General features: G+C 45.0%; 2 protein-coding genes and 2 long non-coding RNA genes across 8 annotated transcripts in view; all 4 read right to left on the bottom strand.

Annotated features, from left to right (window-relative positions):
* MTF1 (metal regulatory transcription factor 1) overlaps positions 1-12,704 on the bottom strand; it is a 24,687-nt gene extending 11,983 nt beyond the window's left edge. For both annotated transcript variants that reach the window (XM_069972679.1, XM_069972680.1), the window contains exons 1-3: positions 11,761-12,704; positions 3,155-3,393; positions 953-1,084 (exon numbers count right to left, since the gene is read on the bottom strand). In XM_069972679.1, the coding sequence (XP_069828780.1) occupies positions 953-1,084; positions 3,155-3,393; positions 11,761-12,177 (788 nt within the window). In that variant the 5' untranslated portion in view covers positions 12,178-12,704. The remainder of the gene's footprint in view (positions 1-952; positions 1,085-3,154; positions 3,394-11,760) is intronic.
* Positions 12,705-18,536: 5,832 nt separating this feature from the next.
* Positions 18,537-85,469, bottom strand: INPP5B (inositol polyphosphate-5-phosphatase B). 4 transcript variants are annotated; one of them, XM_069971699.1, is made up of 24 exons: positions 85,340-85,469; positions 82,089-82,153; positions 81,426-81,508; positions 76,684-76,781; positions 75,750-75,779; positions 74,784-74,894; positions 68,569-68,727; positions 49,273-49,363; positions 45,480-45,647; positions 42,048-42,149; positions 41,522-41,636; positions 39,630-39,746; positions 38,590-38,777; positions 37,811-37,922; positions 36,489-36,598; positions 34,448-34,583; positions 33,144-33,254; positions 31,592-31,757; positions 29,234-29,469; positions 29,035-29,148; positions 27,173-27,257; positions 25,729-25,856; positions 23,629-23,740; positions 18,537-21,746 (listed from the first exon to the last, which is right to left on the bottom strand). In XM_069971699.1, exons 2-24 carry the CDS (start codon positions 82,143-82,145, stop codon positions 21,607-21,609), a joined length of 2,769 nt encoding a protein of 922 aa, XP_069827800.1. In that variant the 5' UTR covers positions 82,146-82,153; positions 85,340-85,469; the 3' UTR covers positions 18,537-21,606. The 4 variants fall into 4 exon arrangements, with proteins under 4 accessions (XP_069827800.1, XP_069827801.1, XP_069827802.1 ...); XM_069971700.1 differs by having other exon boundaries at positions 68,578-68,727; XM_069971701.1 differs by lacking the exons at positions 74,784-74,894; positions 75,750-75,779; positions 76,684-76,781; ... (1 more) ...; positions 82,089-82,153; positions 85,340-85,469 and adding an exon at positions 70,074-70,265.
* Positions 85,470-99,658: 14,189 nt separating this feature from the next.
* Positions 99,659-105,646, bottom strand: LOC138793930 (uncharacterized). The gene is made up of 4 exons (XR_011363373.1): positions 105,617-105,646; positions 105,040-105,063; positions 102,124-102,216; positions 99,659-99,702 (listed from the first exon to the last, which is right to left on the bottom strand). It is a non-coding gene; the product is annotated as an uncharacterized lncRNA (long non-coding RNA).
* Positions 105,647-108,899: 3,253 nt separating this feature from the next.
* LOC138793929 (uncharacterized) lies at positions 108,900-117,429 on the bottom strand. Its single transcript, XR_011363372.1, has 3 exons — positions 117,379-117,429; positions 109,092-109,154; positions 108,900-108,980 (listed from the first exon to the last, which is right to left on the bottom strand). It is a non-coding gene; the product is annotated as an uncharacterized lncRNA (long non-coding RNA).
* Positions 117,430-137,729: the final 20,300 nt, after the last annotated feature.

The following is a 137,729-nucleotide window of genomic DNA, read 5'->3' as shown; positions in this document are numbered from 1 at the left end:
GATTTCAGCCTCTGCAGCCCGGCGCGTGCGCTGAGAGATGAGTCCAACGCTCATAGAGAATGACGGAGAGTCCAGCGCTCCGTCATTCTCTATGAGCGTTGGACTCATCTCTTAGCATGCGCGACGGGCTGCAGCGGCTGAGATCTCCGTGACCCAACCATCTCCAAAAGCAGGACTCGGCGGGATCAGGTGAGTATAGGGGGCTGTAGCGAGGGTCGGGAGCCTGTCACCCCGGCACGGGGGGTGACAGGTTCCCTTTAACAATGTAAAAAGTTAAAGAAAAACAACAGCTTCCTGTAAATTACATCTGTACAATTCAGATCTACATTTGAGGGTTTTTTTTTTCTTCTCCATTTAATGACCTACTAACAGAGTCTAACCCCTTAAAGGAGAACTCAGAATGTTTTTTCTTTAAAATCAACTGGTGACAAAGTTTTACAGGTTTGTAATTTACTTTTATTTAAAAACCTAAAGTCTTCCAGTACTTATGAACTGTTGTATGTCCTGTGGTTGTGTATTCTCTCCAGTCTGACACCGTGCTCTCTGCAGCCACCTTTGTCCAAAGCAGCAGAAAATTCCCATAGAAAACCTCTACTGCTCTGGACAGTTCCTGACATGGACAGAGGTGGCAGCAGAGAGCACTGTGTAACACTGGAGAGACTACATCCCTTCCTGCAGAACATACAGCAGCTGATAAGTACAGGGAGAATTAAAATATTTGAATAGAAGTAAATTACAAATCTATATAACTTTCTGACAGTAGTTCTGCCTCGGCTACTGACTGGCTAAGGGGGACTGCTACAAAGAGTCCTGCCCGGACAAGGGATAAGATGAATCATGAGGTAGCTTTATTTAAGTCAGAACAAAAACAATCCACCAGAATAATAGACAGTAGAAACCAGTAGTAGACAGTAAGCAAAGACTGTTGGATGAGGATGGAGAGTAAGCTTACCGGAATGGTTTCTCCCTGGTGTGTGTGCGGATGTGCTTCCGTAAGTCGCTGTGGGTGGTGAAGTACTTGCTGCAGCCTTCTGTCACACAATTGAAGGTTTCACCTGTGTGGAGTCGTTTATGTGCTCTTAACCTGAGGACGACAAAGCTTATGTAAGGCTTATACCGACTACACGTATAAGGGGAGATTTATCAAACATGGCGTAAAGTGAGACTGGCTTAGTCGCCCCCGGCAACCAATCAGATTCCTCCTCTCATTCCTCACAGACTCTTTGGAAAATGAAAGGTGGAATCTGATTGGTTGCTAGGGGCAACTCGGCCAGTGTCACTGTACACCATGTGTGATAAATCTCCCCCATAGTTCTTCATAAATCGTACAGCAAAAGTATTAAATAACATAAAACCTAGTTCTTTGTGTGTTCCTACCAGCCTCTAGAACGGCCATGTTCTGCACCGAAGACGTAACAAAACCTGATCTGTTCTATGGGTTCGGCATCTGCGCTTTTGACAGCGCAACTTTTGGCAATTTAGATGCCTGTAGTATGTATTAAGAACTCTTCAAACATCTATTATACTAACTGGACTGATATGTAAGCAGAGGCTTATATACGTTAAAAGGCCGGATGTTCTGGGGAAAGATCATTTTCGGTACATCTCCCCTTTAAGCCCATTTTTTTTTTTTTTTTGGAAAACTACTTAAAGGGGTAGTGCGGCGTTAGAAAATTATTCACTAAATAACACACATTACAAAGTTATACAACTTTGTAATGTATGTTATGTTAGTGAATGGCCCCCTTTCCCGTGTCCCCCCCACCCCCAGAAGTGTAGTGCACTATACATAACTGATTCGTGTCGACCCCGGCCGCCATCTTGGGGACTATAACTTAGTCCTCGGGAGGCCGGACGGACCGCACCAGCCCTCCTTCATGCCGGCCCCCCCTCTGCCGCGTCATCAGCTGCTCAGCCGTGATTGGCTGAGCTTAGTTATGCTCAGCCAATCGCGGCTGAGCAGCTGATGACGCGGTAAAGGGGGGCCGGCATGAAGGAGGGCTGGTGCGGTCCAGGTCCGAATCAGGTGAGTATAATGCACCACACTTCCGGGTCTAGCATGGGTGGGGGGGAACACTGGGAAGGGGGCCATTCACATACATAACATACATTACAAAGTTGTATAACTTTGTAATGTGTGTTATTTAGTGAATAATTGCTTAGCGCCGCACTACCCCTTTAAAGGGGTTATCCGGTTAATTAAAATATATGATGCATCATCCCCCTTCCTGGAGACAAACAATTCCTTCCATACATTACCTTACCTGTCTCCTTCCCTCAGTGCTGAGCTGCTGCTTTCTACCAACGACATAGAAAACTGTGCGAGAGCTGCTGAGTCCCTCTCTGCTCTTAACCCCCTCCTCCCCCCTTCCTTCTGAGACGGCTGATGTAAATAAGTCCCTATCTGCAACTTAGTAATGAAGTGAGATATAATCACAGTAAGTTCATCAGCAACTTGACCTCAGACTAAGGGCCCTATTCCACAGGACGATTATCGTTCGCATAATCGTTAACGATAAACGATCCAAACGACCGCTGTTGCGAAAGACCTGAAATCGTTCATCCATTTACATGGAACGATAATCGTTCCTTATGATCGTTTTTGTGGTCGTCTTGTCGTCGCTATTGCGTTTGTCACTACTGCGAACGACCAAACAACGTCTTATTCAATGCGAACGACTTGCGAACGAGCAACAATAAAAATAGGTCCAGGTCTTATTAAACGATCAACGATTTCTCGTTCGGTCGTTAATCGTTAACTGCTATTCAACCGAACGATTATCGCTTAGATTTGAACGACTTAACGATAATCTGAACGATAATCGTCCCGTGAAATAGGGCACTAAGCCTCCCAGCATTACAAAGAAGCTACAAAGCTGCAGATAAAGCCTGTCAGGGACTGGTTTACATCAGCAGTCTGGAAGAGGGGAGGGGATTGAGACAGAGACAGTCTGAACAGCTCTCACACAGTTTTTTGTGTCTTTAGCAGAAAGCAGCAGCTCAGAACTAGAGTAAGGAGACAGATATAGTAATGACATGTATGGAATGAATTGTTAGTCTCATAGTCTCACATAGTTTACCACACCAGATAACTCATTTAAAAGAATAATAATATTCTTTACATGAGACCTCAGATTCTACAAGTCATTCTTACCTGTAGAGAGTATTAAAAGCTTTTTCACAGCCCTGCACATCACATTCAAAAGGCTTTTCCTTAGTGTGTACACGGACGTGAATCCTGAGGCTGTAGGAGGTAAGAAACGCCTTCCCGCAGCCCTCCTGGTTGCAGACAAAGGTGTACTCCCCTCGATGCGTCTTCTGGTGAGTGCGCAGATTGCCGGCAGTGCTGTATGTACGGAGGCAGCCTTCAAATGTGCACTGATAGCGCTTCACCTGCAACACAAGATCAGGCCACATGCATTAAAGTGTAACGGTCATTTCAGGGTCATTTTTCTGAAAACAATAAATATCTATAGTACAAGCGATTTTAAGAAACTCTGTAATGGGTTTTATTTACCAAAAGAGTTTCCTTCTGTACTGAAAAAGCTGTTTTCCTAGCTCCCCCTCACTTCAGAAGAAGCAGGATTTCTGTGTCCATTATGCTCTATGGAGAAAGGAGGGGCTGTGAGTGAGTGAGTGAGCACGGATTAGTCCTGCACAGCACAACACCCTGCAATCTTCTCTCAGCAAGTTTCTAGATAAGCACGGACCTTTCTGACCTCTGAATCCAGCGTTTTAGGTGCCCAGACAGTCTGCAAACAGCTGAATTTCACGTCTCTTCTCCCTGCTCACTAATCCTCCTCGGCCCCTCCCTCCTCCATAGGATATAATGGAGACAGCAGAACCCGTCTTCACTGGCTTCTCTGTAATGAAGACGGATTTGCCTGATAATGCACAGATAAGAAGTGAGGGGGGGAGGCTGGGACATTGCTTTTTGAGTACAGAAAGTCTTTTTTGCCTAATAAAACCTATTAAAGAGTTTCTTAAAATCACTTATACTACTGATCTCTGCAAAAAAAAAAAAAAAAAGTTACGCTTTGACAACCCAGCAAACCCCCAAACATGAAGCTCAGCCACATGATATGAAGGGCCTGTCTAGGGGACTGAGATTTAACCAACATTTCATGATGCCTCAGCAAGAAAACAATAAGGATTCTGAGAAAAACAGACTTCCCTAAAAACTTGTATTTTTTTTTGCTAAGTTTAAGATCACTTCCTGTTATTATTTCCTATAAATCAGGCAACTACTGTCATATTATAAATACTATATACACACAGTGGGAAAACACTGGTAAAATACACATTGAATCATCCACCCTCCTCACACACACTATAAATCATGGATGCTACAGAGCATGAAGCTGCGCACGAGTGTAAGGTACTCCCGGCATCATGTTATGTTGTCGGATCTCCAAACCTTTACAAATCTTCCCGCTACTGTACTGACACGCTCCTTAGCGTCTGTGATTTATGGAGCATGTAAAAAAAAATTTTTATACTTGTCATTACTTTATCAGACTCCTCTCCCCAAGTCTGAGCTGCTGCTTTGTGCTGAAGACACATAAAACTGTGTGCGAGCTGTATGAGTTGCTGGTAACCTCACTGTTATTAACCCTCCCAGAAGTTAATCACAGAATGCAGATAGAGCCGGCCAGGGAGGCTGCTTACATGTGTTTACATCAGCCGTCTCAAAAGGGAGGGGGGAGGAGGGGGAGACGGAGAGAAAAGCTCACACAGATTTCTGTGTCTTCAGCAGAAAGCAGCAGCTCAGAACTGGGGGAAAGGAGGAGACTGGTAAGGTAATGACATGTATCGAACAAATTTTTAGGGCGATAATCTGTCTATAAATAAAGGCAACGATCAGCTAAAGAAATAATCGGTTGGTCGTTTTCTATTTAAGGTGGACTTTCAGAAGGTTAACCTGCTAATATCTCCCTATTGTGCACGGGGGAACAGAGGAGGTAGGTATGTCTGTTACCTTCATCCTTGGCACTGTGCTTGTGCTGCTAGCTGTGAAATCCTCTGCCCGGTAAGCCCTTAAAGTGTCACTGTCGTTTTTTTTTGCAGAAATCTATAGTCCAGGTGATTTTAAGAAATTTTGTAATTGGGTTTATTAGGCAAATATGCCCTTATCTGCATTCAAAAAGACTTTCCCCAGGTCCCTCCCTCCCCCTCCTCTCTCTCTCATTCACTGCTCATTATCAGGAAATCTTAACTCTTTTACATCAGTCGGGCCCTGTGTAACCTATGGAGAGGGGAGGGAGGAGATTAGTCACTGGCAGAAAGCAGAGAACAAAGGATTACACAGCGGGAGCTGTATGAAAGTGTATTCAGAGGTCAGTGCTGACTTCAGAGGACACAGCCGGTGATGTAGCTGTAAATTAACTCTTTGTTGTCCTGTTTTGGTGACTCATCTCTATCATCTCAGAACCATAAAGACAGGGGGGAGAGCCTCAAACTGCTTTTTCAAGATAAAAATGCATTTTTCGGCTAATAAACCCAATTACAAAGTTTCTTAAAATCGCCTGGACTAGAAAAAATTTAAATGACAGTGACACTTTAAGAGCACTGGGGCAGGGTTAAAGCCCAGTGAGCACCAATTTGGCCGCCCCCAGTGCTCCTAACAGCTTAGCGGGCACAGGATTTCACAGCTAACAGCATGAGAACAGTGCCGAGGATGAAGGTAACAGAAGTACCTTCCTCCTCACATCCCAGGCACAAAAGGGAGATATCAGCAGATTCATCTAACCTGCTGACATTTAAAAACCATCAGCCGACGGTCACACTGATACATGTAATAGTGATGCGCGGCTGTGGGGTAAAAGGAGAGGGCTTTCTTCCCAGTACAGTATCAGGATGGGGGACACCAAATCATGCTTGTTTATAAAGTTTTTAAAGTTTATAAAGTTACACTTTTTTACTGTGACAAATGAAGATTTTTGATGAGCCGCTTAGTTTTTTGTGCTGTCCAGACACTTAGGGTCCTATTACACTGAGCGATTTTTAACTATTAACGACTAACGATAAACAATCGCAAACGAGATTGTTTATCGTTAACCTGAAATCGTTCACCATATTACACAGAGCAATAATCGTTAGTTACGATCATTACTATGATCGTTTCCTTCTTCTGATCCCAGAAAAACAATGAACAATGTGCAATTACACTGAACGATTAGTGAAAAAACGCGGAACTTGAGCGAACAAACGTAGAATTACAGCGAACGATAAACGATAATTTTAGGTTCAGATTAAATCAACGACCTACGAACGATTTTTCGATCGTTGCCTGCAATTACACAGAACGATTATCGCTCAAATTCGATCGACTTAACGATTTTTCGCACGATAATCGGCCCGTGTAATAGGGCCCTTAGTGAGCACTGAGCACACGGCCCTGGGTATTCACCAGCTGTATGGCTCCTATGATGTGACGCCCTGCAGGCTTATCGTGACTCACACTCCCTGTTGTGTAACACGGAGAAGAACTGCAGCGTCACAACGACTCAAAGATGTGCGGACGTAGGGAGGCTCTTATAACATTACACAACCGGTCATGGTGGGCGGCTAGAGGTCACAATGTGGAAACACAATGACTTATGATCTATACAGTTCTAGGGTCCCAGAAATACTGACTGACTTGTAATTTCGCATTGGTTAGAGCTCAATGTAACGTGACATCAGCCCTTCTATAGCTGATCGTCGCCAAACCCCACCGATCAGCGGGCTACCAGAACCACCAGTAGGCCATCTTACATGGCGGCTATTCAGATGAATAGGGCTCCATTTAATACATAAACAATTCACATCCACCAGCAGGGCTCTCTGTACTGGCTCATAGATGAGGGTCCTAACTTCCAAACTCTAGAACTAGCTTGTCTGAATCAGGGGGAGTGCCGTCTTATCATCCAACAAATACAGATACCACATTGTGACCCACAGTGACCTGTAGAACAGGATCCCCAGAGCCAGTCCAGCCTGGTCGTGGCAAACAAGAGACGGCCAAACAGGCCGCTCTGAAATTACATGGTCCGATATTCCGGATAAGCCGGATTGCTTACTGAGACTATTGGCTCGATAATCATGCAGCAAGGGCCATATATATCATTAGTGATGTCTGTGCAGCCTTTGCCTTAAAGGGGTTATCCAGCGCTACAAAAACAAGGCCCCTTTTGCCCCACTCTTGTCTCCAGTTCAGGTGCAGCTTGCAATTAAAGTGTCACTGTTTACATTTTTTTTCTGCAGAAATCAATAGTCCAGGCGATTTTAAGAAACTTTGTAATTGGGTTTATTAGGAAAATCTGCCATTATCTGCATTCAAAAAGACTTTCCCCAGGACCCCCCCTCCCTCCTCTCTCTCATTCAATGCTCATTATCAGGAAATCTCGACTCTTTTACATCAGTCGAGCCCTGTGTAACTTATGGAGAGGAGAGGGGGGGGGGAGATTAGTCACCAGTACAGAACAAAGGATTGCACAGTGGGACCTGTGTGAAAGCCAATATTCAGAGGTCAGAGAGGTCAGTGCTGACTTCAGAGGATAGTCGGGTGATGTGGCTGTAAATTAACTCTTTGTTGTCTTGTTTTGGTCCCTTATCTCGCTCCACCCCTCCCCTCTCCATAGAGAACCATGAAGACAGGGGGAAGAGATTAAAACTGCTTTTTCATTATAAAAAAAATGCATGTTTCGGCTAATAAACCCAATTACAAAGTTTCTTAAAAAATTAAACAACAGGTACACTTTAAGCTCCATTTACTTCAATGGAACGGAGTTCCCCACCCCACCTAATCTGGAGACAAGAGTGGAGGAAAAGTGTCCATGTTTTTGTAGAGCTGGAGAACCCCTTTAAGTGTAACAAAGTGTAAAGTAAAGCTGCTGCTGCAGATGCGGCTGGTATATGCTTCGTGAGCTGCATAGTAGATCTATACTATATTAGTACAATCGTGCTGATGTGGTTCCCTTTGACGTAGTGTTATGGATGAAACAATAAGCTACAACCTACACACAGATGTTTGTAAAGGCTGGAAAAATTAGTTGACCAAGATGACTGGAGAATCTGTACTATAAAAGTACGTCCACACTACAGAATCCCGGCAGATCCCGCAGCTCGCCCTCGCGCGCATCTCTGCTGGTCCCATAAGCTTTATTCTATGGTTTGGCAGATTTCACCATCCACATGAAGAATGGGCAGGTTCATTCTTCGGGCGGATGGCAGAATCTGGCAAACCATAGAATGAAGCCTACGGGACCAGCGGAGATACGTGCGGGGGCGAGCTGCGGGATCCGCCGGGATACTGTAGTGTGGACATACCCTAAACGTGTAAGCTCCTGATGCACCAGGGGGCATCTCTGTAACATGGCATGTGCCCTGCATGACACATTTTCCTGCAAACATGAAGCAGACTGAGGTAGAGAATGGGCCCACATACAGCAGTGTGCGTGATGCCGTGGAGAGGACCTGGGGCTAATGCTACCAGATCATACTGACAAATAAAGGAATATCTGTATAGCTGACCGACAATGGAATCAGCTGCTAGATCACAACTGACTTCAGGCCAGCCGTGATGTCTACTGTCTCCTAAAGTACCAGACCTACAGCTTCTCAAACAACGGCTGCCATTCAGGTCTCATATAAATCAGAATTATAGGGCAGCCGGAGGGATAACAAAGGCCGAGCTAGATAAACACCGTGCATTATCAATAACCCAGGAAGATCAGGCACTTCGGCTCAGTTCACACTTTGTTTTTCAGGCACATTGGAGATCTATGTCCACTAGAGGTGAGTGAACTTCGAGTGAGTGGCTGCGACCCTAGAGTCCTGGAAAACACAGATACAGTCTATGGCCATGTTCATACGCTGTATAAGACCGGCCGGGTCACGGAACGGCCCCACTGCACACAGTGGAGCTAACGGCCGGAACCGCTCGCTCCACTGTGTGCACTGACAGGGTTTTCTGCCGCCGCTATTGAATAAATAGCGGCCGCAGAAAACAGACATGTCAGATTTCTATGGCACGGCTAGAGATCCCGGCCAGAGTGTATACTATGTGTATATGCTCCGTCCATGATTACCTCAGAAGGCAGCACAACATAAACTTACGTGTGAACATAGATATGGCTGTATCCATGTTTTCCACGACTCCTTAGGGCTCCATCCAACGGTAATCAAATTCCGCACGCTTGAGGCTCACTCATCTTTCCGTGCAAATTCCGTAGTGTGCATATACCCTAATGTTCACTCATCGGGCCACTGAGAGAGACCCATGGTCAGTATATGTTTTGTATGTTTAGTTTATTTTAAACATGCTATTTAATGGTTTAATGTTTTTCTCTGGAAAGAAAATATTCACCACGCTTTCCCATAGAGTGTAGTAAAAGTTGTGCCGAGAGATGCCAGCGTATGCCAAGCGGACAATCTTCTCGCCTACAGTCATTTACCGCCAATGTGTATAAAAATAAATTAGGAAATAAAAATATAAAAACTTTCAAGCATATGCAGGCTAGGGTTGGGTGCTTTATATAAAGACATCTAAAAAAATGCCCTGAAGGGCTCAGACAGTGCTGGTCGCCTTGACCATCATCCTTCTGAGAGAGGCGTGCCAGCGGCTGTGTCAAGGCTGCATTCACACGTACGTAACATACGGTCCGTAAGCAGACTGTATATCATGATCTGAACTCTTAGGGTATACGCACACGGAGTAATTCTCGACAAAAACTCTCCCTCGCTCCTCCGTGCGCCCACTTGAAGTCCCACCAGTCCCATAGGCTCCATTATACGCTCAGGCGGATTCTGCCGTCCGCCCAAAGAAATGACAAGTACATTTTTTTGGGTGGACAGTAAAATCCACCGACCATAGAATGGAATCTATGGAGCAAGCGGAGAGGGAAGCGGGAGCGCGCAGGGACGGGCGGTGGATTCCGCACAGAGTTTTCCACCACTATTACTCCATGTTTGGGAACTCTCGGGCTTATGATTTATCATAATGTTAGGAGCTCCTAAACAGTTAAAGCTCCGCGCTCCTGTACTGACAGCAGCAAAGAACTTTTGCTGTTAAGCAGCTCCCGACATTATAATAAAATATGGTTCCAAGAGTTCAGTTTGTGATATACTGTCATCTTATGGACATGTCACTGCCCAGAGGAGTCCATCCTAAATGTGGCAGCAGAAGCAATCAGCGGGGGACCTAAAGATGCCAATGGGGGGTTCTGGGGTAGTGTGGTGAGGTAAGAATAGGCTCTCTTATGTTCTATAGAAGGGTAGCAATGTATCTTTAAAGAGGGTATCCAGCCAAAATCATCTTCTTTCAAATCAACTGATATCATAAAGTTATATAGATTTGTAATTTACTTCTATTAAAAAATCTCATGTCTTCCCATACTTATTAGCTGCTGTATGTCCTGCAGGAAATGTTGTTTTATTTTCAGTCTGACACCGTGCTCTCTGGCCCAGACAGGAACTCTGTCTTGGTTTTCTATGAATCCCCATAGAAAATCTCTCCTGCTCTGGACAGTTCCTGTCTTGACCAGAGGTGGCAGCAGAGAGCACTGTGTCAGACTGAAAATAAAACAAAACTTCCTGCAGGACATATAGTAGCTGATAAGTATGGGAAGACTTTAGATTTTTTAATAGAAGTAAATTACAAATCTATTTTACTTTCTGACACCCGTTGACTTGAAAGAAGAATATTTTCGCTGGACAACCCCTTTAAGGGACAGAGAACCCTTTTAATGTGCAAATTATAAATTTCTAACACGGATTCTGCTATATGCCATATAGCGCAATCTGTAAACAAAAGAGAAAAGCACAGCACTACCTCCCGCTATTCTACAGCGACAAGAAAACCATAATAAAATGGAAACCAATGAAAAATAATCACAAAGCGCAGCGTGACCGCTGCCGTATCAGTACAGTACTGTAGCGCTCTGGTCATAGTGAATTATAACGCAGCGCACCTCGTTACAGATAAGAGTCCATGCTACTTGCCCAGCACAGAGGCCGTATATAACACCGCCCGCGGGGGCCGTATATAACACCGCCTGCGGGGGCCGTATATAACACCGCACGCGGGGGCTGTATATAACACCGCCCGCGGGGGCCGTATATAACACCGCCCGCGGGGGCCGTATATAAAACTGCCCGCGGGGGCCGTACATAAGACCGCCCGCGGGGGCCGTATATAACACCGCCCGCGGGGGCCGTATATAACACCGCCCGCGGGGGCCGTATATAAAACTGCCCGCGGGGGCCGTACATAAGACCGCCTGCGGGGGCCGTATATAACACCGCCCGCGGGGGCCGTATATAACACCGCCCGCGGGGGCCGTACATAAGATCGCATGCGGGGGCCGTACATAACACCGCCTGCGGAGGTTGCATATAACACCGCCCGCAGGCGTATATAACACAACCCGTGGGGACCGTATATAACACCGCACGCGGGGGCCGTATATAACACCGCACGCGGGGGCCGTATATAACACCGCACTCGGGGGCCGTATATAACACCGCACGCGGGGGCCGTATATAACACCGCACGCGGGGGCCGTATATATATATATATATATATAAATAAAAGACCGCACGCGGGGGCCGTATATATAAGACCGCACGCGGGGGCCGTATATATAAGACCGCACGCGGGGGCCGTATATATAAGACCGCATGTGGGGGCCGTATATTTAAGACCGCACGTGAGGGCACTCATGTTATACCTATCATCACAATGAATTATTGGGGTGATCTCAGCATATTGGGGGTTACCTCCTTCTGCTTGGTCTCGGGGCACTCGGAGTGCAGCGTCAGCGTGGCCCCCTCGATGTTCCTGGGCATGGGGGTAGAGCCAGGGTTAATGGTGAGGTGGATCTGATCGGGGGATATAATGTGCTGGACATAGCCCTGAGACATGGCGTCCTGATCGGACATAAGCAGCAGGCCTTCCTCATTGGCGGCGTCCAGGAATGGGAGGTTGGTGCCCACATTACTCTCATCCTCCTCATCGTCCTCCTCCTCTTCGTCTGTAGGCTGGCGGTCCTGCTCTATGAGGACGGTGGTGGTGTCATATACCGTGGCGGCCTCTCGTCCTCCTTTATCCAGGAACCACTTCCTGACTTTATCCTCCGGACATAGGCCGTCCTCGTCCATGGACATCAGGGCCAGTTCCGGGCTGTTCTCTCCCATGATGAGTCTGGTCCTTGTACAGTTCCTATGTATATTCTACCACCAGGGATCCGGGGCACAGAAGCAACACGTTAGGTAAGTATCACAGAGGCCATATAGGTCTGTCACCTCTCCCTTCACATCCTCCTCCAGTCTGCAGGCAGCATAGGACTCCTGTATATACTGTATACATCCACAATGGAGGCTGGGGGGGGCTCACACCATGTCAGGCTCTCTCTGTCACATAGTGATGAGGACATGACCGTGTAGAGGACAGCAGAGACCCCCTGTGACCGGAGCTGTGGCTGTCAGTGAGGACGGAGGCTCCCAGCGCTGCTCTCCATACACACTGGGGCTGACAGGGCTTCACCGTCTCATCCTACGGCAAAGGCTTCCAGAACTAGTGACAGGCAGACCGGACGCTGCTCAACCGCCGTCCCCCGGTGCCCTCAGTTCATTCCCGTACAGCGCCACTTCCTGCTCCGCTTCCTTCTCCCAGCTAATAGGAAGCGACGGAATGCCGAGAGGGACAAACGTGAATGAAAGCGTTTCACAAGGTGCGGTCACGTGATAAGGCGACAGGAAGTGCTGTGAGCCTATGACGTGTAGTTGCCGTGACAACCGATCAGGGTAGGGAACCTTGGCTCTCCATCTGTGGCAAAACTACAATTCCCATCATGCCTGGATGGATAAAGCTAAAGCTTTGGCTGTAGAGGCATGATGGGAGTTGTAGTTTTGAAACAGCTGGAGAGCCAGAGGTTTCCTACCACTGGAGGCAACTTTTTTTTTTTTTAGCAGAATGAAATAATTAAACCTGCAGTGTAACTAAGGGCCCTATTACATGAGGCGATTATCGTGCAAAAAATCGTTATATCGTTTAAATTTAAACCATAATCGCTCTGTGTAATTGCAGGCAACGATCGAAAAATCGTTCGTATGTCGTTAATCATTGATTTAGATCTGAACCTAAAATCATTGTTAATTGTTCGCTGTAATTCCACGTTCGTTCGCTCAAGTTCCGCATTTGTTCACTAATCGTTCAGTGTAATTGCACGTTGTCCATTGTTTTTCTGGGATCAGAAGGAAGAAACGATCATAGTAACAATCGCAATAACGATCGAAGTAACAATTGTATCTAACGACCATCGTTCTGTGTAATACAGTGATATGGGTTAACGATAAACAATCTTGTTTGCGATCGTTTATCGTTTAAGTCTTCCAGTACTTATCAGCTGCTGTATGTCCTGCAGGAAGTGGTGTATTCTCTCTAGTCCAGTGCTCTCTGCTGCCACCTCTGTCCATGTCAGGAACTGTCCAGAGCAGCAGCAAATCCCCTTAGAAAACCTCTACTGCTCTGGACAGTTCCTGACATGGACAGAGGTGGCAGCAGAGAGCACTGTGACAGACTGGAAAGAATACACCACTTCTTGCAAGACATACAGCAGCTGATAAGTACTGGAAAACTTTAGATTTTTAAATAGAAGTAAATTATAATTCTGTATAATAATTGCTCTGGAGTACCTCTTTAATTAAAAAAAAATAAAAACTTTAGATGTAAATGCTGCTGTAGGGGGAAAAAAAACCCTTTCTCTCCTTGTGGTTGCATCCACATGGATCAGACCTGATTCGGATTTCCAGCTGCTGATCGTGTTGTGGATTTGTGATTGATTTCAACACTTTCTGTTTTTGCTGCCTATTTGTGACAAACTGCGTACAAACATTGCATGGCTCGTGTTATCACCCTAATGGGGTGTGCATAGGGCAGCAGAGGTGTGTACACTAGCGTCCAGATCACAGTCATCGAGAAATACCAGTGAGCAATGGGTGTGGTAGCCATGTAGCCTTTATGAGGCATGGAGGCATGGCGCACACTGACTGCAATTCCAGGGACACTTTAGCTTTGACCATGATGGGGAATGGCTTATTGTGGGTGTGGTTCATCAGGCCCCCAACATTATACAGACCCCAGAATCAGGCCCCCGGTATAATAAAGACCCCAGAATCAGGCCCCCGCGGTATAATACAAAGCCCAGAATCAGGCCCCAACATAATACAGAGCCCAGAATCAGGCCCCCAACATAATACAGAGCCCAGAATCAGGCCCTAGCATAATACAGAGCCCAGAATCAGGCCCCCAACATAATACAGACCCCAGAATCAGGCCCCCAACATAATACAGACCCCAGAATCAGGCCCCCAACATAATACAGACCCCAGAATCAGGCCCCCAACATAATACAGACCCCAGAATCAGGCCCCAATATAATACAGACCCCAGAATCAGGGCTCAGTATAATACAGACCCCAGAATCAGGCCCCGGTATAATACAGAGCCCAGAATCAGGCCCCCAACAAAATACAGAGCCCAGAATCAGGCCCCCAACATAATACAGAGCCCAGAATCAGGCCCCCAACATAATACAGAGCCCAGAATCAGGCCCCCAGCATAATACAGACCCCAGAATTAGGCCCCCAGCATAATACAGACCCCAGAATCAGGCCCCCAACATAATACAGACCTCAGAATCAGGCCCCGGTATAATACAGACCTCAGAATCAGGTCCCCAGTATAATACAGAGCCCAGAATCAGGCCCCCAACAAAATACAGACCCCAGAATCAGGCCCCCAACATAATACAGACCCCAGAATCAGGCCCCCAACATAATACAGACCCCAGAATCAGGCCCCAACATAATACAGACCCCAGAATCAGGCCCCAACATAATACAGACCCCAGAATCAGGCCCTAGCATAATACAGAGCCCGGAATCAGGCCCCCGGTATAATAAAGACCCCAGAATCAGGCCCCCAACATAATACAGAGCCCAGAATCAGGCCCCCAACATAATACAGACCCCAGAATCAGGTCCCCAACATAATACAGATCCCAGAATCAGGCCCCCAACATAATACAGACCCCAGAATCAGGTCCCCAGTATAATACAGACCCCAGAATCAGGCCCCCAACAAAATACAGACCCCAGAATCAGGCCCCCAGCATAATACAGACCCCAGAATCAGGCCCCCAACATAATACAGACCCCAGAATCAGGCCCCAATATAATACAGACCCCAGAATCAGGGCTCAGTATAATACAGAGCCCAGAATCAGGCCCCGGTATAATACAGAGCCCAGAATCAGGCCCCCAACAAAATACAGAGCCCAGAATCAGGCCCCCAGCATAATACAGGCCCCCAACATAATACAGACCCCAGAATCAGGTCCCCAACATAATACAGACCCCAGAATCAGGCCCCCAACATAATACAGAGCCCAGAATCAGGTCCCCAGTATAATACAGACCCCAGAATCAGGCCCCCAACAAAATACAGACCCCAGAATCAGGCCCCCAGCATAACACAGACCCCAGAATCAGGCCCCCAGCATAACACAGACCCCAGAATCAGGCCCCAATATAATACAGACCCCAGAATCAGGGCTCAGTATAATACAGAGCCCAGAATCAGGCCCCGGTATAATACAGAGCCCAGAATCAGGCCCCCAACAAAATACAGAGCCCAGAATCAGGCCCCCAACATAATACAGAGCCCAGAATCAGGCCCCCAACAAAATACAGAGCCCAGAATCAGGCCCCCAACATAATACAGAGCCCAGAATCAGGCCCCCAACATAATACAGAGCCCAGAATCAGGCCCCCAGCATAATACAGACCCCAGAATTAGGCCCCCAGCATAATACAGACCCCAGAATCAGGCCCCGGTATAATACAGACCTCAGAATCAGGTCCCCAGTATAATACAGAGCCCAGAATCAGGCCCCCAACATAATACAGTGGTATAGGAAAAAGACAGCACTCTGTAATGGGGTGCTGCTTGTGGTAGCAAATAGTCCAAGCCTGATTCTTGGGGTCTGTATTATGTTGGAGGCCTGATTCTGGGGTCTGTATTATGTTGGGAAGTAAAAGCGTATCCAGGCATTTACCAAGTTCTTTGTGTTCTTTTATTAAAGTGTCACATCATACAGGTACAAGTAATGAGCATGCGTTTCGGCCTGTGGCCTTATATATATATATATATATTCTTATTTGTACCTATATGATGTGACACTTTAATAAAAGAAAACAAATAACTTGGTGTCACCTTTTACTTCACAACATATTACAGATTCCATAATCAGGCCCCCAGTATAATACAGACCCCAGAATCAGGCCCAGAGTATAATACAGACCCCAGAATCAGGCCCCCAACATAATACAGACCCCAGAATCAGGTCCCCCATATAACTTAAAGAATGATGGTTGACCTCAGGGAGATCAACCAAAACACTTTCAACCATCACATTTCTCTAACTAGACCTTCATCAGCAAGACGGTGGAATCTGGCAAACCATAGAATGAAGCCTATAGGAGCAGCAGAGATGCGCCCAGCCACCAGTGTCCATAAGCGGGGGTGAGCTGCGGAATCCGCGACGGGTGTTCACATACCCGTAGTGTGCACATACCCTACCTGTGTATGTATTACCTGTCTGTCTAATTCATCCTCAACTGCTATTATGCGAATATGGTCTGTTGTTTAATATATTATGTGTTATTGCATCTGGACAGTACGTTGGTATTAGAGTTGCACATGCGCTGTCAGTCCCGGTGAGTGACTCGGCACCATTTGTATTACCTGTCATGGTGTCTAGGCAGCGACTGAGGCTGCGCATGCACACTGGCATTACTACACGCCACCGCCATCTTGGATAGTCCGCCATTCTTGCAGCGTGTGGTCTCCTCCATTCCACGGCTCTCTTCACAAACAACAGGTGACTTAGATTTATGTACATGACCACTGTATTTAAAGGGAATGTGTCATCAGAAAATGACGTATTGTATAAATAATGATTTTTTTGGTTAAAGAATTTTTTGTGCCATTTTTTCAAATTTTTCCATTTCTCTATCTATATTATAAAATGATCCTGATATCTCGCAGTTCTCATTCTCACCACTGGGGCTAAAACTAAGCTGAGACTTCCTGTTCTGTCTGTGGTGATAAGAGGAGGCTGCAGTAAAGTGATCTGTACAGCATTACAGCGTCATGTGACACCAGTAGATAGAGGAGACAATAGCAGCTCCCTGTGGAATGACCTCTTCACAGGTCACAGAGCGTGCTCAGTAATGTCTCACATTCATCTCTGTCTATTGTTGTCTATGTTCATGAGCCTTAATGTAAAGCATGTCATTAAATGCTGTTGAAAACTAGCTTAGGTAAGATGGCCGCCCCCATAACAATGTACAAAAAGTGAAAAAAAATTATAATTTTTTTTTTTTTAAAAAGTACAATTTTTTTTTATAAATAGAAAGATTAGAACAAAAGAACAAGTTTTAGTACCTGACTCTAATCAGTCAAAAAAAATATAGGTGACACATTCCCTTTCAACATGTCTTGACATAGAAAAAGGAACGCGTCCATATGGTGATATACATCTAGGATTCTTGGAACTCTGTATATTTCGAGTTTCTGCATACTGCACCTTACCAAGTGCACCTTGTTATCATCATAATCATTTTCTGTTGCCTTAGGGCAGGGATGGGAAAGCTTCGGCCCTCCAGCTGTTGCAAAACTACAATTCCCATCATGCCTTGACAGCCAAAGCTTTACCTATCCAGACATCATGGGAGTTGTAGTTGTGCAACAGCTGGAGGGCCCGAAGGTTCCCCATCCCTGTCCTAGAATTAATTGGTATTTCACAAAGGAGTTCTCTGTAGCCATATCAGCCTCTTGTATGCTTTTAGGGTTATGTATATTGGTTTGTACCCCATGTGTGGGAAATTTTTAAAAGGTTTTAATAATTGAGCTCAGAAACATATATGTATTCTATTGATTGTCACAGATCGCAACGGCACACCAATAGTATCCAAGAAACATACACTTTCTTTTCTCACAGCAATGGTGTTTTTGAGACAACCAGAACCATCCCATTGAAGTCTATGGTAGAAAAAAAAAGTCACAGTTTGCCAAAACCCAACAAAAAACAAAAAACCACTCCCTCAGCATGCTGCGTTTTGTAAAAACTGCCACAAACGAAAGAAAAACACCACCCTCCCTGAAAAACAAACAAACTGTGTGTAAGGCCAATCATAAACTTCCATTGACCTCCAGCGAACATCTTGCCACTGGTGTTTTTGCAAAAAAAAAAAAAAAAAAGAAAAGTTTTTTTTTCTCCATTTTTTCTGAGATTTTTAAGGCAGTGAGAAAATTTTTTTTTTTTTTCCTGCCCATTTCATAGGGTGTATCCATGTTTTCCAGGGCTGTATCCTACCTCGGCCACCACTAAATGCTGCACGCTGCATTTCTTGACCAGAACAAAGCGCCGGTGATACTGTGAGATGTCCGACTGTCTGAAATATAAATCAACAAGACAGAAACACACCACTCATAATGAATTCTTTTATTAGTATCGGACATCTTCTCTCCACATTTCAGGATAGCTCCTCCTTGGCATTAATACAAAAAGATTAAATAAAATAATTAAAAACAACATCTCGAGGGTCTCGCAAATACGTACAAGATAGAAAATGTCTGTACAAACCTCGTCGGCGGAACGGATAAAAATTCAGAAACGTGGATTTATATCAAAATTGGCACAATTTCTACAAATTAAATTTACAGTCTGAAAAAAATACATATTATGTATGTCACAGTTCATTTATCCAGCATGGACAATAAAGGATATACAGTATCTTATTTAGCTGGCAATACCTTCAGGTATTAATAATCTGGCTGATGTCAGGAACAACAATATCACTAATACATATAAATGCTGCCTAGGAACGGAATTAGTAATCTAGTTATTGCTTCTCGTATGTAGTAAACCCTTCATCTGGGGATAAAATAATACTTATATATTTAATAATTTCTCAGTTCCACCATACAGAACATGGCCTGTCTGGTGTCAGCTGAGTTCCCATGAACCACGTGACTGTATCATCACTCATCATCATCATCATCATCATCAAACCATCCTGGCAGCTCATACCCCCCCTTCCTCCCCAGCCCGATCTCTTTGATATACAGTGATTATCTGCACTGCTGTGAGTAGATTCTTTAGTGCGGGATTATGACACTGCTCTCCTTTAAGAACTACAGTTAGGGCCCTATTCCACCGGACGATTATCGTTCAGATTATCGTTAAATCGTTCGATTGAAATGCAGTTAACAATTAACGACCGAACGAAAAATCGTTAATCGCATTATAAGACCTGGACCTTTTTTTATCGTTGCTCATTCGCTAAACGTTCGCATTGAATAAGACGTCGTTCGGTCGTTTGCAGTAGATACAAACACAATAGCGAAGAAAAACGATCGCAAATACGGTCATAAGTAACGATTATCGTTCCATGGAAATGAGTGAAAGTTTTCAGGTCGCAATAGCGGTCGTTTGAGATCGTTAATCGTTAACGATTATGCGAACGATAGTCGTCCGGTGGAATAGGGCCCTTAGGGTGGGTTCACACTCCAGAACCTGAGCTGAGAATTTCCGACGGATTCCGTAGCTCGTACCTGTTGAGGGCCGTGCGCCTCTCCGCCTGTGCCATAGACGCCATTCTATGGGTGGACGGATTCCGACGAAAGAATTGAGATGTCATAGTGGAAATGGCCGGCCCAAAGAATGGTGTGCATGGAGTCGGCGGATATGCGCGCCACCGTGAGCGTGTACGAGCTACGGAATCCGAGGGAATTTATCCACGAAGATTCCGTAGTGTGAACCCACCCTAATAGAAAGACAAGCTGCAGCTGTTTCTCATACACAATGTTACTCTAGTGTAAAGGGATAGAAGCTCTATGTCACTGATCTATCACTTGGTGCAAAGTGCAAGTGCTCTGATGACGTTCCACCTCCTATCTCTGCAAAGCCAGTGGCATCATGGGATATGTAGACAGGATAAGGAAACCATCACAGTGGAGAAATAGGAATCAAGGTAGCTGAAAACTAGAGATGAGTGCAGCTCCAGCATGCTCGAATCTCACTGACTGGCACCCCGGGACTGGAACTTCGAGGAAGGTGTATGTATAAGGGGCTCCACCGGGGGGGTCGAGCGGCCTCACCCCGGCAGCCGGGGTGACAGGTTCCCTTTAAATACCAGTGGCCGAAAAAGTTAGATGCAGCCCTAGGGTGTCTAAAAAAACATGGATAGCGCCAAAGGCCATATCTGTGTTTTTCCAGACTCCCTAGGGCTGCATCCACCGGTAATCGGCCTCGAGCATGCTGGAGCTGCACCCACACAAGAATCTCTACATTATTCTGTAATTATAGCATATACTGCACTATACAGAGTAAAAATAAAAAAATACTGGAATGCTTCTTTAAGTTGGTTATTTACGTGGACAAACAGAGAAAAGGAACGTCATAGCCTCAAAGGGGTTATCCAGACTTAGAAAAACATGGGCGCTTTCTTCCAGAAACAGCGTCACTTTTTGTCTCCACTTTGGGTACAGGTGGTTTTTGCAACTCAGTTCCATTGAAGTGAATGGAGCCGAATTGCAAAACAGCACCCAAACTGCAGACAGGAGCGGTGCTGTTTCTGGAAGAAAGCGGCCATGTTTTTCTAATGCTGGATAACCTCTTCAATAAGTATTTTAGCAAATAAAAGATTTGGAGAATTTTCCTAAAACAATTAAAGGAGAACTCCGGGCATTTACAGGTACACTGAGCTATTTTGAAATGAACGTCAAACTCACTTTTAGATAACCTGGATATTAGAAGGGAATGTATGGTAGTGAGTCACATATTGGCAACAATATTATAGCTATAACATATAGTTAGGGCTCTGGCTGGCTTAAAAAATGTTTTAAAATAAACCCACCACCCTTATCCTGGTGTCCGAGCAGAGCAGCAACTTCTGCTTTAGCCTTAAAGGGGAAGTCCGGTGAAAATTTTTATTAAAGTATTTGTATTGCTACCTAAAAATTATACAAACCACCAATATACACTTATTACGGGAAATGCACATAAAGTGCTTTTTACCCTGCACTTACTACTGCATCAAGGCTTCAAGGAGACAGGTAGGTATACGTTACTGACACGTCCTGGACAACCTCTTTAACACACAGGAAATGCCCAGCTAGTGGTTGCCAAATGAGCCCTTCTCTTATGTAAGCAGGAAGCATCGCTCCGCCTGGACTGGGCACTGCTGGGACAGCAGCGGCTGGGGATTGGGTAGGCGAGTATCATTATTTTTTATTTTTAAGCCATTCAGACATTTGTGTGGGGCTGAACAACCCCTTTAAGGCTAAGCTCCCACAATGTGAAAATAAGGGCAAATAACATCCGTTTTTTTACATTGTGGGAACACAGCCTAAGGCACAATGGCATTTGTTAACAAAGGAGTACATGTCCCTCTAGTTTTTCAGTATTGCAATATAAATCAGTCATTCAGGTAAGACACCTTAAATACAGAGATATGTACATGTGGAATGGATAGATGAGCAAGAACGATGGGTGACTACACCAAATCCAGATACTCAGGAGTCTCTCTCTTAGTGAGGAACTGCTGAACAAACTCCTGACACTTTCTCTTGTCCAGGTTGCTGGGTGCTGGTTGATCGGGCGGAGGTCGGAGAATTAGGTTTCCAAATATACTTGCTGCGAATAAAACAAACTGTGTTTAGAACCAGATAGTGAAACCATTGTTTTTTTTTTGTTTTTTTTTTACAAACCTTTTTATATTTATTTTCACTTAGTTTTACAGTTTTCTGGATAGGCATAGGAAAGAACAGACAGGAGCTGACTCATTAACTTAAATAGAAATTTTCTAGGCATGCTTTGTGACCTGTGTAAGATTATGCAGGAAGGGGAGGAGGATGTCCTTTAATCATTATCTATTTCATTCCATCTATACTACCTAAAGGTGTCATCATTTCGCGTAATCCTGTGGGTGATGATAAGGAGGAGTCTGCTACAATTTGAATCTTGGCAGAACAGGAAATGTCAGAATATTACTAGGCTTAGTGGCCAGGATGAAAACTAAGATTTTTGGATAATTATAAAATATAGGTAGAAAAACACATAAATTAGAAAACACATCACTAAAAAGTCTTCAAAAATAGGTATAAGGTAATAACTCAAACAGTAGCTGACTCTAAAGTGAACATCAGGCAGTATATTTTACAGCAAAAAGAGCAGTGTGATATACTGTACTCATACTACTGCTTCTTCTGGGTTTGTTTCCTGTAGTGGCTATCTCTGTATTGACATGCCATACTGGGAAATCTTATGGTCCCCCATATACTTTATACTTTTGCCAGTGTGAAGTGTGTGGAGCTCTCCTGACCCTCCCTTTGTTCTCAGAGAGATTAGCTGCCTCCAGGGCAGTCTGGCTGTGGCTTAACCCTCCCCTTCTTGTATATCGGAAGGATGGGAGAGACAGTTATTGAAGATGTATGGCCACCTTTATCGAGACTGTCCACTGGAATCATTCAGTGAGTTACAGAAGAATATTTTTCCTTAGGGCAGGGGTTGGAAACATTGGCCCTCCAGCTGTTGCAAAACTTACAATTCCCATCATACCTGGACAACCAAAGCTATAGCTTTACCTATCCAGGCATGATGGGAATTGTAGTTTAGCGACAGCTGAAGAGCCAAGGTTCCCTACCCCTTCATTTACTTATACAAGAGAGAAAACGTTGGGGGAAATTTATCAAGACTGGCACACCCTGTCCTCATGCCCCAACTCGGATTTACTAAGAGGCGCTCACCTTATTATAAATCCAGTGAACCTATGGCTCCTGCACAGCAGGCACAGAAATCTACACCTGCTCCGGAGCAGCCATAGACCTCTGCCATGATGTACGCCAGCTAGCAGACGTAAGGGGCCTAGTCCATGGAGCGATAATTATCGCTCGGTGGAATAGAGAAACCGATCAGACGATGACGTTTATTTAGGCCCAAACCTAAAATCATCGGCCACCCACCGCGCAATGGTTCATGGAATAGCGGTGCGTGGCGGGCGACCGGCGATTTGAGAAGCAGCATACATTACCTAGAAGGGCTTCTCCTCCGCTCCGTCTCCCTCCCCGAGTCCCATGGAGCAGCATCAGCTTCGGTGCGGCCTGCCTGAGCTGTTAGACCGCTCAGTCAGGCCGCTCCGGAGTTGATGCTGCGTCGCCGGACCCAGGGAGGAAGACTGAGCGGAGAAGAAGCCCTGCTAGGTAATGTATGCTGCAAGGACATCGGTAACAATGTCCCTGCAGCCCTCGCTAAACGATCATCGGGCCGTGGGAAGAGACCAAGTAAACGAGCGCCAATCTAGCAGATCGGCGCTCGTTCACACTGTTGATCGGGCCCACGGAATAGGGCCCTTACTCATTATAAATCACAAGTAAAAGGCATACGTCAGGGAAAAGGCACAGATTTTTAACACCTTTCCCTGGCGTGCGCCTGGCAGGAGTCAACCCTATTGTGTCTGTTGATTTCATTGTGTTATTACACTACCCATTGTATAAAAGCGATACAATAACCCTCTTACCTAAGATGTTGACATCCAGATGATTTTGTGAGGAGTTACTGAGCAGCTCCCGTAAAAACGACATCAAGTAATTGAAAACATTTTTATGATGCAGAGGCAACACTGAAATAATCTAAAAGATGGAAAAATCAAAGATCAGCATTTACACGCACAAAGTCATTTGCATTTTAACTCAGGAGACGATGCGTGATCATACACACATCCTTAGGCCATGTTCACACTACATATATTTTCGTGATTAATATGAAAATATACGTTACATTGCAGTCTATGGAATCCCGGATGGAGTGTATACACGTAGTAAATATATACATACACATAGTATATGCTCCGGCCGAGATTCCTAGCGGCGCCGCGAGAGACTGACAGAGTCAGTTTTCTGTGTCCACTAGTCATTAAATAGCGGCTGCAGAAAACCCTGTCAGTGCACACTATGGAGTTCGCGGCTCTGGCCACATGCTCCATAGTGTGCAGTGGGGAGTTCCGATTAGGGCGTGCACGCTAAAGATCATCCAGCCAGTACTGCAGTATCGGCTGGGACGATCTTTTCTGAGACGTGTGACCATAGCCTTAAAGTGGGACTTTTTAAGGCGATTTTTTTTTTCCTTTCAAATCAACTGGTGTTGTAAATTACAAATCTCTAGTCCTCCAGTACTTATCATCTGCTATATGCCATGCAGGAAAAGTTGTATTCTTTCCAGTCTGACACAGTGCTCTCTGCTGCCACCTCTGTCACCACTGTCCAGAGCAGGAGAGGTTTTCTATGGGGATTTGCTGCTGCTCTGGACAGTTCCTAATTCCTAATGGTCAAGAGGGCGGGAAGGAGGGATGGAGAGGCTGTGCAAGCCTAGGACATGGGCACTCTAGGCCACGCCAATTTGGCACAGGGCTGCAAGTTTAATAGTTGTTTTTAAAGGACAATAGTTGCATCACCTGCCGAACGGACCCCAGGACATATCTTGGATTGAAGCAGCTATCCGAAGGTGCAAGTGGTTTGGGGGGGGGGGGGGGGACTGTGGGGTCAGAGTCTGTCTGAAGAGGAAAACTGTGCGTGTACAGGAATGCCCCAGTACAGCCCTCACGCCTCTAAAGGTGAACAGGTATTGGTACAGCCCTTACGCCTCTAAAGGTGAACACGTACTGGTACAGCCCTCAAGCCTCTAAAGGCCTATTACAAGCTCTGCTGTGCAATATAAATAAGACCAGGAACCTATTACTGAGCCTAATACAAAGCTTGACAACTGCGTAAGAAGAAGAGCTGCATGAACAATCCCTGGATTGTTTGTGGGGCCCTTTCCCATTTGTCAGCTGTACATCCCCTATTACACGGGTAGATGTACAGCCAATAAGCCGATAGAAGATTATTTCTACGCAGGTCGGAATGAAGCAATCAGCCAACAAATGAGCTCTTGCTTATTCATCCGCTGACCACTAGCCTTATTTAGCTGATATTTAGCTTTGTGTAATAGGAACCTATAGGTCCTTCTACATGTACAGATTTGTTGGCCGCAGGCGCTGATCAGTGCTCATTTGCAGTGTCTTTACACTGAGTCGTCGGGCTGCACGAACAATCCATATATAGTTTGTGCAGCCATGGAAAGCACAGATAGACAGCACAGATATGTATATGTGTATGCTGTCAGTTTCCAGATCACAAGCACTGCATCCTTACCTTCTGAGCTGCTTGTGATCTGGATTCCTGCTCTACCAGGTTTCCCCTCCTGTATCTTTAGGCCCCACCTCCTCCAGCTGTCATTTATCCCTGAGGTGGCAGCAGCAGCCTGAAGATACAGCAGCAGCCATAGAACAAAGAGAGCGGTGTGCTGGATCACACAGCAGCACACTAGGTAAGTATGCACTCCTTGCGATCTGGAAACTAACAGCACGGATATATGCATTTCTGTGTTGTCAAGTTTCCCTTTATCGTTATCAGCCGCACATCTCCTGTGTGCAATAACGATAAATTTTGAAGCCTGCTCCAAAGACACGATCAGCCCAGCACTTGCCCGGTCTTCGGCTGATCGCTGTCACTTTTATACTAAGACCTGACAATCAAAACTTTTGATTTTTTTTTTTAATGAAGCCATGTAAAGTCATTACCTCTTTACTGCCGTTATAATCTGCAGCACATTCTAGACACTTGTTATAATGACTGTAGCAGATGACAGGCTCTGGAAGGCCTTCTAGGAACAGCAATAGAGCTTCGACAATAGAATGGTTGCTTCCAGCTGGCAGAATGTTAAGGGAAACATTTTAAATCTCAAAAAGGAAACAGAAATACAAGAACGGATCAGATTTATACCGATTGACATCTTGCTGTGTGTATGTAAGCTAACCCCCACGGCTGCCGGAGCATACATCACCTCCTCCCCGATCCGGCTTGCTTAGGGGGTTCTCGGCAGGACTTCCTGCTCAGCCGGCGGGGCAGCGCACTGATTGGCTGAGCGGAACAAGCAGGCGCCGGGAACCCCAGAAGCAAGCCGAAGAAGGGAGAAGGTGATGTATGCTCCGGCATCCGGGGGGGTTAACTTATTCTCATAGGGATGCACTGACACTGGATGCGCAGATTTCTTGCTGCGGATCTGGTGTGTATGAAGGCGCCCTTAAAAAGATTTCATTTCAGGCTTAGTGTATTGCTTATAATTGTTTATGTGTTTGCTTCGTATCATGAGTATAAGGTATATACCTTATTAATGTAAATTTCTGTAAAGTTTGAAAATTAATAAAAAATTTAAATAAAAAAAAAAAAAGATTTCATTTTATTCAATAAATAGTAATAACAAGAACAAAATCTCAAACAGGGGTTGTGATCGGAACCAAATTTGCATTATACTTTATTTTTTATGTTTAAAGCAATGTTATATATATGGCCACTAGGTGTCTCCCCTCACTTTGCATATGTACAGCTGCTGCACATCCACATTCAGCAGCAGATAATCCTGGAGGTGCTTGCATTGTATGGTCAGCTCTCCTGTCACGCAGCACCAAAACCTCTGTAACCACACAGCGACCTTATACTGACTGAACTGGTGTATAACAAGGAGCATTGTCTCCTGGTAAGCAGCAGCAAAAATTAATAATATAACTATCCTAATTTAATTTACAACCTGCATGATGAATGCACAGAGGACTTACAATAGTATACACATTGTTCCTTAACCAGTTTGGTAGAACAGACTATGGTCTTTCAGTATTATATGGTTATGAATTATCATGTGATATACAGTTGGGCATTCATGAAGTGCACATTCCGTAAACTAGAACCATTCTTTACCCAAACGTCCTGTATAAATATAAAGCTGGCCATACACATAATTAAAAAAAGAACAATACCCCTAATAACAGACGACAATTATGTTTATAAAACTAAAACAATTGTTTTTAATGATAAGAATGTGTTCCACATCACGCAGTGTGCGCGCCGTTCATTAATATATGGGAGTCCTGGTTGGATTGGAGGCAGATGATACGTGTATAAACAGTTTAATAGACATCTATAATCTATGACACAAGAAAGATTTTGTCTTTAACTCTTAAAGGATACGGATCGATTCTGGGAATCCGGTATCTAAACAGTCTCTAATAGCTTCAAATTCAGATCTTAATCCAGGCTGCTGAAACAGATCTTCCTGCAATAAAGAAGAAAAAGGTACAGTTATGTCTGTTACTGCGATCCTTACTCTACCATTTCATCCCAGATCTGGATACTCAGATACACTGCTCAATGCTGCTACATAATGCCCTTCATGATGTTGCTGACTATGAATATGTAAAATAGACACAGAGGTGCGGGATGCCCTCCTCTCTAGAAGGATTGGATATGGGAGAGAACAGCTAGTTTCTGTCCATTTTGGAACAAAGTTTAGAAAAAACTGATAATAAAAGCCTGCAGAGGAGAGAACTGCTAATACATGCCTGCAGAGGAGAGAACTGCTAATAAATGCAGGATACAAATCACATAATGATCAAATATACGGTTATTTTTCATGTACACAGACATGACAGCTAAATCATAAAACAACAGGTGCACTTGTATGAATGAATAGCATACTGATTACCTGTGGGTAATAATATACATCTCTCTCTCTCTCTATGTCTATGTATATATATATATATATATATATATATATTATACATATATCTACACACCCTTTAAAGCGTACCTGTCATGAACATTTTATTTGTAAAGAAAACAACAGGGGCTGTGATTGTAAGCAGTTTTGCAATATACTCGCTTTATTACTTTTTAATGTTTCTATCAACATTATTCATCCGGCCAAGCTGTGCTCCATCCTGCCTTCATTCTGATATTTGGTCTTTTCTCTGTTTAAAAAAAAAAAAAGACCAAACAACAAGTCTCCGTCCTCTGCCGCTCACCCAAGGAAAGACTCCTGTTCATCATGCAAGTTGTAAATAAGCTGAGGGCAATTAACTTAGGATAATTATATCATTAAGTTTTACTAATTCTATTCTCAGCGCTGCAGCTTACCAGGAGACAATGCTGTATTACATAAAAATTCAGTCAGTATAATGTCACTGTGTGGTTACAGAGGTTTTGGTGCTATGTGACAGGAGAGCCGACCGTACAATGCGAGTACTGCCCAGGATTATTTGCTACTGAATGTGGAAGCACAGCAGCTGTATACATGCACAGTGAAGGGAATGAAGGGAGACACCTAGTGGCCATATGTATAATGTTGATTTAAACCTACAAAACTTTAAAGTGTCACTGTCGTTTACATTTTTTTTTGCAGAAATCAATAGTACAGGCGATTTTAAGAAACTTTGTAATTGGGTTTGTTAGCCAAAAAATGCATTTTTATCATGAAAAAGAAGTTTGAAGATCTCCCCCTGTCTTTATGGTTGTCTATGGAGAGGGGATGGGTTGAGGGAGATGAGGCACCAAAACAGGACAACAAAGCGTTAATTTACAGCTACATCACCGGGCTATCTCCTCTGAAGTCAGCACTGACCTCTCTGACTTCTGAATACTGGCTTTCATACAGCTCTCATTGTGTAATCCTTTGTTCTCTGCTGCCGAACAATCTCCCTCCTCCCCCCTTCCCTCTCCTCTCCATAGATTACACAGGGCTCGACTGATGTAAAAGAGTCGTGATTTCCTGATAATGAGCAGTGGATGAGAGCGCGGAGAAAGAGGAGGGAGAGAGAGGAGGGAGAGAGAGGAGGGAGAGAGAGGAGGGAGAGAGAGGAGGGAGAGAGAGGAGGGAGAGAGAGGAGGGAGGGAGAGGAGGGGGGGACCTGGGGAAAGTCTTTGTGAATGCAGATAATGGCATATCTGCCTAATAAACCCAATTACAAAGTTTCTTAAAATCACCTGGACTATTGATTTCTGCAAAAAAAAATAATATGACAATGACACTATAAAAAAAGAGAGTGAGCTCTGACCTGCTGGGAGGCATTCCGGTGTAAGTGATCGACCATCATGAAGAGTTCTTTTGGTACATCTAAAGGTTTCTCTGCACCAACAAAGTCGTCCTTCATCTGAAGAGGCATACGAGCCTATACAAAGAAACAAGCGGTTATAGTGAGTATACTGTATTACTATATGTCCAGTGTGTATAGTATAACGGTTTGCTGATCTCACCATCTCCATGATGGTGCCAGGAGACATGTCTCTGATGGGCTCCCTCATATAACATAACATCTGGATGCAGGAGCCGAAGGAGCTGTGCAGGTAGTCTCCACTCACTGACAAGAAGAAGTCTTTCCCTCTGTCCAGGTGCAGAATTAGGATATCTTCCAATGTTTCCTCCCCGGAGTTTAGCCGAGCGGCCGTCTGGTTATTAACAAATAACTCCAGCTCAATTTGTGCTTCTGATCCTATAAAAGAGGAGAGGTGTAAGATATAGGACACGTCATGTAAATCCAAATCCAACTAATATGATGTTTACTAGGCTGTATATACATCTGCACTATGCCAGAACACAAGGACCCCGCAGGGGAGCTCCATCAAGGTTCCTGTTGTTTTGATGGCGAGGAGAGGTCGGCGAGGGCTCGATAAATGGCAGCATGAACACAGTCTAAGGGGCCTATTCCACCGAGCGATAATCGGCCCGATTCAGCCGATTATCGCTCCGTGGAAAAGAGAGAACGATCAGCAGATGATCGTGTCGTCGGCTGATCGTTCATTTAGGTTCAGACCCGAATTGTTCGCCACCAGCGCATCGCTACGGATGAATAGCGGTGCGCGGCGGCGACCGACGATTTCAACAGCGTCATACATTACCTGTCCGGGCTGCAGGTCTTCTCCTTCTTCCTCCCGATCCTGTACTGCAGCAGCTTCGGAGCGGGGCTGTCTGAACTGACAGACCGTTTAGCCAATCACTGGCCGGAACGGCCACGGCCAGTGATTGGCTGAGCAGTCTGTGTGTTCAGAAAGCCCCTCTCCGAAGCTGCTGCGGCGCGGGACCCCGGGAGAAGGAGAGGACCTGCAGCCCGGACAGATAATGTATGAAACAAGGGCTGCAAGGACATCGGTAACGATGTCCCTGCAGCCCTCGCTTAACGATCATCGGGGCTGTGGAATAGGCACAGTAAACGAACGCTGATCAAGCAGATCGGCGCTCGTTTACATCGCTGATCGGGCCCTGCTCACCCGTGGAAAAGGACCCTAAAGTTCCCTGATACAAAAAAAAAACACACACACAAACACCTTATCAATCTCACCCCCCTCCACCCCCGGAAAGCTTATAGGCAGATTTTAACTAAAGTGTAATTAATGTAATTTAAAGGAAACCTGTCACCCCCCGTGCCGGGGTGACAGGCTCCCAACCCCCGTTAGATCCCCTATACTTAAGTCATCGCGCCGGGTCCCGCTTCCTGAGCTGGTCGGGTGACTGAGATTTCATCGCCCGAAGCCCGGCGTGCGCGCTCACAGGAGAGTCCGATGCCCATAGAGAATGACGGAGCATCGGACTCTCAGTCACCCGACCAGCTCAGGAAGCGGGACCCGGCGCAATGACGTATGTATAGGGGGTATGCAGTATATCTATACTCAATGAGAGACCAGATCAGTAATACTAGAAGTCCCCTAAAGGGAATAACCCTAACTACAGGGGGGAATAACCCTAACCCTAACCCCAGGGGGACTCCTAGTAAGTGCGTAAAAAAAATACTGAAAAAAAATGTATTAATAAAAAATCCTCTTCCCTAGTCCCCTAAGTCTAAATCACCCCCTTTCCCCATTTTATAAATAAAAATAAACAAACATATTTAGTTTTGCCGCGTGCGTAATCGGCTGATATATTAATTTATCAAATTTCTGCTCTCGCACGGTAAACGGCGTAAGCGCAAAAAAAAATCCAAAATGCAAGATTGCGCATTTTTGGTCGCATCAAATCCAGAAAAACTGCAATAAAAAGCGATCAAAAAGTCGCAACAATGCGCAATGCGCAAACAAGGTACCGATAGAAAGTAAACATCATGGTGCAAAAAAATGACACCTCATACACCAAACAATAAAAGCGTTATAAGCATGGTAATAGAGCAATTTTAAAGAACTTAAAATTTATTAATTAATTTTTAAAAAAGCAACCAAATAAGATAAAAGTAACAGAAGTTACATATCGTTGTAGTCGTAACAACTTGAGGAACAAGTCAGTTTTACCCTTGGAGCGAACGGCGTAAACATGAAACCTCCCCAAATAATTTTTTTCCAATTTCACAACACATTTAATTTTACTTAATGCAAGAATTCAGCCTGTCATTGCAAAGTACTATTAGTGGCGCAAAAAATAAGGGCTCATGTGGGTCTGTAGGTGAAAAAAATGCAAGTGCTATGGCCTTTTAAGCAGAAGGAGGAAAAAAACGAAAGAGCAAAAATGGAAATTGTCCCGGTCCTTAAGGGGTTAAAGGGTTTCCCAAAGTGTGCGATAACTACAAAAAGTAAAATTTACTCATGGGAACAATGGCTGTGTCAGCAAGTAACAGACAGTGCATATACCTGGTGTAAGAAACCCTTTGCTTGGATTAGCTCGCAGCCATTGTTTGCTATAGGACGGTTCATCCAGCTTACTTATGAATTCATACTGACAAGCCACCTGCCCATCATTGTGAATAGTGAACGTCTGCACTTGTAGCTGCATGTACTTCACATCCTTGAAGTGAAACTGTGGAATAGACAAGACATCAGCATTTTAAGCTTCCTTTATCGGTAACACAATGTTTTGTTTTTTTTAATCTTCCTACAATGGAGTGCAGTTCTGTCTGCACACTGACACTATGATAGGAAATGGTTCAATTCACACAATCACACAAAAGGCCTAGAACGGGGGGGGGGGGGGACATGACTGAGGGACAATGACTAATACAGATGTGCTTACGGCACAGTATACCCATTGTTTTTAGAGACAATGGGGGGAGATTTATCAAACATGGTGTAAAGTGAAACTGGCTCAGTTACCCCCGGCAACCAATCAGATTCCACCTCTCATTCCTCACAGACTCTTTGGAAAATGAAAGGTGGAATCTGATTGGTTGCCGGGGGCGACTGAGCCAGTTTCACTTTACACCATGTTTGATAAATCTCCCCTAATATGGCTGTTTTTTGTATAGACGTGTAAACAAACGTCTATATGTATAATGGCAATTTTTTTATGTGATCACATGATAAAAAATAATTGTTGGTGTATAAAAAATGGAAATAAAAAAAGTAAATCAATTTTTTTTAAAAAAATATTCCGCTGTAGGTCCTGTAGCGTCACACAATTATTTTGCACACATGGAAGAGGTTTTTAAAACCACATTCAAATTCAGTGATCTGTAAGGGTATGTGCACACTGAGGAATAGGCGAGGAATTGAAGAGGAAAGTTTTCTGCTTGAAATTGCTTGTCTATTCAGCTCTGGCAGAGTAAGGGCCCTATTCCACCGGACGATTATCGGTCGCATAATCGTTAACGATTAACAATCTCAAAAGACCTGAAAACGTTCACTCATTTCCATGGAACGATAATCGTTACTTATGATCGTATTTGCGATCGTTTTTTCTTCGCTATTTCTTCACTATTGCGTTCGTATCTACTGCGAACGATGTCTTATTCAATGCGAACGATTTGCGAATGAGCAACAATAAAAATAGGTCCAGGTCTTATAAAGCGATTAACAATTTCTCGTTTGGTCGTTAATCGTTAACTGCAGTTCAACCGAACGATTATCGTTTAGAGTCGAATGATTTAACAATAATCTGAACGATAATCGTCCGGTGGAATAGGGCCCTAAGGGTGGGTTCACACTAAGGAATCTGTGCGCCCGTTATGCAAAAAGAAAATAGAAATATTCATATTTTAAAGGCGGAATTTCAAGTATATTCTGTGTGCATTTTGACGCGGAATCTAAATTCGGCAAGAATTGCGATACCCTAATGCAGTAACACGTTGAGGGTAGAAAATCAAGGAGAAATCCAGAAAAAAACGTAAGACAAACCATGGTAAGATAAAGTCCTTTAGAGGAGGTCACACTTTAACAAACCAAAGCGTAATGTTACTAACAACTATACCTCTCGCTGAGAAAGTGTCGCTGAAGGTATACAGTCATTTTCCATCTTGTCCAAAGAACGGACAATTTCTTCAAACGTTTTCCTATACAGTTCTTCGTTAACTACTTTCACCTGTGCAGAATATAGGCAGTGAGTATATTGACCTTCTGCAAATATCAAATTTCTACATTTTGTTAAAAAGAAAAACCAAAAACGAAAATAACACAAACAGAAAGGATTACAGACACTACATCACTTAAAGAGGCATTTTCTTTTCTTTTTTTTTTTTTTAAAGAAGTCAACTGGGATTGTGATCAAGAACAGTTATTCTAAAGTTTTCTACTTTTAAAACAACGTTACACATATGGCCACTAGGTGTCCCCCTTCACTGTGCATGCATACAGCTGCTGCACATCCACATTTAGTAGCAGAGAATCCTGGGGGTGCTTGCATTATATGGTCAGCTCTCCTTTCACACAGCACCAAAACCTCTGTAACCACACAGTGACATTACACAAAGAGCATTGTCTTTTGCCCAGGACTGGATTGTGAAAAAATAAAAAAGAAATGAGGCTACTGGTGAGCTTGTCCTGCACAGCAGGCATGATAGGACTCCCATGGTTTAGGTATTCATAGCATCTGTGGAAGTCTGTCCGTTGTGATTTCCACTGATTGCTACAGCTAAGTGGAATTATAGTCAATGGTCACAGTCATTAAAAAATAAATTTGACATGTCATCAGGCAAGTTATTGATCACAGTGGGTCTTACTGATCAGGAAATATAGAGAGAGCAGCTGCCATGCCATCCAGTCCCCAGCTGGAGCTTCGAATTGGCTAATTTAGAATAAGGGTACAAACACACACATCGTATATGCAGCAGATACGCAGCAGATTTGATGGTGCAGATTTGATGCTGTGTTCAGTTATATAGATCTAATCTGCTGCGTATCTGCTGCGTATCGCAGCAGTAAATACGCAGCGTATACGGTGTGTGTGTTTGTACCCTAAGTGGTCGGCCGTGAAGTGAACGGTGCTACTGCCGCCGTGCTATCTCCTCAGCTATATCTCCTGATCACAGTTCTGCCTGATATGTCAAAAGTTATTTTTAATGACAAGGGTTTTTTTTTTTATAAAAATAATATATTTTATAAAAAAATAATTATATAATAAGACAGAAAAAAAACAATGGACAGGATGGGAAGTACGGAGAGTAAGCAATAGAATCAGATGCCTAAGTGAGTCAATACAAAAATCACCATGGTGCACGGGGCTATGACAGGTTATTGTTTTTAAAGACAAGCAACTACTAAATAAGGAATCCTTACCCCAATTTTAAAAAGAGAGCTGACTGGTTTATGGTCACTTGTTTTCAGACACATGACACTTTGATAATCCAGCTGAGTGACATGTTTGCCTTTCCAGAGAATGCGATCACACCAGGCCGGTGCGCGGCATTTTTCACTATAGAGAGAGAAAAAAAAATTGAACCACATTGGTATCATTTAAATACAGCCTGAAACTAAAAAATTAAAAAAACAGACAGGAAAAAACTAAAACTTAAATTATATTAAATCAAGAAAGACTATAGGTACGGGAAGGAAGTCTCAGGCATCTGTGGATTACTCTTACGGCAGATGGAAATCCTGAACATGGTCCCTGACACTAAGACCTGATCACCAGCATCACCAGCATCACCGCAGCCATCTTGCTGGCTCACCAGTTTTTCAGACTTGTCCATTTCATTTTAGCGCTGAACCTTTGTAATTTATATGGTCAACTAGACACATCACTGTAAGGCTATGTTCACACATTGTATTAATTTCAATAACATTGGCTGTTCTTTTCGTTAAAAAAACAAAACAAAACAAAAAAAAAATGTTGGTAAAGAGATTATTATGTTTGCATTGATTTCAATGCAAAAATGGCCTCAGTGTATATACACACACAATACACACAGCATACACTACGGCCGTTGAAGAACTGCTGTTGTAGAAAATAATGAGCATGTCTATTTTCTATGGCCGCAGTTCGGCCAACAGCGGCCGTAGAAAATAGTTGTGCACACAAAGCTGCCGGCTGTACCTTACATTGTGTTCAATGTTTAATTGGATTGCGGGCACACCCAAAGCTGCAATCCAAATGGGAAAAATATAAAGTTCCTGCGGCTGATGTGGCAGCATCAGCCATAGAAACATGTAATACAGTGGCCGTAGTTTGCTGCTGAATACAGCTGTATTACTGTGTGTGAACATAGCCTTAAAGGGATAGTGCGGCGGTAAACAATTATTCACAGAATAACACACATTACAAAGTTATACAACTTTGTAATGTATGTTATGTCTGTGAATGGCCCCCTTCCCCGTGTCCCACCACCCCCACCCGTGTACCCGGAAGTGTGGTGCGCTATACATACCTGTCACGTGCCGACTCGTCTCCGATCTTCAGTCAGCAATGTCGTCTTCGGCCGAATCCCTCCGTCCTGAGTGCCGGCCGCCAAACTGTGCTCAGCCAATCGCGGCTGAGCATCTGATGACGCTGAAGAGGGCGGCCGGCACTCAGGACGGACGGAGGGATTCGGCCCGGCCGTCCGAAGACGGCATCGCTGACTGAAGATCGGAGACGAGTCGGCACGTGACAGGTATGTATAGCGCACCACACTTCCGGGTACACGGGTGGGGGTGGTGGGACACGGGGAAGGGGGCCATTCACAGACATAACATACATTACAAAGTTGTATAACTTTGTAATGTGTGTTATTCTGTGAATAATTGTTTACCGCCGCACTGCCCCTTTAAGCAGTTTTCTTACAATAAGGGATGGTATAGCGTATGCTATGACCTCCTAACCACATACATACATACATACACACTGTATACACATTTATTTTTTTAAGCATGGTCAGGCAGGTGATAGTCAGAAAAATAACTCTCAATAGAGAGTCTAGCTCTGAACCCAACTTCTCTTAAGAGAGGCCAAACTCCCTGATCAGAGAGGCTAGACCAAGGCCCCTCACATCCTAGTAGTGTGTGTGTGTGTGTGTGTGTGTGTGTGTGTCATTTCTTTATTACTCACAGCTCTGCCTGCTATACTACAGTTTCAACAATACAAACAGCACAAAGCAGAAAAAAATGCATCATACAACATTATAAATCCGTACAAATCAATGCAGTGTTTCTATGAGTGTTTCTATTTGTTCTTAAAGGGAATATGTCAGCTGCAATTCATGTTCCAAACTGCTGACACTGTTAGGGCAAGGAGACACATGGGACCTTTCTTATAAGCAGCTGTGCTTCCAGGCTGTAAAAAAACAAAGTAACTCATATCACTGTTATTTAATTATTCTTCGGCCACTTTTCCACACCTTACCTTGTATCCCATTCATCAGAACCGGTGTCATACTTGTAGGTAGGTTGAAACTGTATTTCACCCTCAGAAAAACTGTCAAAAACGGTCTTCTCCTTGATCTGCTGTTTCAGCTACATAGGAGATAATAAGGTATATATAGGTTTCACTACAGTATTTCTTAACCTTGGAAACGCTACAAACAAATTTCTAAAAATAACAAAATAGAAAAATATAACAAAAAAGCTTTTCCGTCATGTTTTCTAGGATCTGTTTTTATTACATTTACCCTACATTATAAATAAAATGTGAACTTTTCTTTATTGAGTGAGAATAATTAGGCTGGGTTCACACTACGTTTTTGCAATCCATTTTTTTGCAGAAAAAAAGGACGGAAAAAAACGGATGCACGTTTTGATCCGTTTGTCCATTGAATTCCATTATAAAATAAACAGATCAAAACGGATCCGTTTTTTTTTTTAACCTACACAAAAACAGTCAACCTCATTTTTGTGTCCGTTAAAAAAAACAGATCCGTTTTGATCTGTTTTTTTAATAATTGAATTCAATTGGAAAGCGGATTAAAATGGATGCACAAACATATGCATCCGTTTTTTTCATCCGTTTTTCTGCCTAAAACGGATGAAAAACTGATTGCAAACACATAGGCTGGGTTCACCCTAGGTCTTCGCAATCCATTTTTTTCCATCAGTTTGTTGCAAAAAACGGATGAAACAAAAGGATGCAAGTGTGTACATCTGTTTTTCCATTGACTTCCATTATATAAAAAAAAAACTGATCCGTTTTTTTTTAGCATACACAAAAAAACGTGGTCGACCTCATTTTTGTGTCCGTTAAAAAAAAAAAAACTGATCCGTTTTGAACCTTTTTTTTTTTTATAATGGAAGTCAATGGAAAAATGGATGCACACAATTGCATTCTTTTTTTCATCAAGTTTTTCATCATTTGTTTGCAAAAAACTAATTGCAAAAAGATATATATATTTTTTTTTACTGCTGGAGGGTGGGAACTGGGCAGCATTTAAAAAAAATAAAAAACACACTGCCAGCATCCCCGCGCCAGTGCAGATCGATTAAGACCAAAGAATAAATAAAGAGCAGCAATGTACTAGATGGTTCATTTGCTTTAAAAATTCTCACATACTGGGGGAGTCTTGTATAATGAAGACGGTTCCTGATTAGTTGGGAAATAATATTATTTTCTCTGTGTATTTATTAGACAAAGCAAATGAGCCAAAAGTGAGAGAACACTTCCAAACATCCGAAAAGTTGTAAATTGTAAAGAGATTGTACAAACAACTAAAAAGGTCATCCTGCAATTCATACCTGATCAAACGTGTAGAGTGTTCTGTAGTCCTTCGTTTCAATTAGCTTCTTTACCGTCTCTGCCTCGATGTCCTTTAGTCTGTAGTTAAGATCTCCGAGCCATAATATAACACTGTAAAATATATGTATGGGGTCAGATCTGCAATGGAACTTCTTCACTTTACAAGTATAAGGCAAAGCTGAGGCTCTCTCTGTCCCTAAAAATGTAGCTCCACTGAAATAGGCCATGTTCACACAAGTTCCGCAGTAATCACGGTCATTGTTGCAACGGCCATGATTAGTACGGAGCTTATGTAGTGCTTCAGGCTGAGGTAATCCCGGCCAGAGTGTATACACATAGTATATACTCCGGCCGGGATCCCTAGGGGCGCCGCAAGAAACTGACATGTCAGTTTTCTGCGGCCGCTATTCAATGAATAGCGGCCGCAGAAAACCTTGTCAGTGCACACTCTGGAGCAAGCGGCTCCATAGTCTGCAGTAGGGAGTTCTAATGCGGGCGCACACTGATGCACCCGCATCAAAACTCAGTGGCGCTGGAGATCATTGGGCCGGTACTGCAGTACCGCATGGGATGATCTCATCTGTCACACGTGTGAACATAGCCTTAGTATGGCAGGTCTTATGGCAGCAGTTTAGTGCCAACAGTGATAAATGCCTCATTGAAGATGCCAAAATAAAACTTGCTGCCATCAGTTCTCAACTTTGAAAAGCCGAACTGGTGATCTACATAACTAAAACTACATTTTAACAACTCCCTGTGTTGTGACCAGGACACGTACTCATGCTTGTGAATGGTCAGTGGGGGAAGAGTCGGGTCCACCTGGGGAAACTGCATTCTGGAGCAGATGTCTCTGAAATCCTGGTTCCTTCTCTCAAATTCATCAACGTGAGCAGCCAGATGAGAGTTAACAACGCAAATGTGAGTGTTATGGAATCGGAAACGGATCGCCACACCGCCTTTGTTACCCTGCAAAGAGTGGAAGCAAACAAGCCACTTAGAACATGCACTAAATCAAGGCAAATGAATAGATTGACAAACCTGTTAATATTATTGGAACTGACACGAAAGGGGGATTCCACTCAAACATAACTTTTGATATGTTGCTGCCCATGGTGAGACTAACAATTCCTTCCACACTTGTTATTATCTATTCAGTCTCCTTCCCCTAGTTCTGAGCAGCTGCTTTCTGCTGAAAACACAAAAATCCGTATATGAGCCTTTCTCTCTGTCTCCCTATCCTCCCCCTCCCTTCTGAGATGGCTGATGTAAACAAGTCTCTGACTGGCTTTATTTGCAACTTTATAATGTTGGGAGGATTAATCTCAGTGAGTTCATCAGTAACTTGACCACAGATTAACCCTCCCAGCATTACAAAAAAGCTACAATGTTGCAGATAAAGCCTGCCAGGGACTTGTTTTCTTAGACGGGAGAAGGGAGAGACAGAGAATAAGGTTCATGGATTTTTTTTTTTTTTTTTTAGCAGAAAGCAGCAGCTGAGCACTGAGGAATGGAGACTGAATAGATAATAACAAGTATGGAATGAATTGTTAATCTCACCATAGGCAGCAACGTATTAAACAACCTTAAAAGGGGGTTCCCACTGCGGACAACATCTACCAATGTGACAGGTCCTAGCTCTGATGATGCAAAAGAACGCTGGTTGACCTCAGGGAGACCAACCAAAACACGGCATGGACACCATCACATGTTTCTCAACGTCAGTGTATCCAGGCATTGCCCCCTGGGAAATCAAATATGCAAAAATACTGCGGAGATACCATTACGTGTTTCTCAACTTTCCATTCACTCTAAACTTACCATCCTGCCCATGATTCCTGTGCCCACAGTCTCTGCTTCCACCTCCGAGACGTAACTTGCCAAATCCTTCTTAACATACAGCAGCAGCATTATCCCAACAAGTCGGATCAACTTAATCTACAGAAACAATGAAGAGCGGTTGGTATACACTGCTAGGGAGGGACATTTTCACATTATCCATCCCATAAAAGACAATGGTGCTAAAATGGGAAATACCCCACTGGGGCACTTATGCCAAATCCACAGTATATGCCATACGTGCACCCCTAGATATGGGTCCTAAGAGTACTATTGCACGGCCTGATGGGGGCCTGATAACTGTAAGCCTATTACTGGGCCTATTAGGGTTCATTTACACAGAAAGATTATCTGACAGATTATCTGCCAAACATTTGAAGCCAAAGCCAGAAACAGTCTATAAACAGAGATCAGGTCATAAAGGAGATTTCTCGTCTTTTCAAATCCATTCCTGGCTTTGGCTTCAAATCTTTGGCAGATAATCTGTCAGATAATCTTTCTGTGTAAATGCATCCTTACACGGCCTGATAATCGGCTACATGGACTTCATTACCGATGTTCGTGCAGCACTTGTTTAAACTGTATACATTACCTATCCATGCTGCAGGGCTCCTCTTGCGTTCTGCTTCTCCCCGGGTCCCATGCGCTCCAATTTCAGAGCAGCCTGTGTCTGCTGACAAGCCGCTCAGCCAATCACTGGCCGCGGCGGTCCCGGCCTGTGATTGGCTGAGCAGCCTGTCAGCTCAGACAAGCTGCTTTGAAGCTAGAGCGAGCGGGACCGGGGGAGAAGCAGAGCGCAAGAGGAGCCCTGCAGCATGGATAGGTAATGTATGCACTTTGCATATTGTCAGCCACGCACCACTATTACACGTAGCGATGCACGGTCGGCGTCCGACAATTATAGGTCCAAACCTATATCAACGATCAGCCAATGATCGTTGTCATCGGCTGATCGTTGTGTTTATTACACAGAGCGATAATCGGCCAGATAGGGCAGATTCGGCCAATTATCGTTCCGTGTAATAGTACCCTAACTCTGGGACCCGAACATCTTCAGATTGAGGGCTCCCTGCTTCTTTAAAAATACTGAACAAAATAGTATGTATGAACTTAGCCTGAAATAAAAACCTGGAATAATCTTCCCATTGCAACCAATCACAGCTCAGCTTCCATATTGTAATGAGCACGGGTAAAATGAAAGCTGTGCTGTCACTGGTTTCTTTTTTTATTCAGGCAGATAAATTTGGGCCCTTGTGCTTATTAGGGCCCGTTCACACTACGGAATTGGCGCCGAAATCCTGCCTTCTATGTTTTTGAATGGGAGGGCTTGCGCGCCTCCACTCTCTGCGCCTCTCAGCTCAGAGAATTGACATGTTACCAATTCCATAGTGTGAAAAGGCCCTTACAGGAGGTCTCTACATTATGAAGGTTGCCTACACCAGATTAAAGGGGTCTTCCAGGCATTACAAAAAGCACAGCTACTTTTTTACAAAAACTGCACCACCCTTGTCCTCAGGTTACAATTCACTTCAATGGAAGTTAGCTGCAAAATCCTCACCCAAACTGAGGACAAGAGTGCTGCTATTTCTGAAGGAAAGCGGTCATGTTCTTCTAAGCCCAGATAACTATTGAGCAGCGAACATTAGAAAAATGTCCACGTTTGGGTGCGTGGCTGTATGCAAACACTCAGCATTTAACTCCTGGCACATGCATGTGCAAGAGTAACATATATAAGTATTGTGGACATGAAGGGGTTAACATGTGACGTAGGTCTAATAATGCTTTAAAAAAAAGTAAAAAAAAAAAAAAAAAAAAAAAAAGAAGAGTAATTTCTCATAGTTTTAGACCCTTTAAATGTAGAATATTTCTCATACCTTTGCATATTTAGCTCCTGGGTGGAGCCCCTCAGAGACCGCTTTAAACCATTCTTCTTCCTTGGGTGTATCATTGAAGAAAAATGCTTCCTTGCTTAAGTCAAGTTCTTGAAATCTGAGTAGAAAAGGAAGTTTCATTTTCATATCACCAAAGAATTACAGTCAGACTAGAATGTAGAGATTACAGACAGGGAACATACAAAGGAGGGGGGGGGGGGCGGGTTGTGGATGCTTATGACTGCATGTTCCCATAGCGGAACCAACAAAATAAATAAAAAATTCCCATGCCTTAGACGTACCCCCCATAAATAAAGCTCTCATGTGGCTACGTTAACAAAAATTAAAGGGGTAGTGCCGCGCTGACTTTTTTTTCTTTAAATCTAGCACCACATGAAAAAGTTATACACCTTTGTCTATCCCATATCGTCAACATCGGTCAGTCTTATGCAAAGTTCGGTATATTGTATATAAAAGGCAATTTAATTTCAAAACTTTCTAACTATTTAAACAGATAAATGTTACATACCCAATACAATACACATCAGGCGGCTCAGGAGACACACTGAGCCACGGTTTTAAGTTCTCTTTTGGGGACTGTCCATTGACATTGTATGTTCCAACAAAAAACCTGAGGATTAAAAAAAAAAAAAAAAAAAAGTTTAAAGATAATCTGTTTCTAATATGTTTATATCTTCTGGTTGCATCTTTGCAGTTTTTTTTTATTTATATTATTTTTATTTATTTATATATAGCGCCCTTAATTCCAGAGCGCTATACAAGCGTTAGGGGTAACAAATAGGAAGATTACAAGATCAAAAACACATTACATGAAGGCAAATGGCAGACTGATACATGGGGGAAGAAGAACCTGCCCACGAGGGCTTAGGGGTCATGCACACTGAGCAAAGGGCGAGGAATTTCTGCTTGAAGATTTCTGCTTGAAATTCCTCTTCTATTCTGCTCCGAGCAGAATAGGAGCTGCATTTGAGCTGAATTTGAGTGGAATTCAAGCGGAATGCAAGCAGAATATTCAGCAGAATTCAAGCCCCATTGACTTCTATAAGATTCCTCTAGCAGATTCTGCCAAAAGAAGTGACATGTTACTTCTTTGGGCGGAAAGCAGATCTGCGGCAGAGAATTCTGCTTGGAAATTCTGCAGTGTGAACAACAGAGCGGAAATCTCATTGAACACAATGAGACATTGCCTTGTTCATGATTTTACGGGAGGAATTTCAAGAAGAATTTAAGAGCGGATTCCTCTTCAATTCCTCGCCTTTTGCTCAGTGTGCATGAGCCTTTACAATCTATAAGGTACTGGGAGAAAAACTGTTGCAGTTGCACACTTGCAGCCAGTCAAGTGTGATTGTAGTGAAGGTTGTAGCCTAGTTTGAAGAGATGGGTTTTCAGGTTACTTTTGAAGGACTTGATGGTGGGTGAAAGCCGGATGTGTCGGAGTAGTGAGAGCCGGATGTGTCGGAGTAGTGAGAGCCGGATGTGTCGGGGTAGTGAGAGCCGGATGTGTCGGGGAAGTGAGAGCCGGATGTGTCGGGATAGTGAGAGCCGGATGTGTCGGAGTAGTGAGAGACGGATGTGTCGGAGTAGTGAGAGCCGGATGTGTCGGGGTAGTGAGAGCCGGATGTGTCGGGATAGTGAGAGACGGATGTTTCGGGGTAGTGAGAGCCAGATGTGTCGGGGTAGTGAGAGCCGGATGTGTCGGAGTAGTGAGAGCCGGATGTGTAGGGGTAGTGAGAGACGGATGTGTCGGGGTAGTGAGAGCCGGATGTTTCGGGGTAGTGAGAGACGGATGTGTCGGGGTAGTGAGAGACGGATGTGTCGGGGTAGTGAGAGACGGATGTTTCGGAGTAGTGAGAGACGGATGTGTCGGAGTAGTGAGAGCCGGATGTTTCGGGGTAGTGAGAGCCGGATGTGTCGGGGTAGTGAGAGCCGGATGTGTCGGGGTAGTGAGAGCCGGATGTGTCGGGGTAGTGAGAGCCGGATGTGTCGGGGTAGTGAGAGCCGGATGTGTCGGGGTAGTGAGAGCCGGATGTGTCGGGGTAGTGAGAGCCGGATGTGTCGGGGTAGTGAGAGCCGGATGTGTCGAGGTAGTGAGAGCCGGATGTGTCGGAGTAGTGAGAGTCGGATGTGTCGGGGTAGTGAGAGCCGGATGTGTCGGGGTAGTGAGAGCCGGATGTGTCGGGGTAGTGAGAGCCGGATGTGTCGGGGTAGTGAGAGCCGGAGTATGGGGAAGCTCGGGCAAAGTCTTGGAGGCGGTTGTGCGAGGTACGAACAAGGGGGGAGCGGAGACGGAGGTCACTAGAGGATCGGAGGTTGCGTGAGGGACGGTAGCGGGATATCAGGTCAGAGATGTACGGAGGGGACAGGTTGTGGACGGTCTTGTACGTCATGGTCAATAATTTAAAGTGAATACGTTGGGCAATGGGGGGGGGAGGAGCCAGGGGAGGAATTGGCAGAGGGGAGAGGCAGAGGCAAAGCGAGGGGAAAGGTAGATTAGTCTGGCAGCAGAGTTAAGGATAGACTGGAGGAGAGCATGGGCCAGAGGGGAGGACGTTACAGGAGTCCAAGCGGGTGATGATGAGAGCATGTACCAGCAGTTTGGTAGAGTCAGGGGTGAGAAAAGAGCAGATTCTGGAAATATTTTTGAGGTAAAGGCGACAGGAGGTGGCCAGGGCCTGAATATGGGGTTTAAAAGACAGGGCAGAGTCAGAGGTAACCCCAAGGCAGCGGACTTGGGGGATAGGGGACAGAGAGCAGCCATTGATAGTGATTGACAGATTAGGCAGCAGCGTGGAGCGAGATGGGGGAAGATAATAAGTTCTGTTTTGTCCATGTTGAGTTTTAGAAAGCGGGAAGAGAAGAAGGAAGAAATGGCAGATAGCAAAAGAGGTGACATCCGGACCAGAGAGCTAGATCGGCATAGAGGTGGTACCTAAAGCCGTGGGACTCTATAATAGGTCCCAGGCCAGAGATATTATGGGACGGCCATCTTGCCTAAGCTGTTTTTAACAGCATTTAGTGACATGCTTTACGACAAACCTAACTGACAGACACAATGAAAATCTCCAGACCCTATTCTTTGTATGAGACATATTTGTGAGCATGCTCTGCCGGCTCATCCCACAGGAGAGGATGGGGGGGGGGGGGGGTAATCATGAGAAACAGCCGCTGTGTGTACCTCTCTTATCTATATAGTGGTGTCACATGTCACTTTACTACTGTGTTGATAAGAAGGGCGCTGCTGGGAAATAATCTGTACAGAAGAGAACTTTCAGCTTAGTTTTAAAGGGGTATCCCAGATAAAAATTGGTGTCAGAAAGTTATACAGATTTGTAAATTACTACTGTTTAAAAATTTCCAGTCATACAGTACTTATCAGCTGCTGTATGTCCTGCAGGAAGTTATGTATTCTTTCCAGTCTGACACAGTGCTCTCTGCTGCCACCTCTGTCCATGTCAGGAACTGTCCAGAGCAGGAGAGGTTTTTTATGGGGATTTGCTGCTGCTCTGCACAGTTCCTGACATGGACAGAGGTGGCAGCAGAGAGCACTGTGTCAGACTGGAAGGAAAGGTAAAAGTAATGGAAGTCTTGGGTTCTTTAAAAGGATTCTTAAAAAAAAATATGATTACCATAAAACATGATTTGAAGAACAGATCATTTTGCACTGTCCATAATACTCGTGAGGGGAACCATTAATAATCAAGAAATATTTATTTTTGGAGATTAAACTTTCCTATTTGAATTTCAATACAAAATTTGGCCTTGCGGGTCTTTGGGACTCTAGGCCAGCACAGCTTTCTCTGACCACAGATACTCCGATTAGCCTCTGAATCCAAATCTTAGTCATTAGATTACATACATGTAACACCTTGTGCTATCATCTGCACACACTATACAGCACAGTCATATCAATACTCATTTATCATTTATCATTTTACTGTACCTAAAGTCTTGAATGTACGTGTAGGTCGGTTCTTTCTTCAGGAGTTCAGACTTTATTAAATTATCCCGCAGACCGAATTTGGGGAAGGGCAGCATCTCCACCTTGTTAGTAGAAATCACGTCAGCTGATCGGACCATGTCAGTGATGTCAGATTTTGTTTTATGGAGCCTGAAAAATAAAGAAGAAAAAAAATAAAACCATTGATCATAAAATCATAGAGTAACTGATAAACTTCACACAAGGGGGAAATTTAAAAATAAGTAAAAATAATAGTATTTCTTTTACTGATTAGCGTCAGATACTAAAACTTGTTCTTTTATTCTAATTTGTTTCTATTTCCTGACTTTAACTTTAATTTATTTCACTATTTGTACATTGTTATGGGGGCGGCCATCTTTTCTGGGCTGTTTTCAAAAGGGGTTATTCAGCACTACAAAAACATGGCCACTTTTCCCCCTACTCTTGTCTCCAGTTCAGGTGCGGTTTGCAATTAAGCTCCATTTACTTCAATGGAACTGAGTTTCAAATCCCCACGAACTGGAGACAACAGTAGGGGGAAAGTGGCCATGTTTTTGTAGTGCTGAATAACCCCTTTAACAGCATTTAGTGACATGCTTTACAGCAAGCCTCATGGACATAGACGACAATAGACAGACTCTGTCCCCATGAGACGAATGTGAGAAATTACTGAGCGTGTTCTGCGACCTTTCAAAACGGTCATTCCACAGGGAGCTGCTATTGTCTTGTATTAATGCTATCTATCTACTGACGCTGCAATGCTGTACAGATCACTTTACAGCAGCCTCCTCTTATGACTACAGAAAAAACAGAAAGTCTCAGCTTAGTTTTGGAACCAATGGTAAGAGTGAGAACTGCAAGATATCAGGATTATTTTATAATATAGATAGAAAAATGGAAAACTTGAAAAATGTCACCAAAAATTCTTTAAAAAATCTGTTTAACAAAAAAAAAATGTAAACAATAACTCGTTTTCTGATTACACATTCCCTTTAGAAACCACCAATAGACTGGTTACCATTTTTGTTTGTGTCCACTTTTCTGTAGGAAAGCTGAGAGGCATGTATAAGTAAGGGCCCTATCAGACGGAAACATTATCGTGGGAAAAAATCGTTATATCGTTTGAATTTAATCGATACTCCTTCTGAGTATATGCAGCAACGATCAAATGACTAAAGGAAATTCATTTGTATGTCAATGATTGCATTTTTTGAACGGACCATAAAAACATTGTTAATCGTTCACTAATCGTTCGGTGTATGTACACATTGTTCATTCGTAATTACGAACGCTTGTTGACCAGGAGTGTACGAACATTCCTAATTGTGATCGCAACTAACGACTATCATTCCATTGTATTACGGTGAACGATTTCAGGTCGTTCCCAAAAGTTCTCGTTTGCAATTGTTTATCGTTAATCACTGAAAACGAAAAATCGTTTCACCTAATACAGGGATGGGGAACCTACAACCCTCCAGCTGCTTCAAAACTACAATTTAGGGTCCTATTACACAGAACGATATTTAATAATTAGCGACTAACGATAGCAAACGAGATTGTTTATCGTTAACCTGAAATCGTTCACCATATTACACAGAATGATGGTCGTTAGATCTGATTGTTACTATGATCGTTTACTCCTGATCCCAGCAAAACAATGGACAATGAGCAATTACACTGAACGATTAGTGAACAAATGCGGAACGTTAGCGAACGAATGTGGAATTACAGCGAACGATTAGCGATAATTTCAGGTTTAGCTCTAAATCAACGGTCAACGACATACGAACGATTTTTCGATCGTTGCCTGCAATTACACAGAACGATTATTGTTTAAATTCGAATGATAACGATTTTTTTGCACGATACTCGTCCCATGTAATAGGGCCCTAATGCTAAGTTTACACGGAGCGATAATTTGCCCAATTGATCGTTGAGCGATTTTGAAGCAACTATTTGGTTTTTACAACGATCAGACTTTAGACGAATAAATCATTCAAAAAATTGCGAATTGTTATTGCGATCGTTTTTAAGATCCCTTAAGCCCATCTCACACATAGGGTGAATCTATTGAAAGACTGTTTACACGAAGCGATCTGCGAATTTTTAGCGAACGACCAACGACGATTTGAGAGCATGCTGAAAGACTAAAATGAACGATTTCTCGCTCGTCGCTTGATCGGTCGCTGTGTTTACACTGAACAATTATCGCTCTAATGCGATTGTTATCGCGAAAATTAGAACGAAAATCGTTCCGTGTAAACGCAGCATAAGACAACCATTTTTAAGATATACCTGTTTTTGACATTAACAAAACGTTGTGATGGGTTTCGGCGTGTTCAGACCCCCACTGATGTTTGGAGAGAGGCGGAAGAAGCATATGATAATGAGCTTCACTCCCCTACTTGTGACTGATAAAAGATCAATAATCAATAGTTTGGGGGCTCCATATGCAGTAGGGGCAGTCGTACATTATCCTTTTATTATTCACATGTGTTTATATCCAGCATCCCACTACATTCATGTGCAATGAAATGTGACAATGGTAGCCAGAATATTGATTTAACTATCAATAATAGCGGGTGTGAAAGGATTTACATCAATACACATCCCGCTGACTCCTACTTAGCATTTGTTTAACCAGGGTTTAGAGCGGCCATCTGCAATGCTATTAGCCCCTGAGTACGGCCCATACATCACATAGTGGAGGAGCGTCGGCTTTCTAGTAAGGTTAAACGACTGCTACGTTCCGATACTGAATACTGATCTGAAACGCAGGGCATGCCGCTCCCTGTATTGTTTTATCCACTTCCTCCACTCTGCTTCCTTATAACAGCATCTTACAAAACTGAGAAACCTGGAGAATACGTTTGTGATGTGGTTAACCATCAACACAGGTCATGACTAATTCAGTACCAGAGAGCTGGGATGACCTACTGCTCATTTTAAGGGGTAATCCGATTATTAACATTCTCACCTAGCCACAGGATCGGTCATAACTTAGGGGGCATTCGCAGATTACGCAATATCACAACTACCAGCAGCTTCTATATCCACCCCCTCCCATACACTGAAAATAACCCCAGTCCGGAGTACCCCTTTAACATTCACGATGATGCCGGAAGCACAGTTACTTTGCACAAACAGCACCATCCCTGTTCCCAGGTAGTGTGTGGTATTACAATTCACCCTGATTCTGTTAAACAGAAATGAGCTGCAAAACCCTGCACCCAAACTGAGAATAAGAGTGGCGCTTTTTCTGGAAGAAAGCAGACACGTTTTTCTCAGGCTGGACAACCCCTTTAAATCTTAGTACTACTGTACTGACACAGCTGTACAACTTTCCAGAACAATACTAGAAGAGCAAACACTATGCAAACACTCAGTAGGCAATGAATAGATGCTGGGAGATTTCAGCTATAAAGGGAGCAGAACTATCAATGTGGCTCTGGGCTATAACACAGAATTAAAGGGATCATTCAACGCTACAAAAACATGGCCACTTTCTTCGAGAGACAGCACCGCTCTTGTCTCCAGTTGAGGTGTGGATTGCAATTAAGCTCCATTTACTTCAATGAAACTGAGTTATATAACCTCCACCCAAACTAGAGACAAGAGTGGTGCTGTCTCTGGAAGAAAGTGGACCTGTTTTTGTAGCGCTGAATAACCCCTTTAAAAAATCAGTCCCTGCAGTCCTGGAAATGCGTTGTTGAATGAGTGTTACTCAAGAACACAAATTATCAAGTTTAGAGAACAACTCTAAAGTTTCCGTTACCTGCGTAGAGAGTGCGGAGAACGTGAAGGGTCATGCTTCTCGGCCGTCCTCAGCCACTGTCCGTTGTGCTGGTGGTTATCAGCTCTGTAATCTGTGATGAAAGCAAAAGCCTGTGAATGTGCGATGAACATGATGGCTGGCGGGTCAGGCTGCCACTGAAGCATTAGGAGGACTGGGCAGGCTTTACCTTCACAGACCCCTTTATAATGTAAATGAGCCACCAGATAAAACTATAGGTGGGAATCACCGGGCAGCCCCCACATTCTCTTATTTCCTGCTACAAATTAGGTTTCCTTATGCTGCGTTTACACGTAACGATAATTGGCCCAATCGTACAATTAACGATGTTGGAGTAACGTTTTTTTTTCATAACGAGCAGCGTTTAGACGGTACGATATATCGTACGGAAAATTCGTTGTGCGATCGTTTAAGCCTATCTCACACATTGGTTAAATCGGCGAACGACTGTTCACACGGAACGATTTGCGAATTTGCGTTTACACGTACGATTATCGTTCGAATTCGATCGTTATCGCGCAAATTTGTACGATAATCGTTTTGTGTAAACGCACCATTTAAGTGATTATGGGCAGATCAACATCGATCAATCAATACTCAATATCAAGGTGGTCCTTCTATAGGGAAACAGGGATCTCTTCAACAATTTATTATTTTCTCATCGGCTGTGCACTACCTATTACACAGAGCGGTACGAACGCATTAAACCAAACGCTTGTGATCCTGGAGGGTTCTGTACAGTCAGTTATAACTGATATAAAACAGAGAAGCACTCGGCCTGAAGTAGAACTTGTGGTTAGTCACCTCCTATCAGTACATTTCTAGTAAGTCAGTACTACTACTACTGACAAATAGCTGACACATGGCCGATCTACCACAGCATTTCCTGACTACTCTGTGCTTCCTCCGGAATTAGGCTATGTTCATACACAGTACATTAAAAAGCAAAATATGACAGTAAAATAGGAATAAACTGCGGCTGTATCTAATAACGTGCTTCATTACAGCCTATACTCCCAGTTGGATCCACGCCGCTGGTGTAATACAGCAATGTCTGCAGGTCCAAAAACTCTCTCTAAGGGTACGTTCACACTTACCGGATCCGCAGCTGATTTTCTGCTGCGGATCCGCTGCAGAATTCATTTAAATATATGAACACAGCATCAAATCTGCTGCGGATCCTGTAGGTGTGAACGTACCCTGCGTTCACACCTACAGGATCCGCAATAGATTTGATGGTGCAGATTTGATGCTGTGTTCAGTTATTTAAATGAAATCTGCTGCAGATCTGCTGCGGATCCGCAGCAGAAAATAAGCTGCGGATCCGGTAACTGTGAGCATACCCTAAACCTACTGATCTTTTCATTTAGACCGTTCATCCCTGGCGCAAGTAGCATAAATCTACGCTGCAGAAAGGTTGGGCGTCCATCTACAAAGCCTGAAGGGCCACATGTCTATAATTCTGGCACCTTCTCTTGCCACCTATAGGGACCTGTTCAGACCACAGGGGGACATGAAGGAACACACACTTACCATTGAGGTTTTTTTTTTTTTTTGTTTTTTTTTTGCGAATATATCAGTAAAAAAATTGTCTTTAGAACTACGCCTGTAATCATATGGAGACTATATATCCGAGGTATGTTTGTGTATAGGGACTGCATACTCTGCGATCAGTGGGTCATGCAAACTCAATCTTGGTTTATACCTATGGACGTGTATTGTATCCGTTGGAGATGGGTGGTCGTGAAAAACCATTATGCTATAGAATATACTAACATTTGTTCAGATTAAGCGACAGCTACTAAGAATGTGCAGCCCCTCTGAATGATTGAACTTTTTATATAGGGGGAAAAAGATCAGGTGTATTGTGCCTCCTTGTGGAACGATTGAACTTTTTGTAAAATAACAGGATTTTCTTTATTTGAGATGATGTGGTCTATAAGTGTGGATACTTATGGACAAAAACTGTGTTTTTTATTAATTAATTATTTATTAAATAATTTTTATTTTAATTTCACCGGACTTCTCGATAATTCGCCCAATTGATCGTATATAACGATTTTGAAGCGACTATTTGGTTTTTATAACGATCAGCGTTTAGACAAATAAATCGTTAGAAAAATCATTAGAAAATTTGTAAGAACAATCGTTATTGCGAACGTTTTTAAGATCGCTTAAGCCCATTTTTCACATAGGGTGACGTAAGGAAGACCGTCTACATGAAGCAATCTGCGAATTTTTAGCGAACGACAATTTGAGAACATGTTAAAAGATCAAAATGAACGATTTCTCGCTTGATCGTCTGCTGTGTTTACACGGAACGATTATCGCTCAAATGCGATCGTTATTGAGAAAATTTGAAAGATAATCGTTCCGTGTAAACGCAGCAGATTCTAGGGAATGAAGGCCTGGACGTCCTGAATTTCAACATGCCCCTGTTCTCATAGGACATAGGTTTGGCCGATTCCCATCCAATGTCTATAGGCATCTTCAGTCCAACTAAAAAGAAAAAACTTTTATAGCTTGTCTGCACATAGTAACAAACAAAAAGTAACAAATAAAAGCAATCATGATAATATTAAGACAAAGTTGCAGCCACATGACCATCTTCATCTATAGCTGTAAGCACCATAAATAATAAAAATAATACACCATGAGTAATGACAGAAGGGTTTTTGTGGATGCCGCTTAGGATGGAGTCTCTGGCGGCCGTAGCCTTATCCTTTAGTGGTATAACTAGCTCTCATCTGAATAACAAATGAGTCACAGACACACAACAACAACCCGAACAGACTAGACACCTTCTCACCAGTACATCCAGTATGCTTGTACATAGGCAATGCTGTAATCCCAATACACAAATACCAAAACTATTTGGGGCATGAATATTAAGGAGGAGTTCCCGTGTAGCATTCTGGTCAGGATTTCTTCCCAAAACTTGGAATGGAGGCGATGCAAAGAAAAACTATACAAACTCTAAAAATACTGACAATCATGTGTAGTTCTGTGCACAAAGAGAGAGAAAACAGAACAAATGGCGCTGCATGTGCAGATCAATATGACAGAGGATTCGTATCTTTGCAATCACCTGTTGTGGTCGTACATGCTCAGGCACAATGTATTAAATCAGGGTCTGCTGCCGTCCACCTCCCGAGGGTCCTTTCTAGTTCCCGGTGTAGAAATCACAATTTTGTAGAATAATGGTGGATCAAACGTAGGCGCCAAAACCCTTTTTGAAAGCCAGGTTCAGATCTCCCAATTGAGAAGACGACGCTGTCAGGCTCTTTGCAGATTAGTGATCTTCATTATTGTTTAAGGGTTCAAACCCACTTGCCGGATCTGCAGCGAGTCTCCATGCTGCGTTTTTGCAGCGAGACTCGCTGCAGATCCCGGCCCTATACTTTCATTAGCAGAGAAACTCGCAGCAGGGATGTACATCCCTGCTGCGATTTTGTCTGCAGCCCTCCCCATTAACCCCCTAGCCGCCGGACATTATACATTACCGGGTCCCCGTTCCTGCTTGCTTCGGGGCTCCCGGTGTCTTCACGGCCCGCCCGGCCAATCAGTGCGCTGCGGCAGGGCAGCGCACCGATTGGCCGGGCAGAACGTGTCGGGAGCCGCCGAAGCAAGCAGGAGTGGGGACCTGGTAATGTATATCCTGCCCGCCCCCCCTGCAGCCCCGATCGCCCCCGGCCGCATGATCGCCCCCTGCACCCCCCGGCCGCACGATCGCCCCCCGCACCCCCCGGCCGCAGGATCGCCCCCCGCACCCCCCGGCCGCATGATCGCCCCCCGCAGCCCCGATGATCCACCATTATTCTACAAAATTGTGATTTATAGTTCTGTGGTATATAATATGGACGTTAATCTATGGTGCTCGGGTATATTTTTAAAATGCAGCATTTTCTACTTCTCTCCATCTATGGGGAAGCTGTCAGTTTTGCTGCACTACATCAGTATTTATATGTTTCAGTATCATCTGTTTTTGAAGTACTGTTTAGGGCTGGATTCACACGCCTATCTGGACTTATTTAGCAGAATATGAGCAGACAAAAATAAATAAATAAATAAATAAATAAATAAATATACAATGATAATATACAGTGCGAACCTAACCCAGTTCAACTTCCTGTCTAGAAATGAGCTCATCAGAACTTATACAAATCTCGATACAATACTGGAGAAATACTAATAAAATACCGATCTGTGCTTAGAATCCATACAGAAATATTACCATATGCTTGTATAATTGGCCTTCTGCCAGGTTCACACACAGTATTTTGGTCAGTGTTTTCACCAAAACCAGGCATTGGTTCAAAATACTGAAAAAAATAGTGCAAATCTTCCCATTATAGGTTTTCTGTGTGTCACTTTCACTTCTGGTTTTAGCTACAAATACTGACCAAGATAATGTGCGAACCCAGCCCTAAGAGCTGTACTACATGGCCCAATGACTAGTGTAATTGAGTGGAGATCTGTTAGATTGGCACTCGCTTACAGAGCCTATTACACAGCTCGGTAATTATATATATATATATATATATATATATATATATATATATATATATATATATATAATTAGTGAGCTTTATAAAGAGAATACTTACCTGTGCACACTACAAGGTGTCCTTATGGCTTCTGCCCGCTCCCCACACATCTAAGGTGGTATCTGAAGTCACAGGCCGCTTAGCCAATCACTGGCTGAGACTGAACTTTAGAGGCTCAGGATTGCTAGCTGCGACTGCGAGGAGCGGGCAGAAGCTAAAAGGTCATCAGGGAGCATGGACAGGTAAGTATTAAGTTTATTATCTTTTTAAATGTTCATCAGCCATCGGCTACACATCACTGTTACACATAGCGATGTGCAGCTGGCAGCTAATGATTTTTCAACAAGACAACGATCAGCTGATCGGCTCTTCGGCTGATCATTGTCTTTATTACATGGGTCGACATCTGCCCAAATAGGCCTAACTAGGCAGATGATTGTCCCATATGATAAGGCCTTAAAGGGGTTATCCAGCACTACAAAAACATGGCCACTTTTTTCCAGAGACAGCACCACTCTTGTCTCCAGTCCAGGTGCAGTTTGCAATTAAGCTCCATTCATTTTAATGGATATAAGTTGCAAAACCTGCAACTAAACTGGAGACAAGAGTGGTGCTGTCTGTGAAAGAAAGTGTCCAAGTTTTTGTGGCGCTGGAGAACCCCTTTAAGGTTTTCACACACAGCCTTATTATTTAGAACTGATCTTCCAATCCATCAGCCTATAACCATCTCTGAACAGAACCCGAAGGAAAACATGTTACTGTCCGCAGCTGCATCAAGGTTGCATTGCCGTACTTTATGTGTGTGTCAGCATGGCAGCAGATTCCATTATATGTGATGGGGGAAGTAAGGGCCCTATTACATGGTAATTGCAGGCAATGATCGAAAAATCGTTTGTATGTCGTTGATCAAGGATTTAGATCTGAACCTAAAATTATTGCTAATCCTTCGCTGTAATTCCACATTCGCTCGCTCAAGTTCCGCATTTGTTCACTAATCGTTCAGTGTAATTGCAACATTGTTCATTGTTTTGCTGGGATCAGATGGAGTAAACGATCATAGTAACAATCGCAATAACAATTATAGTAACGATCGTAACTAACAACTATCGTGTAATATGGTAAACAATTTCAGGTTAACAATAATCTCATTTGCGTTAAAGGGGTTATCCAGCGCTATAAAAACATGGCCACTTTCTTTCAGAGACAACACGACTCTTGTATCCAGTTCAGGTGCGATTTGCAATTAAACTCCATTCACTTCAATGGAACTAAGCAGCAAAACCCCGCCCAAGCTGGAGATGCTGTAGTGCTGGATGTAGTGATGTAGTGCTGAATAACCCCTTTAATCGTTAAAAATCACTCTGTGTAATAGGACCCTAACACTCCTGTAACAGAACTGACCACAGCACATTGTCTCAGTGGCCACACTACTGAACCAACACGTCGTCTTATTGGCCAAGCTAATGATCCAGTACATCGTTGGCCACGCTACTGATCCAGCACATCGTTGGCCACGCTACTGATCCAGTACATCGTTGGCCATGCTACTGATCCAGTACATCGTTGGCCACACTACTGATCCAACATGTCGTCTTATTGGCCAAGCTAATGATCCAGTACATCGTTGGCCACGCTACTGATCCAACATGTCGTCTTATTGGCCAAGCTAATGATCCAGTACATCGTTGGCCACGCTACTGATCCAGCACGTCGTCTTATTGGCCAAGCTACTGATTCAGCACATCGTTGGCCACGCTACTGATCCAGCACATCGTTGGCCACGCTACTGATCCAGTACATCGTTGGCCATGCTACTGATCCAGCACATTGTTGGCCACGCTACTGATCCAACATGTCGTCTTATTGGCCAAGCTAATGATCCAGTACATCGTTGGCCACGCTACTGATCCAGCACGTCGTCTTATTGGCCAAGCTACTGATTCAGCACATCGTTGGCCACGCTACTGATCCAGCACATCGTTGGCCACGCTACTGATCCAGTACATCGTTGGCCATGCTACTGATCCAGCACATTGTTGGCCACGCTACTGATCCAGCACGTCGTCTTATTGGCCAAGCTACTGATTCAGCACATCGTTGGCCACGCTACTGATCCAGCACATCGTTGGCCACGCTACTGATCCAGTACATCGTTGGCCATGCTACTGATCCAGCACATCGTTGGCCATGCTACTGATCCAGCACATCGTTGGCCGTGCTACTGATCCAGCACGTCGTCTTATTGGCCAAGCTATTGATCCAGCACATAGTTGGCCACGCTACTGATCCAGTACATCGTTGGCCACGCTATTGATCCAGCACATCGTTGGCCATGCTACTGATCCAGCACATGGTTGGCCACGCTACTGATCCAGCACATGGTTGGCCACGCTACTGATCCAGCACATCGTTGGCCGCGCTACTGGTCCAGCACATCGTTGGCCGCGCTACTGATCCAGCACATCGTTGGCCGCGCTACTGATCCAGCACATCGTTGGCCGCGCTACTGATCCAGCACATCGTTGGCCGTGCTACTGATCCAGCACATCGTTGGCCGCGCTATTGATCCAGCACATCGTTGGCCGCGCTACTGATCCAGCACATCGTTGGCCGCGCTACTGATCCAGCACATCGTTGGCCGCGCTACTGATCCAGCACATTGTTGACCGTGCTACTGATCCAGCACATCGTTGGCCGCGCTACTGATCCAGCACATCGTTGGCCGTGCTACTGATCCAGCACATTGTTGACCGTGCTACTGATCCAGCACATCGTTGGCCCTGCTACTGATCCAGCACAGAGTGTAAAGTTTCTAGGACAGTATATCAATATATAAAAGAATATGCAAACACGACAATGGATGATGCTGCATGTGTACAAATGTTACTTGTATGGAAAGTAAAGTGATGGGGAAAGAAAAGTAATGTACACAGCGAACATGGAAAGATAACTACAACCTCTATGGAAATAACAATACAAAAACCAGTTGTCATCAGAAACAATGACACTGTATGTAATAGAAACTGGAGCACTGGGTGAGCACAAACAAATCTAAAGGAAAGAAAATCAAAGGCTAAAGAAAGCATAGCGAGGTGGCGTACATGGAGTTCATGACCGCACAATAGTCTACACCCAGAGAGTACGGCCTGGGAGCTGGAGATCTGGGCGATCCTCACAGAAGCTTTTTTCTTAATAGGGTGAGAACAGGACGCATTAAATCCACGTGGCATTCCGAGATGGATTCAGTTTTTAAAAAAATCTGCTTCAAAATCCACACAACAGATTCCGCATGGATTTTACAGAGGTACACCAGAGAAAAGAAATGTTTTAAAGGGGTTAACCAGCACTTCAAAAACACGGCCACTTTTGCACCACTCTTGTCTCCTGTTCAGGTGCGGTTTGCAATAAAGCTCCATTTACTTTAATGGAACTGAGTTTTAAACCCCACCCAATCTGGAGACAAGAGTGGTGCAAAAGTGGCCATGTTTTTGTAGCATTGCATAACCCCTTTAATGGTGCGTTCACACCTACAGGATCTGCAGCTGATTTTCTACAGAAGATTTCATTTAAATAACTGAACACAGCATCAAATCTGCTGCAGATCCTGTAGGTGTGAACGCACCCTAAAACTAACTGGTCGCAAGAAGCTATACAGATTTGTAAGTTACTTTTTTTACTACATTTTTTATTTAAAAAATCTCAAGTCTCCTAGTACTTATCAGCTGCTGTATGCCCTGCAAGAATGGCGTATTCTCTCCAGTCTGACACAGTGTTCTCTGCTGCCACCTCTGTCCATGTCAGGAACTGTCCAGAGCAGGAGAGGTTTTCTATCAGGATTTGCTGCTGCTCTGGACAGTTCCTGTTATGGACAGAGGGGGCAGCAGATAGCACTGTCTGAGGCTGGAAAGAATACACCACTTCCTGCAGGACATACAGCAGCTGATAAGTACAGGAAGACTGGAGACTGGAGATTGAAGTCATTTACAAATCTGTATAACATTCTGTCACCACTTGATTTAAAAAACAAAAACAAAAACTGGACGACCCCTTTAAGGTAGAGTTTTCAGCACAAATTTCAGCTGTATGTACCATGTGGTCCATCCAAATGTATGCTGAAAATCTGCACTGTATCCTAACCCCCCCCCCCCCCCCCCCCCCCCCCCCCCCCCCTAGCCTTATGGTGCATTTACACAGAGATTTTGGAAGCCAAAGCCAGAAATGGATTTGAAAAGAGGAAAAATCTCAGGTCTTTCCTTTATCACATGTTCCCTGTTTATAGTCTGTTCCTGGCTTTGGCTTCAAAAATCTGTCAGATAAATCTGTCTGTGTAAACGCACCATTAAAAAGAGAGCTGCCAACAACGAATACCACAGGCAAACAGGCGGCTTGCTGCTCATCTCTCCTAGTTCGCCAGAGTGAGGGTCTTATAAAGCATGTCGAGGTTTTTTGCCAAACACGTTTTTGCGGCAAATGCGCAAGGTGTGGTGGGAGAGTCGGACTGGTGCAGGACAGCAGCCACTATCAGAGATTTCCCAGGCAGGTATGACAGTAATTCAGTGTTTCGCCGGCCGAGCCTGTGGTTGCCTAACAATGACTCCATAGTATCGTGAAGCAAACAATGTCTCTAAAACACTAAGCAACTAAATAAGCTGTGTCTTGTGTCGTGACTCTAAAGAGGAAAAAAAATAAAAAATCATTGTTCACATTTCATTTGTTTAATGCAAATGGCCAAGTATGAAGAGCCGCAATGTTCTGCAGCTTATCCTGTCAGCGGACGGATCCTCGCTTCACACATTCATCCCACTGGAGGAGGCCTGCGTGGCGTTACGCCATTCTTGACAGTCTGCAGACAGATGCAGAGACCTGTGAAATAAGCAAATCCCTGAGCTGACAGGAAGCAGGATCCTATGCGGAGGGTCACGTATGGTAAAGGATGGAGGAGGTAACAACGCCGACACTTATACAGGATAGAAAACAACTCATAGTGGTCAATACTGGCCATGAAGTCCCCCCACCCCCCATCGCCTTTAGTCAGGCAAGAGAATATTGTCAGACCAATACCAATTTACCCCAATTCTGTCAAGTCAGAAATTCCTTTAAATTTGATAAGTTTGGCTGCAAAAAGTCTCCCCAATAACCCCAATATCTTATAATTGTTTAGACATGGGCTTTGTTCACATTAAATGACGTCCGTTACTACCACATTTTATTTGATCTCAATGGAAGGACGGACGTCTAATGCACATTGTGTATTAAACAACGGACAATGTTGATCAAGACGTATTTTGCAAACAACCCCCCCCCCCCCCCCACCCAAAGCACAATCAGTCCACCTGAACTAGAATGATGTTCCTGCGGTCGTCATCGCACTGACGGTCACAGAAATATGCTGAACTACAGACGTTATTTGGTACTCAAAACAACAGCTTCTATTAAATAGTTTCCAGTCTTCCAGTACTAATCAGCTGCTGTTTGTCCTGCAGGAAGTGGTGTACTCTTTTCAGTCTGGACAGCAGGAGAGGTTTTCTATGGGGATTTGCTGCTGCTCTGGACAGTTCCTGACATGGACAGAGGGGGCAGCAGAGAGCACTGTGTCTTACTGGAGAAAATACACCACTTCCTGCAGGACATACTGCAGCTGATAAGTACTGGAAGACTGGATTTTTTTAACAGGAGTAAATTACAAATCTCTGGCACTTGCTGATTTTAAAGTTTTTTTTTTATTATTTTTTTTTTTAGGTGAGCATCCCCTCTAAGTTTCAAACAATAGCCAGAAAAAAACATTTGAAAATAGCCATGAAGTGGTGTTCTCAAAGTAAGGCCTCATGCACACTGTGTCAGATTACATAGGGATGTGGCCACTAAGCCCCAATATTCCTTGGCAAGTCTGCAACCACTAAAACTCTCTAGGGCTATGTTGTCACTTCAGGAACATATCGGGGAAGGCGGCTGCCTCATTATATAGACGGCCGCTAATACTGATCATGATTATTGTTAGCGGCTGTCTATATGACGAGGCGGCCGCCTTCCCCCCATGTGTAAACATGGACATTCTGAGGCTTCATTCACAAGTCCACGATATATGGTCGGTGCACATGCTCCACATTCATCACCGCGGCTCAGGTTCTATGATCTGTCACATTCTTAGGCAACATTCAGACACAGGACGTGTGAATGCCCCATTAATAAACGTTCTGAGTAAAGTGTATAAGCCCACACGCCACTTCACGGAGATTCATGGGGGTCCCTAGCCTGAATGGGGAAACACCACCAGCAACCACCATTTCCACATCATCAGTGTCCATAGAGGGAGCGACCCAGCGGTCCAACAACATCCCCGCCAGACCTATCCCCCCAGCTCTGGGCTACACCTCCGCCGCCACCAGACCTATCCCCCTCCTGGCTCTGGGCTACACCACCACCACCAGCAGACCTATCCCCCCGACTCTGGGCTACACCACCACCGCCACCAGACCTATCCCCCGACTCTGGGCTACACCACTGCCGCCACCAGACCTATCCCCCCGGCTCTGGGCTACACCACTGCCACCACCAGACCTCTCCCCCCGACTCTGGGCTACATTACCCACCACCAGACCTCTCCCCCCGACTCTGGGCTACATTACCCACCACCAGACCTATCGCCCCTCCCGGCTCTGGGCTACACCACCGCCACCACCAGACCTCTCCCCCCGACTCTGGGCTACACCACCCACCACCAGACCTATCCCCCGACTCTGGGCTACACCACCGCCGCCACTAGACCTATCCCCCCGACTCTGGGCTACACCACTGCCGCCACCAGACCTATCCCCCGACTCTGGGCTACACCACCGCCACCACCAAACCTATCCCCCCAGCTCTGGGCTACACCACTGCCACCACCAGACCTATCCCCCCGGCTCTGGGCTACACCACCGCCGCCACCAAACCTATCCCCCCAGCTCTGGGCTACACCACCGCCGCCACCAGACCTATCCCCCGACTCTGGGCTACATTACCCACCACCAGACCTATCGCCCCTCCCGGCTCTGGGCTACACCACCGCCACCACCAGACCTCTCCCCCCGACTCTGGGCTACACCACCCACCACCAGACCTCTCCCCCCGACTCTGGGCTACACCACCCACCACCAGACCTATCCCCCGACTCTGGGCTACACCACCACCAGACCTCTCCCCCCAGCTCTGGGCTACACCACCGCCACCACCAGACCTATCCCCCCGGCTCTGGGCTACACCACCGCCGCCACCAGACCTATCCCCCCGGCTTTGGGCTACACCACCCACCAGACCTATCCCCCCGACTCTGGGCTACACCACCCACCAGACCTATCCCCCCCGGCTCTGAGCTGCACCGCCGCCACCAGACCTATCCCCCCGGCTTTGGGCTACACCACCCACCAGACCTATCCCCCCGGCTTTGGGCTACACCACCCACCAGACCTATCCCCCCGGCTCTGAGCTGCACCGCCACCACCAGACCTATCCCCCCGGCTCTGGTCTACACCACCGCCACCACCAGACCTATCCCCCCGGCTCTGGGCTACACCGCCACCACCAGACCTCTCCCCCCGACAGACACAGAGCTGCTGCAAAAATGGCCGCCACACAGTGTGAACAGGGAGATAAGCTCAACTTTTAGGGAAAAACAATGGGGACCCTCAGGGATGGCGGGTGGCTCCTGAAGTGCCAGTCACTAATGACAGGGACCTATAGGGGGGTTACTAACATTCACTGCCATGCTGTAAGAGGAGAGAGGAGTCCTCATACCTACACTATGAACCACCATGCCACCCTCACAGGGGTGTCCTCATACCTACACAGCACCCCTGTACCACCATGCCACCCTCACAGGGGGGTCCTCATACCTACACAGCGCCCCTGTACCACCATGCCACCCTCACAGGGAGGTCCTCATACCTACACAGCGCCCCCTGTACCACCATGCCACCCTCACAGGGTGTCCTCATACCTACACAGCGCCCCCTGTACCACCATGCTACCCTCACAGGGTGTCCTCATACCTACACAGCGCCCCCTGTACCACCATGCCACCCTCACAGGGAGGTCCTCATACCTACACAGCGCCCCCTGTACCACCATGCCACCCTCACAGGGGGGTCCTCATACCTACACAGCGCCCCCTGTACCACCATGCCACCCTCACAGGGGGGTCCTCATACCTACACAGCGCCCCCTGTACCACCATGCCACCCTCACAGGGGTGTCCTCATACCTACACAGCGCCCCCTGTACCACCATGCCACCCTCACAGGGTGTCCTCATACCTACACAGCGCCCCCTGTACCACCATGCCACCCTCACAGGGAGGTCCTCATACCTACACAGCGCCCCCTGTACCACCATGCCACCCTCACAGGGTGTCCTCATACCTACACAGCGCCCCCTGTACCACCATGCTACCCTCACAGGGTGTCCTCATACCTACACAGCGCCCCCTGTACCACCATGCCACCCTCACAGGGGGGTCCTCATACCTACACAGCGCCCCCTGTACCACCATGCCACCCTCACAGGGGGGTCCTCATACCTACACAGCGCCCCCTGTACCACCGTGCCATCCTCACAGGGGGCACCAGCTCTACATAGTGAGGAGGCACCGGGGAGCAGCAGTAAAGAGAACCCCAACAACTGCTGCAAAACAAGAACGCTTCTATAGAAGTGCTGCAGGGGTAATAAGACCCCGGATATGGGGGGCACCGCCCCCTGCACCGCATCTCCCCTCACCTTTACCGCCGAGCTGGCTCCCCCGGGCTGCGCACATCTCCCCGGCTCTTCCTGCCCGTCTGTCACTGACTTCTGCCTGTCAAGCATCGCTACCACAGCAACCGCGGCACCGCCCAATCCGCGCCGGCACCCGCAGCTGGCCCCGCCCACCCCAAAATCAACACCCGCAGCTGGCCCCGCCCACTCCGCTCCGGTCCCGCCCACTACACCTGCCCCCCTGACCGGAGAGGGGAAGTGAGCGCAGAGCGGCCGCTGCCTCCCCCGGGTACCGGCTGTGTGCGACATTCCGCGACTGCTGGAGAGCTCTGCGCCAAATCCGAACAGGCGGATAGTTATTGTGTGTAGAGGCAGAGGACGCCGAAGTGTAAAGGGTGTACCCCAACCTCTAGTCAGATAACAGGGTGTACCCCAACCTCTAGTCAGATAACAGGGTGTACCCCAACCTCTAGTCATATAACAGGGTGTACCCCAACCTCTAGTCACATAACAGGGTGTACCCCAACCTCTAGTCACATAACAGGGTGTACCCCAACCTCTAGTCATATAACAGGGTGTACCCCAACCGCTAGTCACATAACAGGGTGTACCCCAACCTCTAGTCATATAATGCAGGGTGTACCCCAACCTCTAGTCATATAACAGGGTGTACCCCAACCTCTAGTCATATAACAGGGTTACCCCAACCTCTAGTCATATAACAGGGTTACCCCAACCTCTAGTCACATAACAGGGTGTACCCCAACCTCTAGTCAGATAACAGGGTGTACCCCAACCTCTAGTCAGATAACAGGGTGTACCCCAACCTCTAGTCAGATAACAGGGTGTACCCCAACCTCTAGTCATATAACAGGGTGTACCCCAACCTCTAGTCATATAACATTGTGTACCCCAACCTCTAGTCATATAACAGGGTGTACCCCAACCTCTAGTCAGATAACAGGGTGTACCCCAACCTCTAGTCAGATAACAGGGTGTACCCCAACCTCTAGTCAGATAACGGTGTACCCCAACCTCTAGTCAGATAACGGTGTACCCCAACCTCTAGTCAGATAACAGGGTGTACCCCAACCTCTAGTCAGATAACAGGGTGTACCCCAACCTCTAGTCAGATAACAGGGTGTACCCCAACCTCTAGTCATATAACATTGTGTACCCCAACCTCTAGTCATATAACAGGGTGTACCCCAACCTCTAGTCAGATAACAGGGTGTACCCCAACCTCTAGTCAGATAACAGGGTGTACCCCAACCTCTAGTCAGATAACGGTGTACCCCAACCTCTAGTCAGATAACAGGGTGTACCCCAACCTCTAGTCAGATAACAGGGTGTACCCCAACCTCTAGTCAGATAACAGGGTGTACCCCAACCTCTAGTCAGATAACAGGGTGTACCCCAACCTCTAGTCATATAACGGTGTACCCCAACCTCTAGTCAGATAACAGGGTGTACCCCAACCTCTAGTCAGATAACAGGGTGTACCCCAACCTCTAGTCATATAATGCAGGGTGTACCCCAACCTCTAGTCAGATAACAGGGTGTACCCCAACCTCTAGTCAGATAACAGGGTGTACCCCAACCTCTAGTCAGATAACAGGGTGTACCCCAACCTCTAGTCATATAACAGGGTGTACCCCAACCTCTAGTCATATAACAGGGTGTACCCCAACCTCTAGTCAGGTAATGCAGGGTGTACCCCAACCTCTAGTCAGGTAACAGGGTGTACCCCAACCTCTAGTCATATAATGCAGGGTGTACCCCAACCTCTAGTCAGATAACAGGGTGTACCCCAACCTCTAGTCAGATAACAGGGTGTACCCCAACCTCTAGTCAGATAACAGGGTGTACCCCAACCTCTAGTCAGATAACAGGGTGTACCCCAACCTCTAGTCACATAACAGGGTGTACCCCAACCTCTAGTCCTATAACAGGGTGTACCCCAACCTCTAGTCCTATAACAGGGTGTACCCCAACCTCTAGTCAGATAACAGGGTGTACCCCAACCTCTAGTCCTATAACAGGGTGTACCCCAACCTCTAGTCATATAATGATATAATGCAGGGTGTACCCCATCCTCTAGTCAGATAACGCAGGGTGTACCCCAACCTCTAGTCACATAACACAGGGTGTACCCCAACCTCTAGTCACATAACACAGGGTTACCCCAACCTCTAGTCAGATAACAGGGTGTACCCCAACCTCTAGTCAGATAACAGGGTGTACCCCAACCTCTAGTCATATAACAGGGTGTACCCCAACCTCTAGTCAGATAACAGGGTGTACCCCAACCTCTAGTCAGATAACAGGGTGTACCCCAACCTCTAGTCATATAACAGGGTGTACCCCAACCTCTAGTCATATAACAGGGTGTACCCCAACCTCTAGTCATATAATGCAGGGTGTACCCCAACCTCTAGTCAGATAACAGGGTGTACCCCAACCTCTAGTCAGATAACAGGGTGTACCCCAACCTCTAGTCAGATAACAGGGTGTACCCCAACCTCTAGTCATATAACAGGGTGTACCCCAACCTCTAGTCATATAATGCAGGGTGTACCCCAACCTCTAGTCAGGTAATGCAGGGTGTACCCCAACCTCTAGTCAGGTAACAGGGTGTACCCCAACCTCTAGTCAGATAACATGGTGTACCCCAACCTCTAGTCAGATAATGCAGGGTGTACCCCAACCTCTAGTCAGGTAACAGGGTGTACCCCAACCTCTAGTCAGGTAACAGGGTGTACCCCAACCTCTAGTCAGATAACAGGGTGTACCCCAACCTCTAGTCAGATAACAGGGTGTACCCCAACCTCTAGTCAGATAACAGGGTGTACCCCAACCTCTAGTCAGATAACACAGGGTGTACCCCAACCTCTAGTCAGATAACACAGGGTGTACCCCAACCTCTAGTCAGATAACACAGGGTGTACCCCAACCTCTAGTCAGATAACAGGGTGTACCCCAACCTCTAGTCAGATAATGCAGCGTGTACCCCAACCTCTAGTCCTATAACAGGGTGTACCCCAACCTCTAGTCCTATAACAGGGTGTACCCCAACCTCTAGTCAGATAACAGGGTGTACCCCAACCTCTAGTCCTATAACAGGGTGTACCCCAACCTCTAGTCATATAATGATATAATGCAGGGTGTACCCCATCCTCTAGTCAGATAACGCAGGGTGTACCCCAACCTCTAGTCACATAACACAGGGTGTACCCCAACCTCTAGTCACATAACACAGGGTTACCCCAACCTCTAGTCAGATAACAGGGTGTACCCCAACCTCTAGTCAGATAATGCAGGGTGTACCCAGTATATAAAAAAAAAAAAAAAAGTAGACATTGGTCGCCCCCCTCCCCTTACTAGCCATACTGGTCGCCCCCCTCCCCTTACTAGCCATACCCAGTGTATATAAGTCTTATCCTACCAAGAGAAGAAGAATAAGGACTACACAGGTTTTCCATCACTACTAGTTACCCAAGCACAGCGCCATACCTCTGCTTGTGGCCGTGCCCGGTACTGCAGCACCAACATGTTACAAGTTATACAGAATATTTTGCACATAGATATATATCCATCTGCTCTATAACAGGAGGGTGATAGATGAGACAGCTTCCCTGAGATGTCTGAGATGTCACTGCAGCCCTGAAAGCCACTTCTGTATAGAAACACTTTGATGTAACCACAAAAGCTGCGCGAGTTATCACTTTATGCCTCGGAGTCTTCATGGTGTGAGAGTGCTGGGTGATGCTGCAATATATACTCAGGATGGACAAAGTGCTGGCGGCTGTGGTTGTATATATATATATATATATATATGTATGTAGAGAGAGAGTGTTGACTTCTTGGTCCTTATAATACAGGCATAGGGAACCATCGGGCCTCCAGCGGTTGCAAAACCACAACTCCCATCATGCCTGGATAGCTAAAGCTTTACCTATGCAGGCATGATGGGAGTTGTAGTCGTGCAGCAGCTGGAGGGCCTTGGTTCCCGACCCCTGGGTTAGGAGCATCGCAGATCTCACTAGATCACTGATTTCCTGGTGGATTCTGGAGTCTCCATATACGGAGGTTCCCCAGATAATGGCGGCCTTGGTGAGGTGCCCAGTTTGCTGTCCCCGCCTGGCATCCACTTCTCTAGCTCTATTAGACTAATATTACTGAACAGCATAAACAGAACTGTACAGGGATGGGGGCAGGGGCGTAACTATCACTGTAGCAGCCATAGCGGCTGCTATGGGGCCCACTGCATCAGGGGGCCCATCCCTGCAATACACTGGGCCTACTGAGCTGTAATCATACCCCCCAGGATACCAGGGGAGATGCCTACCATGGAGACACTAGGGGAGATGTCTATCATGGGGGCACTATCTTTGGGGGGATACCAGGGGAGATGCCTACCATGGAGACACTAGGGGAGATGTCTATCATGGGGGCACTATCTACTGGCAGAATACCAGGGGAGATGCCTAATATATGCTATCTAACACACAGGGAGATTACCTACAGTGGCATAGGGAAGAGGGGGGCCCAAACAAAAGTTTGCTATGGGGCCCAGACCTTTCCAGTTACGCCCCTGGATGGGGGTTACATGGAACGTTCCCGCCATTCCGGGGGAATATTTCTTAGATTTTTATTGTGTGCTTTTTTAGAGCAGAAATGCTGGGGTCACATAGGGGAAATCTGTCAGCTGTAAATCACAGTCCAAACGACTGACGCTGTTAGATTGGCGAGACACATGACGGTGACAAAAACGCCACACGCACAGCAATGACATTTTTGAGACAACCATTGAAGTCTATGGGAGAAAAAACGCCACAGTTTTAAAAAAAAAAAAAAACAACAAACCACCCCTTCAGCATGCTGCGCTTAAGGAAAACTGTCCAAGAGCCACGGGGGAGATTTATCAAACTGGTGTAAAGTGAAACTGGCTCAGTCGCCCCCCGGCAACCAATCAGATTCCACCTTTCATTTTCCAAAGTGTCTGTGACGAATGAAGGGTGGAATCTGATTGGTTGCCGGGGGCGACTGAGCCAGTTTCACTTTACACCATGTTTGATAAATCTCCCCCCGTGTGTAGGGCCGATCATAAACTTCTATTGACACCCAGCTAACATCTGGCCACTGGCGGTTTTGGCGGTTTTCCAGGATTTTAAAGGAGAAGTCTGGCAAAAATGTTTATTAAAGTATTGTATTGCCCCCCAAAAGTTATACAAATCACCAATATACACTTATTATAGGAAATGCTTATAAAGTGCTTTTTTCCCTTCACTTACTACTGCATCAAGGCTTCACTTCCTGGATAACATGGTGATGTCACTTCCTGGATAACATGGTGATGTCACTTCCTGGATAACATGGTGATGTCACTTCCTGGATAACATGGTGATGTCACGACCTGGATAACATGGTGATGTCACTTCCTGGATAACATGGTGATGTCACTTCCTGGATAACATGGTGATGTCACGACCCGACTCCCAGAGCTGTGCGGACTGTGGCTGCTGGAGAGGATGATGGCAGAGGAACACTGAGGGACACAGGGCACTGGAGGGAGACAGCATCCCTAAGCCATCACAGCTCTGGGAGTTGGGTCGTGACATCACCATGTTATCCAGGAAGTGACATCACCATGTTATCCAGGAAGTGACATCACCATGTTAGCCAGGAAGTGACATCACCATGTTATCCAGGAAGTGACATCACCATGTTATCCAGGAAGTGACATCACCATGTTAGCCAGGAAGTGACATCACCATGTTATCCAGGAAGTGAAGCCTTGATGCAGTAGTAAGTGCAGGGACAAAAGCACTTTATAATCATTTCCCGTAATAAGTGTATATTGGTAATTTGTATAACTTTTGGGGGGCAATACAATACTTTAATAAAAATTTTCTGACTTTTCCTTTAAGGCAGTATGAAGGCGGGAATGCTGGGAAATCCCACATACAAGCGTTACACGTTAGATGGTTGGGTGGTCACTCACCTTTCTCACCTTCTCTTACATCTACGGGAACACTATCCTGTTCAGGGACTTCGGGGAGCGTCAGACTGCTCAGGAAGAAGCTGTTAAGGTTGGGAAGGCTTCTCTGCCAGTACTTGCGCAGCCACATGAACTGTGGAGATGGCAGCCCAGGAAGTCTTCCTAGTCAAGATAAGAAACACTCATTACCAGCCGACCAAACATACAAACATACCTCTCCTCTTTACCATGGGATTAATCATGTGACTCCAGGATTTTTAGTAAAGAATATAAAAAAAAAAAAAAACAGAAAACCCTCCAAACACCCCCACACATTTACACATGCGTTTGGGCTGGGAGTTTTTTTCCCCCAACCTATAGATGTCTATGGAAGGAAAAATGTAGGTTATTACGTGTGACTTTTCTATATTTGTTGCGTATTTCACACAGGGGCGGTGTATTTTTCAGCGTAGAACATGTGTGAGCGATTCAGATGCGGGCAACTTTTTTTAAAAGTTGCACAAACTTTTGGGTCAATTTCTTATAGATTGCGAATGATTGCAGACATCACCCTGAAAAACTACTGAACGTGTGAATGTAGCCTTAAAGGGGAAGTCCGGCAGTGGCAAAAAGAAAACATATTTTGGGCTGGGGGTGGGAGAACATAATAAAGAAGGTATATTGACCTGTCCCGGTGCCCATGCTGAGCCATGTCCCGCTCCTGGACCTTGCCGGATATCTCCTTAGCTCCCCTGCAGCTGCATCATCATGACCCATCTAACGGATGCTCCGCTCAGCCAGTCAGTGACCGGGGTGGGTCACCGCTGCAGTCACAGATTGGCTTAGTGGGCTAAATTCCACCTATTTGTGATGGGACCTACCCCAAAGCCTGGAGAAGAGGACATCTGGCGGAGTACAGGAGCCTGGAGGAGCGGCGCAGCACGGTTACGGGGGCCGGTAAGCATAGTGTCTTTATTATGTTACCCCTACTCCCTGCAGGTAATGACCCCCCTTCCACAGCCGGACTAATATTCTAATCCATAAGTAATAAGGTACAAAATGGTAAGGCTGGGTTCACACTGCGTTTTTAGCATACGTTTTTTTAGCATAAATTTTTCAACGGACAAAAAAAATAGTGTCAGCCACGTTTTTGTGTCCGTCAAAAAAAACGGATTCGTTTTGATCCGTTTTCTTTATAATGGAAGTCAATGGAAAAACGGATCAAAACGGATGCAGGCAAATGCATCCGTTTTTCATCCGTTTTTTTTCCAACGGACTGCAAAAACGCAGTGCGAACCCAGCCTAAGAATAAAAGCTACAACTTATCCATCTATTAACAGCAAAGTGTTGTTTCTCACCCCCAAATACATGATAAACTGTTATAAATACATCACAGCACTGGGCAGTATGGTTACGTATACCCCATTAGCAGTCATGTGCCCCTGCGATTTATTATAAACCTTAACTGCAATTTATATTCAGAAACCTATAATCCAAATATCTGCATGTAAACAGCATTCCGCACTTACCCTGCGGGGGTCTGACACTCTCAGAGGATTTCCAGCTTGTATCCATGTCAGAATAAAGTAGCGTCGATGTATACAGTCACACGTGTGCCAGCCCTCCCCGGATTTACTAAATAGTCAAGAATCGATTTGGCCCCTGGTTGTAGAGACCAGAGAAAAGATGGGGTGTAGCTGACAACCGGCAGCGTCTGCAGAGTCTGCTCATTACCCTCCTGTCTGCTAAGATAAATAAAAGGAAACAGAGCGTCCACGGTTAACCTCTCCGCTCCCCGAGACCTCCACCAGGGCGTGCAGTGTGCATGGACATCTATGGCCTGGAGTAACACAACTCCACCCTAACAATCCCCTTTTTATTAAAGTTACAAAGTATCCATCCAAATTCTTTTTTTTTTTTCTTTTCATAGAGTTTTACATTATTTCTGTTAGGCTGCCCTCACACCCTTTTTGTCTGATGTTTTTTTCACCGTCAGAAAACTGCCAATGCAGCGCATGATATTTTCTTTTTCATTCATTTGTGTTTTTTCTCTGGCTTGTGTATATTTTTTTTTTGTGTGTTTGTCATCACATGTCCTAGCTGCTAGACCAGCAGTCAAAATGTGTTTTACCTAAATGGATAACCCCTTTAAGTCTCAGGTTTTTTAGCTGCTCAAATAAAAAAAATAAAATCCTATAACCCAAATTTAGTTTCCGATTACTAAGGGTATATAAGATGCAGATCCAGATCACACAGCAATGCATACTTACCTTGTGCACTGCTCCTGCATCTTCAGGCCCCGCCTCCTCCAGAATGATAGACAGCGAAGGAAGCGGGCCGGCCTGAAGACACAAAGCTGGATAGGAGAGCTAGAGAGCAGGATGCTGGATCACAGCAGCAGCACACCAGGTAAGTATGTACTAATGTGTGATCCGGAAACTGACTGCTGTCAGTTTCCATGGCTGTAGCAATGATACAAGGATCGTTTGTGCAGCCCGGCCGCTCAATTTCTCATGCCACGTAAACGCACTGCGAACGATCGGTGCTGGTGGCCTAGAAATCATATAATATAAAAAGACCTATACTTACCTTGCCTGGTTCCAGCGCTATCTTTTCTTAATATGAACGTACAACATTATTTTATCAATCCGATCCGAAGTTTAAATTGTCATCTCCCACCTTTATTTACTGTATACTGAGTGCTGGAGGGCGATGAAAGGGTTAAATGTTTGCATTCCGCACGCTACAACAACTTGTGCCCCTTGGGATTCGGACGTCCCTCCCTCCCTGAGGCTTGGGAATAAAGCACGGCCACCCATCTTAACTAATAAGGAAATTTCTGACCTTTTGACTGAACCCTCTAAAAATAGAAGCAGATGTTAAGATAACGCGGCTACAAGTTATTATTTTTATACAAGGAAAAGACTTTACTAGACTTTAACACACTGCAGATAGTCGTACATGTGACTCCTAGAACTATGGAGGGAGATTTACTGCAGGAGCTGTGCGCCAGCCGCTCCCTGTTTTCCTGTACAGGACGCATTATTAGGGTATGTTCACATGTCATGTATACTCGGCAGATTTTATGTTTTGTACATTTTATGCTGTTTTAATGAGAGATTAATAACACGATATAAAAACATCCAGCTGTATTGCCAAAGCCAAGACCAGGGGTGTCAGACTCACTGCCCTCCAAGCTGCTGCTGTGGTGAGCTCCCCCTGGTGTCCAGAAGCTGACATACCGTACGCTGTCCCTGCTGTGCTGTATGAGTGTGCTGTGGTGAGCTCCCCCTGGTGGCCGGAAGCTGACATACCGTACGCTGTCCCTGCTGTGCTGTATGAGTGTGCTGTGGTGAGCTCCCCCTGGTGGCCGGAAGCTGACATACCGTACGCTGTCCCTGCTGTGCTGCATGAGTGTGCTGTGGTGAGCTACCCCTGGTGGCCAGAAGCAGACATACCGTACGCTGTCCCTGCTGTGCTGTATGGATGTGCTGTGGTGAGCTCCCCCTGTTGGCCGGAAGCCGACATACCATACGCTGTCCTTGCTGTGCTGTATGAGTGTTCTGTGGTGAGCTCCCCCTGGTGGCCGGAAGCCGACATACTGTACGCTGTCCCTGCTGTGCTGTATGAGTGTGCTGTGTTGAGCTCCCCCTGGTGTCCGAAAGCCGACATACCATACGCTGTCCCTGCTGTGCTGTATGAGTGTGCTGTGGTGAGCTGCCCCTGGTGGCTGGAAGCCCCCATACTGTACGCTCTGTCTCTGCTGTGCATATGACATGTGAATTCTTCATAGAAAAATAAGACATTCCCTAAAAATAATATTTAGCGCAATTTTGAGAGCAAAAATTTGTATAAGACACTGTCTCATTTTCAGGGAAACACAGTAGCTTGCAGCCAGATATGATCCCCTAGAGCTAGATATGCTCACATTTGCCCCCCACACAATGCTCTCTGCTGCCACCTCTGTCCATGTCAGGAACTGTCCAGAGCAGCAGCAAATCCCCATAGAAAACCTCTTCTGCTCTGGACAGTTCCTGACATGGACAGAGGTGGCAGCAGAGAGCACTGTGTCAGACTGGAGAGAATACACCACTTCCTGCAGGACATACAGCAGCTGATAAGTACTAGCAGAATGAAGAATTTAAAATAAAAGTAAAATACAAATCCATATAACTTTCTGACACTGGTTGGTTTGAAGACATTCTCTTTCTATTCCCTGTGGTGACTACTGTAACACTAAAGCAGGCAGATTTTTACATACACTCGGTTTCTATATTTGCAGCTATCAGTGTATCTCCGCTCCTCCCAGCCGCTCTGTTTTATTCTCTCTCCAGTCGTGCACTAGGATAACCTCTATTATGTAATCTGGCTGCAACTCGTCTATACCAAACGTGTCAAACTCAGGCCCTCCAGCTGTTTTAAAACTACAATTCCCATCATGCCTGTCCAGCTAAAGCTAAAAATCTCCAGTCTTCCAGTACTTATCAGCTGCTGTATGTCCTGCAGGAAGTGGTGTATTCTATCCAGTCTGACACAGTGCTCTATGCTGCCACCTCTGTCCATGTCAGGAACTGTCCAGCGCAGGAGAGGTTTTCTATAGGGATTTGCTGCTGGTCTGGACAGTTCTTGACATGGACAGAGGTGGCAGCAGAGAGCACTGTGTCAGACTGGAAAGAATACACCACTTCCTACAGGACATACAGCAGCTGATAAGTACTGGAAGACTGGGGATTTTTTTTTTATTTGAAAGGAAAAGATTTTCGCTGGAGTACCCCTTTAACCCCTTAACGACCGCGGGCGTATATTTATGCCCTGCGGTCGTTAAGGACGTTCAGAGCGGGGCCGCGCGGCGGCCGCGCTCTGAACCGCGGCGGTCCCGGATGCCACTTGTAGCCAGGGACCGCAGGTATTAGCAGGCACGGTCCGATCGCCGTGCCCGCTAATACAGTAATCGGATAGAGCTGTCAAAATTGACAGCTGCATTACCGTTTGCAGCGTCATCCCTGGTGTCTAGTGGGGATAACGTCCCGGATGAGCGATCTCCGTTTCTGAAGCCGGCCGGGGACTGCTCCAAGATGGTGCCGTCCCCGGCTCGGCACTCGTTTACTTCCGGCTGCAGAGATCTCAATGAGAGATCAAAGCACTTATACTAGAAGTCCCCCAGGGGGAATAACCCTAACCCCAGGGGAGAATAACCCTAACCCCAGGGGGAATAACCCCAACCCCAGGGGGGAATAACCCTAACCCCAGGGGGGAATGACCCTAACCCCAGGGGGAGAATAACCCTAACCCCAGGGGGGAATAACCCTAACCCCAGGGGGGAATAACCCTAACCCCAGGGGGGCTTCTAGTATAAGTGTAAAAGTAAAAAAAAACTGTTGTTATTAATAAAAAGCCCCCTCCCCTAATAAAAGTCTGAATCACCCCCCTTTTCCCAGGTTATTAATAAAAGTAAATAAATAAATAAATAAATAAACATGTTTGGTATCGCCGCGTGCGTAATCGCCCGAACTATTAATTAATCACATTCCTGATCTCGCACGGTAAACGGCGTCAGCGCCAAAAAATCCCAAAGTGCAAAATTGCGCATTTTTGGTCGCATCAAATCCAGAAAAATGTTAATAAAAAGCGATCAAAAAGTCGTATATGCGCAATCAAGGTACCGATAGAAAGAACGCATCATGGTGCAAAAAATGACACCTGACACAGCCCCATAGACCAAAGGATAAAAGCGCTATAAGCCGGGGAATGGAGCGATTTTAAGGAACGTATATTTGTTAACAATGGTTTGAATTTTGTACAGCCCATCAGATACAATATAAGTTATACATGTTACATATCGTTTTAATCGTAACAACTTGAGGAACATATATAACAAGTCAGTTTTACCCCAGGGCGAATGGCGTAAAAACACATATCCACTAAAAACACAAAATGTGTTGTTTTTTTTTTTCAATTTCACCACACATTGAATTTTTTCCTGCTTTTGCAGTGTACTTTATGCAAAAATTCAGCCTTTCATTGCAAAGTACAATTAGTGGCGCAAAAAATAAGGGCTCATGTGGGTTTCTAGGTGAAAAAATGCAAGTGCTATGACCTTTTATGCACAAGGAGGAAAAAACGAAAACGCAAAAATCAAAATTGCCCCGGTCCTTAAGGGGTTAATATGAAGTAGATAACAGGTAAACAATAACGTAAATATTTTCTTCTATTTACTGAATGAATCCCCGGCTTCTTACCCCGAAGAGACTGACTGATCTTCTGGAGAAATTCCTGTGTGTGGGAACCAAACGGAAGCCGAATCCCCAGCTCGGTATCGGGAGTCTTTATCCTCACTGTGATGTCAGAGCCTTAAGGAGTAGTAGAAAGACGGCAGATGCACTTACTTTTTGCAACATATAAAACATTTTACATGGATTTTGCATACATTCGGATACAGTCACACATACAATATTGGTTGCCGATTTCATGTTGTGTGAATAATGATTAAAGGGGTATTCCAGGGAAAAAATATTTTAAAGTTATATAGATTTGTAATTTACTTGTGTCTGAAAATTTCAAGTCTTCCAGTACTTATCAGCTGCTGTATGTCCTGCAGGAAGTGGTGTATTCTCTCCAGTCTGACACAGTGCTCTCTGCTGCCACCTCTGTCCATGTCATGAACTGTCCAGAGCAGGAGAGGTTTTCTATGAGGATTTGCTGCTGCTCTGGACAGTTCCTGACATGGACAGAGGTGGCAGCAGAGAGCACTGTGTCAGACAGGAGAGAATACACCACTTCCTGCAGGACATACAGCAGCTGATAAGTATGGGAAGACTTGAGATTTTTTAAATAGAAGTAATTTACAAATCTGTATAACTTTCTGAAAACAGTTGATTTGACACAAAAAGATTTTTGCTCAAATTTAACAGGAGAACAACAGAAACAATCAGCAGTGATTGATTGAAGCCAAAGCCAGGAATGGATTTGAAAAGAGGATAGATCCCTGTCTTTCCTCCATGACCTGTTCCCTGTTTATAGTCTGTTCCTGGCTTTGGCTTCAAAGATCTGGCAGATCAATCTCTCTGTGTAAAGGCACCATAAGAGAAGTAACTTACAATACAGCTGAAACCTATAAATAAAAAAAAAGGGAAGAGAAATAATTCAAAGCCATTGCTATAGTCTATGATTATAATAATAAAGACCCAAAAAACAACATAACTTACCAATGACGTGGAAACTTTCATCCGCTGCCACTACAAATTGAATAGAAAATGTAAAGGTAAGAGATGTACCTCATCTCTGCCACCTAGTGGCAACTGGGGGCAAATACAACCTGAAGAAATATTGGGCACACAAAGATCCAGTAGTATAGTGGCATCATGCTCAGCTCATGGTAACCTAGAGATATATATATATACACGCCTTTCCTATAAATACATACAAGCAACACCAGCTAATCCCTGATGGCCAAGTGACATTGGACGTGAATCCTCTAATGTGATGCAACTAATTGTGCAAGGAACGAGCATAGACTATACCAGTGTGCAGACCTATCCCGCAGCATAGACTATACCAGTGTGCAGACCTATCCCGCAGCATAGACTATACCAGTGTGCAGACCTATCCCGCAGCATAGACTATACCAGAGTGCAGACCTATCCCGCAGACCTATCCCGCAGCATAGACTATACCAAAGTGCAGACCTATCCCGCAGCATAGACTATACCAGTGTGCAGACCTATCCCGCAGCATAGACTATACCAGTGTGCAGACCTACCCTGCAGCATAGACTATACCAGTGTGCAGACCTATCCCGCAGCATAGACTATACCAGTGTGCAGACCTACCCTGCAGCATAGACTATACCAGTGTGCAGACCTACCCCGCAGACCTATCCCGCAGCATAGACTATACCAGTGTGCAGACCTATCCCGCAGCATAGACTATACCAAAGTGCAGACCTATCCCGCAGCATAGACTATACCAGAGTGCAGACCTATCCCGCAGCATAGACTATACCAAAGTGCAGACCTATCCCGCAGCATAGACTATACCAGTGTGCAGACCTATCCCGCAGCATAGACTATACCAAAGTGCAGACCTATCCCGCAGCATAGACTATACCAGAGTGCAGACCTAGCCCGCAGCATCATTTACCTTCTTCTATGGCAATCCCCTGGGCCAATGGGATTATTAGATCCAGCGATACATCGGCTGCACAGATAGCCATTCTCCTGTGCTTGTATATAAACACTCTGCAAAGACAAAGCAATGAGCAACCATCAAACTGCACTTAAAGTGACTTTGTAACCACAATCTGCCCCCCAAAACCACTTGTACCTTCGGATAGCTGCTTTTAATCCAAGATCTGTCCTGGGGTCCGTTCGGCAGGGGATGCAGTTATTCTCCTAAAAACAACTTTTAATCCTGCAGCGCTGAGTCTAACGGCCGGGGCTTACATTTGTATATGCATTACGCTGGCACCACCTCTCTGTCCTTCCTCCCCACCCTCCTCATCATTAGGAATGATCCAGGAACATTTACTGCTGTTTGAGCTTTGCACAGGTGTATTAACGATCCAGCCCATGTTCATTATACACACAGGTGGGGAATAGGAAGCAATCTGCCCGGAGTATTCCTAATGATGAGGAGGGTGGGGAGGAAGGACGGAGAGGGTGTGCCAGCCTAATGCATATACAAATGTAAGCCCTGGCCGTTAGACACAGCGCTGCCAGATTAAAAGTTGTTTTTTAGGACAATAACTGCATCTCCAGCTGAACGGACTCCAGGACAGATCTTGGATTAAAAGCAGCTATCTGAAGGTACAAGCGGTTGGGGGGGTGTCAGATTGTGGGTACAGAGTCGCTTTAAAGGAGTTATCCGAAAATGTTTTTCTTTCAAATCAACTGGTTTCAGAATGTTAAATAGATTTGTAATTTGAGATTATTAAATAGAATTAAATTACAAATCTGTATAATTTTCTGAAGCCAGTTGATTTGAAAGAAAAATATTTTTTTTTCTGGAGTTCCCCTTTGTGGAGTTCCCCTTTGTACAGCAGCTCCCTGTGTACTCACTGTATATACTGACAGCAGCTCCCTGTGTACTCACTGTATATACTGACAGCAGCTCCCTGTGTACTCACTGTATATACTGACAGCAGCTCCCTGGGTACTCACTGTATATACTGACAGCAGCTCCCTGTGTACTCACTGTATATACTGACAGCAGCTCCCTGGGTACTCACTGTATATACTGACAGCAGCTCCCTGTGTACTCACTGTATATACTGACAGCAGATCCCTGTACTCACTGTATATACTGACAGCAGCTCCCTGTGTACTCACTGTATATACTGACAGCAGCTCCCTGTGTACTCACTGTATATACTGACAGCAGCTCCCTGTGTACTCACTGTATATACTGACAGCAGGTCCCTGTGTACTCACTGTATATACTGACAGCAGCTCCCTGTGTACTCACTGTATATACAGACAGCAGCTCCCTGTGTACTCACTGTATATACTGACAGCAGCTCCCTGTGTACTCACTGTATATACTCACAGCAGCTCTGTGTACTCACTGTATATACTGACAGCAGCTCCCTGTGTACTCACTGTATATACTGACAGCAGCTCCCTGTGTACTCACTGTATATACTGACAGCAGCTCCCTGTGCACTCACTGTATATACTGAAAGCAGCTCCCTGTGCACTCACTGTATATACTGACAGCAGCAGCTCCCTGTACTCACTGTATATACTGACAGCAGCTTCTTGTACTCACTGTATATACTGACAGCAGCTCACTGTGTACTCACTATACATACTGACAGCAGCTCCCTGTGCACTGACTGTATATACTGACAGCAGCTCCCTGTGTACTCACTGTATATACTGACAGCAGCTTCTTGTACTTACTGTATATACTGACAGCATCTCACTGTCTACTCACTATATATACTGACTACAGCTCCCTGTGCACTGACTGTATATACTGACAGCAGCTCCCTGTGTACCTCAGAGCTAATATCAAACTCCCCTCCTCCTGGCTGTGTCATGCTGCTCTGTGGTGAGTCTGTCCTCAAGATGGCCGACATGGAAGAGCATGTTACCATTCCCCACCCCCTGTGTCCATCACAGGTATATACAGGCTCAGTGGTGGACACTGAGGGCGGGGCATGGTCACATGCTCCTCCATGTCGGCCATCTTATGGACAGAATCACCACAGAGCAGGATAACACAGCCAGGAGGAGGGGAGTGTGATTTTAGCTCTACAAGGTACACAGGGAGCTGCTGTCAGTATATACAGTGAGTACACAGGGAGCTGCTGTCAGTATATACAGTGAGTACACAGGGAGCTGAAGTCAGTATATACAGTGAGTACACAGGGAGCTGCTGTCAGTATATACAGTGAGTACACAGGGAGCTGCAGTCAGTATATACAGTGAGTACACAGGGAGCTGCTGTCAGTATATACAGTGAGTACACAGGGAGCTGCTGTCAGTATATACAGTGAGTACACAGGGAGCTGCTGTCAGTATATACAGTGAGTACACAGGGAGCTGCTGTCAGTATATACAGTGAGTACACAGGGAGCTGCTGTCAGTATATACAGTGAGTACACAGGGAGCTGCTGTCAGTATATACAGTGAGTACACAGGGAGCTGCTGTCAGTATATACAGTGAGTACACAGGGAGCTGCTGTCAGTATATACAGTGAGTACAGGGAGCTGCTGTCAGTATATACAGTGAGTACACAGGGAGCTGCTGTCAGTATATACAGTGAGTACACAGGGAGCTGCTGTCAGTATATACAGTGAGTACACAGGGAGCTGCTGTCAGTATATACAGTGAGTACACAGGGAGCTGCTGTCAGTATATACAGTGAGTACACAGGGACCTGCTGTCAGTATATACAGTGAGAACACAGGGAGCCTCTGTCAGTATATACAGTGAGTACACAGGGAGCGGCTGTCAGTATATACAGTGAGTACAGGGAACTGCTGTCAGTATATAAAGTGAGAACACAGGGAGCTGCTGTCAGTATATACAGTGAGTACAGGGAGCTGCTGTCAGTATATACAGTGAGTACACAGGGAGCTGCTGTCAGTATATACAGTGAGTACACAGGGAGCTGCTGTCAGTATATACAATGAGTACACAGGGAGCTGCTGTCAGTATATACAGTGAGTACACAGGGAGCTGCTGTCAGTATATACAGTGAGTACACAGGGAGCTGCTGTCTGTATATACAGTGAGTACACAGGGAGCTGCTGTCAGTATATACAGTGAGTACACAGGGAACTGCTGTCAGTATATACAGTGAGTACAGGGAGCTGCTGTCAGTATATACAGTGAGTACACAGGGAGATGCTGTCTGTAAATACAGTGAGTACACAGGGAGCTGCTGTCTGTAAATACAGTGAGTACACAGGGAGCTGCTGTCAGTATATACAGTGAGTACAGGGAGCTGCTGTCAGTATATACAGTGAGTATACAGGGAGCTGCTGTCAGTATATACAGTGAGTACACAGGGAGCTGCTGTCAGTATATACAGTGAGTACACAGGGAGCTGCTGTCAGTATATACAGTGAGTACAGGGAGCTGCTGTCAGTATATACAGTGAGTACACAGGGAGCTGCGGTCAGTATATACAGTGAGTACACAGGGAGCTGCTGTCTGTATATACAGTGAGTACACAGGGAGCTGCTGTCAGTATATACAGTGAGTACACAGGGAACTGCTGTCAGTATATACAGTGAGTACAGGGAGCTGCTGTCAGTATATACAGTGAGTACACAGGGAGATGCTGTCTGTAAATACAGTGAGTACACAGGGAGCTGCTGTCTGTAAATACAGTGAGTACACAGGGAGCTGCTGTCAGTATATACAGTGAGTACAGGGAGCTGCTGTCAGTATATACAGTGAGTATACAGGGAGCTGCTGTCAGTATATACAGTGAGTACACAGGGAGCTGCTGTCAGTATATACAGTGAGTACACAGGGAGCTGCTGTCAGTATATACAGTGAGTACAGGGAGCTGCTGTCAGTATATACAGTGAGTACACAGGGAGCTGCGGTCAGTATATACAGTGAGTACACTTACTTAATACTGTACACTAAACATTTTTACTATAAAGTGACCAGCCCCTTTTAAAACATAATTTTAAACAATATTTGTTGACCTCTTTTTAATAAAAACAAAATAAAACTTCCAATCATCTGCTGGTGGGCAGAGGGAGCTAATGCTCATGAATATCAAGGACACATAATGGATTGGACTACTGTGCAGTGCTCAGAGTCCATCTCATTCAGGAGATCAATGCAGTAGGGTTTCTGTAGGTTGAACTTGATGAACTTGTCTTGTAAGTTGTTATATTACTATATTTGAATCACAGTATAAGTGATAGATCATTCTGTTCAGGTTTTCTGTCTCTGTTTGTGGTACCCTCGGATAGGGCCACATAAACTTACTTAGAGAGTCCCTTTAAGGTTGTATAGTGGCAGGCTCAGCCAGAACCTGACAGACCTCCGGGCTCAGAGCGCTGGGGAGGAGGAGGATGAAAGACGTACCATGCTCTCACCTCCCCCGCTCCACCGCTGGTGCCGGTATCCCGCAGCTCCGATCCCGGACGTGACATTCCCGGCCCGCTCAGCCAGTCAGCAGCCGTAGGAGGATCCCGCTTCGGCCTTACACGTCACATCCCAGGTCCCCACTCAGAGGGGACCAGAGCTGCAGGATACCAGCACCGGAGCGGGGGAGGGGATTCCATGTTACTTCTTTCATCCTCCTCCTCCCCGGCACTCTACCAAAAAATCACCCCAGCCCGGAGTTCTCCTTTAAGTGTTCTGGCTATTTGATTAAAACCACTAAAAACCAAAGATTTTGTTCTACTTACGCGGCAGTTTCCCGGCTCTCTACCAGTCCGATGAGTCGGCTCTCATTGCTGTGACGGTCGGTAGTTAAGACTCCTTGCACCGCATGATAGAAGAATCAAGGATTATAATTATTATACTGTAGTCACATGATTACATATTACAGCTGAGAGCCAACAGGACAAGGCGCCGATTTACCTGTGGGGGGCAACTAGCTATAAAGGGCAAAAATTTACAGAGGGGCACATACCTACTGGGGCACCTATCTGCCTGGGGGGCAGGGTGATACTGATACCTACAAGGGGCAACAACCTACTAACCTACTAGGGGGGTATACTGAAATAACTACCCATTGGTGGACAACTTCTTACTGGGGGCAAATACCCTAAAGAGGGTGGCATCTGGCAACCTGCAGGGGGGCATCTACCTTCTGGCGGGGTCACCTATCCACCTATGGGAGGCACCTGGCTACTAACAGGATCTACCTACAGGATCTGCAGCTGATTTTCTGCAGCAGATTTCATTTAAATAACTGAACACAGCATCAAATCTGCTGCAGATCCTGTAGGTGTGAACGCACCCTAACTGAGTAGGATCCCTGGGATATACACATGTAGCTATCCTAAGAGAATAATAAGGGAAATAATAGACTAGACAGACCAGGCGGTTATTGATTTGAAGGATACTACAGTGCAGTTCTCTCCCGTGTCCAGTGTGTCCTGGATCGCTATAGACTGGTCCATGGTGGCGGCTGCAAACACAAAACTAAAATTACTGAATTGATTGACAGTCTCCCCTATAAACAACAAAAGAAAGAGTGAACCCCAGCAGCATCGACTAAACACATACAGTGGTACCTTGGTTTAAGAGTAACTTGAATTGGGAGCGTTTTGCAGGAAGAGCTCACAGTTTTACAAAATTGTGACTTGGTTTAAGAGCATTGCTTTGGTGTAAGAGCTCCCTGTACTGGGTGGGAGGGGGAGTGGGGGAGGGGCATGTTCTGCATAGCGGGGTCTACAGCCCTGTACTCTGACCCAGGAAGTCTCCCTCACCTTCCAAATCATAGCAGATCCACTTCAGGCTGGGGCTTGCATCAGGGGACAGGACTGTGGGGGGTAATCTCTCCATAGCTGTAACCCCTCTCTCCCCGGACAGAGAGTGCTGCATTTATGTGCCCACATCTGTCCTGCTTATTCCTTCCTGCTCCCTGCAGTCTCTGTCAGTCCTTGTATTTCCCATCCTCTCCATCCTGCTATGATGTACCTGCACTCACACTTAGCTATACACGCTGCTGCTATAATGTGCCTGCACTCACACTCAGCTATACACGCTGCTGCTATAATGTGCCTGCACTCACACTCAGCCATTCACACTGCTGCTATAACATGCCTGCACTCACACACAGATATACACACTGCTGTATAGAGAGGTTTCTGTCACTGTCCTCCTGCACAGCTCTGTGATTCTCACTTCCTGATTGGTCCATGCTGAACACACCCCCTTCCCTGCTTCTCTATTCTAGCCTGTTGTACTACGCTACTGCATTATGGTGATCTGCAGTTCCATCTGTATCTACAGCCTGCTGCTGTTTTATCAGGGTTATACATTTACTATACATTATATACCACATGCTGCTATACTGTACAGTAACTTATATATCACATATCCAGCTGCTGTGTTATCAGGGTTATACAGTTACTATACATTATACACCACATGCTGATTGCTATACTGTACAGTAACTTATATATCACATATCCAGCTGCTGCTGTGTTATCAGGGTTATACAGTTACTATACATTATATACCACATGCTGCTATACTGTACAGTAACTTATATATCACATATCCAGCTGCTGTGTTATCAGGGTTATACAGTTACTATACATTATACACCACATGCTGATTGTTATACTGTACAGTAACTTATTTATCACATATCCAGCTGCTGTGCTATCAGGGTTATACAGTTACTATACACCACATGCTGCTATACTGTACATTAACTTATATATCACATATCCAGCTGCTGTGTTATCAGGGTTATACAGTTAATATACATTATACACCACATGCTGCTATACTGTACAGTAACTTATATATCACATATCCAGCTGCTGTGCTATCAGGGTTATACAGTTACTATACATTATACACCACATGCTGCTATACTGTATACTGTACAGTAACTTATATATCATATCCAGCTGCTGTGTTATCAGGGTTATACAGTTACTATACATTATACACCACATGCTGATTGCTATACTGTACAGTAACTTATATATCTCATATCCAGCTGCTGTTATGCTATCAGGGTTATACAGTTACTATACATTATACACCACATGCTGCTATACTGTACAGTAACTTATATATCACATATCCAGCTGCTGCTGTGTTATCAGGGTTATACAGTTACTATACATTATGTACCACATGCTGCTATACTGTACAGTAACTTATATATCACATATCCAGCTGCTGTGTTATCAGGGTTATACAGTTACTATACATTATACACCACATGCTGCTATACTGTACAGTAACATATATATCACATATCCAGCTGCTGTGTTATCAGGGTTATACAGTTACTATACATTATACACCACATGCTGCTATACTGTACAGTAACTTATATATCACATATCCAGCTGCTGTGTTATCAGGGTTATACAGTTACTATACATTATACACCACATGCTGCTATACTGTACAGTAACTTATAATATCACATATCCAGCTGCTGTGCTATCAGGGTTATACAGTTACTATACATTATACACCACATGCTGATTGCTATACTGTACAGTAACTTATATATCACATATCCAGCTGCTGTGTTATCAGGGTTATTCAGTTACTAGACATTATATACCACATGCTGATTGCTATAGTGTACAGTAATTTTTCATATGCTGCTGCCCATGTTGAGACTAACAATTCCTTCCATACTTATTATTATCTATTTAGTCTCCTTTCCCTAGTTCTGAGCTGCCTTTTGGTGAAGACACTAAAATCTGCATGTGAGCTTTTCTCTCCATCTCCTTCCTCCCCCTCTCTTCAGAGACGGCTGATGTAAACAAGCCCCTGGAAGGCTGTATCTGCAACTTTGTAGCTTATTTGTAATTCTGGGAGGGTTAATCTGAGGTCAGGTTGCTAATGAACTCACTGTGATTAACCCTCTGTGATAATAAAGTTGCTACAAAGTTGCAGATAGGGACTTCATCAGCCTTTTTAGAAGGGAGGGGGAGACATAGAGAAAAGCTCACACAGATTTTTGTGTTTTCAGCAGAAAGCATCAGCCCAGAACTGGGGGAAGGAGACTGAATAGATAATAACAAGTATGGAAGGAATTGTTAGTCTCACCATGGGCAGCAACATATCAAAAGTTATGTTTAAGCGGAATACCCCTTTATTAAATGTGCACATGTTGCTAGCCAGGCACAGAGAAGCTGTGTAAATTATGTTATACATCCTCATTCAGAGTGCTGAACAGGTGATAAGAGATTACAGCTCTGCTCCAGCTGCGATGTCTGTGCAGACCCGTAACTGCACCATGCTGCCTCCTAGGGGAAAGGTCAGGAATCAGAACCAGACGGCATGGATAAAGGAAACACCGAGACCTCTCTTTCCTGGCTCTGTATTCAATAATTGCAATTAAAAACCTGAATGTGTGAACAAACCCTTGAAGTCTGATAGTTTATAGAGCAGCGTCGTGCAGCACAGGACCCCTTTAAAGCCAAATCTATGCTGCTCCCTTTAAACGTTGTACTTTGAAACCTACAAAAACTCCTAGCTGCTGGGGATACGGCGGCGGCTGCCAAACAACAAGACCCTTCACTGTGTGCAAACCGCAGGCGTAACATCTGCATGCATGTGGGAGTGCGGCGACACCCAGGGAAAGCAAAGGAAATCAGCAGGAATCATTTACCGATCAGATCTGTACGGCTGTAAAATGGAAGCCAGTGGATGATGTTTTCCTCTTCAGACAGAGGAGGCCGGGAGAAGGCAAGAAAATAGACAGTTACTCCCTCCCTGGCCTACAATCCGCTGCTGCTGTGCTACGTCAGCATTTCCTCTCCTGAGATTATGCATTAATCCATTGTACGTCCTGATGTCACCACTAGAGGGAGACAAAGTACTGGATAGTTTTGCTAATAGTGATAGCAGGTGGATTTCTATTAGGCTTTGCTCACACTTTGCATTTCTGCCATGCTCATTTTCAGTTTTTTTTTCCCCCTGTGATTTTAGATATCGCTGTAAAGACACTGGTTTTACATCAAACACAGCAACGGCAACGTGAACACATCCCTGCGAAGCAGCATACTTATAAATAGTGATGAAGGAACTTGCCAAACACTCTGCATTTTATTCCCAGTGGCTGGAGAAGTTGGATGCAGCCCTATGGAATCCTTGGAAACATAGATCCAGCGATAGGGTGAATGTGGAGGGATATTAGGGATATGCAGGGCCGGCCTTGGGGTAAATGGCGCCCTGTGTGAAACCTTTTTTTGGCGCCCCCCCCCATACTGCATATACTGATGAAAATATGGCTGAACATACAGATTTTTAGTATATACACTTTTAATTTACTTCTATTTGAAAATCTTAAGTCTTCCAGTACTTATCAGCTGCTGTATGTCCTGCAGGAAGTGGTGTATTCTTTCCAGTCTGACACAGTGCTCTCTGCTGCCACCTCTGTCCATGTCAGGCTACTGCTCTGAACAAGAATCCGTGGAGCTTCGGTTGCGAGTCTCAAAACCTGGGATAGCCAGATATCTCTAGCCTTCAGATATCTATCTCCCCTCCATGATGGGGAGAGCACCACACCACCCTGATAGATAGCCCCTTAAAGGGGTTATCCAGCGCTACAAAAACATGGCCACTTTCCCCCTACTGTTGTCTCCAGATTGGGTGGGGTTTTGAACCTCAGTTCCATTGAAGTAAATGGAGCTTAATTGCAAACTGCACCTAAACTGGAGACAACAGTAGGGGGAAAAGTGGCCATGCTTTTGTAGCGCTGGATAACCCCTTTAAGTCCCACTCGGTTGCGAGTATTGGAACATAAATAGAGAAACAACAGGGTGGCCCCTACTACTACTGCTCTGGACATGGACAGAGGTGGCAGCAGAGAGCACTGTAAAGAATGCCTGGAAAGAATACACCACTTCCTGCAGGACATACAGCAGATGATAAGTACTAGAAGGCTGGAGATTTTTTAAATAGAAATAACTTCTTTTTTTTTTTAACAGAGTACCCCTTTAAATCTATCATTAGTGATACTGTCTGCTGAGAAGTGTATCTAAGCCTTTCCTGTATGAAATCAAAAAAGACCCTGCCCAGGACACCATCCAGCCTACAGTCAGTATCTAGCCCCTCCTTCATGTTACCGTTCCCCTTCTTGATGATTGTTTCCCTTTCGCATCATTGTTACAATAGTTATTTACATAACAGACTCATCCCTGTTAACATTCTGTGCGCTCCCCCAGCTGCAGTGAGGGGGTCGGCCTCCAGGTGGCGCTGCCTGCACTCATCCCCGCAGCACTGCGCTGTGAAGGGGCTGAGAAAGTTAGAGGAGGCAGAGGGGGCAGCTCGGAGCAAAGCTCAGCAGCACAGAGGAGGAGGAGAGCAGCCCCAGGAGCTCTGCAAGCTGCCCACACCCGAACAGGGGCATCCCAGGGGCCACAGGGACTCAGAGCCAGGAACTGAGCGCTGCAGGAGGAGGGCGGCAAGGGGCGCTCCGGCAGAAAGATGCACTGCACATCTAACTACAGCCCAGGAGGAGGTCAGGGGTCGGGGGCGCTCCGGCAGAAAGATGCACTGCACATCTAACTACAGCCCGGGAGGAGGTCAGGGGTCAGGGGCGCTCCGGCAGAGAGATGCAGTGCACATCTAACTACAGCCCAGGAGGAGGTCAGGGGTCGGGGGCGCTCCGGCAGAAAGATGCACTGCACATCTAACTACAGCCCGGGAGGAGGTCAGGGGTCAGGGGCGCTCCGGCAGAGAGATGCACTGCACATCTAACTACAGCCCAGGAGGAGGTCAGGGGTCGGGGGCGCTCCGGCAGAAAGATGCACTGCACATCTAACTACAGCCCGGGAGGAGGTCAGGGGTCAGGGGCGCTCCGGCAGAGAGATGCAGTGCACATCTAACTACAGCCCGGGAGGAGGTCAGGGGTCGGGGGCGCTCCGGCAGAGAGATGCACTGCACATCTAACTACAGCCCAGGAGGAGGTCAGGGGTCGGGGGCGCTCCGGCAGAAAAACAGCACATCTAACTACAGCCCGGGAGGAGGTCGGGGGCGCCCTGGCAGAGAGATGCAGTGCACATCTAACTACAGCCCGGGAGGAGGTCAGGGGTCGGGGGCGCTCCGGCAGAAAAACAGCACATCTAACTACAGCCCGGGAGGAGGTCAGGGGTCGGGGGCGCTCCGGCAGAAAAACAGCACATCTAACTACAGCCCGGGATGTCACCCGTCTCATCCCTGGTACTGCGCTGACTCTTCTGCTGACACCGCTTACTCTTCCCCGATGCCTTGCACCAACTCTCTTAATAACTGAAGATTAAAGGGGTTCTCCAAGATTACAAAAACATGTTTGTTTTTTAAAGATTTGTTCGAATCTAAACGATAATCGTTCGGTTGAAATGCAGTTAATGATTAACAACCGATTAAGAAATCGTTGATCCCTTTATAAGACCTGGAACTATTTTTATCGTTGCTAGTTCGCGAAACGAATAGTGAATAACACGTCGTTCGGTCGTTCGCAGTGGATACGAACGCAATAGCGAAGAAATAGCGAAGAAAAAACTATTGCAATTACGATCATAAGTAACGATTATCGTTCCATGGAAATGAGTGAACGTTTTCAGGTCTTTCGCAATAGCGGTCGTTTGACGGGTAAACATTGTTTTCCGAGAGGACGGAAGAAAGATTACAAATTGTGATTTTTTTACTAAGGTTTTTTTTCCTTCTAAAGGTAAGAGGAGTTTGGTAGAAGAGTCGCCATGAGGCTAAGAGGTAGGAATAGGTTCTTCTTCAATGATCAGACTGCTGCTCATCTGGCACATAACCCAATAGGTATTCGCTGTTAATTATATATAGTAATAAATATTTCTCTTTTGCAGACATTCCGGTAGTTTCCGTCCCCGTGGTGCGCCTCATACATATAGTGAGAAGCTGTCTATGGCCGTACATACAATATACACATATGAGCCGGCAACACCGTATTATCACATCAAAAGAGCGGAGAAGAATCTGGAAAATAAAGCAAATTGCAACCCAGAAGATCCATCAATAAGGATATTAGAGAACTTTGCCATAGCTGAACCTAATAGATCAACTATAAAACAAAAGAGTATATGACATATACAACTCTGCTACGTGGTTTCTACATAGTTTTCCAATTTACACATACAGCTCTACTATATTACAGTCGCAGGTGTCGCAGGAGTAATACCAGGAGGAGTTGTAGGAGTAATGTCAGGAGGTGTTGCAGAAGTATTACCAGGAGGTGTTGCAGGAGTTTTACCAGGAGGTGTTGCAGGAGTATTACCAGGAGGTGTTGCAGGAGTATTACCAGGAGGTGTTGCATGAGTAATGCCAGGAGGTGTTGCAGGAGTAATGCCAGGAGGTGTTGCAGGAGTATTACCAGGAGGTGTAGTAGGAGTATTACCAGGAGGTGTTGCAGAAGTAATACCAGGAGGAGTTGTAGGAGTATTACCAGGAGGTGTTGCATGAGTAATGCCAGGAGGTGTTGCAGGAGTATTACCAGGAGGTGTTGCAGGAGTATTACCAGGAGGTGTTGCAGGAGTAATGCCAGGAGGTGTTGCATGAGTAATGCCAGGAGGTGTAGTAGGAGTATTACCAGGAGGTGTTGCAGGAGTATTACCAGGAGGTGTTGTAGGAGTATTACCAGGAGGTGTTGCAGAAGTAATGCCAGGAGGTGTTGCAGGAGTATTACCAGGAGGTGTTGTAGGAGTATTACCAGGAGGTGTTGCAGGAGTAATGCCAGGAGGTGTTGGATGAGTAATGCCAGGAGGTGTTGCAGAAGTATTACCAGGAGGTGTTGCAGGAGTATTACCAGGAGGTGTTGCAGAAGTATTACCAGGAGGTGTTGCAGGAGTAATGCCAGGAGGTGTTGCAGGAGTTTTACCAGGAGGTGTTGCAGAAGTATTACCAGGAGGTGTTGCAGGAGTAATGCCAGGAGGTGTTGCAGGAGTTTTACCAGGAGGTGTTGCAGGAGTAATGCCAGGAGGTGTTGCAGGAGTATTACCAGGAGGTGTTGTAGGAGTATTACCAGGAGGTGTTGCATGAGTAATACCAGGAGGTGTTGCAGGAGTAATGCCAGGAGGTGTTGCAGGAGTAATGCCAGGAGGTGTTGCAGGAGTATTACCAGGAGGTGTTGCAGGAGTATTACCAGGAGGTGTTGCAGGAGTATTACCAGGAGGTGTTGCAGGAGTATTACCAGGAGGTTTTGCAGGAGTATTACCAGGAGGTGTTGCATGAGTAATGCCAGGAGGTGTTAGAGGAGGGGGGGGGGGGGTAAAAAAATCATTTCGGGTAGGGGGTGGGGAATATAAAAAATAATATGCTTACCGCTCCCAGTGCCCACGCTGTGCTACACAGACCCGGCAGCTGTCATCTTCTCCCGGATTCCAGGTATGTAACGACTTGGCTTCGATGCCACGGACAGATTAGATTTAGCCCACTCAGCCGTTGAGCGGATCTGTCAAACTGTTGTGGATCGGCAATGTTCTCCGCACCCGAACCTGCGGCACATGATTGCCAGCGGCTGAAGAAATTGGATGCCGCCCTAGAGAGTCCTGGAAATCCTGGATACAGCCATAGGCCGTTTTTCTGGCAGCCCTAGAGCAGTTAGAGCAGCCCTAACTTCTTCAGCCGCTGGCAATCATGTGCCGAAGGTTCGGGTGCGGAGAACATTGCCGATCCACAACCGTTTGACAGATCCACCCGACCCTACTCATAGATATTATTGTAACATTGGACAGTAAGATAATAGAACTGGTAATATGAGTCGCGTCTATGATGTATTTCTTCATTGTTTCTGTCCCCCTGGGATATTACATGGCTACCTAATAAATCACACCGTGACATTGCACATTAGCTTCTCATTGTCTTTAATTTTTACATTATTTGGTAAGCAGCAACCTTAAAGGGATTTTTTTTATGTTAGATACATAATAAAACTTTGAGCGCAGCATAAAGGAAAAAGCTAATTTTATCCAATCACCTAAATTCAGCAACAAGATAATAGAGGCCAATAACAGGTCTGGCTATTATGGCGAGACTATAAGAAATAGAAAAATATATACGGTAGGCCACTATACATTTTGCCTTTTTTTTTTTTTTTTTTAAATCTTGCTTATATTAGTAAAACCCACATTGCCATAAATCTAGTTACAAACTCTTATGTTAGGCCGTGTTCACACTAGGTTTTTGCAACAACAACAAAAAAACCGATGGAAACACATTCGTGTGCATCCATTTCGATCCGTTTTTCTACTGACTTCCATTATAAAAAAAATGCATCAAAATGTACACAAAAATAAGGTCAGCTACGTTTCTGTGTACGCTAAAAAAAACGGATGCGTTTTGATCCGTTTTTATTATAATGGAAGTCAATGGAAAAACGCATGCTCACAAATAAATCAGTTTTTCCCTCCGTTTTTGCAAAAAAACAGATTGCAAAAACATTGAATTACAGACTATATGCATGGTGTACATCTATGGCCTATGGTTTGCTCCGCCAATAGGAATCGGAATATATATATGTATATATATATATATATATATATATATATATATATATTGCACTCTGTATTACCGACGATATAAAGAATAAATATCATGTCCGTCATCGTGTTATATTTGCTTCCTGGAAAGATAGAAACATTTATATAAATATTATAATTTGTATCATTTGTACGGTTTCAGATAAAATATTTTTTACATTCTTTGTGTTGAATTTTAGCAGTAACGTAACATATTCCTTCACAGAAAAATATGAAAGTAGATGATTGTCTATGAACGGTGAGTGTATACCGTGTTTTCCTGAAAATAAGGCAGTGTTATAACAATATGAATTTTTATGGTACGGTATGGCGGCTTCCGGCCACCGCAGCAAACTTGTACAGCTCAGCAGGGACAGTGTACAGTATGGCAGCTTCTAGCCACCGGAGGGAGCTCACCACAGCACACTTGTACAGCACTACAGGGACAGTGTATGGTATGGCGGCTTCTGGCCACTGGGGGAGCTCAACACACCACACTTGTACAGCACAGCAGGAACTGCCTACTGTATGGTGGCTTCCGGCCACTGGGGGAGCTCACCAAAGCACATTCGTACAGCACAGCAGGGACAGCGTATGGTATGGTGGCAGGCAAATGGTTAACGGCAGAGGGTGTGCAACTCTACATCGAGGATGGCAGCAGGTGACGGGCCTCTTGATGCCTTGCCTGCACAATTACAAGTGACGGCCATGGAAGGGAACATTGAGGTTGGCGGCAGGTGACGGTCTTCATGTCCTGCATGCAGCTGCTCTGCAATGGACGGTGAAGGTAGGGACAATGGCGGCCGGCTAAAAAGAATCCCAGCTGCCTGCCCTGGTGCTCTGGTCTTACTTTTGGGAAAGGCCCTATATTAAGCAATTCAGCAAAACCTCCACAAGGTCTTATTTTCGGGGAAACAAGGTAGTTGGGGGTAAATAAAAAACTTCTGACAATGCAAAACACCTTATTCTTCTCCCTAAAAGAGTACTACCATTTCACTAAGAGGCCTCCCCAGTCCCCTCTGGCCTGTTTGCTGCTCCCATAGGTGGTCCGGAATCCAAAAAGACCTGTTTTACCCTATATGTGTAACTATCATTGGCTCCTTTAGATAAACAGCATAGCTGGTAGAGCTGCGCTGTCTACACAATTACCATTAAAGTTAACGGGAGTTATGCAAGTTGTGTAAAATAAGTCTTTTTGGCTTTCTGACCAATTCCGGTGGCCATAGGCTGTTCATAGGGGGCCGGGAAGCCCTTTTACAAACATGACAATACCCCTTTAAACATCCTTAACATATCTTAAAGGTCAGTCTGGTTACCTAATAAACATTTTTCCATCAACCTAAGGACTGGAAAATGGGAAAATGTTCAGCACACAATATATATATATATATATATATATATATATATATATATATTTATTATAATAATATATGCCCTATGGTAAGTAAAAGATTAAATAAGAAATTATAGTAATTTGTATTAGAAAAAATAAAAAAAAATAAAAAAAATTCTATTGACTGGCAGCAGTAGGCGGTTACATGACCCCTCTGCTGCCACCAATGGCTGTGTTTGGAACTGCAGGGCGTTTAGATGCTTCGGTGCGGACACAGTTGTACGCGGCCTTACTAGTACTGAGACCCCACTAATAACTATTAAAAATTGCAACTCTAGCATACTCCACTCAGATTATTCAGCATTTTATTTTCGGTGGCTTAAGAAGCTGGATGCAGCCCTAGGGATTCTGTGATAGAATAGATACAACCTATGACCTGTGGCTGTATTCACATTTTCCAGGCAGCTTTAACCACCGGGATCCAAATGCTGAACAACAGGACCTGACCGTGCTGGAGTCGCGCTCATCTCTAATGTCCCCATAGAAAACCTCTCCTGCTCTGGACAGTTCCTGACATGGACAGTGGTGGCAGCAAAGAGCACCGTGTCACACTGGAGAGAATACATGCAGGACATACAGCAGCTGATAAGTACAGGAAAACCAGAAATTTTCAAACAGAAGTGATTCACAAATCTATATAATATTCTGAAACCAGTTGTTTGAAAGAAAAAGATTTTTTTCCGGAGTACCCCTTTAAAATCAGCCAATCTTTCTACTCATACATTGTTTTCAGGTAAATCCATACATATAGATTATATTTTGAGTAGCATACATATATATATATATATATATATATATATATATATATATATTATATATTATGATATTAAAACCCCCATAGAATTACTTTACAAGTGTACTACAGCTCTGAACATAGAATACTGTAATGTTAAAGGGGCACTCCAGAGAAGAAAAAATATTTTCAAATCAACTGGTGTCAGAAAGTTATACAGATCTGTAAATGACTTCTATTTAAAAAAAAACAAAAAAAAAACAAAAAAAAAAACTTCCAGTACTTATCAGCCACTGTATGCCCTGCAGCAAGTAGAAATTTCCCTATAAGCATAATATAAACATTTTACTGATCTTTTTTCATACTTTCCTAAGAGTAAACGCCAAATCCGACACTATGTAGCGGTTACATTATATATCATCATGGATGTATAGGACGATTATTAGATTTTGGGCAAAACAAAGAAATGCCACAAATTCTCAGGAAACGTTCAGCTGCAACGCACACGGACTAAGAAGAAGATTCAAATGCACGACTGTGAGGAGGAGATGAAGCGGGAGACGAAAATGATGAAGAAGGCGCAGCTGAAGATCTTCAGAAACGATCCTCTCCGCACTAGGGGAGCAGTGTTAAAGTGCACCTGCCCGTCTAGTTTCATGCAGCATCCGGTACTGGTAGCATTGCAGCATTCCTGGAAACAGTCAGCAGTGGTGATGGTAGCGCAGGATTTAGTGCTGGTAGCGCAGGTGTTACTGCAGCCGCCCTCGTAAGACACCGCCCCGTTTTTCACTATTTTTTGCAACTGAAAGAAAAGAAACGTTTTAATTTTTATGGACAGCAGGAGTAGGGAACCTCGGCTCTCCAGCTGTTGTAAAACTACAACTCCCATCATGCCTGGATAGCCAAAGCTTTAGTTTTCCCTACACTTATTACTGCATCAAGGCTTCACTTCCTGGATAATATGGTGATGTCACTTCCTGGATAACATGGTGATGTCACTTCCTGGATAACCTGGTGATGTCACTTCCTGGATAACATGGTGATGTCACTTCCTGGGTAACAGGGTGATGTCACTTCCTGGATAATATGATGATGTCACTTCCTGGATAACATGGTGATGTCACTTCCTGGATAAAATGGTGATGTCACTTCCTGAATAACATGGTGATGTCACTTTCTGGATAACACGGTGATGTAACTTCCTGGATAACACGGTGATGTCACTTCTTGGATTACATGGTGATGTTACTTCCTGGATAACATGGTGATGTCATGACCGGACTCTCAGAGCTGTGCGGGCTGTGGCTGCTGGAGAGGATGATGGCAGAGGGACACTGAGGGACACAGGGAACTGGAGGGACACTGAGCATCCCCCTGCCATCATCCTCTCCAGCAGCCACAGACTGCACAGCTCTGGGAGTCCGGTCATGACATCACCATGTTATCCAGGAAGTGACATCACCATTTTATCTATGAAGTGACATCACCATGTTATCCAGGAAGTGACATTACCATGTTATCCAGGAAGTGACATCACCATGTTATCCAGGAAGTGACATCACCATGTTATCCAGGAGGTGACATCACCACGTTATCCAGGAAGGGACATCACCATGTTATCCAGGAGGTGACATTACCAAGTTATCCAGGAAGTGACATCACCATGTTATCCAGGAAGTGACATCACCATGTTATCCAGGAAGTGACATCACCATTTTATCCAGGAAGTGACATCACCATGTTATCCAGGAGCTGACATCACCATGTTATCCAGGAAGTGACATCACTATGTTATCCAGGAAGTGACATCACCATGTTATCCAGGAAGTGACATCACCATGTTATCCAGGAAGTGACATCACCATGTTATCCAGGAAGTGACATCACCATTTTATCCAGGAAGTGACATCACCATGTTATCCAGGAGCTGACATCACCATGTTATCCAGGAAGTGACATCACCATGTTATCCAGGAAGTGACATCACCATGTTATCCAGGAAGTGACATCACCATGTTATCCAGGAAGTGACATCACCATGTTATCCAGGAAGTGACATCACCATGTTATCCAGGAAGTGACATCACCACGTTATCCAGGAAGGGACATCACCATGTTATCCAGGAGGTGACATTACCAAGTTATCCAGGAAGTGACATCACCATTTTATCCAGGAAGTGACATCACCATGTTATCCAGGAAGTGACATCACCATGTTATCCAGGAAGTGACATCACCATTTTATCCAGGAAGTGAAATCACCATGTTATCCAGGAGCTGACATCACCATGTTATCCAGGAAGTGACATCACCATGTTATCCAGGAAGTGACATCACCATGTTATCCAGGAAGTGACATCACCATGTTATCCAGGAAGTGAAGCCTTGATGCAGTAGTAAGTGCAGGGAAAAAGCACTCTATAAGCATTTCCCATAATAAGTGTATATTGGTGATTTGTATAACTTTTGGGGGGCAATACAATACTTTAATAAAAATTTTCACCAGACTTCAGAAAAAAAACCTCCCCCTAAGAGTCTAAGACATCTTCAGGCTATGGTCACATGCCATTAAAATTATGTTTTTATTAGATGGCCGTTACTTTCTGTTAAGAGTTCTTTGTGTAATAATGGCCGTTGTTATCACATGACGGCTCTATGGACCTCCAATAAAAATAGAGGGTGGGTGAACATAGCCTCAACATGCGATGTCTATCCTATTACTCCACTAGACGTCATGTACAATAAGTATTCAAATTACCTCACAGCTGTTGATCCCCACTTGACATTGCTTTGTTGCTGCAGAAACCTGGTTCTTATAGCAGTCTGTTCCATCACACTTGAACGATCTACATTTTTTATCCTGGAGAAAAAGACAAAAATACTCCATGTTACTAGGAAGAGAGTAATATACTATGGGCAGGAGTGTGGAAGGTGAGGTAGAAGGTAAAAGCTGGTGGATGAGGAGAAAACAAGTGGTAAATTCTGCACTATGCAGCTTGTATAACCAAATCACAGGGACATGAACTGTACTATGTATACTGTTTGTATGTATACTGTGTACTATATATACTGTTTGTATGTATACTGTGTACTATGTATGCTGTTTGTATGTATACTGTGTACTATATATACTGTTTGTATGTATACTGTGTACTATGTATGCTGTTTGTATGTATACTGTGTACTATATATACTGTTTGTATGTATACTGTGTACTATGTATGCTGTTTGTATGTATACTGTGTACTATATATACTGTTTGTATGTATACTGGGTACTATGTGTACTGTTTGTATATATACTGGGTACTATGTGTACTGTTTGTATGTATACTGTGTACTATGTATACTGTTTGTATGTATACTGTGTACTATGTATACTGTTTGTATGTATACTGGGTACTATGTGTACTGTTTGTATGTATACTGGGTACTATATATACTGTTTGTATGTATACTGTGTACTATATATACTGTTTGTATGTATACTGTGTACTATGTATGCTGTTTGTATGTACAATGTGTACTATATATACTGTTTGTATGTATACTGTGTACTATGTATGTATACTGTGCACTATATATACACTGTATGTATACTGTGTACTATATATACTGTTTGTATGTATACTGTGTACTATGTGTACTGTTTGTATGTATACTGTGTACTATATATACTGTTTGTATGTATACTGTGTACTATATATACGGTTTGTATGTATACTGGGTACTATATATACTGTTTGTATGTATACTGTGTACTATATATACTGTTTGTATGTATACTGTGTACTATGTATGCTGTTTGTATGTACACTGTGTACTATATATACTGTTTGTATGTATACTGTGTACTATGTATGTATACTGTGTACTATATATACACTGTATGTATACTGTGTACTATATATACTGTTTGTATGTATACTGGGTACTATGTATACTGTTTGTATGTATACTGTGTACTATATATACTGTTTGTATGTATACTGTGTACTATATATATACTGTTTGTATGTATGCTGTGTACTTTATATACTGTTTGTATGTATACTGTGTACTTTATATACTGTTTGTATGTATACTGTGTACTATGTATACTGTTTGTTTGTATACTGTGTACTATGTATACTGTTTGTTTGTATACTGTGTACTATTTATACTGTTTGTATGTATACTGTGTACTATGTATGTCATGCCTAGCAGCATCAGTTACAGTGTAAATCACCTTTGTTAGTGATGTCCTGTGCTGCTTTTAATCATCGGTGGCAAGAGTCAGAGAGGCGGGGCTTCTAGGCCGTTTAGTCTCCAATTCCTACTTTGGGCTCACTCTTGCTTCCTTAGTATCACAATGGGGGCTATGGATTACAGACGACTGAACAGCTAAGAAGCCACGGCACACTGTCCGCCATTATTAAAGCACAGCAGCACAGGACATCTCTAAGGAAGGTAATATTGCAATGTGAGTGCTGAGATGTCACCTATTCAAACGAAGGTGACAGTATGACTTTAAAGTAAGTGTGTCAGACCATTTGCATGACTCAGACTGACAGATAATAGTACAATAGCACAAACCAGAGCCGGACTGGCCCACGGGAGCATCGGAAGATGCCCCGGTGGGCCCCCAGCTCAGGACCTGCACTAACACTGACTGAAGGTTGTTTCTCACTGGTTCTTCATTGGTGGCCCCTGGGATAATTTCCTCTGTTGGGCCCCAGGTACCCCAGTCCGACACTTTCACAAACCTTACCGTTTCTAAAGCTGAGGACCTTTGCCAAAGTCACAAAATAATGAGCCCTGTATGTCAATCATACAGAGCGGGGAGAAGAGGGCACTTCAGCAGCTTGTCCCCGCCTACTTGACATCTCAGCTTGGATTGATCACCTTATTTTGTGACTTTGGCAAGGAACCTCAGATTTAAAAAATAAATAAATAAAATTTGTGGTGGGCTGAAAGATTCACTTTTTCCCCCATAACATATCATGTGAACAATAAACTGAGGATAGCAATCCCAGTTGTGGTCTAAAGACAAATATAACACAAGTATATAGCAGTTTAAACACAAAGGGGGAGATTTATCAGACATGGTGTAAAGTGAAACTGGCTCTGTTGCCCCTAGCAACCAATCAGATTCCACCTTTCATTTTCCAAAGAGTCTGTGAGGAATGAAAGGTGGAATCTGATTGGTTGCCGGGGGCAACTGAGCCAGGTTCGCTTTACACCATGTTTGATAAATCTCCCCCTATGTCTCTTACCTTCCTGTGCGGTTAGCCGTGTAATTCTCAGTCCGGGAGCACTGCCCCATCCCCATGGTGCGAGCCGGCCCACTCCATCTAATGATAATCAATGGAGAGGGTGGGCTGCGTTGCGCTCTGGGGGCGGAGCAGTGCTCCAGGCCGAGGATTACACAGCTAACTGCACGAGAATGGCGCAGAGGTAAGAGACATACCTTCCTTCTCGGCGCCCTGTGCACATTAGGGGGCTATCAGCAGGTTAGTTTAGTCTAATATGCTCATAGTTCCCCTTTAAGTTTCCCGAATTTGGGTGAAATTTTGCTGTGAGAAGCAATAAAAGAAGAAGCTGGGGTGTGAGCCCCAATTTGTAATTAGTCATCCTTTCTATAATACCCTTAAGGGTTCACACTACATAAAAAACACGGCCGTATTTAATAACAATGGCCGCATTTGCGCAAACAACGACCGTTATTTGCAAAATAACGACTGTTGTTTGCGCAAACACGGCTGTTGTTATGACATATGGCCATGTTTTCTACGTAGTGTGAACATTGCCTAAAGGTGTAATAATGGGATTGAATGCAGGGGAGTAACTACCACTGTAGCAGCCATAGCAGCTGCCATGGGGCCTGCCGCATTAGGGGGCCCACTCCTGCAATACACTGTGCCCCCTGAGCTGTCATCATTTGCAGCACCTGGTGGCCGAGTGGGTCTCCCAGGTGCTGCAACTGTCTTTTTAACTGCAAACCCCCCTGGTTGGATGAGGTGACGCTTTAATACTTACACCGTAGAGAATTGTAGTGATGGTGGTGGTTGTGGTAGTAGCTGTACTCATAACCGCTGTGCTCGTCCTAACTGTGCCGTTACCTTGGGTGCCTATCGGATTAATTAAAAAAAACTATTTCACTTTTAATTCGAAACGTAAAGGGGTTTTCCAGGTAGGCAACGCGAGCCTTTCCTGCCCTAAGAGAATGTCACAGGAACCAGTAAGAAGATGGGAGCTCCTACCATTTACTTCAAGTGCGCACTCCGTTAAATTGCAGCAACGTATAGAGCATCCATTTTGTGTTGAATTATTACACAGGTTGTGAAAGCAATGAGGATCACATCGAGGCTCGAAACGGGAATTGTTTTGACGATACAACTGGAATGAGAACAACAACAACAACAAAAAGTTATAAAAAACTTTAATGAATACCAGTAATATAAACCAGTACTATATGCCAGTAATGAATACCAGTACTATATACAAGTAATATAAACCAGTACTATATACCAGTAATATATACCAGTAATGAATACCAGTACTATATGCCAGTAATGAATACCAGTACTATATACCAATAATATAAACCAGTACTATATACCAGTAATGAATACCAGTACTATATGCCAGTAATGAATACCAGTACTATATGCCAGTAATATATACAAGTACTATATGCCAGTAATGAATACCAGTACTATATACCAGTAATATATACCAGTACTATATATCAGTAATGAGTACCAGTAATATATACCACTACTATAGACCAGTAATGAGTAACAGTAATATATACCAGTACTATATACCAGTAATAAATAGCAGTACTATATACCAGTAATGAATACCAGTACTATATACCAGTAATAAGTACCAGTAATATATACCAGTACTATATACCAGTAATGAATACCAGTACTATATACCAGTAATGAATACCAGTACTATATACCATAAATAAGTACCAGTAATATATACCAGTACTATATACCAGTAATGAATACCAGTAATATATACCAGTACTATATACCAGTAATGAATGCCAGTAATATATACCAGTACTATATACCAGTAATATATACAAGTACTCTATACCAGTAATAAATACCAGTACTATATATCAGTAATGAATGCCAGTACTATATACCAGTAATATATACAAGTACTCTATACCAGTAATAAATACCAGTACTATATACCAGTAATGAATACCAGTACTATATACCAGTACTATATACCAGTAATGAATGCCAGTAATATATACCAGTACTATATACCAGTAATGAATGCCAGTAATATATACCAGTACTATATACCAGTAATATATACCAGTACTATATACCAGTACTATATACCAGTACTATATACCAGTACTATATACCAGTAATATATATCAGCTAGTGGTAATACAATGGATTGATCTGCTTTCAGACACAGATTTTTTTTCAGGCGATATCTTTGCTGCATACAGAATAAATAAAACAGTGTGTAATAAGAGGTAGTGCCGTAGTATGGCGTCACTAACACTGAGACTATTGGGGTTGGCTGTATAAAATGCAAGAGAAGAAATGGAGAGTAACTAATCTACTGTCCATACAATGAGCAAAGTGAGTAGTGTGACCTGCCCCTCAATAAGCCCTCTTGGCTAGTTACATCCCTCTTGGCTAGTGACATCCCTCTTGGCTAGTGACATCCCTCTTGGCTAGTTACATCCCTCTTGGCTAGTGACATCCCTCTTGGCTAGTGACATCCCTCTTGGCTAGTTACATCCCTCTTGGCTAGTGACATCCCTCTTGGCTAGTGACAATGACATCCCTCTTGGCTAGTTACATCCCTCTTGGCTAGTGACATCCCTCTTGGCTAGTGACATCCCTCTTGGCTAGTCACATCCCTCTTGGCTAGTGACATCCCTCTTGGCTAGTCACATCCCTCTTGGCTAGTGACATCCCTCTTGGTTAGTTACATCTCTCTTGGCTAGTGACATCCCTCTTGGCTAGTTACATCCCTTTTGGTTAGTGACATCCCTCTTGGCTAGTTACATCCCTCTTGGCTAGTTGCATCCCTCTTAGCTAGTTACACCCCTCTTGGCTAGCGACATCCCTCTTGGCTAGTTACATCCCTCTTGGCTAGTTACACCCCTCTTGGCTAGCGACATCCCTCTTGGCTAGCGACATCCCTCTTGGCTAGCGACATCCCTCTTGGCTAGTGACATCCCTCTTGGCTAGCGACATCCCTCTTGGCTAGTGACATCCCTCTTGGCTAGCGACATCCCTCTTGGCTAGTGACATCCCTCTCTGCTGCCACCTGCTCTCTGCTGCCATCTCTGTCCAGAGCAGGAGAGGTTTTCTATGGGGATTTTCTACTGCTTCTGGGCAGAGAGCACTGTGTCAGACTGGAAAGAATACACCACTTCCTGCAGGACTTACAGCAGCTGATAAGTCCTGGAAGACTGGAAGCTGTGCAATATACAAATAATAGCGACGTCTAGTGGTAAAACGTAGGTACTACTTTATTACCGCGTTTACTTGTAGTAGAGGCTTTTGCGAGGGGTGTATAGACTAGTAACACCTGTGGTGGAATACCACACATACAGCAGCTAATAAGTACCGGAAGAAATTTTTAAATAGAAGTAATGTACAAATCTGTATAACTTTCTGAAACCAGTTGATTTAAACACACTTATTTTTCTGCAGAGTACCCCTTTAAGGAGGGTGTTCTGCGGGCGCCAAATACAAAGATGCAGAGATGGGTTCTGGGTACAGATGGATTTAAAGTTGCAATCTACTGTATGAGACTTACCGCACAGTAAAAAGGGCAGGTGAGATTGGTGGAATTTGCAGATTGGTTTGTGTAACACTGGTCGCCCAAGCAGTTAATAAGGTGACAATTTATCTGTAACGACATTGATAAGATTTGTGAACAATTTATATCAATTTATATGGTTGTCAGGATGAAGAAGAGACGTATTCCAGCTGCCATATCTGTGCTCTAGTAGCAAACCGCGCAACTTCTGGACGACCAAAGAGATACACTTGTATAGATGCAATCACACATCCAGGATCTGCTGCAGATTGATGCATCCACACATACAGGATCTGCTGCAGATTGGTGCAATCACACATCCAGGATCTGCTGCAGATTGATGCAATCACACATCCAGGATCTGCTGCAGATTGATGCATCCACACATACAGGATGTGCTGCAGATTGATGCAATCACACATCCAGGATCTGCTGCAGATTGATGCATCCCCACATCCAGGACCTGCTGCAGATTGATGCAATCACACATACAGGATGTGCTGCAGATTGATGCAATCACACATCCAGGATCTGCTGCAGATTGATGCATCCACACATCTAGGATCTGCTGCAGATTGATGCATCCACACATACAGGATGTGCTGCAGATTGATGCAATCACACATCCAGGATCTGCTGCAGATTGATGCATCCCCACATCCAGGACCTGCTGCAGATTGATGCAATCACACATACAGGATCTGCTGCAGATTGATGCATCCACACATACAGGATCTGCTGCAGATTGATGCATCCACACATACAGGATCTGCTGCAGATTGCTGCAATCACACATCTAGGATCTGCTGCAGATTGATGCAATCACACATACAGGATCTGCTGCAGATTGCTGCAATCACACATCTAGGATCTGCTGCAGATTGATGCAATCACACATACAGGATCTGCTGCAGATTGATGTCACACATACAGGATCTGCTGCAGATTGATGCATCCACACATACAGGATCTGCTGCAGATTGATGCAATCACACATACAGGATCTGCTGCAGATTGATGCATCCACACATACAGGATCTGCTGCAGATTGATGCAATCACACATACAGGATCTGCTGCAGATTGATGCATCCACACATACAGGATGTGCTGCAGATTGATGCAATCACACATACAGGATCTGCTGCAGATTGCTGCAATCACACATCTAGGATCTGCTGCAGATTGATGCAATCACACATACAGGATCTGCTGCAGATTGATGCAATCACACATACAGGATCTGCTGCAGATTGATGCAATCACACATACAGGATCTGCTGCAGATTGATGCATCCACACATACAGGATCTGCTGCAGATTGATGCATCCACACATACAGGATGTGCTGCAGATTGATGCAATCACACATACAGTATCTGCTGCAGATTGCTGCAATCACACATCTAGAATCTGCTGCAGATTGATGCAATCACACATACAGGATCTGCTGCAGATTGATGCAATCACACATCCAGGATCTGCTGCAGATTGATGCAATCACACATACAGGATCTGCTGCAGATTGATGCATCCACACATACAGGATCTGCTGCAGATTGCTGCAATCACACATCTAGGATCTGCTGCAGATTGATGCAATCACACAGACAGGATCTGCTGCAGATTGATGCAATCACACATCTAGGATCTGCTGCAGATTGATGCATCCACACATACAGAATCTGCTGCAGATTGATGCATCCACACATCTAGGATCTGCTGCAGATTGATGCATCCACACATACAGGATCTGCTGCAGATTGATGCAATCACACATACAGGATCTGCTGCAGATTGATGCATCCACACATACAGGATCTGCTGCAGATTGCTGCAATCACACATCTAGGATCTGCTGCAGATTGATGCAATCACACAGACAGGATCTGCTGCAGATTGATGCATCCACACATACAGAATCTGCTGCAGATTGATGCATCCACACATCTAGGATCTGCTGCAGATTGATGCATCCACACATACAGGATCTGCTGCAGATTGATGCAATCACACATACAGGATCTGCTGCAGATTGATGCATCCACACATACAGGATGTGCTGCAGATTGATGCATCCCCACATACAGGATCTGCTGCAGATTGCTGCGATCACACATCTAGGATCTGCTGCAGATTGATGCAATCACACATACAGGATCTGCTGCAGATTGATGCATCCACACATACAGGATCTGCTGCAGATTGCTGCAATCACACATCTAGGATCTGCTGCAGATTGATGCAATCACACAGACAGGATCTGCTGCAGATTGATGCAATCACACATACAGGATCTGCTGCAGATTGATGCAATCACACATACAGGATCTGCTGCAGATTGATGCAATCACACATCTAGGATCTGCTGCAGATTGATGCAATCACACATCTAGGATCTGCTGCAGATTGATGCAATCACACATAAAGGATCTGCTGCAGATTGATGCAATCACACCTACAGGATTTACTGCAGATTGATGCAATCACACATCCAGGATCTGCTGCAGATTTCACACATACGGGATTTGCGGCAGATATCACTGTATCTGTATGCTGATTGTTGATACTAAGGTAAGTATTACTCATCCGTCTGTCAGGGACCCCCGCGGTCACAGTGTGGGGGTTCCGATTTGTCAGTCTCAGGTCCTTCTCCTTTCACTGAATCCCTTAAACGCTTCAATCAGATTTTGCTGGAGTGGTTTTTGGGGCAGCATGGCACATTTGGAGAACCCCTATGTTATGTTCTAGGATGGGGTTAATGTATACACTATTAGGCCTTTTATGATTTTTTTTTTCTAATAGGTCTGACTCCGATTCTGTCGCTCTTCCTCTACCCCCACATAAACACTTTATAAGGTTGCTTGAACAAAGACCAGCAGCTATAGTGGTGCTCTAATAGTAGCGTACTTACCATCATAGAGGTATTAGAAGGTGGCTGATAGGGAAGAGAAAAATACCATTACGGTTACAGTGAGTTATAGAAGTCAGATTGCAATATAATGTTCTATGAGAATAAATATTCTAAAACCTCTGTATGTCCAATCATCTCCCCATCCCCCATTTCTTTGTCAGGAATGTTTATCATTGTTATAGATTTCTAAATTACTTTAACAATTTCAAGTCTTTCAGTACTTATCATCTGCTGTATGTCCTGCAGGAAGTGGTGTGTTCTCTCCAGTCTGACACAGTGCTCTCTGCTGCCACCTCTGTCCATGTCAGGAACTGTCCAGAGCAGCAGCAAATCCCCATAGAAAATCGCTCCTGCTCTGGACAGTTCCTGACATGGACAGAGGTGGCAGCAGAGAGCACTGTGTCAGACTGGAAAGAATACACCACTTCCTGTAGCACATACAGCAGCTGATAAGTACTGAAAGGCCTAAGATTTCTGGATACAAGTAATGTACAACTCTGTATAACTTTCTGATACCAGTCGATCTGACAAAAATTAATTTTCACCAGAGCACCCCTTTACCAGGTAGCGTACTTACTGTCATCATAGTGGCACCAGTGGGCATTCCCTGAAAGAGAAGAGAGGAATAACATTAGCGTAACAGCATTATAGAATCAGACATTATTATGGCGATATATGATCTACAATAAAATCAGTATCAGGAACCATTTCATCTGGGCACTGGCCGGAATCTACTCTGTTTTATGTGTAATAGACATGTTACTTAAAGAGATGGAGAGAGGAAACACACACCCACACTTAGTCAGTCCAGTGTAGTCTAGTCGGGATTGTGGTAGTAGACAGACACACATGGGAGGAGCAGAGAATTTTTTCTTAAGACCAACGCTTACTCCAACTATGCAATGTTAAACCACTCAGGAGAGGTCAAGTCAGAGATCACCCCAACCCACGTCGAGAACATCTCTAAAGGTGCAGGACAGTATCCTGAAACGAGAGGAACTGATCCGGATAGAGCAAAGTTGCTACAAGCCTACATACACTATCTTGCAGCGCAGGTGTAACCAGGTAATTTGGCCACCTTGCTCAACTCAGGTAACAAGGTCTGGGGCTTGTGTCATCCTGACAGGACGGGTTACCCGACACTGTAGGGCAACAGGTGGTACAGCGACATTAAAGGTCAAAACATGGGCACAAGTATACTTCTACTCTCAAGTATTCTTCAGTATTCTACTTCTTCTTCTTCTAAAGTTCCGGCAGAGCACACTTCTACCCTGGGTTGGGACTTTCAGCACAGACGCCTCTCCACTACTCTGAACTTGCAGCACAAACTCCTCTCTACTATTCTCAGCTCATTCTGCTTCTCAGCACATGACCAAGCCAGCACAGCTCTTCTGCTCCAAAGGCAGTAAAGAAGATTTTATTCATGATAACAGGACTCAGTGATTATTGTCACAGTCACTACTCCATCCTTGGGTAATCTCCCCTTTCTATGGGTGGCAGTACGATACTCCGGGTGGGCCACAACTCCACTCTGGACCACCGTGATAAGTACCCAGGGGACCCCCTCACAGCCCGGCAGGCCCCGACCACAGGGGAAAGGGTATAGCGCTTCACTGTAAAATAAAAGCAGGTGTGCCTCCATACCTGTGTGCCCCACTGGCACTGGTGTCATGACAACCTACCATCTGGCTCAACCAACCACTACTGTGGTGGTGTCACACAGCACCATCTGGCAAGTGACTGGTCATCCATAGGGCTACACCACATATGTCCTGCAGGAAGTGGTGTATTCTCTCCAGGCTGACACAGTGCTCTCTGCTGCCACCTCTGTCCATGTCAGGAACTGTCCAGAGCAGGAGAGGTTTTCTATGGGGAATTGCTGCTGCTCTGGACAGTCCCTGACATGGACAGAGGTGGCAGCAGAGAGCACTGTGTCCGACTGGAGAGAATACACCATTTCCTGCTGTGTATACAGCAGCTGATAAGTACTGGAAGACTGGAGATTTTTGCCAGAGTACCCCTTTAACAGGTAGTGTACTTACTGTCATCATAGTGGCACCAGTGGGTGTTCCCTGAAAGAGAAGAGAGGAATAACATTAGTGTAACAGCGTTATAGACATTATTATGGTGATCTATGAGGATTATACCTCTGCATGTACAGTCACCTCAGTATCGGGAACTGTTTCATCTGGGTAGTGGCCGGAATCCACCATGGTTATATGTGTAATAAACATGTTACTTAAAGTAGAAGTCCGGCAAAATTTTTTATTAACATATTATATTGCTCCCCAAAAGTTATACAAATCCCCAATATACACTTATTACGGGAAATGCACATAAAGTGCTTTTTTCCCTGGACTTACTATAGCATGAAGGCTTCACTTCCTGGATAACATAGCGATGTCACTTCCTGGATAACATAGCGATGTCACTTCCTGGATAACATAGCGATGTCACTTCCTGGATAACATGGTGATGTCACGAACCGACTCCCAGAGCTGTGCAGACTGTGGCTGCTGGAGAGGATGATGGCAGAGGGATGCTCAGTGTCCCTCCAGTGCCCTGTGTCCCTCAGTGTCCCCCTGCCATCATCTTCTCCAGCAGCCACAGCCGCACAGCTCTGGGAGTCGGGTCGTGACATCACCATGTTATCCAGGAAGTGACATCACCATGTTATCCAGGAAGTGACATCACCATGTTATCCAGGAAGTGACATCACCATGTTATCCAGGAAGTAACATCACCATGGTATCCAGGAAGTAACATCACCATGTTATCCAGGAAGTAACATCACCATGGTATCCAGGAAGTAACATCACCATGTTATCCAGGAAGTGACATCATCATGTTATCCAGGAAGTGACATCACCATTTTATCCAGGAAGTGACATCACCATGTTATCCAGGAAGTGACATCACCATGTTATCCAGGAAGTGACATCACCATTTTTATCCAGGAAGTGACATCACCATGTTATCCAGGAAGTGACATCACCATTTTTATCCAGGAAGTGACATCACCATTTTTATCCAGGAAGTTAAGCCTTGATGCAGTGGTAAGTGCTGGGAAAAAAGCCCTTTATAATCATTTCCCGTAATAAATGTATATTGGGGATTTGTATAACTTTTGGGGGGCAATACAATACTGTAATAAACATTTTTGCTGGACTTCTCCTTTAATGCTATAACTCAAATGTATCTGTTATAGGGATGTCCAGAGAAATGCTACAGGGAAAACGTTGTATAACATGGGGCTCACTAAGATGAGTGGGCGACCATTGACCAAATGGATGAACAGGGGGATTGGGGGTCCTAAATGGGGCAGCTCAGGTAACAGCCACTGTCTGGTGATGTCTTCTCTGCCCTGCGTGCACTTTCATCTAATACTTAATGTTCATTGTTCCCGAGCGTGTATAAGGTTGCGTTTGCTCTTCAGTAATGTTGGGGGAACGCGTCAAACCGTTTGGGTTCAGCAAGTTCTAAAGACCCAAAACAGAGGTGTTTGCAACGCACTCCGAAACACTCATTGTCTCGGCTTCAAATGTAACCCATCATATAGGTACCCCAAGAAGCCATTAGCCAAGATACTGTACCAGGGTGTCCCCCGAGAGAACCTCCCCATGACCAACGTCTGTGCTGCCCCATTGTCTCTGCAGCCAATGGGGGATCGCACCTCGTGAAGACCCTCAAGCCATCCGATACCGTCACAGGGCTTAAAAGATAAAAACAACTCTGTTCCCAAGTACTCTGTTCCCACCAACATAGAGTCTATGAAGTGACGTCCATGTACATTGCAGTGGTCAGTGGCCGTTCCCTGGGGGGTAGTGTTATTATTGGCTCCTATACATCTATCATACTTACTGGGACAGTGGCCTGGTTCTGTGGTAGTGTAGTATAAGCCGCATTTCCTGCCGCATTAGTAGCAGCCGCAGATGGAGTATCTATGAGACAATGAGATGTGATTACTGCTATTACCTGATTCTCACATCATATAAGTATAGAACCTGAACAAAGTCCTTATATTATATTACACTGCAACCATGTAGTTGTACCTGCTGCGGTTGTTGTGTCCTGCGCTCCAGACATTGAGATCCCAATCCACAGGAGAAGGCATACTGAGGAGACAGAGAAGGACGTACGGTATATAACGGTATATTATTCAACGTGGGAAAAAGAAATCAAACAATGTTCTATATAGTGACCTCACAATAACAGAATTTTGAGTTCTATACCGGCACCAAGGGGCCTATTCCATGGGAGCGATAATCGATTATGGCTCAGTGGAATAGAGAAAACGATCAGCCGATGATCCTGCCAGGTAATGTATGGTGCAAGGGCTGCAAGGACATCGGTAACGATGTCCCTGCAGTCCTCGCATAACGATAATCGGGGCCGTGGAATAGGCCCAGTAAACGAGCGCCAATCTAGCAAACCGGCGCTCGTTTACATCGTTGATCGGGCCCTGGTCGGCCCGTGGATTAGGGCCCTAACTCTTTAACTATAATTAAAAGGGTTCTCCAGCATTAGAAAAACATGGCCACTTTCTTCCAGAGACAGCACTGCTCTTGTCTCCAGGTCAGGTGCTGTTTACAATTAAGCTCCATTCACTTTAATGGAACCGAGTTGCAAAACCTGCACCCAAACTGCAGACTGGTGCTGTCGCTGGAAGAAAGAGGCTATGTTGTTCTACTGCTGGTAAACCCCTTTAATAAAGTATTTTTTTTAAAAAAGCAGATATATTGCCCCCCCAGACTAAGGATATAATGCCCCCTCCCACTAGATTATGGATATAATACCCCCACAGACTGAGGATAAAATACTCGAAATCCCCCCCCCCCCCCCCCAAAAAAAAAAAAACACCTGTCTCTATTTTCTGATTGTAATTTTTTTTATTTTATTTTATTTGTTGCACATTGTTATGGGGGCGGCCATCTTGCCTAAGTTGTTTTTAACAGCATTTAGTGACATGCTTGACAAAGCAAGCCTCATGGACATAGACACAATGAACATTTCCAGATCCTATTCTCTGTATGGGACACAATTGTGCGCACGCTCTATGGGCTCATCCCATAGGAGACGGAGGCTGAGTAATGAGCAACAGCTCGTGTGTACTTGTGTTATGTATATATTGTGGTGTCAACTTTCACTGTACTCCAACTAGGCCTTACAAAAAGGGGCAAAAACCCATAAGGGGAGGCCTGCATGACTTTTGGGTTTGTTGGCAGAGCCAAATGTGGGTTGGGGTGGAAATTGGAGTGGTTAATTCTTAATCAGCCAGATAAACCACCCATATAGGCCACTCTGTTAGGACTATCATATGCAACACACAACCTGGACAGGGGAGGGAATGTGGTCCTCTAGAACGAAACATAGAAAAGAGGTCTATACTAGATATTTGTTATCAAAACTAAGAGGGAAATAATAAGGTCTATGTGCCGAGGCTACGATACTCTGGGGTATCCAGAAAACCATGAAAACTACAAGGTCACGGTCCATGATGGGTCACCCTTTTGCTGTATTACATCACCTCAGCCAACCACTCTGTTATCGATGGAGCCTCAGTGCATTTCCAGTCTTCGGGGATCACTATGTGTGAGGGCGTCAGAAGGAAGCGTTCCACCCTTAACCAAAATGGTTGTAAGCGGGAAGAGGACCACCAAATATGCATCATGGAGCCCTGATCCGACTCACACCTCCAGCAAGTGGCCGATACGTTTGGGTACAAAGAGTGTAGGAGAGTAGGGACTCTATACCATCTCGACAGTATCAACCCTTCTGGAACGCCGGAATAGGGAAGAGGTTTAGAGGAGGAAAGAAGAAGAGTGTATATGAGAGAGATGGTGTGTCTCGGGGGAGAGGCGTCAACACAAAGCTCTTTGGAATGGTAATAATGGGACACCCGGCACAGCTGAGGCACTGTACTAGGGATGGTCCGAACCTGCCGAGGTTTGGGTTCGTATGAACCCGAAGGTTCGGCATCAGATTCCCGCTGTCTGCCTGCTCCGTGCAGCGGGTGGATACAGCGGGAGGACCGCCTGGAAAACTGGGATACAGCCTATGGCTATGGCTGTATCCCAGTTTTCCAGGCGGTCCTCAGGCTGTATCCACCCTCTCCACGGAGCGAGCAGACAGCGGGAATCATTTCCGAGAGTTTGAGTTCGTACAAACCCGAACCGAAGCAGGTTTGGACCATCCCTACACTGGACCTATTAGTTACAGGGACTAAATCTTGAAACTTTTTAAGTGCAGAGGCCGTCCAAAACCGTTTAAAGAGCAAAGGCTTCTCCGACTGCACTCCAGGGAAAGCCTCCGAAGACCTTGCTGGAGAAGAGTCCGGACTGTACATTATAGGTGTCAGGGGACCTTCTGCAGTGAGTAAAGGTGCCCTGTGAAACTGAGCTCAACAGATCGTTACCGTAGTACAATCAACACGTGACAATGCTAACAGACGTGTGCAGGGAAACCTTGAGGGACTAATCCATACCATGGATGAAAGTTGTGTATCTGCAAGAACCGACTCTACACGCACCCAGAGTTTTGCTTAACCCATTCAGAACCAGCGTAGCATTCTTGTTACCACTGTGGCTAGATAATAAAGAAGCGGGTCTGGCAGGGCCAAGCCCCTGACGCTTTCAGGCCTTGTGAAGGAGGATCTAGTTATTTTAGGGTGTGCGCAAATTTGGAAGATAGGCGTGTCGCTACAGTAAATAGGTCATTTTCTAATGGCAAATTTCCTTCCACTAATGCAATGGACACACCCACTATATATAACTATATATTACTACAATATGGAGACAGAGGGGCCTTACTACTATATGGAGAAAGAGGGGCCTAACTACTATATGGATGCACACAGGGGGCTTAACTACTATATGTAGACAGAGAGGCCTAACTACTGTATGGAGACAGAGAGGCCTAACTACTGTATGGATTCACAGAGGGGTCTTAACTTCTAGATGGAGACAGAGGGGCCTAACTACTATATGGATACAGATGGCCCTAACTATTATATGGATGCACAGATTGGGCTTAACTATTATATGGATGCACAGAGGGGGTTTATATACTATAGGGAGACAGAGGGGCCTAACTACTATATGGATGCACAGAGGAGGCTTAACAACTATATGGAGACAGAGGGGCCTAACTACTATATGGAGACAGAGGGGCCTAACTACTATATGGAGACAGAGGGGCCTTACTACTATATGGATGCACACAGGGGGCTTAACTATTATATGGAGACAGAGGGGCCTAACTACTATATGGAGACAGAGAGGCCTAACTACTGTATGGATTCACAGAGGGGTCTTAACTTCTATATGGAGACATAGGGGCCTAACTACTATATGGATACAGATGGCACTAACTATTATATGGATGCACAGATGGGGCTTAACTATTATATGGATGCACAGAGGGGGTTTATATACTATAGGGAGACAGAGGGGCCTAACTACTATATGGATGCACAGAGGAGGCTTAACAACTATATGGAGACAGAGGGGCCTAACTACTATATGGAGACAGAGGGGCCTAACTACTATATGGATGCACAGAGGAGGCTTAACTACTATATGGAGACAGAGGGGCCTAACTACTATATGGAGACAGAGGGGCCTAACTACTATATGGAGACAGAGGGGCCTAACTACTATATGGAGACAGAGGAGCCTAACTACTATATGGATGCACAGATGGGGGTTAACTATTATATGGATGTACAGAGGGAGCTTATCTACTAAATGGAGACAGAGGGGTCTAACTACTATATGGGTGCATACAGGGGGCTTAACTACTATATGGAGACAGAGGGGCCTAACTACTATATGGGTGCATACAGGGGGCTTAACTATTATATGGAGACAGAGGGGCCTAACTACTATATGGAGACAGAGAGGCCTAACTACTGTATGGATTCACAGAGGGGTCTTAACTTCTATATGGCTGCACAGAGGACGGCTTATCTACTATATGCAGACAGAGGGGCCTAACTACTATATGGATGCACAGAGGGGGCTTAAATATTGTATGGATGCACAGAGGGGGCTTATCTACTATATGGAGACAGAGTGGCCGAATTACTATAAGGATGCACAGAGGGGCCTAACTACTATATGGAGACAGTGGGGCCTAATTACTATAAGGATACACAGAGGGGGCGTAACTACTATATGGAGACAGAGGGGCCTAATTACTATAAGGATGCACAGAGGGGGCGTAACTACTATATGGAGACAGAGGGGCCTAATTACTATAAGGATGCACAGAGGGGGCTTAACTACGATATGGAGAGAAAGGAGCCTAACTACTCTATGGAGACGGAGGGGGCTTAACTACTTTATGGAGATAGAGAGGCCTAACTACTATATGGATTCACAAAGAATGCCTGTTGGAAGCCTACATAGACTTCGCCCAGTGCAAATGCAACACACTTTCATAGGCTCAAATGTGACAGAGAGGAAACAAATGTAAATTACTGAACATTAGTAGACAGATGTGCTTTGGAGCCAATGGAGTCATAAATACTAGACAGTGCCATCAAGCCTCACATCTGAGTATTAAGAGTGGAGACAAATGGATTGTAACTGCTTTTCTCCTGTCCTAAAGCCATAAATCATTCCCTGCGGTTCTGTACTCAGATTCTACAAGGCCTGAATACTATATGTAGAGAGGACCGACTTTTTATATGGTGGTGCAGGCTTGTCTGGCAGATTCTGCAGAGATGAAGCATTGCCAGGAAAGCCACTGTGATAATAGAAGCCGCCCCTATGTGAGTCACTAAATGTAACTGCACTGTAATCACTTAAATGGTTTATCCAGGATTAGCACAATACAGCCACACTGGTTGTGTGTTGTAATAAAACTTGGCTCTATTCACATCAGTGGAACTGAGCTGTAATCCCACACACAGACTGATGACAGGGGTGGTGCTGTTTCTGGAAGAGAGCAGCTATGTTTTTCTAATCTTGGATAACACCTTTAATTTTTATGTGGTTATATATGTGAACTGTAGAAAGTCTTTGTGACTATGATTAATGAAGCAAAATATATTCAAAACAAAACAGCGCCACATACGACATTGGCGCTCACGTGCAATCAATAGTGTGGCCGGGCTGCATGAACAATGGCTGTCCGTGTAGTTATTATTGTCGACCACTTTATCCACACAGAGAGATAACAATGAATTTTACGGCCACACAAAAGATCAAATCAGCCGATGTTCTTGGCACTTTTCCACGGTCTGATTATCGGATGAATGGGCGCTCCGCAGCACGGACATTAGCGATAATCAGTAGTGACCACCAGCTGCTTCCATACAACTGCCAAAATAAAAAAAATACTGCCAAGAATTCTAAAAAAAATAATGTGGGTATGGGTTATGTTTATTGAGGTCGTCCGCCGTTATTAAAGTACGTCAAGACGGCATTGAGGAACATCTGTAGTGGATTTTGGAAAACCTGCTAGTCTTATTATTACATTCATTCTATGTTTAGATGCCAGAGGAGTAGGCGGCATGATTTGTATCCACTTTGAAGCAACAGTTTTTGTAGTATGATAGAATACTCGCTGAATCGCCCACATTGTATAGACATCTATTAGCAAATCTCCCATGAGTCCCAGTATACAATGCTTAGGAGTAAGACTCAGGCTCCTATTACACGGCCGGATCATATACCTAGTTTACTGAGCAATCACACGGGCCAACTATCGAGCAGCAATGGCTGCACGGACATCAGCAGCGATGTCCGTGCAGCCCTTGCCTTTAGCGTAAATAATAAAGTATTAACTCACCTTACTACGATTCTCGGGGGCCTTCCCCAATGTCTGCAGCTCTGCCTTATGTTCCGGTCTCTACACTGACAGGCTGCTGGCCGCTCAGCCAATCGGCCATACACACCATTCACATGGTCTATAAACACCGTGTCAGTACAGTAGCACAAAGATTTGAACACTTTTGGAGGTGACCTGTCTCTGCTAGATTGGCCTCGATGATCGTTAAGCGAGGGCTGCAGGGACATCGTTACCGATGTCCTTGCAGCCCTTGTGTCATACATGTCCGGGCTGCAGATCTTCTCCTTCTTCCTCCCGTCCCGCGCCGCAGCAGCTGAACTGACAGACCGCTCAGCCAATCACTGGCCGCGGCAGTTCTGGCCAGTGATTGGCTAAACGGTCTGTCAGTTCAGACAGCCCTGCTCAGAAGCTGCTGCGGCGCGCGGGATCGGGAGAAGGAGAAGACCTGCAGCCTGGACAGTTAATGTATGATGCAGCTGAAATCGTCAGTCGCTGCCGCGCACCGCTATTCCACTGTAGCGATGCGCTGGTGGCGAACGACGATTTTAGGTCTGAACCTAAAAGATCGGCTGATCGTTTCCCGATTATCGCTCTGATTCGGCCAATTATCGCTCCGTGGAATAGGCCCCTTAACTAGTCCAGGTGCCCAGGAGAAAACAAAAAACAGAGAAGGAAAAACAGACAAAGAGTGTGATGTAGTGACAAGTAAGTGTACAAAACACTCAAAAACCTCTTAAAAAATCAGCAGCGATAAATTGATATATATGAACAGGTCTTTATTGATACCAGCAATGAATGGCTTAGGGCACATCTGGTTATGAGTGCCTACAGTGTTCCCTGATGAATCCGTTATATAGAAACCGGAGAAACGCGTCGGACCAATACTGTTCATATATGTATCAGTTTATCGCTGCTGATTTTTTAAGAGGTTTTTAGGTGTTTTGTACATTTACTTGTCACTACATCACACTCTTTGTCTGTTTTTCCTTCTCTGTTTTTTGTTTTCTCCTGGGCACCTGGACTAGGTAAGAGACTCTCATGGTGGTTGGGGCCACCCTATTAAGGAGGTGGGTTCCCTAAAAGGCAGCAAGAGTCAACAAGCATCTGTAGTATAGGGAGCACAATACCCCCCTCCCCCTCTCCCTGTCTCTTACATACAAATATCACAGTGAACACCCTTCCCCTGTGCAGGAGGAGCATCCAGGAGGAAGCATCACTGTATATAGTGCACCATTTTGGTGTATGTATTTTTGTGGACCATGATTTCAATGACACTATAGTAAAAGTTATGTATTAATTGTCCTACTGTCCATCGCTAATGATGTCCATGCAGCCCTTGCTAAAAGATTATTGAGCCAGTAAACGAGCTTCGATCTACCAGATCAGCACTCGTTTACAATATTGATCGCCCGTGTAATAGGACCCTTACACCTGATGTTGCACCACTCAAGTCACCATATAGCCCTGACAATATGCAGACGACTCGATCCAGGATTGTCCTAGAATTTTTGCATTTCGCACATTGACTCCACTCCTCTAAACTAGAGAACGAAAAATGATGAAACCAAAGTTTACGTAGTGTCTCCCAATGGAATAATATACATAACAATAACATACATCGCCATCTCCCAGGAGATATCACAATCATCCATCTTGACTTAATGTTCACATACAGCCAAGTCTCCTGGGAATATTACTGAAACTGCCAGAGGTCACCCTTTTTTCCACATAATTTTCATTGTTTATAGACAACATAATCCTCAAATTGACGATTTTAGCGTAGTAAGTGCCTATAATCCAATAAATCAAAGTAAAAAAAAAAACAACTAAAAGACTTTTTTAACTGAAGAAAAATAAATAAATAATAATAATAAAAAAAAAATAAAATATATATATATATATATATATATATATATATAATATTCAGAGTGCAGAATGCAAATAACAACTTGAATAAAGTGGACCCTAAAAGTTTCCATAGTACCAGGGGCATAACTACCACTGTAGCAGTCATAGCAGCTGCTACGGGGCCTGCTGCATCAGAGGGCCCCGTGACCTGCTCCTGCAATACACTGGGCCTCCTGAGCTGTCATCATTTGCAGAACCCGGTAGCCTCCCAGTTTCTGCAAATGTCTCTTTAACAGTGCTTGCAGCTATGCAGTTATGACTACACTTGTCGGCTTACTGGTCAGTCAGGAAGGGGGCGGGAAGGGGGAGGGGGAAGATGGAACGCCCCCAGGGCACCAAAGGAGCTAATTTACATAATATTATTTTGGATGAAATCTCTTAAAAACCGCAGAACATACAAAGATAACAAGATGTGACAGAAACAAGAGGTAGGGGGCTACAGGGACATAGCAGCAGGCTCCCTTTAAGTAAATTGTACTACTTTGCATTAAAGTAACTGCTCATCTTCTTGTACCACAAGTTCACTAAACCTGCGATGTGGTGATCACCAGTCCAATCACCGATCATCTTGTTATCCCCGATACTTAGAAACACTCTTTTAATGTCAAGTTATACCAAATGCAGTTGGAGACTCACCTCGCAGCAGACGCATCTGGTTTGTTTTATGTTCCATTGTTGAAAAAGACTGTAGAAAGAAAAAGAAAAAAACGTAATAGATTGATATATTTCTCAATGACTATACATATCACTCGCCATACATTATATGCTAGGCAATATACATTATATGCTAGGCAATATACAATATATACTAGACAATAAACATTATATGCTATGTACACATTTGCAGTTTTATCTATTGTTGTTTTGCTTCCTGTATGAAAAGCGAAGCAACTTTCTAAATAACCTTCATTAGATATTTGTACCATTCCGCTGCTACTAAAGAAAGATAAGACCATCAAATAAACATTCTGCTCTCACAGTATTAGACAGCTGCTTAAAGAGTGGACAGGGGGAAGTGAAACCTTGGAGGACAGCTCACACAGGCTGGAGAAAGAACAAAAAAGGTGGTTGGCAGGGGAGAATAGCATGGACTGTTTACTATGTTTGTATACCTCGTAGAGTTATGCCCCCTGTGTCCTTATATAGCAATAATACCCACTGTGCCTCTATAGAGCAATAATGCACCATGTGCCCCCATTATTTATTATTTCCCCCCACTGTGCCTTCATATAGTAATAATACCCACTGTGGATCCATAGAGTAATAATGCCCATTCAGTTATAATGCCCCCTGTGGCTCCATAGAGTAATAATGCCCCCAGTGCCTCCATAAAGTAATAATGCCCCATGTCTCCATACAGTAATAATGCACTCTGTGACTCCATAGAGTAATGATGCATCTTGTGCCTCCATAGAGTAATAGTGCCCCCTGTGCCTCCCTAGAGTAATAATGCACCCTCTGCCTCCATAGAGTAATAATGCCCCCCTGTGCCTCCATAGAGTAATAATGCCCCCTCAGCCTCCATAGAGTAATAATGCCCTCTTGTGCCTCCATAGAGTAATAATGCACCCTGTGCCTCCCTAGAGTAATAATGCACCCTCTGCCTCCATAGAGTAATAATGCGACCTGTGCCTACATAGAGTAATAATGCACCCTCTGCCTCCATAGAGTAATAATGCGACCTGTGCCTACATAGAGTAATAATGCACTCTCTGCCTCCATAGAGTAATAATGTCCCACTGTGCCTCCATAGAGTAATAATGCCCCCTCTGCCTCCATAGAGTAATAATGCCCCCTGTGCCTCCATAGAGTAATAATTCCCCTGTGCCTCCATAGAGTAATAATGCCCCTGTGCCTCCATAGAGTAATAATGCAACTTGTGCCTACATAGAGTAATAATGCACCCTGTGCCTCCATAGAGTAATAATGCAACTTGTGCCTCCATAGAGTAATAATGCACCCTGTGCCTCCATAGAGTAATAATGCCCCCTGTGCTTCCATAGAGTAATAATGCAACCTGTGCCTCCATAGAGTAGTAATGCCCCTGTGCCTCCATAGAGTAATAATGCCCCCTGTGCCTACATAGAGTAATAATGTCCCCTGTGCCTCCATAGAGTAGTAATGCCCCTGTGCCTCCATACAGTAATAATGCACCCTGTGCCTCCATAGAGTAATGATGACCCCTGTACTTCCATAGAGTAATATTGCCCCCTGTGCCTCCATTGAGTAATAATGTCCCCTGTGCCTCCATAGAGTAAAAATGCCCCCTGTACATCCATAGAGTAATAATGCCCCTGTGCCTCCATTAAGTAATAATGCCCCCTGTACATCTATAGAGTAATAATTCCCCTGTGCCTCCATTAAGTAATAATGCCCCCTGTGCCTCCATAGAGTGATAATGCACCCTGTGCCTCCATTAAGTAATAATGCCCCCCTGTGCCTCCATAGAGTAATAATGTCCCCTGTGCCTCTATAGAGTAACAATGCCCCCTGTACTTCCATAGAGTAATAATGCCCCCCCTGTGCCTCCAGAGTAATAATGCCCCTGTGCCTCTATAGAGTAATAATGTCCCCTGTGCCTCCATAGAGTAATAATGTCCCCTGTGCCTCCATAGAGTAATACTGCACCCTGTGCCTCCATAGAGTAATGATGCACCCTGTACTTCCATAGAGTAATAATGCCCCCTGTGCCTCCACTAAGTAATAATGTCCCCTGTGCCTCCATAGAGTTATAACACCCCCTGTGCCTCCATAGAGTAATAATGCACCCTGTGCCTCCATAGAGTAATAATGCCCCCTGTGCCTCCATAGAGTAATAATGCACCCTGTGCCTCCATTAAGTAATAATGCCCCCCTGTGCCTCCATAGAGTAATAATGTCCCCTGTGCCTCTATAGAGTAACAATGCCCCCTGTACTTCCATAGAGTAATAATGCCCCCCCTGTGCCTCCAGAGTAATAATGCCCCTGTGCCTCTATAGAGTAATAATGTCCCCTGTGCCTCCATAGAGTAATAATGTCCCCTGTGCCTCCATAGAGTAATACTGCACCCTGTGCCTCCATAGAGTAATGATGCACCCTGTACTTCCATAGAGTAATAATGCCCCCTGTGCCTCCACTAAGTAATAATGTCCCCTGTGCCTCCATAGAGTTATAACACCCCCTGTGCCTCCATAGAGTTATAATGCACCCTGTGCCTCCATAGAGTAATAATGTCCCCTGTGCCTCCATAGAGTAACAATGCCCCCTGCACTTCCATAGAGTAATAATGCCCATTGTGCCTCCATTAAGTAATAATGCCCCCTGTGCCTCCAGAGTAATAATGCCCCTGTGCCTCCATAGAGTAATAATGTCCCCTGTGTCTCCATAGAGTAATAATGTCCCCTGTGCCTCCATAGAGTAATAATGCCCCCCTGTGCCTCCAGAGTAATAATGCCCCATGTGCCTCCCTAGAGTAATAATGCCCCCTCTGCCTCCATAGAGTAATAATGCCCCTGTGCCCCATAGAGTAATAATGCACCTTGTGCCTCCATAGAGTAATAATGCACCTTGTGCCTCCCTAGAGTAATAATGCCCCCTCTGCCTCTATAGAGTAATAATGCACCCTGTGCCTCCATAGAGTAATAATGCCCCATGTGCCTCCCTAGAGTAATAATGCCCCCTCTCCCTCCATAGAGTAATAATGCCCCTGTGCCTACATATAGTAATAATGCCCCTGTGCCTACATATAGTAATAATGCCCCTGTTCCTACATAGAGTAATAATGCCCCTGTGCCTCCATAGAGTAATAACACCCCCTGTGCCTCCATAGAGTAATAACACCCCCTGTGCCTCCATAGAGTAATAATGCCCCATGTGCCTCCATAGAGTAATAACACCCCCTGTGCCTCCATAGAGTAATACTGCACCCTGTGGCTCCATAGAGTAATAATGCACCCTGTGTGTCCATTAAGTAATAATGCCCCCCTGTGCCTCCATAGAGTAATAATGTCCCCAGTACCTCTATAGAGTAATAATGCACCCTGTGCCTACATAGAGTAATAATGCCCTTGTGCCTACATAGAGTAATAATGCCCCCTCTGCCTCCATAGAGTAATAATGCCCCTGTGCCCCCATAGAGTAATAATGCACCCTGTGCCTACATAGAGTAATAATGCCCTTGTGCCTACATAGAGTAATAATGCCCCCTCTGCCTCCATAGAGTAATAATGCCCCTGTGCCCCCATAGAGTAATAATGCACCCTGTGCCTACATAGAGTAATAATGCCCTTGTGCCTACATAGAGTAATAATGCCCCCTCTGCCTCCATAGAGTAATAATGCACCCTGTGCCTCCATAGAGTAATAATGCCCCCCCTGTGCCTCCATAGAGTAATAATGCCCCCCCTGTGCCTCCATAGAGTAATAATGCCCCCCTGTGATACCATTCAGTAATATTATTATTATTATAATTATTAATAATAATAATAATAATAATAATAATAATAATACCCTGTCCCTTCATTCGGTATTTTTTCCCCTATGCCACTTGGCAGCTCTTTGTCTTTCGCCGGGGACAGGCTAATATTGTTCAGATTCATTATCCTGAGTTCCTGTCCATATCCTCAGGATGCTCTACAGGATACCGGCGTATTCAGAAGAAAACTTTGGAGTAGACAACAAGAAATATAAAGGAAATGTATATTCCTTTCCGCCAGACCCAATGCCTGGTGATAAATACAAAGCAGTGTGTACATTATAAATAGATATTCCTAACAAATAATCCCTCTGGGTTATACCAGGCACGGAGATGTGTATTGTGGGAAACCCCTATTAGCGTCATATAGCAACTGTACATGGTGGTAACATTCTAAAATAATCTACTGTAAACTATTGCTGGTTAAAGTAGAACTCTGGGCCTGGGTGATTTTTAGCAGAGTGCTGGGGAGGGGGATGATGAAAGAAGTAACATGCTCTTCTGCTCCATCACTGGTGCCGGTATCCCGCAGCTCCCCCGGTCCCGGACGCTTCTGGGTCTGAGCGGGAACCTGGGACATGCACCATCTCTGGAGCGGGGGAGGTGAGAGCATGTTACTTCTTTCATCCCCCCTCGCATTCTGCCAAAAATCACCTCAGCCAGAGTTCTCCTTTAAACTGCATGCTACCCCTGGTCAAACACTCTAGTAAACAATAGTGCATGTATACAATAGTGATGGTGCGGCATGTGTCTTGTATACTGCGAGTTGTGCCAAATGTCCCTTTATAAATTTGACACCATGTTTGGCCTGTCTCCTGGGATGCTACAAACCTCAAGACAGTACCGTACTCCGATCACTAACCTTGTTGCCTAATACTTAAAGGAAAACTCCGGGCAGGACCACTTTTTTCAAAATGCCCAGAGAGGGGGTGGGTGAAAAAAATAACATGTACTTACCTCCCTGACTCCAGCGCTGGTGCCCGAATTCTGCTGCTCCTGCCCCCGGAGGCCTTCTGGTCTAGTGATGGGACCTGGGATGTGACATGGCAGGCCTGCTCAGCCATTCAGCGGGAGGTGGGACACTGCTATAGATGCTGACTGGCTGAGCGGGCCTGCCACATCACGTCCCAAGACCTGTCATTAATCCAGAAAGCAGGCACCAGTGCTGGAGCCGGGGAGGTAAGTAGATGTTATTTTTTTTACCCACCTCTTCCCCAGGCATTTTGAAAAAAGTGGTCCTGCCCAGAGTTCTACTTTAACACCATGATGCCAAAATACCCTGACAACCTGCCACTTGTAGAGGTCAGCGCTGTGTTTTGCTGCAGTATTGTTACAGCCTTTCTGCCTGAGTCTCCAACTGTCTAACAGGTGTGTAGTGTCCCACTATGGGGGTCTCTAAGTTAAACTGCCTGTCAGAATGTAGCTCTCTCAGGCAATTACAGGTGCAGACAAACAACACTCTCCCCTCTCTCTACTCTTCCGGCTTCCTGTAACACAGCCCTATAGGAGAGGGGTTCCTGTTTTGCGAGTTAGTTGTTAGTCTAGTTAAGTCTTAGGGGCCTATTCCACCGAGTGATAATCGGCCGAATCGGCCTGATTCGGCCTATTATCGCTCGGTGGAATAGAGAAAACGATCGTTTATTTAGGCCCAAACCTAAAATCATCGGTCACCCACCGCACATCGCTACGTAGAATAGCGATGCACGGGGGGCGACCAACGATTCAAGCAGCATAGATTACCTAGCAGGACTTCTCCTGCGCTTCGTCTTCATCCCGGTCCCGTGCGCAGCAGCAGCTTCGGTGCCGCCTGACAGAGCTGTCAGACCGCTCAGCCAATTATAGGACCGCCACGGCCAGTGATTGGCTGAGCAGTCTGACAGCTCCGTCAGGCTGCTCCGGAGTTGATGCTGCGAGCGGGACTGGGATGGAGACGGAGAGAAGCCCTGCTAGGTAATGTATGCTGCAAGGGCTGCAAGGACATCGGTAACGATGTCCCTGCAGCCCTCGCTAAACGATCATCAGCCGTGGAATAGGCCCAGCAGATCAGCGCTCGTTTACATTATTGATCGGCCCATGGAATAGGGCCCTTAGCCTGGAGCCAGTTCTGTATGGATTCTAAAACCACTAGTATGCAGTGCTAAACCTTAGAGGTGAGATTACCAGAAGATTCGGACCACCCTTGTCTACGCCAAGGATACTTTCAGTCAGGTCACCTCCTAAGGAAAGACAGAGGGACTGATCCCCACTAAGGCAAAGTGCTAAGGGCCGAAGTACCTTACTGACACACACTCGGGGAAATCTTCAGCGGGAGCTTGACCTAGAGACAGGGACTCGTATTACCTCACATGGCGGTCTCCAAACTGTAGGCAGAAGGCGATCGTATCTATACACATATCGATATGTGAGTCTTAGGATTCTTCTTTCAAGTATTCTTTAGCACACATCCCGGCAGAGTCCTGTTACTAAGTAGGCAAGGGCTCCTATAACACACAAGCCTTTCCCTTCTTCTTTCTACCATCTCAGGTCTACCTCTATAGTCTACCTAGGATATCGCTGCAATTTTTGCACTATTACCTGTGAGCAGATTTCTTCATATATTGTGTATTGCACTGAAGTTATTTTAAGTAAAGTTCAACTCCTGTTTACGTGCTGGGCTCTGTCATCTCTTGTGGTGCACCTGCACCTTTGCACCTCACTATTATTTTACCAAAGGACCAGTACCCGTGTGTCTGGGGGTGAGTACCGCCACTCCTGGCCACTGTGACAAAACTACCCCAAAACACCAGAAGCCTCCCAGCATCACATAACATCTGCACACACAACACCCGGGCCACGGCAGGTGCACTGCTCAGTACAAATACATGTCACACTCTACCATCTGGCAAGTGACCAGCTGTACCTCGGCCATAGCCGCGGGGGCTTACCACACACCCAGCTGTCCTGAAAACTACGTTGGACGAGAGGGCCGTGATCACTCTAGTTTATCTCCTAGTTCTTTGCCAGTTTTGAGGTCCGTGCTGTGTGTGGGCCAAGTTCTTCCACACCAATCTCACCCATCCATTATGGACCTTGCGTTGTGCTCTGGGGCACAGTCATGCTGGAACAGAAAAGAACCTTCCCCATACTGCTCCTACACAGTTAAAGGCATACAAATGCCCAGAATGTCTTGGAACAATGGATAACAAAGGTTTTTCTTTGCTGGAACTAAGGGATCTAGGCCGACCTTGAAAAACAACCCCATAGGATTTCCTTTCTACCCCAAACTTTCCAGTGGTCACAATGCAGTCAGGCAGGTAATATTCTTAGACCTCCACATATGTGATCTGTTACCCCACAGAACACATCTCCCTTGCTTCCAAAACCAGTGGTGGTGTGTAGCACTGAGCGGACCTGTCAAACTCTTCGGGTTCAGCCACGTTGTCCAAACCCGAACGCTCGGCATCTGATTCCCCGCTGCTGCAGAGGTTGGATGAAGCCCTAGGACTGCCAGGATGGCCGTATCCTTATTTTCCAGGACTCCAACTTCTGCAGCCGAGGGGAATCAAATTCGGAGCATTCAGGTTTGGAGAACGTTGCCGAATCCTAAAAATTTGACAGGTCCACTGGACACTAGTGTTGTGCTTTACACCATTGCATTAATACTTGGCATTGTGCTTAGTGATATGAGGCTTGGGAGCAGCTGCTTGGACGTGGAAACCCATGGCGTGAAACTCTCGACGCACAGTTGACCGTTTTTTTAGCATGGTCAAAAAATAATGACACGCTCAAAAATTTATTTGTCCATCCAGTGTGCATCACATAAGTATTCAGTGACCAGGAAAGCTAAGGGCTCAATCTCACGTTCTGTCAAACACAGAATCTACGGACGGGGAAGTAGTGGACTCTTTACATGTCTGACATTATGTATGAATGTGATGCCGGGAGCCGGTAGTGAACGTAGAAACAACCTTACTAGACGTGGGATTAAACTAAAAACTGCACGGAAACAGCCCAGAGGATCAGGTAAGAGACTTGCGTTCATTATTAGCACCCCGTGCGCTACAGGGAGCTATAAGCAGGTTGGATTAGTCTTTACCAACCACCCGCTGATATCTATCCTTCAGCCAACCACAAATCCACAGGGACTACTGCTGGGTTTACACGGAGCGATAATTCGCCCGATCGTACGCCTAACGACTTTAAAGTAACGATTTTTCTTTTACAACGATTAGCGTTTAGACGGAACGAGATATCGTACGGAAAATTCGTTTTGCGATCGCTTAAGCCTATCTTGCACAAAGGAAAAATCGGTGAACTACTGTTTACACGGAACGATCGGCGAATTTTTGTCGAACGACGATTTAAGAACATGTTAAAAGATCAAAATGAACGATTTATCGATCATTTGCAGCGTTTACACGTACGATTATCGTTCGAATTTGACCGTTATCGCGCAAATTCGCACGATAATCGTACGTGTAAACGCAGCTTAAGTCCAAGTCCAGGTAGGCGATATCTAAAGCTGCATTTACACGGAACGATTATCGTGCGAATTTGCGCAATAACGGTCAAATTCGAACGATAACCGTACGTGTAAACGCTGCGAACGATCGATAAATCGTTCATTTTGATCTCTTAACATGTTCTTAAATTGTCGTTCGTAAAAAATTCGCTGATCGTTCCGTGTAAACAGTAGTTCACCGATTTTTCCTATGTGCGAGATAGGCTTAAGCGATCGCAAAATGATCGCAAAACAAATTTTCCGTACGATATATCGTTCCGTCTAAACGCTGATCGTTACTAACGAAAAATCGTTACTTCAAAGTCGTTAAGTGTACGATCGGGCGAATTATCACTCCGTGTAAACCCAGCATAAGACACCACCTTCATCCAGCACTTTCGTGACTGAGGAATAGGCGAAGACTTTGAAGCAGAATCCGCTTGAAATTCCTCCCATAAATTGTGAACAGAGCAATGTCCCATTGAGTTCAATGGGATTTCCGCTCTGTTGTTCATACGGCTGAATTAGGGCTTGGATTCTACTCCAATTCCGCTCCTATTCTGCCAGAGCTGGATAAGGGCCTGGTCACACTATGGAATTAGCGCGGATAACTTCCAGTGGATTCCATGATGTCAATTCTTAGGGCGGACGGCAGAATCTGCCCGAGCACAGAATGGAGCCTATGGGACGGGCGGAACAGCCATTGTTTGTGCAGCATGTGACAGCCTTAAAGGGGTACTCCGGGCTGGGGTTATTTTTAGGGTATGGCCGGGGAAGAGGTGGAAATAGAGGCAGCCGGTCACTTACCTCCCTGGTTCCAGCGCCGGGTCCCGGATCACACCGCCCCCTTCTCCTGTCTGGCCGCCACTTCCTGGTCTGAGTTGCGGCTTGAGACGTGACGTCCCAAGGCAGCTCAGCCATTCAGCGGCCGTAGTGGAGCCCCACCTCGGTGGCTGAATAGTTGAGCTGCCTTAAAACGTCAGGTCTCAAGCCGCAGCTCAGACCAGGAAGTGGCTGCGGGACAGAAGAACAGGGCGGAGCGATTTGGGACCCGTCGCTGGAACCGGGGGGGTTGTTAGGTGATGGGCAGCCTCTATTTCCAACCCTTTCCCGCCCGTACCCTAAAAATAACCCCAGCCTGGAGTACCCCTAAGTATCTAAGCATAAGTAACCAACAAATATCCATATAATTCTTTCCATGACCCAGTAATATGCCGCCTTCATTTGGAGGGGGATGTGTGGTAATGTGGCCTATGGCTGTATCCATGTTTTCCCGGACTCCCTAGGGCGGCGTCCAACTTCTTCTGCCATCGGTAATCAAACGCTAATCTAATAATCTAATGTCACCCTATTATTGGACTGGTGATAAGAATACAGAAGGAAGATAACTAATAATTTTCGGCTACATTGAGCCCCTATTCTAGAGTTTGCAATCTGCGGGATCACTATGGGGACGTCTCCCGGTGGATGCCGCCATCCCTTGTTTTTCCACAATCAGCCTAGGATCCTAGAGACATCGTCATGGCGACAGCAGGTTGGCAAAGCACACAGTAATAATGGCCCCTGAGGGACACATGGGGATGCTCAGATGGAACAAGGCACGCTCACCTCGTACATTACAAACACCTCACAGTGACACAGGGTATATTTTTAAATCTCGACATTCCCTTTTGGAACAAAAGTACCAGTCATGTGAGGGTCCAAATGGACTAAGCGATTTTTTACCATTATTGATCATTTATCGTTAACATGAAATCGTTCACACTATTACACAGAATGATGGTCGTTAGTTACGATTGTTACTACGATCGCTTACTCCATCTAATCCCAGCAAATGAAGGAACGATATAGAATAAGGGTATGTTCACACCGAGCAAATGGGGCTTCAGTGTCAGACCGCATCTCTATGGGAGGGCTCGCGCGCCTCCACTCTCCTCCGCTCTTCGCTCAAAGAACCGACATGTCAATTCTCTGAGCGGAGGAGAGCAAGCCCTCCCATAGAGATGCGGTCTGACATTGTTCCGCCACATTTGCTCAGTGTGAACATACCCTTACACTGAACGCCTAGCTAACTATTGACAGTGATTTTGGTGTCAACACCAAACAAACGATGAACGATTTCTCGTTGGTCCTTTGATCGTTCCCTGCATTTACACGAAACAATTATTCAAAATTAAAATTTTAAATTCGAAAGATATAGCGATAATTCACACGATAATCATGTGTAGTAGGTATTTGACATATGATTTTTGGTACGTCCTTATCCCTTTACAAAAGAAAATTCCTCTTTCTAAACACACGCACAGATAAATTGCTTAAAGGGGGAGTGCGACGCTAAACAATTATTCACAAAATAAAACACATTACAAAGTTATAAAACTTTGTAATGTATGTTATGTATGTGAATGGCCCCCTTCCCCGTGTTTCCCCCCACCCACGCTAGACCCGGAAGTGTGGTGCATTATACTCACCGCATCTTGTGACAATGACGTAGTCTTCGGGAGGCCGGCCGAACTGCTCCATCCGTCCCTCGTGCCGGCCCCCCTCTGCCGCGTCATCAGCAGCTCAGCCGCGATTGGCTGAGCATAACTGTGCTCAGCCAATCGCGGCTGAGCACAGTTATGACGCGGCAGAGGGGGGCCGGCACGAGGGACGGATGGAGCGGTTCGGCCGGCCTCCCGAAGACTAGGTCATTGTCACAAGATGGCGGACGGGGGTCGACACAAGATGCGGTGAGTATAATGCACCACACTTCCGGGTCTGGCGTGGGTGGGGGGAAACACGGGGAAGGGGGCCATTCACATACATAACATACATTACAAAGCTATATAACTTTGTAATGTGTTTTATTTTGTGAATAATTGTTTAGCGTCGCACTACCCCTTTAATCTCTTATTTAGTGAACGACAAGTAATGATTTCTTCTTTTAAGGACCTATTACACAAGCCGATTATCGTCCGTATTCGCACGATGTCAGCTGTTACGGACGATAATCGTCTTGTGTAATAGAAGGCAACGATCAGCCGACATGAACGATGTCGGCTGACCGTTGCTGTCGTTTGTCTTTCAACATGTTGAAAGACAAACTACTAATATATCTGCTGCCCGGATGATCAAGGGATCACCCGGGCAGCCCCACCGCAGCAGCATGTGTCTCTCCGTGACTGTCAATCAAATCCGACCCTTTGAGTTCATTATATTCTGAGAGACAGATGTTCGGCCGGCTGGGGAGTGGAGTGTAGTAGAGCATCATGCCATGCAGTCCAGCCGGCTACATCTCAGGATTGCAGCAGGCCTCATTTACATGTTCAGTGTTTTTTTCTGGCCCATATATATTCTTTCCGGTATCAATGTTCCCAATCCACTAAAAAAAACGGATTGTGCATCTGTAGTGCATCCGCGATCCGTACTTTTTTGCAGATTTGTTACATCTATACTTGTACGAGTTTAATTAAGTTGATCATGTTAAAAAAAAGTAACCAGTTTGTCCTATGGAGATCCGTTTTTTTTTTTTTTTTGCGGACAATACGGAAAAAAATAGCGGATCCCATTGACTTCTATTTGAAAATCCACCAAAACATAAAGGGCCACATTAGGACATGTACTTTTTTTTTTCTTTTTGGGTTAGATTGCGTATTTACAATCTACTGATCATGTGAACAGCCCAATTGAAATCAATGGGCAATAACTCAAGTAGGTAATTGTGAATCCACAATTGCGGACACAATCATGGAACGTGTAAACGAGGCCTTAGACCCATTTCGATCAGTAACTTTTGACATGTATGTTGACCCAGACACGGGCCGATTATTGCCACCTGTGACTAAAGCTTTACCTATCCAGGCATGATGGGAACTGTAGTTCTGCAGCAGCCGGAGCGCCTGAGTGTGACACCAATGTACTGACCAGATTATCTGCCAGACCCCCTGACATTTTGGTCATCAGCCATAGTACTCACAGTGGAATAAATTGCAGGTTAAGATACTTGAAAGATTATTCAGCACAAAGAACCTTCCGGCAGTTTGTATGAGATGAAATTGTAGCCTAGAGGTGAATGACAGGATGTTGTGTCTGGGTAGAAGCCCCGTGTGTCTACCTGCTTATTACCGACTGATAAAATAACAGCAGGTGCTCTGTGTTTCTGTACGTCCTCAGATGGATTATTGCAATGTCTTTTATTTTACAAGCGACATCACAATGATTAGAGATGAGCGCAGCCCGAAGTAGTCCTAGGAAACATGGACACAGCCATAGGCCATAGGCCGCCTGGGAAACATGGATACAGACATAGGCTATAGGCCGCCTGGGAAACATGGACACAGCCATAGGCCGCCTGGGAAACATGGATACAGCCATAGGCTATAGGCCGCCTGGGAAACATGGACACAGCCATAGGCCATAGGCTGCCTGGGAAACATGGACACAGCCATAGGCCGCCTGGGAAACATGGACACAGCCATAGGCCATAGGCCGCCTAGGAAACATGGACACAGCCATAGGCCATAGGCCGCCTAGGAAACATGGACACAGCCATAGGCCATAGGCCGCCTGGGAAACATGGACACAGCCATAGGCCATAGGCTGCCTGGGAAACATGGACACAGCCATAGGCCATAGGCCGCCTGGGAAACATGGACACAGCCATAGGCCATAGGCTGCCTGGGAAACATGGATACAGACATAGGCCATAGGCCGCCTGGGAAACATGGATATAACCATAGGCTGCCTGGGAAACATGGATATAACCATAGGCTGCCTGGGAAACATGGATATAACCATAGGCTGCCTGGGAAACATGGATATAACCATAGGCCACCTGGGAAACATGGATATAACCATAGGCCATAGGCTGCCTGGGAAACATGGATACAGCCATAGGCCATAGGCTTCCTGGGAAACATGGATATAGCCATAGGCTGCCTGGGAAACATGGATATAGCCATAGGCTGCCTGGGAAACATGGATATAGCCATAGGCCATAGGCTGCCTGGGAAACATGGATACAGCCATAGGCTGCCTGGGAAACATGGATACAGACATAGGCCATAGGCCGCCTGGGAAACATGGACACAGCCATAGGCCATAGGCTGCCTGGTAAACATGGATATAACCATAGACTGCCTGGGAAACTTGGATATAACCATAGGCTGCCTGGGAAACATGGATATAGCCATAGGCCATAGGCTGCCTGGGAAACATGGATACAGCCATAGGCTGCCTGGGAAACATGGATATAACCATAGGCCATAGGCTGCCTGGGAAACATGGATATAGCCATAGGCTGCCTGGGAAACATGGATATAGCCATAGGCCGCCTGGGAAACATGGACACAGCCATTGGCCATAGGCCGCCTGGGAAACATGGACACAGCCATAGGCTATAGGCCGCCTGGGAAACATGGACACAGCCATAGGCCATAGGCTGCCTGGGAAACATGGATACAGCCATAGGCCGCCTGGGAAACATGGATACAACCATAGGCCATAGGCTGCCTGGGAAACATGGATACAGCCATAGGCCGCCTGGGAAACATGGACACAACCATAGGCCATAGGCTCCCTGGGAAACATGGATACAGCCATAGGCCGCCTGGGAAACATGGATACAACCATAGGCCATAGGCCGCCTGGGAAACATGGACACAGCCATAGGCTGCCTGGGAAACATGGACACAGCCATAGGCCATAGGCTGCCTGGGAAACATGGACACAACCATAGGCCATAGGCTCCCTGGGAAACATGGATACAGCCATAGGCTGCCTGGGAAACATGGATATAACCATAGGCTGCTTGGGAAACATGGATATAACCATAGGCCACCTGGGAAACATGGATATAACCATAGGCCATAGGCTGCCTGGGAAACATGGATACAGCCATAGGCCATAGGCTGCCTGGGAAACATGGATATAGCCATAGGCTGCCTGGGAAACATGGATATAGCCATAGGCCATAGGATGCCTGGGAAACATGGATACAGCCATAGGCTGCCTGGGAAATATGGATAAAGCCGTAGGCCATAGGCTGCCTGGGAAACATGGATACAGCCATAGGCTGCCTGGGAAACATGGATACAGACATAGGCCATAGGCCGCCTGGGAAACATGGATACAGCCATAGGCCATAGGCTGCCTGGGAAACATGGATATAACCATAGGCTGCCTGGGAAACATGGATAAAGCCATAGGCCATAGGCTGCCTGGGAAACATGGATATAGCCCTAGGCTGCCTGGGAAACATGGACACAGCCATAGGCCATAGGCTGCCTGGGAAACATGGATATAGCCATAGGCTGCCTGGGAAACATGGATATAGCCATAGGCCATAGGCTGCCTGGGAAACATGGATATAGCCCTAGGCTGCCTGGGAAACATGGATAAAGCCATAGGCCATAGGTTGCCTGGGAAACATGGATATAGCCATAGGCTGCCTTGGAAACATGAATACAGCCATAGGCCATAGGCTGCCTGGGAAACATAGATATAGCCATAAGCTGCCTGGGAAACATAGATATAGCCATAAGCTGCCTGGGAAACATAGATATAGCCATAAGCTGCCTGGGAAACGTGGATACAGCCATAGGCCATAGGCCGCCTGGGAAACATGGATATAGCCATAAGCTGCCTGGGAAACATGGATATAGCCATAAGCTGCCTGGGAAACTTGGATATATCCATGGGCCATAGACTGTAGCCATGTTTTCCTGGACTCCCTAGGGCTGGATACAACTTCTTCAGCCACCGCTCTTCAAATTGATGGGACTCCAGCTCATGCTCGAGTTGCGCTCATCTCTAATAATGATATGACTTCAGTATGGGAATGAGCCAGTTTACAGTAGTAGTGAAGGGCTTTGCTAGGCCCGGCGGTCAGCTTGTCATCCAGCTGCCTTTGAACTCTGTGTCGCTCCATGCCTCTTGGCTCTGAGTGCCGGGAAAAGCTGGGAGGAGTTTTCCAGGACTGGATTCAGCTTTTCCAGGTACCCGGAGCAAGTGTGACAGAGTTCAAAGGCAGCTGGGTGACAAGCTGACCGTTGGACTATGGGTGTCTGTTGAATGTGGGGTGTCTACATGGACTGTTGGCCTATGGGTGTCTCCATGTTTTCCAAGGCTCCATAGGGCTGCATCCAACTTCAGCAGAAACCGGCAACCAAATGTATTCGGATGAACCTGAACGTGCTCGAAGTTCGGTCATCGCTAATACCGGCCATTCAAGTGAAGGGCTGGCCTTGTAACACATCATGGCAACTTGAGAACGCCAGAGTTGGAGCTGCTGTTTGCTGTCTGCCCTCGCTCATAGAGGTATGGAGGGAAAAGACTTGCTCTTTATGTGCCATTAAACAAGCTGAAGGGAACTTCAATCAGTCTCTGGCCACCAATATTAGGTAACAATACATCACAAAACATCAGCCTCTATATACCGGAGTGTGTTTAGTAGCTGTTATAGTGAGTTCACGCGAGGACATAGTTTCCTTTCACAATAAGATCTTTCTATGCTATTCCCAGGGAGTGATAACTGCGCACGCACCTCACAGGTGGCCAAGGACATAGAAGATACTGTATACACTGACGGTCAAAGATATTCCCAGAAATATTGGGCCTTGGTGCAATATCTGGACAAGAACCCCATCGCATAAAATAAACATACATATAACTTAAAGCCAGGACCGCTTCTGCCATGAGGCGGAATGAGCATTCCGCCTCAGGCGGCAGATTCTGTGGTCCGGCAGGGGGCGGCATAATGTTCCCCCTGCTGTCATTTTTGTTAAATTTCACTCACCTGTCCCGCCGCAGCCATCCAGCCGCTCTCGCTCACCGCTGTCCCACACGTCCCGCTGGGCTCCCGCGACATTGCATAGCAGCTCTCTACCCTCCTGGCTGTGGTGAGTGCCCGGGGTCGGACGGGGTCGCTCTGTGGCGAGCAGGTGTCCGGGGGAGGGGGGAAGGTTCAGGGGGGGTAGGCTTGCTGCGGGGGGGTTCCAGGGTGGCGGCAGCGGTTCGGGCGTTAGTGAAGTTTGCCTCAGGCAGCAGAGACCCCAGAATCGCCCCTGCTTACAGCGGTACTTTAGCGAAAGTCTTTTTCTTTCAAATCAACTCTATAAATTTATAATTTACTTCTAGTTAAAAATTCCAGTCTTCCAGTACTTACTAGCTGCTGTATGTCCTGCAGGAAGTGGTGTATTCTTTCCAGTCTGACACAGTGCTCTCTGCTGCCACCGCTGTCCATGTCAGGAACTGTCCAGAGCAGGAGAGGTTTTCTATGGGGATTTGCTGCTCCTCTGGACAGTTCCTGACATGGACAGAGGTGGCAGCAGAGAGCACTGTGTCAGACTGGAAAGAATACACCACTTCCTGCAGGACATACAGCAGCTGGGAAGATGGGAAGATTTGAAATGTTTAAATAGAAGTAAATTACAAGTCTATAATACTTTCTGAAACCAGTTGATTTGAAAGAAAAAGCTTTTTACTGGACAACTCTTTAAAAAAGGGGTTGTCCAGCCTGAGAAAAAATTGCTATATATGTGGTTATATAGAAAATATTAAAAAGCTTTTACCATACCTACACGTCGACACCCCCCCTCCCGCCCCGCCGTCTTGTATCAGTGATTGATGAGTCCATCTCAGAAGGGGGAGGGGCTGTAGTTTGTGGGGGACACCAGAGAGGCTGCAGCAGGACACCAGGGGAGCGTGGAGAGGTAAGCATAGGCTTTAAATTATATTCTATATAACCACAATTATATTGCAACATTTTTAAGGCTGGTCTTACATTGGCTAACGTTCTATTTGCAAATAATAGCCATGGGCACTTTTTGAGCAAAAACCTAGCGCCCAGATGTTAACTGTGAGTCAATGGAATTTTTGTAAAATATACATACTTTTTTATAAGGGCCAATAACAGATCAAAAAAAGTCAAAGTAAAAAATGCCTTAAAAGCCCCCCCCCCCCCCCAAAAAAAAGCCCAGAAAAACACCTCCAAAAAAAGCTGTGTCTGAGGGAACCCATCCGAACCCAAGCGTGCAGCGTTTGATTAGCGGTGACTGCTGAAGTTGGATGCAGCCCTAGAGAGTCCAGTAAAACATGGAGACAGCTGCATCCATATTTCCCCGGGCTCCCTAGGGCTGCATCCATCTTTATCGAATGCTGCACGCTCGGGAACAGATGAACCCAAGTGTTCTCATAGTCAGAGGCATACTGGTGGAAGTTACAAGGAGACTCATGGGACCTCTTATATACCTGTCTGCCTGAAAGAGTCTTTCCCAAGCTCCTAAAGTGCTGCCACCTGGCTGCCTCCTCTCTCCCCCTCCCATCCCTGCTTGCTTGATTGTAGTCACCTGAGTCCCAAGAAGGGGAATGAATACTTATGCAAATGAATATTCTCTGTTATTTGTTTTAAATCTTTGTGTCAAAGTTAAAAAAAAACAACAACTATATTTTGTACCGTTTAAAGTGCTCGGCATGTTGTTTAAAATAAACAAATCAATCTATTTTATTTCCAATTTAAAATACAGCACCGAGAAGGCCGCACTTTTGCTGAACACGGTATGTGACATTTCTGTTTTTTTGTTGCTTTGTGTACGATTTTCCCTCCGATGTTCAGGTACACGGCTCCATGGGGATCACTGTGTCGCTTGTTAGGTTCAAAGGGACAGAGCACAGGTGATACAAATTACCGGCTGGCAGTATGCATCAACGTCTTCTGTGCCGGAAGTCTATGAGCCATAAAAAGTTTTATATCTAGTTAGTTTCTCTTATTTTATGTTTTCATTTTTATTATTGTCATTCTTATTATAATTTTTATTATTGTTAGTATTAGTAGTAGTATTATTGTTATTATAATCATATTATTATTTTTATCATTGTTATTATTGTTATTATTATCATTATTTTAGTTATTATCATTATTTTAGTTATTATTATCGTTGTTATTATTATAATCATTATTTTTGTTATTATTTTAGTTATTATTATCATTGGTATTATTAGTATAATTATTATTAGTATTATTGTTATTATCATAATCATCATTATTATTATCATCGTTATTATTATCATTATTACTATCATCATTTTCTTTATTATTATTATTTTCATTAATATTATCACTATTAGTAGTATTATTCTTAGTTCTATTATTATCATCATCATCGTTATTATCATCATTATTTTCGTTATTATAATTATTATTAGAATTTTAGTTATTATTATCATCACTATTATTCTTAGTATTATTGTTGTTATTATAAAATCCACTTGTCAGTACAATCTTTTCTTTGTTCTTATAAACGAACAGACACTAATGAGACTGTTAATGTACTAATTTGAAGGACACCTTTGAAGGCATTTTTTTTTTTTTATTATTACTGTTCTGTGTTTATTGTGGTATAAAAACCACTTTCTGTAAAGTTTTTATTAAAAGTTTCAATTAAATTCTATTTTACAGCCTGTGCAGTGTCCTATTATTAGTGATGTCCGTCAGACAAGCTAGCTTGAATAGTCAGTCTTTAGCCTTTATCTCCCCTCTCCTGAACCGTCTATGCAAAATAATGACCAGGTCAACTTTCATATGGTAAGCAGAAGTAAGTGTCGGAAAGCAGAAGACATCCGCCATATTCTGCCCCTCGTACAGCTCATTTAAGGGCTGTTAACAAACCCTACAGAGAATCGATTCTTTGGCAGATGGCACTGCAGAGGCTGGAGAACAGAAAGTAAACAAAACTTTTAATAAAGACTCACGGAGAAAGTGTTTTTGTACCATAATAAGTATAAACCAAGAAAAATAAACTTTTCAAAGGTGGCCATAGCTATCAAAGCCTGTTCCAAGGCGGATAAATAAGACTTCATGAGGCTTTCTAATGTACTGTTATCTTGAGAGTAGCAGCACATAGTCCACAGAGTCCATAGTTTATTTCTAAGTTGGTCATGACATAGCAAGGCTCTTTCTCTCTGCTCTCGGCACTGAACAGATCATCTCACACCAGGGATTAATTGATGACCGTATTGAGACTGCGAGACTACAGACAGTTCACCCATGACTGTCAAAGTTCACTATTTAGGGGGCACTCTGACTAATTTTTATATTTCTTTCAAATCAAGTTATATAGATTTTTAATTTACTTCTATTTAAAAAAAAAACCTCAAGTCTTCCAGTACTTATTATCTGCTGTATGTCCTGCAGGAAGTGGTGTATTCTCCCCAGTCTGACACAGTGCTCTCTGCTGCCACCTCTGTCCATGTCAGGAACTGTCCAGAGCAGGAGAGGTTTTCTATGGGGATTTGCTGCTGCTCTGGACAGTTCCTGACATGGACAGAGGTGGCAGCAGAGAGCACTGTGTCAGACTGGAAAGAATACACCACTTCCTGCAGGACATACAGCAGCTGATAAGTACTGGAAGACTTGAAAATTTTAAATAGACATACATTACAAATCTCTATAATTTTCTGAATCCATAAAAAAATATTTCATTGGCATAACCCTTCAGGCAGGATACTATGGGGAGGTCAAGTTATAATGCATCTCCTTATAGGCTGTATCTAACCTGAATGCAATGTAAAACTAAACACAGTGGTACCTTGGTTTAAGAGTAACTTGGATTAAGAGCGTTTTGTAAGAAGAGCTCACAGTTTTTCAAAATAGTGACTTGGTTTAAGAGCATTGCTTTGATGTAAGAGCTCCCTGTACTGGGTGGGAGGGGGAGTGGGGGAGGGGCATGGTCTGCATAGCGGGGTCTACAGCCATGTACTCTGACCCAGGAAGTCTCCCTCACCTTCCAAATCATAGCAGATCCACTTCAGGCTGGGGCATGCATCAGAGGACAGGACTGTGGAGGTAATCTCTTCATAGCTGTAACCCCTCTCTCCCCGGACAGAGAGCGCTGCATGTATGTGCCCACATCTGCCCTGCTCATTCCTTCATGCTCCCTGCAGTCTCTGTCAGTCCTTGTGTTTCCCATTCTCTCCATTCCTGCTATAACGTTCCTGCACTTACACTCAGTTATACACACTGCTGCTATGTGTCTGCACTCACACTCAGCTATACACACTGCTACAATGTGCCTG

Source organism: Dendropsophus ebraccatus, chromosome 5 (assembly GCF_027789765.1).
Source record: "Dendropsophus ebraccatus isolate aDenEbr1 chromosome 5, aDenEbr1.pat, whole genome shotgun sequence".
In the NCBI taxonomy this organism is placed as follows: Eukaryota; Metazoa; Chordata; class Amphibia; order Anura; family Hylidae; genus Dendropsophus; species Dendropsophus ebraccatus.
Note: the sequence above shows the minus strand (reverse complement) of the source record. Positions and strands in the feature narration are given on the sequence as shown.

What these genes read in the sequence shown, in the direction of transcription:
- INPP5B (XM_069971699.1), bottom strand. Translation starts at nt 82,145, where the DNA reads ATGGACCAGTCTATAGCGATCCAGGACACACTGGACACGGGAGAGAAC. An exon ending in CGGGAGAGAACTGCACTGTA is followed by an intron (nt 81,509 to 82,088) that starts GTATCCTTCAAA and finishes TTCTTCTATCAT; the next exon opens with GCGGTGCAAGGAGTCTTAAC. An exon ending in GGGGATTGCCATAGAAGAAG is followed by an intron (nt 75,780 to 76,683) that starts GTAAATGATGCT and finishes TTCAATTTGTAG; the next exon opens with TGGCAGCGGATGAAAGTTTC.